This window comes from Rhinolophus sinicus, linkage group LG03, assembly GCF_036562045.2.
Source record: "Rhinolophus sinicus isolate RSC01 linkage group LG03, ASM3656204v1, whole genome shotgun sequence".
NCBI lineage: Eukaryota > Metazoa > Chordata > Mammalia > Chiroptera > Rhinolophidae > Rhinolophus > Rhinolophus sinicus.
The window spans coordinates 130745420-130856523 of NC_133753.1; the positions used below are offsets into that span (position 1 = coordinate 130745420).

Consider the following 111104-nt stretch of genomic DNA (forward strand, 5'->3'; position numbering starts at 1 on the left):
CATTGATGGCAACATTTGCTTCAGTCCATAATTATTTAGATCTGCAGGAAGCAGACCTGCAACCAGAGCCCTTGTGTCTCCCGGAGCAGACACATGCTCACCTGGATATAGCTTTCCAACCCAGGCTGGTTCTCCTTCCCCCACGGATCTGCCGCTTCCTCAACTGCCTCTCTCAGCAAGGCATATTTCCTTAAGAAATTCGATAATTCAAGTCAGAATCCTCCCAAAGCTGACCTTGCACTCAGCAGGCTGTGACATTATCCCATTTGGTGAACAACTGCAGCTACAGGTTCCCTGTGTTACTGTGATGCATCAAAATACTGTTCCCCCTGCTCCTTTTCCCCTCTTCCTCTGATCGTTCCGTTCCTGCCCCACTGACTTCCTTGAGGTGCTAGAACCTGCCAGGCAAGATCCCACATCCGGTCCCTTGCTTCCCCCCTATGTCTAGGTGGTTCACTTTCATCTCCAAATTTTGGCTCACATGGTATCTTCTCAGTGAGGTCTTGTAAGACCACTCAATTTAAAATTGCAACCGCAGCCCTCTCCTTTACAACCCAAGCATACTCTATGGTTTTTCCATGTTTGACTTCCACACGTAGCACTTTTCACTTTCTAATATGCATGTGTTACATATTTTACTGGTTGATTTGTTCTCTCTTCTCCCAATGTAGTCATGAGGACATGGAATCTATAAATTTTGCATGGCTTCAACTCTCCTAGAGCTACGACGACCTTTATACTTTATTCAATACTGTGGTCATCCTACTATTGATACCTCAGGCAAAGATTTTGTAATCTTTTCAGGGTATTGTTTGCTTTGAGAGCCTGGGACATCTTTGTACTGTTTCACCAGGAAATTATAAATTTGATATAGGTATAAACGTGTCTGTATTTTCAAAGGGGTCCTACAACGCCTCAGTCTACCCATGTACCTCGGATTAAGAATCCCTGACATATGAGTGCTGCCTATAACATTTACATAGTTTCCCCCACGCATGTGTGTGCACTTGGGAATTAACTCAATCACAGGTCAGAGTCTGGACTGCCTTCCAGGGCCAGGCACGTAATGTAAATGAGGAAAGCAGGCTGCCTGCCTGTGAGAATGGAGTGTTGGGAAGCTAGAGCAAGCACTGTCCTCACTGTCCTGATGGAGGAAGAATGCCGGTGCAGCCAGGCTTTCTGATTTTTCAAGGTAGCTGGAGATTGGAATTTTTAATATATGTGAATCTCTAGATTATATGACTTGGAAGATAATGGCGACCAAACAGTTTATGACCTCTGAAGGACACAAACAGGAGGGGGCGGGAATGGGCATGTGATGGGAGACAGAAAAGCCAGTGGTAAAAAGGAAAGCCTGAGCCTCTTCAAACTAAATTCTGGGTCTTCCTCTGCCAGGTCAGGTCTGCACATTCTTGGTTAAAGAGGTTTCACAGGGACTCAAGTCTTCAACTGTAAATGGACTGAAATATACCTTTAAAATCTCTGCCAAAAAAAAAAAAAAACCCCAGAAATTCTCTATCATAAAAAACTTTAGTGAGAAAACCACAACTAGTCTACCCTGAGAGAGTAACAGATGAGAAGGCTTACATGATATTTTATGTGGCATAGAAATATTTATAACTAAGCAGCTCTTTGTATGGAATATGGCCCAAAACATGTAATGTGTATGATATTTTATTTCCCTGTACCCCTAAGGAAGGGGTGGTTCCGAAAACCCACACCGAAGCACAAAGTGGTAGAGGACTGCAGCTCTGAGAAAGTTTGTGGTCCCAAGGTCTGCACCGGGCACTAGGGATAGAAAGATTAATTTAGAAATTATTCCTTTTCTGGTAGCAGAACACAACTGTTGGGAAAATTTCCAATGAGCTGACTTCTGGTGAAATTGGGAACTTTGCACGCTCGTGCTCATTTCAACATTTCTCGGTAGGTGAGCAATTCCAGGGTCCAGGGTCCAGGGTCCAGCTGCAATACCCTTGTTGTTTTCCAGCAGGGCTCTGCCCAGATCTGCACGTAATGCTCCTTGGCCTAAAACTCACTTTCCAGGACTCCCTCTGGCCTTTAAAGTGTTAGCTTTCTACTTTCACACTCCTGCTTGATAAAATATTAGTGTGTTTTTTAATGGATTAACGTATTGTTCCTGCAAAGTGAGAGTGTTTATTTTAACAGAGTCCTTCAAGACACTTGAGTGTCTTCATTCCAGCCCCCAGTAAATTGCTTGATTCATCGAATGGCTCATTAAACATCTATTGGGTATTTATTGAATGAGGGAGAGACTTACATGTGAATGAAAGTTACTGAGATAGATTCAATTTACCATGGAAAAACTTTTATGGGCTTGAAGTATTAAAGGATTTATGCTGCTTCAAGTGGTAAAGAGGTGTAAAGAGTCTGGGAAGTGTTCAAGCTTAGATTGAATAGCTACTTGGTAAGAAAATCTTATAGAAGATTTTAGGCATATAAAGTATGGTTGGACCAAATTACGCTCTATATTTTTTTGCAAACCTGAGATTCTATAAATAATAAGAAGGACAATGACAGTGATGCTTTTCACACAGTGGTCATGACAAGTGGTTCTCAAATCATATGTCAAAATATACTGTTGGGCACATACTTTCTCCTCATTTGAGTATACAAGAAGATCCTAGACGAAAACTATTCCTCCATATCACAGGGCCCTGTTTCCATCTCACACACTCCCCTAGGCCCATATGGCTTGTTTTTATCCTCAAGCAATTTCTGTAAAGAATTGCTTTTAAATGTAAATTGTTTCACATTAGAAAATTCCTCTTCTCATGGATGCCTTCAGTGTGAATCTGGACTCTCAATCTCCACAAATAGTGGAACTATAGGGAGCATTGGAGAAAATGGCCAGAGGCCAGCTCTGCCCTATTGTTTAAGGTTCCACCACTCAGCAAAGTTCCAGAGGACAAAAAACTCACCTTATTCATAACAGTAGTCCCAGTAAACAGCACAGTGGACATTAGTATGTATATAGAAAGCGAATAGTAGTAAATATTATAGGATCAATGTTGTTTTTCTGTCACCCTCTTACTTTCTAAGGAAGAAGTAGGAGTTAGCAGCAGAGTTATGAAAACTTAGAGGATTTGAATAATGACTTTTCCCCCTTCCCAAGGCTTTGACCCTGACAAGTGAAATTTAAATTGTTATGCAAATGGATCATTAATAATTATACATAAAAATAAAGAAGATAATTTATTAATGGATATATCCCGTTTATTATTTAAATAGTTCTGAGAACAAACCTGATACTGACAAATTAGATTTTAATTTTCAAAGACCAAGTTTTAAAAACTTATTTGCTCCTGGGATTAGAATAAAAATGAAGGATAAGATTTGGTCACTTTTTAAATTGATGTTGTTTGCCTTTTTGTATAGTATCAAAAAAGTAAAAGCAAGTAAAATCTTAATCAAGTCTAACCTATCAAGTAACCTCCTAGGTATTATGTCCTCTGCTATTTGGGATTTCTTTTATTTCACCTTTTTAGTTATTTTCTTAATGTTTGCTGGTATTGCAATTAGTTTATTTGTAATTTTCTCCTAACTAATACACAGCATCACAGCTTGTGAGGACAAATGGCAAAAATTTGGAAGTTTTTATTATTTATTAATGTTACTAAGTTGTTATTTATTCAAATAGAAGATTATCAAAACCTTCATGAATTACAGGTTTTCTTCCTCTTTGCCTCATTTTGAACCAACACATGCAGCAAGAAAAGTATCATGAAATTTTTTTTCTTGTGATTAATGGAAGTCAAACCATAAAGGACTTGAGTTCAATAGTAAACTTATTGTTATAGATTTAACTAATTTACGTAATAATATCTTGTCTTCCTATTGATAATTCAGGGGACATAATTATCAATTTATTTGCACTTTGCTCCTTCCAAGTAACAAATTAATACAGTATAAGGCCTACTGCTGGTACCCAAGGAATGTCTGTTGAATTGAATCCAACTGAGGCAGTGTGTAATGTCCCCCTTTGCAATGTAAATCTATTTTTTGATTACATGGCTCTTTAAAAAAAAAGGAGAGAAAGAGAGAGAGAGAGAAAGAGCGAGAGAGAGGGAGAGAGGGAAGGAGGAAGGGAAGGAGGGAGCGAGGGAGGGAAGGGGGAGGGAGGGAGGGAGGGAGGGAGGGAGGAAGGAAGGAAGGAAGGAAGGAAGGAAGGAAGGGGGAAATACAAGTTTAGAAATTGAATCATGAATGAATTAAATGAAATTATTCTAGTTGTAGTCTACAGTGATTCTATTTTAAAGACTGGAATATTTGAAATCCAATCTTGAAATGTTGTCTCACTTTCATACTTAATGTGGTTTAACCTAGATTGGAATTTGGAAATAAACAGCCTCTCCCAGGAATTGGCTCCAAGAGGTACAAGGGCCAGTGATGGTTCCCAGGATGAAGCAATAGACCAGTGGGACAGGAGGAGGCAGCAATTCAGAGATGGCCGAAGATGCAGCTCAGTAGGCGGAAGTTCATTTGCCAGCAACATCACCGAAGGATCCAGTGAGTAGACAATCACTTTCTTTTCCAAAACAGAGCAAAGGCAACAATTTACTGAAGTTTTACCAGGTCTCCTCCCTCTTATCCCCAGAATAGAAACCTTGTTGTTTGAACATGGCAATGTGGTGATTATATACTTTTATATGAAAGATGTTTTTGGAATCATCAACTCTTTATTATCCACTAGGAGTCCCCACGTGGTAAATTATCTCCTTCAAACATACAACTGCCTACTGAGGCTGCTTCTCTCTTCAGAAACTAAAATGACTAACTATAGGGTTCTTCACTGAATTAAATTTGTGTCTTACTTCAAAGAATTTAAGACGGCTTACAAAGTATGTATACTGTAAAAAGATAAATTAGCCTGCTTGACTGTAAGAAACAATTTTCTCCTTTTAACATTTCTGAAATGAGGAAGTGTCTTCAAATGAAGGTATACTTTAGTGAAATAGTATTTCTCTTCCTATTGAAAGGGCACTATTCAATCAGCACTATACCCCTGTCCCACAATCAATGGCAACTGAGAATGCAAGGTAGGTCATTATTGAGGAAATCCAATTTAAGATAAAATACGGTTTACAAAAGGGGCGGGGATGAGTGCATTAACACATTTAGTGCATACCACCACTAATCTGGCTCTAAAATTCTAACAGCTAAAGTTGTCAGAAGATACACAATTAATAGGCATTTGTCATTTGCATATTATTTACAAAAATGAACCAGTTGTTCAGGAAAAACACTGACACTGAAACTTGAGCAAGCTTCATTTAAAAAAGGAAATACAGTGCTATTGAAATATTGTGATTTATAAGAAATATATATATATATGTATGTGACCATTCAGGAAAAATATATGTATATGTATATATATATATATATATATATATATATATGTGTATATATATATAATATATATACACACACACATATATACACACACATATATATATATATACATATATATGTTTATATATATGTGTGTATATATATTTTTTTCTCATATATATTTGGTCTTTGTCCACTGGCACCAGGCTCACAGCTCCTAAAACCCTTGAATTTTCTGTGATGAGACATTAATGCTGTGACTTTTGGAAAGCCCCTGGGTAAACCAGGGTGGGGATGATTGCCAAGGGAACCAACGATGTGATTAGGAGGGTGAACTTTCAGCACCCTACCACCACCACTTCCAGGGAGGGGAGCGATGTTGGAGGTTTAATCAGTCGTGCCTCTGTAATGAAGCCTCCATAAAACCCCAAAAGGATGGATTCAGAGAGCTTCCAAGTTGGTGAATATGTGGAGATTTGGGGGAGAGTTGTGCACATGGAGAGGGCATGCCCTTTTCCCATACCTTGCCCTGTGCATCTCTTCCATCTGGTTGTTCCAGTTATATCATTTTATAATAAACCAGTGAGCTAATCAGTAAAATGTTTCTCTGAGTTCTGTGTGCCACTCTAGCAAATTAATTGAACTCGAGGAGGTGGATGTTGGAACCTAGCCAGTCAATCAGAACTACAGGTAACAACCTGGACTTGCAATTCGCATTCTGATTTGGAGGGGTCGTTGGAACCTCCAGTTTGTAGCCAGTTGGTCAGAAGTACCTGGACTGAAAATTGGCATCTGAAGTGGGGAGAAGGAGGGGTTTTCTTATAGGACTAAACCCTTAACCTGTGGAATCTTATGCTATCTCCAGATAGATAGTGTCAGAATTGAGTTAAATTATAATACACTCAACTGGTATCCGGAGTTGCTTGTTGGTGGTGGGGGGAAACCTTACACACACACATGTTGGAATTGGGCCCAGGAATCCAAAAGATGCAGAGAATGACGTCATTATGATAGAGACAATAGCAAGCCTCCTATGTTATGTCCTACAGCCAAGCTGATGGAATGACACAAGTACAATTCATGAAGACAGTAGTATAATTTACCCAGAATGAGTTAGAGCTGGCACAGATTAGGGATCAAATGTAGATATAAATATGTGGATGAAATTATAAGTAATTTAAATAATTAAACACTGTACTGTATTATTCCCACCACAGTGCTCTTGCACTCATGTGAACAATGAAGAATATAATTTAAATGTTCCATTTGTCTTGATAGTTTTCATTCGTGTCCCTTGATCAATGTCTAATTCCTCCAGTTGCTTCTTCCTATTTGGCAGTAAGGACTTAGTATCTGGAATCTTAAATTTTTATTCTTACATATACTACTCTATAGGGTTGCTTTATTACCCTCTGTTTTTCATGGACTATTGAACTACCTCTCTGTAGAATACCTTTCTTATATTAGACTGCCAATATCATATTCCTACTGCTTCACATTTTGTTGTAATATTCATGTTCTCCCATTTCTATGTCCCCCGCCCCTTATCAGTTTCTCTATTAATATATTCTAGAATTTTGTTCAGATTTTAAACTATACATATTTTAATAATGAATACTTAACATATTTCATTAATTTTTCCTCATCATTGCTTTGTTCACCAATTACTTCCAAAAGGATTTTTTTTTTCCTTCTTACTATAGTAATCCTTTAACAATTATTTTCAGAGAGATTCTTTGGGAAGTAAACTGAGTCCTTACATATCTGAAAATATATTCATTTCCCACTTAATTCTGGATTATAGTTTGTCATCATTTGGTATAGAATTCTAGCTTCAAATTATTGAGGAAACTGGTTCATTACCTTCCTGTAACTGGTGGTGCTGAGAAGTCTGAATCTAGTCTCATTCTCACAACTTCTGTTATTAACCCAGAGTTTGTTTCTGTTAGCTCTTAGGGTTTTCCCTTTATTCTTGGTACTTTATCAGTGTGTGTATCTTAAATATGTTTGGCATACCATAGGGTATTAATGGTGATGACTCATATCTTTCTTCAAGTCTCATAAATTCTCAGATACAGTTCCTTCAACTATTGCTTCCTTTTCTCTTCTCTATTGTTTCCTGATGGCACCCCTTTGGGGTAGACATTTCAACTATTAGATCTGTCTTAACTTTCTCTTTGCACTTTGCATCCCCTCACCAGTTTGTGCTGCCTTCTCTTGGAATTCTTTAGCTCTTCTTTCAGCTCAGCAATTCACCCTACATCTAAATCCTTCCTTCTCTTTAGCCTACTTTTTTTTTTAACTTTTTTATTTTAACAGCTCTAATTTCAAAGATCTCTAGGTGATTCTTTTTTATTGAACTGTTTTTATTTTTTATGCCTCTGATAACATTAAGTATAGTATATATAGTTTTAATCTAATTGCTCTATCAACTATTTCCTCAGATACACATTTCTCATTTGCTGAGTTTGTTATCTTTGTTTCACAGTGTTGGCTTTTCTCAAATGTGTTGTCCTTTTTGATTGGGTGCTTATTCTTTGGGTCAAATTCCCTATTCACCTGATGCCTCCCACTGAGCACCCTATGGGGCAGGTAGTGAAGCAACAACTATGGTTTTTGCTGTATTCAGTGTAAGAATGATTCATGTTGCAGTAAACAACTTAGTGCTGCACAGGCTATTCCACATCCCATCTGGGTTTCTTCTGTCCTCAGTTTTTGACTTTCTCACACACTCATTTGTTCTTGGCGGGATGCAAGTACTACCATTGCTGCTACGTGACCCAGTTCAAAGAGAGGATTATGCAGACACCAACCCACTTACTGTCTCTGCCATGGTGCTCCAATTGATCAACTGATTGTTTGCACCTGGGGACTCTCTAGCTCCTGGGTTCTCACTCTTGCTGATGCTTCCACCATTCTGTATCAAATCTTTCTCATAATTAAGTCAGAGAAAGACAAGTACTGTATTATATCAATTATATGTGGAATCTAAAATAGTCAAACTTGTAAAACCAGAGAGTTAACCGGTGGTTACCAGAAGATGGGGTGTGGGGGACAGGATAGATGTTGTTTAAGGGTACAAATGTGCAATAAGTAGTATGTTCTAGAGATAAAATGCATAGTACAGTGAATATAGATGACAGTGTTATATTATAATCTTCAAACTTGCTAAGAAACTAGAACTTAATTATTCCAACCACTAAAAAGAAAGGATAATTATGTAATGTGATAGAGGTGCTAATTATTGCTACAACTGCAATCATATTACAGTGTATAAATGTATCAAATTACCATGTTGTACACCTTAAATTTGCACAATGCCATATGTTAAATATATTTCAATAGGTAATGTTTGCATGTAAATCAGATACAATTGCTACTGGCCCTACTATTCCAGGTCCCCCCAAAGAATATACTCGTAGAAAAGCACCAGTGAGAAAGACAGAATCTCCTGAAGACATCAAAGAAGAGATGGAGGAGAGGGCCTATATCACAAACCCCCCATCATACAACTTGAAACCTCTAGGTACCACTCTATTTCGCAGGTCTCTGTGCTGCCCTGTAGTCACCTAAGGAGGCCCTTTCATAGCACTGCTTCCCTCCGATAATACCCATTCCTTGAGTTCTGCTTTCTCCTATCTGGGTTTTCTCTTGGATCCTTGAAATGTCTCTCTTTTATACTGGAGAAAATTCAACTGCAGTACATACCTCCAAACCCAAGTAACCAAAGTGATCAATGTGTTCAACAATGATAACACCACAGCAGTCAGAATTTACCCATCTTAAAGGCTTCTAATAAGGAGAAACCGGAGGGAAGAATAATTTGGTAATAAATAAGAAAAAGAGAAACAAAATTTTATATGTAGTAATACAAATGTATTACATATAGCAGTAGCTTCCACTCTTACCTGAAACAACTTATGATTGATCTAAACTAAAAAATTAAATTGAATGGAAACTTGTTTAGTTTGATTAACCATAGATGATGGTTCATGTGCCACAAAGAAAAGGGCCATTTTCTCTAGTTTTCAGTTCCTTCTAATCTGGAGGACCAGTATTTACACAGTGGAAACCGGCAAACACTACAAATCAGGACTCTTTTTTTTGTTTTGGAGAACCAGTTGTTAAACATTTACCAGTACCCACTGGAAATAGCTGTAGAACTTATACCAATTCAAATTTCAGGCCAAAAAAACATAATAATTTTAATTAAAACAATGATTGTGGTTTCTTTGGGATAAATTCTGTTTTTTTGTTTTGTTTGTTTTGTTTTACAGATTTTTTTTTTAATTTATTGGGGTGACAATTGTTAGTAAAATTACATAGATTTCAGATAAATTCTGTTTTTAATAAAAACTTACACTAATAATTTGTTTCGCATTAGACAGGAGGGAATTGAACTGTCCATCATTTTATTTTTCAGTTTATCCCAGCCACAGACACTCAAAAGGCATGTTATATTTCTTCAGCAACTTTTCAGTAGAGACTGCACTTCACTAAGAGCTGCTGGAGCTAGCATTGTTTAATGTGTGGTTTAAATTTTATCTCATTTATTGAGTCAGGATATGCTACCAATCCATGACTTAAAACCTGACAGCTTTATCGAGCATCATTATAGCTGGTGTTTTCAGTCTGTTAATTTCACTCATCTCTGACTTCCTATACAATAACTGGAAAAGACATTAGGAATGACATATTTATGTGTGTGGACACAGTTGATCAATCCATCTAGGCTGTGACGGATGCTGACTAAGGCGTACCAGGTAAATAACCTGAAGGCTGGAAACTGAAGTCAGAAGGGCCTGCAAAATGGAGTTCTGATTTTTATAATCTCAAATGGCTCCTGTATCACAAACAGATGTGGCAAGAATTCGAATCTAATTGTGTGAGGATATCTGATACCATTTTCCTTATTTCATTCAGCTATAAAAGTTATTATGGAAATGTATTTTCCAAATACTAGCTTACACAGAAATATGAAAGCAGGAGGGTGAGGTGGGAGAGAAACAGAGAGAGAGAGAGAGAGAGAGAGAGAGAAAGGAAAGCAGGCAAAATAACTTCAGTTTCTAATAATAAGAACTAAAAATTGCATTGCACTTACTATGCCAGGCTTTACAATATATTAGCTTATTAATTCTCCCAACAACACTATGAGTTAAGTACTGCATTTTCATCTTCACTTTACCAAATGAGGAATCTGAGTCTTGGAGAGCATAAGTGACTTGCCTAGTATCACTCAGCTATAATTCGTGGTGGGTCTCAAACCCAGACAGCCTGACAAGAGTCTGTGATCTTGAACACTGCAACACACTGCCTCTGGTTGGACCATTCAAATCTAATCTTGGTCTCTCTAATGAAAAGTCCAAACAGGGTCTCACTTCATTATACACCACTTTTTTATTATCCTCAGGTAATACAGTGGAATGAAAGAGATATGACAATGTCTAAAGACACCTGGAACTGAGCCAAGTATTTTATCTTTTTTATTCTAAAGTAAAAAAAAAAAAAGGGGGGGGAGGGGTTCAAGATCCAAGACAGCAGAGTAGATAAAAGCTGTGCTTGCCTCATCCCATGAACACAACAAAATTACAATTAAATTATAGAACTGTCAACCTGGAGAACCATCTGAAGTCTAGCTGAACAGAAGTTTTATAATTAAGGATATAAAGAAGAAGCCACATCAGACTGGTAGGAGGGGTTGAGACACGAAACCTGTTGGTTCCACACCGACATGTGGTGGTTGAAAATCAGGAGAGATATCTTAGCCACAGAGGTTCCCCATGAAGGAGAGAGGGAACCTAGTCCCCCACACCAGACTCCCCAGGCCCGAATACTGATGCCGGGAAGAAGAGCCCCCACAAATTCTGGCTGTGAGAAAATGTGGGGATTCCAATCATCCTGGTGGGACAGAAGGCTGAAGGAAACCCAGAAAGAAATCCTCTTGAAGGGCCTATGTAGGCACTCACCCTGACTCTGGTGGATGGGTGGACTGTGACTCTGGGGGCATTGGAAACATACAGGGAGAGACTGAGTTGTGTAACTTCTGGGCCAGGACTGGAGGTACAGCCCCCATGTTCCCTGTGTGGGGCCCTTCTCCCATGCAGCTGGCAAGTGGGCACCATCCTTTCTGTGTTGAGCCTGCCCCACAGGCCAAAATGAATCTAATTGGCCTGGTGAGCTCTGCTGCTCCACCCTGCTGACTCATTGAGACCCTGCTTCACCCAACTTGCATAACACAGGAGGCTTTATCAAAGGTTGAACCTTACAGGAGCTGGCAGGTGGCAACAGACCTCTGAGTGTCCTGGCTTTTTGCAGTTACCCCAGACCTGGTACTGGTGGCAGCTGTCCTGTTTGCTGTGTGACCTCTCCCACGTGCCTCCAGGTACAGCACAGGCAGTGACCAACCATGGATCACTTTGTATCTCCTACCAGGTAGTCCCCAGCTGGTCATAGGCAGTGGCTGACTTAGGCATGCACCAGAGCCCCTCCCAAGAGGGCCCAGAACCAACATACTTGAAATTTAGCTTCAGATCACAGCAGAGCACCACCCAATTAGCCCCAAAGTGGCACATACAAAGGGTGATCTCAACAGACACTGGAGCTGCTGATACAAAACCTGTTCCATGGGTAAGCCCCCTACACAGAAGGCCATAAGCTATGGACGTGGCCAAATTGCACAGCCAGTCAGCCTGAGGGTCAATCCCATCTACTAACATGCCAACTACAACAGAAGGTCACACACAACTCACATAAGGGACACTGCTATAACACCTGGAGCGAGTGACCAGGGAGACTGTGCCACTGGGCCTCACAGGACACCTACTACGTAAAACCACCCACCAAGACGGAGAGATATAGCAAACCTACCTAATACATAGAAACAAACACAGAAAGGCAGTCAAAATGAGAAAACAAAGAAATACATCCCAAATGAAAGAACAGGAGAAAAATCCAGAAAAAGAACTAAACAAAATGGAGGCAAGTGATCTACCAGATAAAGAGTAAAAGACAATGGTTATAAGAATGCTCAAAGAACTTAGTTGAAAACTTCAACAAAGAGATAGCAAGCATTAAAAAGGACATAGAAACCATAAAAATGAAGCAGCCAGAAGTGAAGAATGCAATAACTGAAGTGAAGAATGCACTAGAGGGAATCAGCAGCAGACTAGATGAAGCAGAGTATCGAGTCAGGGATTTGGAAGCAAGGTAGCAAAAACACCCATTTGGAACAGCAAAAAGGAAAAAGAATCCAAAAAAAGGAGGAGAGTTTAAGGGGCCTCTGGGACAACATCAAGCATAATAACATTCACAGCATAAGGGTACCGGATGGTGAGGAGGGAAAGCAAGGGATTGAGAATCTTTTGAAGAAATAATGACTGAAAACTTTCCTAACCTGGCAAAGGAAATAGACATACAAGCCCAGGAAGTACAGAGAGTCCCTGAAAAAGATGAACCCAAACAGGCCCACACCAAGTCATATTATAATTAGAATGGCAAAGGTTTAAGACAAAGAGAGAATACCAAAAGCAGCAAGAGAAAAGCAGTTAGTTACTACAAGGGAGCTCCCATAAGACTATCAACTAATTTCTCAACATAAACCCTGAAGGCCAGAAGGGGTTGGCAGGAAGTACTCAAAGTGATGAAAAGGCAAGACCTATAGTTAGGACTATTCTACGCAGCAAGGCTATCATTTAAAATCAAAGGACAGATAAAGAGCTTCCCAGATAAGAAAAAGATAAAGGAGGTCATCACCACCAAACCAGTATTACAAGGAATGTTAGATGGACTTCTTTAAGATGGGGGGAAAAAAGGTTAAAAATATGAATAATGAACTGACAATAACTACCGTGTTTCCCCGAAAATAAGACCTTCTCCCAAAATAAGCTCCAGTTAAGATTGTCAGCCAGACGGACACATTTAGTATGTTATGACGATGTTCCAGAAGAAGATGACATGATTGTATTTGAATAAATGTAGATTTTTGTACATGAAAAAATAAGACATCCCCTGAAAATACACCCTAATGTGCCTTTTGGAGCAAACTTTTATATGAGACCCGATCTTATTTTCAGAGAAACACAGTACATATCTATCAACAATTGCTTTCAGTGTAAGTGGATTATATGCTCCAATCAAAAACATAGGGTGGCTAAATCGATAAGAAAATAAAACCCTTAGAAATACTGCCTACTCACTGCAAATTAAAATACACTGACTGAAAGTAAAGGGATGGAAAAAGTTACTTCATGAAAATGAAAGAACAAAAAAACAAAAGCAAAAATTAAAAAAAAAAACACCACTGTGGCAGCAATACTTATACCATACAAAATAGACTTTAAAACAAAAGCTGTAACAAGTGACAAAGAAGGACCCAGTAATCCCACTTCCTGCTATTTATCTGAAAAAAACCAAACGCTCCTTCTAGGGGACGTGTGCATCCATATGTTCATTGCAGCATTATTTACAGTGGCCAAGATGTGGCGGCAGCCTGGGTGCCTGTCGATAGAAGAATGGATAAAGAAGAGGTGGCACATACATACAATGAAATATTGCTCGGCTATGGAAGGGAATGGGATGTTGCCATCTGTGGTGGCATGGATGAACCAGAGGGTACTGTGTTGAGTGGAGTGTCAGACAGTGAAAGACTGATGCAATGTGATTCCGCTTATATATGGAATCTAAAGAACAAAATAAGCAAACAAAACAAAAACAGATTCATAGATACAGAGAACATTTTCATGATTGCCAGATGGGAGGAGGGTTGGGAATGGATGAAAAAGGGGAAGGAATTAAGAAGTACAAATTGGCTTCTACAAAGTAGTCATGGGGATGTAGGGTATAATATAAGGAGTATAGTCAACAATATTGTAATAACTATATATGGTGTCAGATGGGTAGTAGACTTATCGGGGTGATAGATGGGAGGATAGTTGGGGGGCCAGTTAAAAAATTGACGGGATTAAGAAGTACAAACTGGTAGCTACAAAATAATCATAAGGAAATAAAGTAAAACATAAGGAATATAGTCAATGATATGGTAATAACTATGTATAGTGCCAGGGTGGTACTAGACTAGGTCACTTCTTAAATTATATAAATGTCTAACTGTATGCTATACACCTGAAATTAATATAAATTAATTTTGAATGTCAACTGTAACTGAAAAATTAAAAGGGGGGGAAAGATGAACGACAATAAGTGGCTCAAATTTCCAGGTATAAAACAAATAAGTCATGGGAATGTAATATACAGCACAGGGAATATAGTCAGCAATAGTGTGATAGCATGGTACGGTGTCAGATGGTTGCTGGACTTATGGTGATCACTTCTTTAGGTATATAAATGTTGAATAACTATTGTGTATACCTGAAGCCAGTATTATATTGTATCTTACAATATTTTTAATAAAGCTCTCTTCAAAAAGTCAAAAAAAGGGAAATATTTAAATTTTTCAACAGCACAGAAGTGGAAATGCAATGTCAGTAATACCATGATGTTTAAGAGCTCATTCTGTTTTAAGGTTTTATCAAAGGCTCATTTAGCAACCCAAATTTTGGTGACAAAATGACATTTCAATTTGTTTTCTATTTGGTTCAGAGTTCCACAGGGACAGTTGTTGAGAAATCTAGCAGTTCAAAGCTGCAGCAGGTGTGTGGCTTGCTGCTTCATTGGATTTTAACACAAATTTTATGTCTCAGTTTATGTAAGAGTATGTCGATTAGCTCTGTCTTGGTAAGGGAAATGAATAGAAAAGTGCTCATCCACATAATCAAATCTGTTTGTAAATAAGTGAGCTGTTTTAACAGTCCTGTGCATGCTGTTAAAGACAAAGATCACTATAATTTAAAGGCCCACCCTCAGACCTTACGTGATAGCAGGATGACTGTACATCCAACAAGGATAGCTGCTGCTCAGGAAAAATAATAATAATAAAGCTAAATCTACGGGCCCAGAAATCTGTGTATGTTATATTCATAAATATTAAAATATAATTGAATATTTAAGGCCAAGGATATAGCAAATGAATCAAATAAGGGAAGATGCTTTAAATTCCTTTAAGGTTTCTGTAATTTTACCAAGTACTATGTATAAAGCCGCTTTGACCTCAAACCTAGGCTTAAACCTCAAAAAGATAGGTCAATAAATTATTATAATGTTTTTTTCAGTTTACTTTTCCTGCCATTTATAGTCAAATGTTACACTCAGACTTATTCAAGAAATGAGTGCAAAAATACTTCAGGGATTTTGAAATATGATGCATAGAAGAAGGCATCCCACGTCCTGAGTTAAAGTATTCTAAAATGGTCCTCAATTGTATTCCAATAAACAAGCTATCCCATAAAATTCACTTACCATTTACATTCCAACTTTATTGTTACATAATATATCTATATGTCATCCCCTTTATTTTCACACACCAAAATTGTATTTATTCAATCAACATAGTCTATCTTTCCAGGCCCTACTTTCCCACTGCAGGCCGCTTGTCCATACCATGTTTATTTACCAATCTTCAAACCCATCATCCTGTAGAAATTTTGCCCACTCCTCAAGTTCCAGTCTAATGATATTCTTCCTTTAATCTTACCCTTCCCTACAGCCAGAATCACTCTCTCCTTCCTCTGTGTTCTCTTTCATCATAAGTCCCCTATCTTACTCATCTTTCTATCTCCATTGTGCTTAAACTTGTACCTTTCTCATGATACAAAAATTATTTTAAATTAATTCAACTTAATAAATGAATAATATATGAGTGAATGCCCCTGAAACTGTTTAAACTATGGATTTGTATCTGGTGACTAATGAAATTTCATTTGGTATACAAAATAAAAACTACAAGAATAAGCATTAAACGTATTTGTTCTTGACTGCTTGCAAGAAACCATGCTGTTATGTGCTTTGTCAGCATACCATCCTTGACCCTTTCTCCACAAGTTAAACAAATACATGAGCTAAAAAATGATTGTTACATGGAGCTGTGTGTCAGGACAACAACTAAAATTTACACTCTTCAGCGGAGTACTAGGAGAGCAGGGATGGAAATGTAGGGACAAGGACAGAGCCATTAGGAATGCTTCTCCAGAGAAAATCAGTGAGAGCCGAAGAACCATTCCGCCCAAGGCTGTACAAACCGGACTTCCAGCAGAAGTCCAGCTGGCCACTGCTAGGCAGGGTTCCAGGAAGAAGGAAAAGGTTTTGCCTACAATTTTTAAGAGAAGGGTATGGAAGCAACTCTAGTATGTCAGAAGAAGTTGAAAGAGAGCAATTATGTTATTGTTTAAGAAGCATTCTGTGGTCTTCACCCCAACCTCTTCATGATACTAGAGAAATGCAAGTAAAGGACTTAAGGTTTTGAAATTATATTTTGGTTATGAAATGATGCTTTCTAATTCTGCACCCTTGAAAGACTAAACGAGTTGGGGCACGACTTTATTTGGGTTTGAATTACCTAAATAAGGTCACAAAAAATCACTCGGAAGCTAATATAGAAATGCAATCTCATTTCGGCAACCTGCACAGCCTTTCACACTATCCTAGAGACTCCCCAGTTCACAGAAAACCCTAAACTGCTGTGAATGAAACCGTCAGATGATACTTTACATACTTCCCTAGATGCTTTAATATGCTCTACATGTTAAGACCATAGTGAATTTTCTAGGAATGTATGTTCATTTTTGCTACACCTTCTTTGAAACACAGGGAAACAATAGTGTTTCTTTTCCCTTGTTCTTAGAATTTTGAAAGGGCTTCTAAAGCTAATTCTCAGTCTTATGTGGCTTCCTCTTCATGCCTAAATACTAATATATAAATTGAAAAACTGATTATTTTTTCTATACTTTTCCTCAACAAAAGGATATCTAGTGCTATCCATAGTGTACTAACTCCAACAGCATATTCCCTCAAGCAATGCCTGTTTCATTTATGATATTTTAGAACTTTTTAATTTCTTCCCAAGAGAACTGTCTAACGAACTTAGCTACATGTTTGCAAGGATGACACTCCATCTATGCTTAGTATAGACTTCGCCCCTGCACACATCTAACTGCTTGCTCGCTCGCCTTGGCTATCAGCGCACGCGCATCTTCTTTCTCGCCAGAATATAATTCGTGGTATCACCTTTTCTGCTCCTCAGCCACCTCAAAAAATGGCCGTTCTGTGGATCTGGGCTTTCGAGTTGGTATTGAGGAAAAAGGGTTCTACACAGAGAATTTCCACTCAGCCGCCTGGGTTTTCCGAGGGGATGATGGGAATCCTGAGAACAGTCCCAGATGTCTTAGTAACAAACCTCGACCAGTAGCTGGTAAGGACTCTACAATTATGATCAAATGAGATTCATTACTTAGAGATTCAGTAACCGGCTCCAGGCAAATCTCTGAAGTCGGCAAACACACATTGAGTGTACCATTTGGATAGAAGTATGTGTGCTCCCATATATATACACATATATTTCTCAATATTGTGAAAAAACCTGAAGCTTTTAAAATAAAAACTGTCTTAATAGCTCCTTCAAACATAGAATAGTAATTCCAAAGTTGGAGTAAAGATTAATGTAGGAAGAATCAAGAGTCTTTCATTCTACAAGTAAAACATACCATTTTTCAAAAATGTAATGGAGAATATAAAAAAGTAGCAAATTACCATTTATTGTCCCAATACTGAAGTATAACCGTTTTTTGTTTGTTTGTTTGATTTTTTTTAAATTAAATTTATTGGGGAGACAATTGTTAGTAAAATTACATAGATTTCAGATGTACAATTCTGTATTACATCATCTATAAATCCCATTGTGTGTTCATCACCCAGAGTCAGTTCTCCTTCCATCACCATATATTTGATCCCCCTTACCTTCATCTCTAACCCCCACCCCCCACCCCCCTTACCCTCTGGTAACCACTAAACTATTGTCTGTGTCTATGAGTTTCTGTTGAGAAACAAATGAGAAACAGAAGTATAACCGTTTTAATGTCTCTGCATTGTCATTTTACTATACATAGGTCTAGTCCTTTTTTTAAACATATATGAAATATGCATTTGATTTTATCATGTATATAGTTTGATATGTAAGATTTTATAGCCTGCTTTGTACATTTAATAACATAGTTGTTTAATAATTACTAAATACCTTTATTTAGTAATATAAATATTTTCATGTGTTTGTAAAGATTTCATTAATATTTTAATGGTTTCTGATATTTTTATGACATTAATTTTTAGTTTACTTAAACCATGTATGTTTCCATAATGCAATAATAGCTTAATGATTAAAAAAAAAAACAACTTATACCTGGATTACAAATTTCAGCATGTGGAATTATTATTTCAGTCCAATTTTTGCTGCAAAATTTAAGGTGTAGAGTGTTTGTAAAGTTCTGTATTAATAATAAATGACCTTAATGAATACTAAACAATTTAACTCAAGCAAGCAAAGATTAAGGTTGTAAATAATGTTTTAAATTAATTATGCAATCATGCATTCAACAAACGCTGTGCCTGTATGCCTGCTATGGTACAGGCACTAGGGCAGCTTGCTGAAGAATGACTAGGATGAATATGACAGATTCTACAAAGAGGTATTTAACATTCTCAGTGCAGGCATCAGAATGTGCTTGGGTTTATCTTAATCCCATTTATGCAAGCAAGATTAATTTGTGTTATATACATGATAATCATTTGTTTTATCTGTAGAGTAGAGCCTTTCTTAACTTTCCTTATAAATATGAAACTCAACACTGGAGGATTTAAATGAGAAGTTGTAATTTAAATGAGAAGAAGTAATGACTCTGGGTGGTAACCACACAATGCAATATATAGATGATATATTATAAAATCGTACACTTGAAACCTATATAATTTTACTAACCAATGTCACTCCAATAAATTTAATAAAAAATTTAAAAAATGAGTTACTGTACAAATACATAAGGGAATACAATGTCTGTATTATGCACATTTAAAATATTTATTTATATTCAAATCATAACTATGAATGAAGCTTAACCATTTATTAAAAAGCATGAGAATCTGAATATAAAAATGCAAAATTTTAGAGTAGAATTTTTGAAAATTAAAATAGATGAGGCCCTAGGATTAAGCTTGCAAAAAACTCAAAATTCTGTATATTTAACTTTAATTTAAGCAATAGGATGATGAAAGTAAGATTTTTAATGTTAGGATCTCTGTCTATGCATATTTGTTTATTCATGTATTCCAAGCACCTCAGACAGTGCCTGCTTCATCATAGGAAGCCAATACAGTACATATTTGATGAGTGAATGAATAAAAAGGCTGAGATTCCGTGACTATTCAGTAATTTACCAGCTATAAACCTTAGAAAAGTCACTTACTTGAAGTTATTATCTCTAGGCCTATCCTACAGTGTTAATACAAAATGAAATGAAATTATGTACATGAAAATTCTTTATAGGCTATTTATATCCATCGACTATTTCTCCCTTATTTTTCTTAATTTTCATGAAAATTTTGGTTGAATATTGAATATATATTTATATTAGTCTATGTATATTCATATATATTTTATATAAATTATAAACAGTTGCTATTATATAATATAATTACTAAATTGTTAAATATATATTGACTGTTTGTGGCAGGCAGCTGAGAATATAAGATGAATAAGATACAGTTCCTCCCTCACAATTATCACCATTTCTACAAATGTTTATTTTTGGCACAAAACAAGCCTTGGGTTAATTCACTATCATTTGCTTTGGTTAAAAAAAGAAAGAGAATTTGTTCAATTTTGCCAAAAAATTTCATATATATATATGAAAATTTCATATAGCCATACACATATATGCAAATACATATATACAGGCATATAGGCATATATAGACATATGTATATGTATGCATGGAAGTATATCTGTATACACACACACAAAGAAAATATGTTTAAATGTTGCAGTTGAGTTTCATGATACTATTTATTGGATTGAACTTCAGTTCAAAAATGCTGCTAGTTGTTCTTTCTTATTGTTACTAAGACTAGAAGTATTACATACACAAGATGCAGGTGTTCTTAACTATGTGATAGTGAGAGATCAATATAAGAAGATAGAGATTAGAAAGGTGAGTTGGAGACGAATAATTTTAAAACTGAAAAAATCTTTATTAGCCTAATGGCATTTCGAAGATATTGCAATACCAATTTATCTCTACCATCATGTATTTGGTGATTAAATTTTACACCTTAAAAATCCAATTCATAATCACTTAAAAGAGCTCTTCTATAAATTGGAGAAATACATAAACAAAGGTTTGCATCACTATAAAAGTGTATTGCTTGAGCCACAAGAAAATTTTATGGTATTTTTAATGTCTGAGTGGTGTTATGTTATGGAAATATTTACCTGTCATTTGAACTTTTATATCTAACAAGATGATTCCAAGGTAGTGTTATTTGTGGGGATAAATTACTTGAGGATATGCCCACCCAGTCTCTGAAAAGATGACGCTGTTAGTGGCTTTTCAGTAGCTGTGTGGAATTCATAGATTATCTGCCAGACAGTGACAAGGGAAGAAAGGACTATAAATCTTAAAATATGAGAAAATTGTCTTCAGAATGGGAGGGGAACATGTTGCAAACATTTTGATTGTCTCTTCTCCCACAGGACAGTGCTACAGTTGAGCTCACCATTTAAAAGTTTTATTGAATTGTTCATATGTTCACACACATTGTTGACATTCAATTTGCCTGACTGAAAAAATAAACAATGAAAAAAACCACCACTGACTTGTAAGCAATAGCTATCTTAACAATCTCATGTGATATGAAAACAAAACAACAGACATGATTTGATTTGAATCAACACAGTAAAAATACTTCATTAAACAAGTATGTGTTGGGTAATCCATATGTCAAAAACAAAAGACAGTATCAAGAGGTTAACCCAGAGGGAGCAAGAAGTTTTGACAAGTGGGGACGTTACAAATGATTTCTATAAAGGTCAGAAATAGGATTTCATATTTTCTTTTTTGCCCTGATTAGCTACCAGTCTGTTGCAGACTGTGAAAACAGACTGCATTTCTGTGGCTTGGAATTTCCCAGTTCTGTCCTTTAAATTATGCTGAGATCCAGTGAGTGGCAGTCTAAAGAGTCAGGTAAAATGACTGCCACAATGGAATTGTATTAACAAATGACAGAGATCTTCCTAGCAGCATACAATAGAGCACAACACAGAGCTGTATGGCTGGAACACAGCAGTACCTCCCTGGCAGCTTTGATATGTTGATACTGTTTTCAACAACAGACAAAGAGTGTATTTTCTTGGAAAGACCAATGTTAGTTTAGGAATCCACATGAAGAGACTTTATCCTTCCTGCCTTTGAATGTTTTCCAGTGTTGGCAGCCAACAACTAGCATGTAAACTCCATGAGAAAAAGTATTTTGTTTGTCTTCACCACTACAGTCTTAGTACATAGGAAAACACCTGGGGACATTGTAGATACTCTGTAAATGTTTGTGAATGAACAATTTCTGCTGTTAGGCTACAATGGATCATTAAAGATAGAGATGCTGGTTTTCTTGTGTTCATCAGATATTTTTGTTCCCTAGCTGACAAAGGAGAGAGTCACACCCAACCACATTTGTACACACTGCATAATCTTTTACTAACTTTGTCACTTCTTATAGGAAACTTGGTTAAAACATATACATATATATACATATTGATTTGCCCAAATCTTTTTACAAACTCTGCAAAATATAATAAATTTGGAATAATAATATCTCTCCAAAGACTAGGGACTCATCCACCCAGACCATCTTTCAGAGATGGCAATTAGGGGATTCCTCAGTTGGAAGATGGACTAAGGTTCTTTCCCACTCAAAATACAATCCTTCAGTCATCTTAAATTCTCAAGATTTCATTTGACCTCTAGATTTATTCTAGTTCTATCCATATTTTGCCTACATCAGGCATTCTGTAACAGCCTTTGAAGACATATCTAGAGAGGATACAACCCTGAAAAGAAGGAATGTTCTAATCTGGAGTAAGATCTAAATCTACCTGAGAAATGAGAAGTGAAATACAGAAATACAAAAGAAGGGTTGAAAAGAAGCAGCAAAATATATTATGCATAAACTCTAATGTACTCCTATTATTTTTTAATGAAAGGGTATTCTATTGAATTATAATTTTTAAGGTGTTCACTTACCCTGCCCTTATTAATAGATCAGCTTTCTTATTTTATAATTAATTACCTGACTTCTTCTGAGGCCTAATAATAGGGCTATTACTAATAATTCACTTCTAGAGCTCAGGAAGTTTATTGTTATACTTTATTATGATTTATTCTTTATCATTTTTAGATATTTATTAACATATAGAAGAGAAAATTTAACAATTAAGTATGTCAATCAAATTGTTGGGGACAGATGAGTTCTCCCAGTATTGCCTTAGTACTTCTCTTTGGTGAACTTGACCATAAATACAACCGAATACTCATTATTTTGAAGGCTTTTGTTATAATTCTTCATTGAATAACCTTGTCAGTATTTAAAAATGGGTCCTTCTGAGATTACTTAAGCCCTACAGATGTTTCATTTTAATTTTATCTTCTAGTATGATTCAGGCATATATTTTTTTCTAAATAAAAAACAAGATGTTAATGTACTGTGAAAGACAGAGTACCTACAATGTCCACATCTTCCTTTATGCAAATTGTCCTTCCACAAAAGCAACAAACAGTCTTGCAGAGACATGTTTTCTGCCTTGGAATCCTGCCCTTTTCTCACTTCTGAAGTATAATAGCGTAAAGAGTTATGAGCAGAGATGGTTTTGACCTGTGAGATTCTCTTTCAGGAATCAAACTGGGAAAATGCTCTTGGTAATGGGCACAGAAGTTAAAATGTCTTGAGGCAGAGAAATTGATGAGTGAACTGAAGTATGAATAAGCCAAACTCATTGGTAAGCAGAGGCTATGAGGAAGAAATACACACACAAACAAGTGCGTGCACACACACACATATATACCTAAACATATATACAGAGAAGATCATAGGAAGGAAGCAGGAGGAAAAGGATGCAGATACATGGAAAAGCAGACTGAGAAATAGCTAAGCCACATTAATTAAAGATCACTAGACTAATATAAAAATCCATGAATTCTTACTGTGAAGTCTCTGGATCTCTCCACCTTCAACCCAGCACAAACTTACAGTTACAATTTCTGTAAGGCCCAGCTATTCCTGTGTTTTTTTCTGAGATGCTCTGTTGTTCAGACTTTCCTGGATTCTTGTAAGACCTAAATGTATGACTAACAATTCTGTTTTCTTATTTCCATGTATAACTTTGTAATAAATGTCGCATTGGTTACAGACCTGAGTGAGTCAGACCTGTAAGGCTCAGCTGCCTTTTGGAGGTCATGCTGTCTCTGGGTAGGTAGCAGGGCCCCTTACTCACCATGTGACTGGGGTGAATTGTTTAACCTCTCTGTGCCTGGTTTCTTCCTCTCCAAAAAAAAACCAATAATGTAACAGGCTAATGAGAAGATTAAATTAGATAATGCTTGTAAAGTGCTTAGAACATTTTGATTAGGCCTGGAATGCAATAAACAATCAATAAATACTAGATACTTTTATAATCTTATTTATAGTACATAAAGATTAACTCAAAATAATGCCTTCTTTGCTTCCTCTGTAGTTCGAGAACGAACTGTGAGGCTCTTCAAAGGAACTGGCGATTACCCCTGGGGCTTCCGAATTCAATTCTCCAAACCAATCGTGGTAACGGAAGTAGATGCTAGTAAGTTGTCCCACTGTAGCAGCTTTAATTCAGACCAGACCACTAAATAGCCTTTGATATCATGGTCCTGCAAAGCACACCTATGCAACAGAAGCAACTTCTAAATCTCAGTCTGTCAAAACCTCATGATGATGATTGACAAGTGCCCACATCATGATCAGATATTTTTTTATAAGACCATGCTTTCCTGATGGAAAATGCTCCTCGGTACACATCAGGCATTGGTCTCCCTACCAAAGAATAACCCTACCTACATGCACCTCTGGGGCTGAGGCGCAAGCTCTGGAAATAAGAAGGATCTTATGAGTAGGCAGCTGCCAATTTATCAGTATTTAATAGTTTCTGGAAGGAGTTCCATTCCCCCTAAATTATTTCCCTACAGCTTCTCAGATCTCTTTATTTCCTAACAAACATATTAGGAATTAGTAGATTCCTAATGAAAGTTGGATCCTTTGCACCCTGATTCGTAACATGAGAATAATCTGAGAGCAATGTTAATTAGAGCTAGAACACTACAGTTAGTAGGAATGTAAGATAAAGATATCCACACCCAGAGGCCCGGGACCACTGGGGGTTTCTGAATTACGTTATAGTAACCATCTGGACTGGGAATTCCTCAAGGTCCGAAACTGTATCTTACCCACCATTTTATCCTCAATACTTTCTGCAGTATCCCAAAGGCAATGGAGTAGAAGCCTCCAAAATGCTGGTTGAGTAGCCTGGGAGGGCCCTTGGTACCTGAAGGCTGGGGCAGGATGGTGCAGACAGGAAGGGAAGAGTACTACCGCCCAGGAGGGTTATACCCTTCCGCTTTGCCCTTCTCGGGTGCCATGATCACCCAGGGTCACATCTCATTCTCCTTTGCTTGTCAGCATTCAGGTATTCCTCTGTTGTATTCTCTGTGATTCTGTGGGAATCCGCTCTCATCTCGTTAAAGATGTGGATGACTGCTCAGCTCTGGGAAAGGCCAATTTCAGCTGCAGCAGATGGAATTGTTGCCTCCGAGCCTAGCATTCCTCACTCATAGGTGACTCCAGTGGGTAGGAAACAGGGTGCCCAGACAACAGCCTAGTTTATATATGAATGGGACTTTCTAATCAATTCCCAGTGCATGGGACTAGAGGAAGAAAACACTGAGAACCTAGACAGAATGTGAGCTATTCCTGGTGCAGCACAGAAGCTAAGTTTTACAGTTTTAGGACCTGTCCTAAGGACACTTCTTACAGGTTATCAGTTATGCCAGGTGATCAGTCGCATAGATTTTGTGTAATACTGTAGAGGTTTAGTCTCCTTTACGCATGACGAGAATATCTAAGTTCTAAGTAATAGCTATTTCACACTCATTGATGTTTTTAGAGAAATGAATGTATTTACTTATTTATAATATCAAAGTCGTAATTACATTTGCTTTAAATATAAAAGCCATGTAGTGTCTCAGAGAGGAAAGAAACTCACATTATGGATACCTATTCTGAGCAGGGCATTTTATCTGTGTTCTCCCACGTAGCTATACAACAGAACTTGAAACTTGATATTAACACTTCTGTTTAACAGATGAATATGTTAAGGCTGAAATTGGTTAAATGGCTTGGCAAAGGTTACATGGCTACATTATGGCAACTCCAGGATACAGATCTCAGAATTTCTATCTCCGGAACGAGAGCTCTTTCCCAGTGACTTACATCATTTAGGACTCTGTTGCAACTACAAAGAAATCTGACTCAAAATGGTTTAAGCAAGAAAGGGGATTGATTGGCTTACAAAAGTTGAAGATTCTGAGATAGCACAGGTGTTTGATTTGTTTTCATGGCTCAGTTATTTCATCAAAGGCACGATTTCTTTCAGCCCCTTGACCCAGATTGTTTTGGTGTTACAAACTATCCATTTGGATCCAAAACAATCTCAGCATTTCTAGCTTTCCCATCACATTCAGAGTCATAATGACAGAGGGAACCCTCAAATGTCCTCATGTTTCTGTGTCCCCTGGGGACCGCTGTGAGCTGTGTCACTTAAGCCAAATGCAAGGGAATGGCACTGCCCTGACTGAGTTACTAGGAAACCAGGGCCCACCTTGGATCTGAGGGTGGAGTAACACTTCTTTACCTTCCCCAAGCTACATATTGAAGAAGAGATGGAAAAGATGTGAGAGGACCTCGAGGAACTCTACAGTCGCTCATCCTGAAGTCATATCGACACAGTGACACTCTGCACCCAATAAGTGATAATCAACAGTCACACAAACAAAACATCACCTAGTTAGTGTTTTGTCTCTTCTTATTTTGTAATATTACTTCCATCTAATCATGTTCTTTAAAAATCCCACTATTCTTATTAAACAATTGCTTTTTAAGTTTTCATTACTTGATTTGACCTAGTTTATTCTCAACTGTTAAGAAAAATATTCAATACATTAAAAATCACATCAACTCTTCTTAGCTACATAGTTGAACTGACATTGTTTGAAATATCTAACACTTTATGGCTGAGCAGGATTCAGTCAGTGTATTATATAAAATAACTTTTTCTCAATATTCTCCATGAAGCTTACTTTGCAGACCCATTCTTAACTGGTGAGTTTTAGGATGGATCCTAACTTTTTGTAGTCTCTCTTAGACAATAAAAGCACTGTTGTTTTGTCATTAAAAGCTCAGTGCAGTCTAATAATTATTGAACTACAGGTCAATCCAGTGTAATAATCAAAATTTCTGAATTGTTATCCCATCTAGAGATTCTCTCCTCCCCCAGCCTGAGCCTGCCTCAGGTTTGCAAGCATGGACTGTCTTCTTCGCTATCTCCCATCTGTGTTCTGTTCATCAGAAATCCCACCTCAATACGTTCAAATGTACTCAAATTTTTATCAGTTCCTCCTTTCCTCCTTTTCCAATTGAAGTGTAATCCTTCATCTTTCTCATTACTTCACAAAAGTATAAGTAAATTAGGAACAGATGCAAATTTCTTTAAGGTAATAAAAGGAAGTCCTCTTTCTCAATTCTTATCCTCTGAGAAATAGACATCAATACAAAAATAGATGTGCCAAAGATTGGAGGAAATCCCTATGACAGACAAAAGAGAACACAAGTAGGCAGAAGAGCCTTCAGATTATAACGCAGGGCTGGCACCTGTGAAAGGAGAAAGGGGAGGAGGCGGGATTGAGTAGGAAAACCTCAAACTGCAGTGTAGCTCTGAGAAATTCTGAGACAGGCTGATAGGAAGCTCCAGAGCAAAGATGGTCTATTAGAGGAGTCCCGTATGGGCCAGAAACAGCCTGGCTCTAAGTCCCTGCTCCAAATTCAGTCACTGGCCAGAAGCAGTGACTTCTTGGAGAGAACATAGCCTCAGAATGAGGTACAGTGATCAAAAATTGTGGCCGTTGAAGGCTTTCACTCAATTATAGCCCTCACATCAGGTTCTGCTGAAGGTACATCCTGGCAGTGTGGGTCTAAGACCTCCCCATAAGCTATGGAATAGAAAGCCCTGGGGAGCGGGGGAGGGGGCGTTGATAGGAATAATTCTAATAAAGTTGTGACAAATACTAGTTTGAAAATAACAAAATATAGAAAGAAATTAAAGAACACCTAAATGAATGGTAGGAAAAACATGTATCATTTGCAAATCTTAATATTTAAAGATGTCAGTTCTTCCTTACATTGGTCTATAGATGTAATCCCATTTAAAAGTCTAGTAAAGTAGCTGTTTTTTATTTTGCTTTTGCTTTTTAAACAATTTTTAATTAGATTCTGAAATAGTTAAAAGGAAAAGGCCAAATTATTAAGCTGAAAATTCTTTCAACCAGGGAAAAGGCCTTGTATTCTGTAGCTAGACATTAAAATGTAAATGCATGGATATAGTTTTACTTTGATGTGAATGAATTTCAAAGAAAGGTTAATCAGTTAATCAAATATATAAATGACTATTTAGCAAATAATCCTCTTATTAAGCAAAGGGGGAGGGAGGGAATTTACCCAAATGTTGGTGGGTAGAAGAGTGGTCCCTAAACACATAGGGAAAAAGCAGAAAAGGAACATGGTGATAGGACTCAGGTGGCAAAAGGTAAAGATTGCAAAATTTGTCCAGGGTCAACTTTACTTGGCCCCTTAGTGCCCTTCGAATTAACAGGAACAACAACAACTTATTTCTGTATAGACACAAAGACAGTCAACTTTTATCATAAAGTGGCTTCTGATATTTTTACTATGTTTTTAAAAGACATCTGACTCTAAGGAAATAAACGTTTATTCATGGGGCATGTATTTGTGGATGTTTCACACCTTCCCACTCCACTTTCCTGTTTCTTCTCTCCTCTTGCTTTTTTTTTCTCTTCCCATACCTCTTTCCCTTTTCTCTACTTGCAGAAGTCTACCTCTGACTTCTCAAGATTAGTATTAAACAAAGAAATAAAAGAGCTCATAAGGGAAATACAATGACTACTACCCTTTCTTCTAAAAATATCAAACAGGTCTGACAATAAGTTTAGCAGATTTTTGCAAAATATCCAAAACCTTGGCACATTTTTATGCAATTTAATAAAATGTTATGATTTCTTTAATTTTTGATACCTTTGCAACTATTCAACTGAGATAGTTAGCTGTATCTCATCCATTCAAATGTGAAACGAATTATAATGTTTGCATTGCAAATGACTTTGTATTTAGGAGCCCCTGAGGTTTAGTAATAGAAAACGCTGAAGCATGTCTACTGTAGTAGAAATGGTACAATACATAGTTAACCTAGGATTTTATTCGACAGCAGAATCCTTGGCAGGGATTCATGTAGCTGCTTAGTCTACTTCTCTTTTTTTAAAATGTGTTCCTCAATGCTGAAGAGCAACCTCTGAAATCCATTGTCTAGTCAAATCTACTAAATGAGTGGTTGAGGGACTTTAAAATTACACATATTTTAAGCATTTCTGAAAATCTCATTCACACCACAAAACATTGTTTCTGGATACACTGGAGAGGCTTAATTACACACTGAAGATAAAAAGATAAAGTGGGAGACCTGTAGGTGGGATGGAAGTGATTATCCATAAGTATACAGAGAGGGAGCCTGCTTGTAACTTACATAACTAATTGCCCACACCCAGCTGGCATTTGCATGAATATTTTCTATGAAAACCTAAGTGCTTGTGAGATCTGTTGGCATAAACAAAAGAAACAGATGTTCCAACTTGGATACCAAGCAAACTTGAAAAGAAAAACGATACATTTAGGGATGGGTAAACCATAGAGGAAATCATAGATATGCCCATCTTTCAGGAAGCTCTAGAATATAAAATGCGACTGTTATAGTACAATTTTTTAAAATGAAAAGGACAAGCCCCTTTTTAAATTATAAGGTTTTCAGATTGTGCATTATATGTAAATATTCATGAAAGGATGGAGTAGCTCAGCATTTAACTCTTTATAATAAACACAGAACTATGCAGTCAAGTATCCTTTTGGGGAAACAAACTTAGAAAATCATGCTCTTGTTTTTCCTACCGTCTCAGTCCTTCCTGTGCAATGTAAGATGCACACTTCCATCGGCTCCTAAGACCAGCCTCAAGTACAGCAGCCATTTGTGTGGTACATTACAGGGTAACTTTGAAATAAATACAAGTAGCTCCCTCCTCCAGGAAGACCTAATCTTCAAATCCCTGCTATAATTAGTAGACAAAAGGGAAAATTTGTAAGTTTCACTGCAAAATAGAACATAATCAATACCCTCTATAATTAAAGCTAAACGCACTCAAATGAATGAACTATCAAGAAGGGTTATACCTCAGAAAAAAATTCCTTTACAAAACAGAATCATTTCAATCTCATAACTCAATAATAGAAAGATAAATATTGTAACACAAATTTTAAAGGAGCAAAGGACTTGAGTAGATATTTCTCCAAAGAAATTGTACATAAAGCCAATAAGCACGTGAAAAATGGTCCACATCAGTAGTCATCAGTGAAATGAAAATGAAAACCACAATGAAATACCACTTCATACTCATTAGGATGGGTATAATCAAAAAGTCAAAATAACAAATATTGATAAGAATGTGGAAAAATTCTGCACATTCATGCTGTACTGATGGGAATGTAAAATGGGAAAACAGTCTGACAACTTATCAAAAAGTTAAACATAGAGTTATCATTTGTCCCACAGTTCCACTCCTAGGTATATACCTAAGACAAATGAAAACGTATGTCCACAAAGAAAACTTGCGTGCAAATTTTCACAGCAACATTATTTATTCAAAAAGTACAATCAACATAAATTCTCATCCACTGATGATAAACAAAATATTCTATATTCTTACAATAAAATATTTATTTGGCAATTAAAAGGAATATAATACATTCTATAGCATGGATGGATTTTGAAAATATTTTGCAAAGTAAATGAAGCCAAACACAAAAGACTACATATTGTGTGATTTTATTTGTTTGAAATGTCCACAATAGGCAAGTCCATAGAGAAAGAAAATAGATTAGTGGTTACCTAGAGCCCTTAGGTTGGGGGAAATAGAGAGTGACTGGCATCTTTCTGGGGTAACAAAAATGTTCTATAGCTACTATGTTTCCCTGAAAATAAGACCTAGCCAGACAATCAGCTCTAATGGGTCTTTTGGAGCAAAAATTTATATAAGACTGGGTCTTATATAAGACATGATATTACATTATATTATATTTATTATATTATATTATATTATACCTGGTATTATATTATATTATATTACATTATACCTGGTATTATATTATGTTATATTACATTATACTATACTATATTATACTATATTATATTATAAGACCTGGTCTTATATTATAGTAAAATAAGACAAGGTCTTACATTAATTTTTGCTCCAAAAGACGCATTAGAGCTGATTGTCTGGCTAGGTCTTATTTTCAGCGAAACATGGTAGATTGTGGTGATGGCTGCACAACTCCATAAATATATTACAGACCATTTAATTATACATTTTAAATGGGTGAAATATATGGTATGTGAATTAAATCTCAATAAAGGTATTAAAAATGAATTATTTCCATATTGACAGATCCTTTAAGTCAAAAATTATTATTTAAAGGCAAAGTTTACTTGGGAGAGAAGACCCTTATCAGATACGTATACCTTTGATTATAATTGTTTATGATTTTATCTAGTCAATTATTTAGCATGTATTGGTCACACATAGCTCAAACATTTGTCTTCCACTTCCATCATACTCTTTAAAATTCTTTATCATTTACTTTACCATCTGCAGATTTAATCACTTTTCCTTCCTTGTTGTTCTTGACTTCTTGAAAAGACTAAGATTTAAAATGCTATTATTATGGTTAATTTTGTGGTGTCGTTATAGAACTATTGACCATTCTCTCCACCTGCAAATTCTTCTCTTGCCTTCACTGATGTGATACTCTTGCTTCCATGCTCGCTAGGATCTATCTCCTCCTTCTTTATGTTCCTCTTTGGCCCCTCTGTTCCTCCTATCCCTAGAGGTAATTATTCATCAAGGTTTTGTCCTCACTGCTCTGCATTTCTCTCCTTAACACCTGTCCCTTTCTTTATAAATTCTGAATCTATTTCTCAGGCCTATCACATATCCTAGGTTTCAAAGATATTTTTGTATCAGCCCAATGAATATTTTCAATTTATCTTCTAACAGTTATTTAAGTATAATAAAAAAGAAACATATATATTTAGCCAACCATGTGCCAGAGATTATACTACGCATGAGAAATACCTAAATAAATAAGAAATTGTACTTGCCCATGAGGTACTTATAGTCTTTTAGAGGTGGAACAGCAAATGAGTACAATGAAGCAGGGTTATTTTTTGGTCCTGTGACTGCATTTTATACCTTCCGTTCACTTCCAGTTCCTATTTCCAGAGTCATATTACAACCTATATCAATTCTGATAATATCCTTGCTGATCTGCTAACTTAATATCTGTTGTTAAAGGATCAATTACAAATTCCTTATCTTCACACTGTAGACCTTTTTACACACTGGCTAACTTTGCAATCTTCTCCTCCATGCTCACCCTACCTACCCACAACGTCTGCTGAAGTTGGTCTGCGTTACTAACATTTGACATGTCTTAAAACATTCTACTTGTGTACCTTTGCTTGGAAAACTTTTCCTTTTTTTTGATTTTTGGAGGTTATGCTAACTTTGGTAACAAAAATATAATAATGGCTTAAGACAATAAAAGCTCATAGTCACTTGATAGGCCAATATGTATGTTCTTGATTGGGTGGTGGTTTGACCCACATAATGTTTTAAGATTCAGGTTGGTTGGTTTATTTATTGATTGATTTATTGATTTATTTAGACTATATCATCCTCTAGGGTCTTGTGTCATCTGCATCTGGCAAACAGATGGAAAAACAGTATGAAGGACGGTCCATGGGATACTTTTATGGACCAGGCTTAAAAGTGGCATACATCACTTTTATCCACATTCTAATGGCTAGGACTCAATCATATTGCCTATTCAACTGCAACACAGTCTGAGAAAGGCTGTCCAACTGTGAACTCAGATAGAAGAGGAATTAGGCTTTTTTTAAAGATTTTTTAAAATATAAATAAATACATTATTATATTAGTTTCAGGTGTACACCATAGTTATCCAACATTTATATACCTAAAAAAAAGTGATCACCACAAATCAGCAGCACTGTGCCACACTGTCACAATTCTATTGACTGTATTCCCTATGCTGTACATTGCATGTCCATGATTTATTTGTTTTATATCTGGAAATTTGAACCTCTTATTCCCCTTCACCTTTTTCTACCCTTTTAAAATTTTTTTAATTACAGTTGACATTCAATGTTATTTTATATTAATTTCAGGTGTATAGCATAGTGGGTAGACATTTATATAATTTAAAAAGTAGTCCTCCTACTAGTCCAGAACATACCAGGCACTATATATAGTTATTACCATATTATTGACTATATTCCTTATGCTTTACTTTACATTTCTGTGATTATTTTGTAACTACCAATTTGTACATCTTAATCCCTGCACCTTTTTCACCCTGCCATCCAACCCCCCTCCCATCTATCACCCCAACAAATCCACTACCCATCTGACCCCATATATAGTCATTACAATATTATTGGCTATATTCTTTATGCTATATTCTAAATCCCACTGACTACACTGTAACAACCAATTTGTACTTCTTAATCCCTTCCCCTTTTTCACCCATTCCCAACCCCCATTCCATATGGCAACCATCAAAATATTCTCTGTGTCTATGAGATTGTTTCTGTTTTATTTGTTTGTTTTGTTCTTTAGGTTCTATATATAAGTGAAATCACACCATATTTGTCTTTTGCTGTCTGACATACTTCATTCAGCACAATACCCTCCAGGTCAATCCACGTTGCCACAGATGGCAACAACCCATTCCCTTCCATGGCCAAACAATATTCCTTTGTGTATATGTACCTCCTCCTCTTTATCCATTCTTCTATCGACAGACACCCAGGCTGCCTCCATATCTTGGCCATTGTAAATAATGCTGCAATGAACATATGGATGCTCACATCCCCTCGAAGTAGCATTTTGGGTTTCTTTGGATAATTACCCAGAAGTGAGATTATTGGGCCCTTCTTTATCACTTCTTATAGTCTTTGTTTTAAAATCTATTTCGTCTGGTATGAGTATTGCTATCTCAGGTTTTTGTTTGTTTGTTTTGGGTTTTCCATTTTTCATTTTCATGAAATAGCTTTTCCCCATCCCTTTACTTTCAGTCTCTGTGTGTTTGACCTGAAGCGAGTCCCTGGTAGGCAGCATATATATAAGGGTCTTGTTTTCTTATCCATTCAGCCACCCTATCTTTTGACTGGAGCATTTAACCCACTTACATTTAAAGTAATTGTTGATAGATATGTAGCTATTGCCATTTTATTATATACATATCTTAAAGAAGTCCCTCTAGCATTCCTTTGGTAGTGAGGAATTAGCTTTTTCTTGTCTCAGAAGGTCTTTATCTGTCGTTTGATCATAAATGGTAGATTTGCTTGGTGGAGTAATGTTGGTTGTAGGTTCTTGCTTTCCATCACTTTTAACATTTCCTGCCAATCCCTTCTGGCCTGCAAAGTTTCTGTTGAGAAACAAGCTTATAGTCTTATGGGAGCTCCCTTGTGGGTAAATAACTGCTTTTCTCTTGCTGTTTTTAAGATTCTCTCTCTGTCTTTAACCTTTGTTATTTTAATTATGATGTGTCTTAGTGTGGGCCTCTTTGGGTTTGAGGACTCTCTGTGCTTTCTGGGCTCATATATCTATTTCCTTCTCCAGGCTGGGGTGTTTTCAGTCATTATTTCTTCAAACAGGTTTTCAATACCTTGCTCTCTCTCTTCTCCGTCTGGTACCCCTACGATGCAAATGTTGGTATGCTTGATGTTGTCCCAGAAGTCTCTTAAACTGTCCTCATTTTTTGGATTCTTTTTTTTTTCTTTTTCTGTTTTGCTGTTCTGATTGGGTGCTTTCTGTTACTTTATCTTCTAAATCACTAATTCGATCCTCTGCTTTACTTAATCTGCTGTTGATTCTCTCTGATGTAGTCTTCATTTCAGTTACTATAGTCTTTTTTTCTGACTGTTTCTGAGCATCCTTATAATCAGTGTTTGGAACTCTGCATCTGATAGATTGCTTGTCTCCATTTTGTTTAGTTCTTTTTCTGGAGCTTTGTCCTGTTCTTTTATTTGTGAAATGTTTATTTGTCTCCCCATGTTGCCTGCCTCTCTGTGTTTGTTTCTATGTAGTCTGCTATTCCTCCTGGTCTTAATAGAGTGGCCTTATGTAGTAGGTGTCCTGTGGGACCCAGTGGTGCAGTCTCTCTGGTCACCAGCACCAGGCGTTCCAGGTGTGTCCATTGTATGGGTTGTATGTGCCCTCCTGTTGTAGTTGAAACTTGATTGCTGTTTGCACATCAATGGGAGGGATTGACACTCAGGCTGATTAGTTGTGAGGATTGGTTGTGACAGTGGAGGAGCTATGGTGCAGGGGCTGACCCTAGAGAGCAGGGTCCACTTTAGTGGGGCTCTGGTGCCTTCCTATTCTGCTCTCTGGGTGTGCCATTCTTGGAGGTGGCTGGGTGATTCTCCAGCCTAGTGTGAAGCTGGCCACTGGGCCTGCCAGCCCCAGGGCCTCCTGGAAGGGGACCTGCTGCAGGCTAAGTTCAGCTGCAGCATGCCTAGGGCCATCTGGCATGAGCCACAAAGCAATCCAGAGATGGCCACCACCAGCACTGTTCATGGAGGTGCCTTGAGAGGCCAAGCCATGAGCCAAGGCCAGCTTTTGCTAGTGCTGGCCTTCGGGCTGTTCAGCCAGAGGTACAGGACACTCCAAAGCCAGATACTGGTTGTTTGAGTTTTGTAAACCTTTGAGAGACTTTAGGAAAGTCCATAGCATGACCTAAGGCAGGCCTTTAATACAGAAAAGTCACTGGAAGTGACTTGGGTATGCCCAAAAGTGGGGTGTAGTGTCAGAAAATCACTAGAGTGAGGCAGGTGAAGTGTGATAGCCAGTTTAATGGAGACTCAGATATGGTGTCTGCCTGTGTCTGCGCAGAAGAAGGGGAAGGCTCAACAAAAAAACAATGGCTTCTGCCAGCTCCTCCATCCAGGAGAAAGCTGCCCCTCCAGCCCTAACCCTGAAGCCAGGCAACTCAGTTCTTCCCTGTATGTCCCTGGCAACTTTCAATCTGTTGCCTCAGTGTTGGAGTTCACAGAGTGAGTGAGTCTGTCACTGAGTAAATCCGTGTGCTTTAAACTGAGTAATCCGGTTTCTTTAAGAGGAGCACCTGGGAGTGCAGCCATTCTCTGCTCACTCAGCCACAATCTCTGCTGGTTTTTACAGCCAGAATTTACCGAGACTTTTCTCCCCAGCACTGAAACCCTGGGCTGTGGAGGGGCTGGGATACCTGTGTCCTCAGGGAAACCTCTGCAGCCATATATCCCTCCCAATTTTTAACAGTCACACGAGGGTGTTGGATGAGCCCATTGCAAGTCTCTGCCCCTTTTACCCATCTCATTGTGGATTCTTTGTATGTTCGTAGTTATAGAGCTTCAGTTCAGCTAGATTTCAGGCCATTCTCAATAATGGGTGTTCTGTGGTTTAGTTGTAATTAATGTGGTCCTGAGAGGAGGTAAGCACAGCATCTGTCTACTCTTCCATCTTGACCAGAAATCCAGGAATCTGTTTTGTGACTACCCAGCAGCCTTTGCCACCGGCCCTTCTCATTACTCCCCACTGTGGAGAATCTATTTATTCATCAAGGTCAGACCAAATTCCACTTCTTCTGGAAAGCATTTCTTAACCACTTCAAATGGGAGTAAGAATTCCCTTTTCTGAGGTTTCACAATATTTATTTATTTTACACTTACTACTCACTACATTGCAAAGTTACTTTTCTTTTTGATTGTGCATGCCTTTCCATTCCCAGTGGACTTTTAAACCTCTTGAAAGTATAATTTTTGGTTCATTCATTCAGTCAATATATCTTTAATGGGAGACAACTATATATAAGACTTAATATTTGATAGCATAGGGAATACAAAATTTATAGAAATTCATCTCTGGACCACTATTGTCATTTTGGAGTTCAGTTCGGAAGACATTGACATAAGCAAGTCCTCTGCATCCTTTAAGACTATTGAAGAATTCATTCAAATGAGCAATCATACCATGAGACTTTAATTCATTACAAGGATGATATTATGTAAATGAATGAAAATATCAAATATTATTCTTTGCTTACTTTCCTACTTTGATTGGCCATTGCTTATCCAAGCAGAGAAGACTTTCTCTACCTTCATAAACAGACTTAAACAAAATTACTAAAAATATTCAAAGTCGTGTTACCTCACCAATTGAGTCTTGCTTTAAGATTAAACTTCTTTGAGTAGGTTTATGACACTCTTGATGATGACAGCCTGGTTTTGCTGCATAATAGTCTGCACATCCATGAACAGTACACATGCACCCAGCTCTGAGGTCTAAGAAAAAGGAAATGGATTCAAACTGAAGTGAAAAAGACAAAATAGATTGAAACTGCTGCAGAAAGAAGCTTGGTCAAATATAGGGGAGATCTTATTTAAAATAAATTAACCTTAAAATGGCTTATTGTGTCCTTCTTTACCCCTAGAGAATATAAGGTATGTTACAATAAGTGCTACCAGATATCAGAAAACCAGGGGATAAAATACATAGCTTCGAGAGGTTCTCCCTACCTTCGAAATCCTAAATCTTGGGCTATTTTTGGTTTCCTTTCTGAGATGCCTCAGAAAGGAACCTATACTATGAAAGTAAAAGCAGCTCCTTCTTTCTTTCTTTCTTTTTTTTTCTCTTTTTTGTTTTTCTCTGACTACTCAAAGATCTGTTTTTGCCACAACTTCATAAGTATTTCAATTACTTGTTCCCTCAATCATCCTGCAGAGAAGCTGTGCCCCCAGCCCCCTTTTTACAGAAGAAGATGTTGAGGTTAAGTGATTTTCACAGGGTTACAAAGAGACCTAGCAGCAATGAAGGAATGAGAACTAGCAGTTCAACCTGCTGGTGGATGAATAGATTGAGTTTCTGAGCAGCTGCTATTATATTGCAAAGAGGCCACACAGATGCCTGGCTGAATGTGGAAAGAATCCTGGTCCTGGAAATGAAAGGGAGGCTGCGAGGACAGCATTTTCCTTCTTATTAATGACATAGTCAATTGTCTAAAGTTGGAAAGAAAGGCCCTTTAGAGAAAGAGCCTTTTTAAAAAGAGGACAAACAGCAGGGCACTCAATTTAGGACCCCACCTCAATGAGACCCATGTTGTCTGTCTGCTTACAGACAGCGCCGCTGAGGAAGCCGGGCTCCAGATTGGAGATGTATTGCTGGCTGTCAATGGCACCGAGGTCACCAGGGCCGAGCATGCAGAAGCTGTGCACCTTGCAAGGAAAGGTAGGTGAGCAAGCTACAGAGTCTAGAGTTAATCTAAACACACAGACAGCTAAAGTTTACCAGGGAGTTCGAACAGGGGCAAGAGGCAACTGCAAAATGGGTATAACTGCACTTCTCTCCCAAAGTTCCCTTTGATGCCTTGTTAGCAACATGATCTTTCATAGGAATTAAATCACACTTCTGCCCCATGTTCCTTCTGGATCAGTGGCCAGACACAAAGGTGAAACTAGATAATGGCAGGAAGCAAAATGTGCTCTATTTGTTACCAAAATACTTCCTTAAACTGCTTGTCACAAAAACTAGCAGTGTGATGATATTCTCTTTACAAAAATTCATATTTCACTTACTTCCTCCCTTCTTCTCTCCGTTCCTCCCTTTCTTGCCTCTTTCTCCTTTTCTCTATTTCTTCCTTTTTTCTTTTCTTTGGCTTTCAGAGTTAAGAAACTCAGGGTTTTAATGTTTTAAAAAAGAGAGACATGAAGAAATCACAAATCTAAAGCTTCTATGTATTCTCCTAGGGCCACTGGAAGCCTGGCTTTAAAGCAATTCTGACTTGGATGGAACCACCAAGAGAACAGTAACACATGCCCCGTACTCTTGTATCCACTTGCATTAAATTTTTCAGAAAGGTTAATACCATCACCCTCTCTGCAAAACAAGTTACTGCCTTTGATACCGTGTTACACATCCTTCTCTCTCCACAGACCTAAAAATATACAGCTGGCAAATGCTGTGTTCCATCTTGGAATTATTTGGTGAGGTGTCCTATTCCTGGATTCCTGAAAGCTGTACGCACACCTCGGTACCCCTGAAGTATATTATAAGCAGTGAGATATTAAAATGTGTACATTTGAGATAGCCCACCCTTGCCATACGTATAACTTGCTGAGCAGTAAGTATCACTTGCCCTTTGTCAGGATGCCATTATGCTTGGGGGTTACCACCAGAAAGAGACTTCTGTAGTGCAGACCAGGACAAGAGAATCACCAACAAGTGTTGTGCTGTGAGAAGCTATGCTGGACCTTTTTGAGGCAGGATTTAGCTTAGTATTTGGCTGCTCTGTAGGACTTGTCATATACTAGGTACACCAGGAATCCAAGGACACTGTCAGTTAACATGTGCAGCAATACTTATAAGTCCTACACAAATAATTACCCTATGTGCAGTACAGATGAGAAATCGAGATCATATTATAATGATTACACTAACGAATTAGTAAAATCCCATGCAATAAGGGAATTTTATTTTACTTCTGGATTTAGCTGTTCCTAGATTCTTTCTCACAAGTGATTATTTTTGCTTTTTTTTTTTTTTTTTTTTTTTGAGTTAAATAAGACCTGATCTTAGTAATTTTTCCACTCTTAGGACTTTTTTTATTTTTCCCCAAGAATTTAATGTTCTTTATAATCCTGAACCATTCAGCCTCACTATATCAGTTAATGACAGGCAGAAAACATCTCTAAAACTTGAATGGAGGGATTTGGGATTTTTAAAAGATGATGAACTAACATTGGTACAGAGACAAGAGCTAAATTCAACACCCTCACCTGTGCTGTTCCTGGCAGCTATTTGTAGAATGGATTCATCTGCTATTACAATCGAGGTGCTAAATCCCCTTGTTTGCTGCCTTGGCCTCTCTTCCCCAAGAAGACCCTGCCCCTCAGGTAACCTCCCTGTGCCTTTGCCAATCCTTCTCAAACCCAACAGTGGAAAAGCCTCAGAAGCAGAGAGGTAGATCTGAGGCTGTCAAGTAAGGACAGTAAGAGACTTTTGAGGAAACAGAGCTGTCATGTACGCTCAGACGGGTGGGATCTACAACCAATAGCAGAAAAGGGCTGAGCACCTCATATGAGGGAATGTTTAAGGGACCACTTCTTAGTGTTTTTCTTCCCCATATGGCCCACTCCATTCCCCACTCCATCACCACTGAAAGCCAGACAAACAGTAGCACCTATTATGAACAGTCAGTGGGAAACATCAGGGTGGCCCTTCAGTCCAGCTGGATCAGTCCAGCTGGAACATTTCTAAGACTAACTGAGAAATAATAGAAATAAAAAAAATATGCAAATAAACGAAATAAAGAATAAATAATAAAATAATAAAAATGGAAAAAAATAGTTTTAAAAATAATAAAACACTACTTCAAACAACTAAAAAACAATAAACTTGAAAATTGGGTAAATAAGAACATTTTTGAAAAGCATTTAAGGTGCCGAAATTAGTGCAAGAATAAATACAAAATCTGTACATACTATAATAAAGATATGTATACTCATAGAGTAAACAAAAAGACCACTTCGCTGCTCTCCCATTTCTATCACCACTCTATCTCCTATTCAAAAGACCAGGACACTAGTCACTTTTATAGATGAAATTTATCCAACATGCAAAGAACAAATAATCCCTATTCTATAGTTTTTCTAGAAAATAAGAAAGAATGAATGCTTCTCAGTTCATTTTATGAGGCTACTGTAACCTTGATGCCAGAACCAGCTAGACATAGGATGAAAAATAAAATAATATGTCAGTTTTATTTATGAATATGTAGGTGTACAAATCCAAAGAACAAATAGCAGATACCTGAATCAAGTTCTTTACTAAATTACACAAAATACATCATAATCTAATATGATTTATCCCTAAATAAGCATGGCTTATCATAAGCAAATATTTTAACAGAATTAATCACATTAATAGACTAAAGAAAAAAATCACATGACTATGTCAATAGAACAAAAAATCATGTAAGCGAGCTATATATATATATATATATATATATATATATATATATATATATATATTTAATTCCCTAAATAGTAGGATAGAAGTTTCTTTTCATAACTTAATAAAAACTGTTACAAAAATATAACTATGAAAAGAGAAAACTATATTAAATTATATACACAGCAACAACAAAACATTTAATAGAGAAACTTTGGACACATTTCTTTTGACATTGAAAAGAATAATGTCAATTTTAGTGACCTCTGTTTATCATAATGGTAAAAGTCCTGACTTATTCAATAACACAAGAAAGAGAAATAAAGGTATAGAGCCTAGAAGGAAAGAAACAGAACCATTATTATTTGCAGATTATATAATTATAACAAAATCATTAGGCTAATGCTTAGAATTAATAAAATAAAGATTGACCAAACTAAGATTTCCTTATAAAAATCAGTAATGTTCCCCTACACCAGTAATAACCAAAAATAAAATAAATGGAAACTAATATACTCGTATGATTAACAACAGCAACAAAACTACAAGATGGAAAATAATCTAACAAAGATCACAAAAGAACTTTATTTAAAAATATTTATGATTGTCCAAAATACATAAAAGAAGACCTAAATAACTGGAGATATATGAGGTCTGACAATTAAGTTTGTGAACTTGTTGCAACAATGTTGCTAACCTTTTTCAATATCAGAGGGATTATTCATTATGAATTTGTACCAACAGGACAAACAGTTAACCAAGTTGACTATTTGGAAGTGCTAAAAAGGCTGTGTGGAAAGTTAGACAACCTGAATTTTCGCCAATAATTCATGGCTCTTGCATCACAACAATGCACCAGCTCACAGGGCACTGTCTGTGACGGAGTTTTTAGCCAGTAAACAAATAACTGTATTGGAACACCCTCCCTACTCACCTGATCTGGCCCCCAATGACTTCTGTCTTTACCCAAAGATAAAAGAAATAATGAAAGACATTTTGATGACATTCAGGACATCAAGGGTAATACGATGACAGCTCTGATGGCCATTCCAGAAGAAGAGTTCCAAAATTGCTTTGAAGGGTGGACTAGGCACTGTCATCAGTGCATAGCTTCCCAAGGGGAGTACTTCAAAGGTGACCATAGTGATATTCAGCAATGAGGAATGTAGCACTTTTTCTAGGATGAGTTCACAAACTTAATTGTCAGACCTTGTATAGTATCTTCTTTTTAAGAATATAAAGCATTAATCTGAGCAAAAGGTGCTACAGCCCAGGAGACAGAGATTCATGTAGCAATCTAAATTGTGTTGTGAGATACCTAGTATATGGATGGAAAATCTTTGTAAAGATCTTAATTCTCCCAAAATTTCTCTAACAATTCAATAAATTTTTAATAAAATTTTATTAAAATACTTGAATAGCTTGTCAAATTCATCCTCAAATATATGTAGAAGACTAAATGTCTACCAATAGCTATATCATTTATGCATAGGACAAGCAATGGCAAAGGAACTTTTCATAACAGATATTAAGGTATATTACACACCCATAATAATAATAATAAATAAAAAGTGGTACTGTCACAGGAAAAGACCAGTGGGATGGAATGGATTAGAAAGCTCAGAAACACACTAAATATTTATTAAAACTTGATGTACAATAAATGTAGTGACAGAAAACAATGGGGAAAGGACAAATTTTTTAGTGCATCATTTTGATAGAGAACTCTTAAGTTTGATGGATTTATACCTTCTTACACAATGCCTTATACTTTATACCATGTACAAAGGTGGACTTCAGGTATATTAAAGACCACAATTTTTAAGTTAAAAACATAATGTCAATAAAAGAAATTGTAGGAGAATAACTTTGTTAATGATCAGAAAAATGCAAATGAACAAGATGACACTTTACATCCACCAGGTTGAGGGGTGGCAATTAGAAATCAAATTGTAGCCAGTTTTGGTAAGGATATGAAAAGAGAATCCTCATGAACTCTTGTTGGGCTGTAGGCATTTCAGAGAGCAATCTGGCAACATCTAGTGAAAGACCTATAAATCCTTTGTCCTAGCAAATTGTACTTCTGGGTTTATAAGTCCAAAGAAACTGCTGAGAGGACAAATAAAAGGACATTCACCGCAGTGTTCTGTGTGGTCGAGAGTATTTGGCAAGTCTGGGTGACCAATAATGAACATGTACTTGAACTTCTGTGCCGCACTTTGAAACAATACAGGAGATGTGCATTTAGCCAGCACTGTGGATAGATCCTTTTAAACATGGTTTTGAGTTAAAAAACAAAATAAAATAAGACAGAACTAGAATGCGCTCTTAGCATAACATCATTTATGTAAAACAAAATGACATACACAAATGAGTGTGCCCACAGTCCTATACCAAACATGTTCAGTGAGTGCCTATTGTGGGGAGCAAAATATGTGAGGAAAATCAGGAATAGAGGGAATGAATAACGTAAAACAAAGCAAAACAAAAGGGAGCTGCATTGCAAAGGAAATTGTGTGGGTTACGATGGACTCCGCAGTCTGCACCAGAGTTCAAGAGCAACAGACAGATGCCTCCTGAATGGGAACCCACCCATATCCAATTTTAGCTCTGTCTATGTTCTGAAATCCATTGGCTGTAATGGTGAAGGAGGGCAAAAACAAACAAACAAAAAAACAGGATTACTGAGATGAAGTGGGTCTGTGAAAAGAATATGCACGACCATGAATTTTAAAAGGAGGAAAGAGAAAAGGGAAAAATAATAGGAATAAATTAACTTTATGTAGCGCTTAACACGGTCAATTTTGTTAGCAAGCCTGTTACCAAAGAACGGGTTCTTGGTAAACATCACAGGAAAGAATTCAAGGGTGGACTGAATAAGTTACATAAACAAAGCCAAACAAGCAATGGATTTATTTTAAAAAGAAATAGTACACTCTCAAAATGGCATGAGCATGAGCAGGCCCAGAAGAAAAGCAACTGCCCCAAAGAACAAAGAAGACTTAGGATTTTATCACCTTTAAAATGAGGATGCGAAACATTCAAGATTTAGGGGTGGCGTTGCAGGCATTCCCAGGTGGGTCCTTGCTGACCACTCTTCCCTGTTGTAAGGAGGGATTTTTTCCTCCTGTGGCCCTTGTCAGTACTGTCATGGTGACATAGGGAGTGGAGATTTTTCTTGGCTGCCATGCTAGTAATATTATAATCCATTATAATTAGCTTAAGGTCACCTGAGGGGCAAGATGATGTCCTAGATCTGCTCTTGCCCACTGAACCCAGTTCTGACCAGTCTGATAGCTGTAACTTTTCCCAAGGATGACCTTATCTCCTTCTATTTTCTCCCCTCACCTCCTCCTTCCTTTCCTCTGCCCCTCTTTCCCTGCAGCCCTGTTCTTTCTGCCTAAGGTAACAAGCCTATAAATTGGTCAGGGTATTTCTAGAATGTATAGAATTTGAAACAAATTTTGGGGGGTTCTCTTTGGGAGAGAAAGTCAGCAACTTATTTGAAGAAAGCAGTAATCATGAAACAACTGATAGAGTCTTTTGTTAAATCCATCTTTTGTGTAGAGGTCTTGAAATATATATTTATGAAGTATCTATTAAGAGCTTGTTTAAAAATCTAAATGTTTCCCCTAGCCTCTTGTATCTGTTTGCATAAATTTCTTAAAACTAATTAATATCTTTTTGACCACTATGTATTTCTGCTCAGTTTCATTCCCATGTATTTTAAACTTTGGCAAAATCCTATTATGTTACTGGTTGCTATTTTGCTGATTTAAATTTTTAAACATCAAATCATTTTTTTCAAAACATTAAATCTTAAACCTAACTGTATGTCAGACTCACCAGAGAAACTCTTTTAAATACAGAATTTTTGGTGGTGACCTGCCCACTTGTAATTTTAATCAAATCTCCCTGGGGATTGTTTCACAGCCAACATAGCATCAGTACACAGCCCAGCATTTTGGAGGCGTAGCCAAAAGTTTACAGCCACAAGATTAGAAGTCTAATTTGTTAGCTTCCAGTGCAGATGTTATATCTCCCTAAACTAGCATTAGAAAGAGGATCCACCATACATTACAAGGTCAAGTTTTCAATAATTTTATTGAAACAATAATTCTATTTGATAATAATAGAATAATGTAGTAACATACAATACAGACTATTATAATGCAAAATAAAAATAATCATATAATAATTCTATTCAAAAGTACTACTATTCGAATCCACACATGCGAATTACCTTAATTTTGCTGATAGAAAACCCAAAACAGATTTAAGAAAATGTTCAGTATCACACTGGGAATGACAATAGCTCCATGTGAATATTTACTTAAGCCCCTCATTCATTCTAGTTTGGGCTTTTATAGAGCTAGTTACTTGCAGACTCAAATAGAAGATTTAATCATCAAGGAAAAATGCTGAAAAGGAGAGGAAAGAAAAACAATGAAGCTTAATCAGCCTGGAAGTCCTTTGAGTCTGTGATGGTTCCTTTGTTTCCCTAAGAGCAGGCTTTACTAAAAACAAGACAGAAGTGCTTCTGGAGTCTGGGACCTCGGCAGCTGAACCCAGTGCCAGCCCAGCAAGCAGGCCTGAGGGACAGGGCACGTCTTGCACGTTTTTCTTCTGTGCCTGTGAGGGTGGTGGAGTTTGTCTGACAGCAGAGGTGCGACTCTGACACAGTTTAAGATTGGTGGCATAATAAGAAGACAGTGATCCAAGCAGAAAGTGTGAATTAGAAAAAGAAATCATTTTTCTCTCTCCTGTAGCTGTAAATAACCTCACCCACAACTCCTTACTTCCAAAACTCTAGGCAATAGTGCTGGGGAATAAGACATTGCTAGAGAGCTTTTCTTTTCCTTTTTTTTTTTTTTTTTTTTAATTAAAGTTTATTGGGGTGGCAATTGTTAGTAAAATTACATAGATTTCAGGTGTACAATTCTGTATTACATCATCTATATATATCCCATTGTGTGTTCACCACCCAGAGTCAGTTCTCCTTCCATCATCTTATATTTGATCCCCTTTACCCTCATCTACCACCCCCTTTCTGCCTTACCCTCTGGTAACCACTAAACTTTTGTCTGTGTCTATGAGTTTTTGTTTCTTCATTTGTTTGTCTTATTCTTTTGTTGTTTTCAGTTTTATATCCCACATATCAGTGAAATCATATGGGTCTCGACTTTTTCTATCTGACTTATTTTGCTTAGCATAATAATCTCAAGATCCATCCATGTTATTACAAATGGCATTTTTTCATCTTTCCTTATGGCAGAATAGTATTCCATTGTGTATATATACCACATCTTCTTTATCTAATCATCTATCAAAGACATGGTTGTTTCCATGTCTTGGCCACCATAAATAAAGCTGCAATGAACATCGGAGCACATAAGTCTTTATGAATAAATGTTTTCAGATTTTTTGGGTAGATATCCCGGAGAAGGATTGCTGGGTCATATGGTAATTCTATCCTTAATTTTTTGAGAAACCTCCACTCTGCCTTCCATAGTGGCTGCACCAATCTGCATGATGTCCTTGAAAAGAAAATCTCTCAAACCACATGAGAGCTTTTCTCTTCAAGGGCATCATCACCAAAGAACTGTATTTGTTAACATGATTTTCAAACTCTTTCATCTCATGAAACAAATAGTTATCTTGACTCTTTTACCTCAAACCATTCGTCTTCCCACATCTTTCCTCCCACCCAGCCCCCAAAGCAAGCAAGTTTTCTGGGATGTGCAGTAGAGGTAGGCAATGGTATGTGTGTCCTTTCTCCACTGTGGGAAGATGCTTAGAGAAAGAAGAGGTGGAGAGACAGGTCCAAGATGGCAAGTTAGGTAAATGCTATGTCTACTACATCCTAGGATCACACCAAAACTACAAATAAATTATAGACAGTCAACTTCAAGAATCCCCTGAAGACTAGCTGAACAGAACCCCTATAACTATGGATATAAAGAAGAGGCCACATCAATATTGGTAAGAGGGACAGAAACATAAAACAGGTTGACCCCAAAACCCACAGATAGTGGTTGAACACTGGGGGGACATGACACTCAGTGGCAGACGCCCTCCAGGAAAAGGAAGGGGTCCCAACCCCACACTAGGCTCCCCAGCCTATGGGTCTGGTGCCAGGAAGAGGAGTTCCCACAATATCGGGCAGTGAAACCAGCAAGAAGTCTGTCTGCCTGACCCAGCGAGATGAAAGGCAGCTGGAAATCCAGGTGTCCTCTTAAAGGGCCCACACACAGACTCATTTGCAAACACCTGGTCTTCCGTGAAAGGGTGGCAACTCAAGAGGTACCAGAGACATACAGGGAAAGACTGAGTTGTGTGACTTCAGGGTGAGGGATAAAAGGACAGCAGCCATTGCCTCAGTGTGGAGCTTACCTCATGTAGGCCCCTCATGTGTGGCCTATAGGAAGGTGCCATCTTTTCTATGTTGAACCCTCCCCCAAAGGGCCAAATCTGAGACTGCATTGGTCTGGTGAAATCCTCATGTGCACACCCCATTCATGACATCCTGGGTCCCCACCCCACATATCTAGTACTGCATCACCCAGGGTACTCTTGGCTTGGCTACTGAGTGGCCGGCCCCTCCCTATAAGCAACTGAAGCCTTTTAAGAAATGATGGCCCATGCCTGCCTGGGGAACTTTTGGTGGGGAGCAGTGAGCCACAACTTGCACCGCAACCTCTCTTGGGGAGCTCACAGGGATCTACGAGGTCGAGGCGAGGGGTGGCTGGCTGCCGTGTCCTCAGGGTGTTTTGCAAAGTGGTCACAGACCAAGCACTGGCTCAAGAACTGAATCTTCATTAACTTTATAAAAACAACTGGCCATGCCTCCTGACTCCCTAGGACCCCACCCCACTCATCTAATGCTGCCGAAGGCATTCTCAATACCACATCAAGCAGCCCAGCTGGCACACCTAAGGAGGCTTTTTCAATGGCTAAGACTTATAGGCAGCCAACAGGTGGCAACAGGCCTGGGGGGCACTGGGCTATTTGCTAAGCTGCCCCAGGCCCAATACTGGGGCAGCCAGCCTCAGTTCATCACAAGGCCACCCACACGCCTCCACTTCCAGCACAGGCATCAGCCAACTACATATAGCTTAGTAGCTCCTACCAGGTAGCCACAGGTAGGTCACAGGCAAGGCTGAAAGAAACAGGAAAAATTTCAAATATACATGCTGTCTTTACACCTAAGGGAACTGGAAAAAGAACAGCCAACAAAGCCCAAAGTGAGTACAAGGAAGAAAATAATGAAGATCAGAGTAGAAATAAACAAAATAGAGACTTAAAATTTACAAAAGATCAATGAAACCAAGAGCTATTGTTTTTGAAAAAAAAATAAAAAAATTTATAAACCTCTAACCAGACTCATCAATAAAAAAGACTCATCAGAAATAAAAGACAAGTGACAACAGACACAACAGAAATACAAAAAATTTTAAGAAAATATTAAAAGCTGTTATATACCAACAAACTGAATAATCTGGAAGAAACGGATTAATTCCTAGAAGCCGATAGTCTTTCAAGGCTGAATCATGAAGAAATAGAAAATCTGAACAGATTGATTACTACCAACTAAATCCAATCAGTAATCAACAAACTCCAAACAAACAAAAGTCCTAGACTAGATGACTTCACGTGTAAATTTTACCAAACATTCAAAAAAGAGTTAACACCTATTCTCCTCAATCTATTCCACAAAAATCCAAAGTTGGGAAGGCTTCCAAGCTCATTTTACGAGGCCACCATTATCCTGATTCCAAAACGAAAGACATTACATAAAAAGAAAACTACAGGCCGATATCCCTAATGAACATAGATGCAAAAATCCTCAACAAAATATTAGCAAACTGAATTCAGCAGTGCATTAAAAAGAATGTACACCACAATCAAGTGGGATTCATTCCTGTTATACAAGGTTGGTTCAATATCTGAAAATCAATTAATGTGATACACCACATAAACACAATGAAAAATAAAAATCATATGGTCATATCAATAGATGCAGGAAATGCATTTGACAAAATCCAGCACCTATTTATAATAAAAAACTCTCAGCAAAGTGAGAATAGAGGGAACATACTTCAACATAATAAAAGCCATATATGACAAACCCACAGTTAATATCATGCTGAATGGGGAAAAGCTAAAAGCATTTCTCTTAAGATCAGGAACAAGACGAGGATGCCCACTTTCACCACTTTTATTCAACATAATACTAGAAGTTCTAGTCACAGCAATCAGACAAGAAAAAGAAATAAAAGGCCTCCAAATGGGAAAGACAGAAGTAAAATTGTCATTATTTGCAGATGACATGATAGTATACATAGACAACCCCAAAAGTCCCACCAAAAACTATTAGAACTGATAAGTGAATTTAGTAAAATAGCAGGATACAAAATTAATATTCAGAAATCAGTTGCATTTTTATATACCAATAACAAACTATCAGAAAGAGAAATTAAGAAAATAACCCCATTTACAATTGCATCAAAAAAATATATATATTTAGGAATAAATTTAACCAAGGAAGTAAAAGACCTGTACTCAGAAAATTATGACATTGAAGAGAGATATTAAAGAAGATACAAATAAATGGGAACATATACCATGCTCATGGATAGGAAACATTAATATAGTTAAAATGTCCATACTATCCAAAGCAATATACATATTCAATGTTCCTTATCAAAATACCAACGGCATTTTTCACAGAACTAGAACAAATAACCCTAAAATTATATGGAACAATAAAGCACCCCAAATAGCCATGGCAATCCTGAGAAAGAAGAACAAAGCTGGAGGTATCATGCTACTGATATTAGATTATACTACAAGGCCATAGTAATCAAAATAGCATGATATAGGCATAAAAACAGACACATAGATTGGAAAGGAATAGAGAGCCAGATATAAATCCATGCCTATATGGTCATTTAATCTACGACAAAGGAAGCAATAATTTACATTGAGGTAAACACAGTCTATTCAATAAATGGTGCTGGAAAAACTGAACAGATACATGCAAAGAAATGAAACTGGACCACCTTTTTATTCCATACAGAATAAACTCAAAATGGATTAAATATTTAAATGTAAGACCTGAAACCATAAAACTCCTAGAAGAAAATATAGGAAGAAAACCCTAAGACATTACCCTTAGTAACATTTTTACTGATACATCTCCTGGGGCAAGGAAAACAAAAGAAAAAAGTAAACAAATTGGACTACATCAAAATAAAAAGTTTTTACACAGCAAAGGAAACTATCAACAACAAAAAAGACATCCTATTGCATGGGAGAAGATATTTTCCAATGCTACATCTGATAAGAGTTTACTATCCAAAATTTATTAAAAACTCATACAACTAAACACCAGAAAAACAAACAATCCAATTAACAAAATGGGCAGAGGACCTGAATAGACATTTCTCCAAAGAGGACATACAGATGACCAATACACATATGAAAATATGGTCAATGTCACTAATCATCAGAGAAATGCAAATAAAAACCACAATGAGATACCACCTCACTCCTGTCAGAATGACTACCATCAATAGATCAACAAACAAATGTTGGCGGGATGTGGAGAAAAGGGACCTCTTGTGCACTGTTGATGGGATTGCAAGTTGGTACAGCCACTATGGAAAACAGTATGGAGGTTCCTCAAAAAATTAAAAAGAGAGCTATCTTATGACCCAGCAATTCCACTCCTGAGTATTTATCCAAAGAAATCCAAACCACTAATTCCAAAAACTATATGCACCCCTATGTTTATTGCAGTGCTATTCACAATAGCCAAGAAATGGGAAGAACTGAAATGCCCATCAATAGAAGACTAGATAAAGAAATTGTGGTACATTTATACAATGGAATATTACTCAGCCATAAAAAGAATGAAATATTACCATTTGTAACAATATGGATGGACCTAGAGGATACTATGCTAAGTGAAATAAGTCAGACTAAGAAAGACAAATACCATATGATCTCACTTATATGTGGAATATAAAGAACAGAATAAATGAACAAACAAAACAGAAATAGACTCATAGATGCAGAGAACAAACTGATGGTTGCTAGATGGGAGGGTGGTTCGGGGGAATGCATGAGAAAGGTAAAGGGATTAGGAAGTACAAATTGGCAGCTACAAAATAGTCACGGGTGTGAAATACAGTATGGGGAATATAGTCAATATTGTTGTAAAAACTATGTATGGTGTCAGATGGGTACTAGACTTACTGGGGGTTCACTTCATAAATTATATAAATGCCTAACCACTTTGCTGTACACCTGAAACTAATATAAAATAATATTGAATGTCAACTATAATTTAAATAGGTATAATATGTGTGTGTGTGTATTTCTTTTTTTTCCATGAAATATAAATACAGCATAGGGAATATAGTCAATGATATTGTAATAGTTATGTATGGTGTCAGGTCAGACGGGTAGTAGACTTGTTGGGACTATCACTTTGTGAGGGCTATAAATGTCTAATCATTTATGCTTGTTGTACACCTGAAACTAATAACAACAACAAAAAAAAAAAAAGGTAAGGGATGGAAAAGCTAATAATTTTGTGGTTGCAAAATACTGAGGCTGGAAATGAAACGAAATATCATAGTCAAGGAAAGGAAGGAGCCTGGTGGTTGGTAACAAAGGCTGTGCTCATGAACTGAGCCTCTCAGCAACTGAGAGATACCTGGGGACTCGCCACTCAAAGTGTGGTCTGACATCACCTGAGAGCTTATAACCAAGACAGAATCGCAGGCCTCATGTCACTATTTCAGAATGAGGACATGCATTGTAACAAACCCACCAGAGGATTTGCACCTACATTTAGTCTGAGAAGCACTGAATTAGGACATTTCCATATTTTTAGGATCCCAGGAAATGTATAGATAAATAATAAAACCAGGAGATTTTCATTGTTTCTACATTTACTTCTTTACACACACACATGCACACACACACACACACTACAATGACTGTAAATAATTTAATTTGGAGATAACATCAAAACTCTAAAGTCTCTGTGAATGCCCAGGTCCTCTTGGCCCCTGATAGAACCTGCAAAGAGGATAAAACCACCATCACCCCACAGCTGTTGGGAACTCAGCGACTCCCCATGTATCAGGATCATGTCCTAACTCTGAATGTGAAACACTTGCCTTTAATATGACGACACTCTGCTGCAGTAGAACCATCTGTACCCTGCCCCAGACAGAATGTGTTGGTGAACCCAGTCATGTTTATGGCCTGCTGAAACTCAAGCTTAGCCTGATCGGCATCAGAGAAACTCATGTGCAGGCTGTGTAAGCAAAAGGAAAATGACCTCAAGGAGCAGCCCACTGCAGCAGTACATAAATAAATTGGCAGATGTGTCAACTATGCATATTAGTCCAGGAGCGCAGTTCTTTGGGGACTGAAGTCCAAAGACAAAGACATTTGTGGGTTGCTGGTCAATCTGGAGCATTTCTTCTAATTTTTATGGATGTGTTTTTGACAGGAGCTTAAGGGCAGTTCAATAAATTAAAATGTATTTACATGGCAATGAAGAATTATCTTGACACACAGAGTTATTTAATTACCAAGGTGCTTTGCATGCTGCTAAAGTTAAGACTGTGTCAGCCTTTCTGGGACAAATCTTTATTTTCAGGGCCATGTGGCTCAGCCAGGAATGATCCCCTGGGTTGGAGCTTGTCATTTATATAAGAGGAGTCTCCTCACTGACCCCCATTTCCATAGACAGCTCTAAACAGATCGGTAATCTCAATGTCAGACATCATGATGAAGTCAGCGCTACCAAGGCCAAATGTCCCCCTTCAGGGATGTGGCCTGCCTCTCAGAGGAATTGTAAATGAAGTCATACCCCATTTGCAGTGTTCGAAGCATGTCAGGGTTGCTGTCTGTCTGAATGACATTCAGAGAATTTTCTGGAGGCATCAAGAGGTAGGTGTATGATGAAAGTCTGTGTCCATGCTGGCAGGATCAAAGCACAGTTGGTACACAGTGACCTCATATGATAAGGACAGGGACAATTTCCCCCAAGTTATGCACCATACCGAGCCTATAGGAAAGGGGGTACCACTGAGGTCCAGGCCCCAAGAGAGGCACTCTAAGAAAGAGAGGACAGGCACCTGGAAACTCAGGGGCCACCTCTCAGCTCTAAGTTGGATAGGCAAGAAAAAGGGAGAAAAAACACTTGTGCCTTAACTCCCTTAGATTTTCTGTCTACTTCCAAGTTCAAAGGTTTGCAATTGATTTTGACGAGAGTTAACATCGACAATAGATTTATTAGCAGTGGTTTAGATCCTCTCTTTAGCTAACCCAGGAAGAAAGCTAAGTATCTTGAACAAAAGTGAGATAGAAAAGCCAAGTATCACCTATCTTTCTTCTTAGAAAGACCAAAAAAATGTTATAGATTTTGTCTGATGTTTTTATAGACAGTGAGAAGCAACAGACTTGAGTCATTCATGATCAGACCCAATAAGGCTGTGTGGTGGAACAGAGAGAGTTCTGCAATAGAACTAGGAAGCCTGGGTCCCACATCTCATTCAACCCCTTAAGAGCTAGGGTTCCCCAAAAAGTCACTTTACATCCCCAGCTTTTATTTTCCTCATCGACATGAGGGATTCAAGTACTAAAGAACCCTGATTCGTTCCAGTTGTAGGATTCTGTTTCATTTATTCCATTTGTGAAAACTATAACCTCTTCTTCATCAATTTGTTCTGAAAAAGCAACCATCATTCCTGCTGACTGTAAGATTCAGCCACTGAGCTATCCAAAATTCATCCCTCTAGGCCCAGACATCTTGACGCTGGTGGTGGGATCTGACATCAGCCGTTGTCCCAACACCCCGTGGCCTACCTGCCGTGGCTACCTGCATAAGAGGACTCACTCCGGGTTCGTGAAGGGTTGGAGGAAGAGGTGGTTTGTGCTAAAGCATGACGGCTGGCTCCACTATTACAGACATAAGAAGGTAAATTGATGGGAGGGGTAAGGATTGCAGTGGTAAAGAGCAAGACACCCTGGGAAGTGCAGTCAGTCCATTAACAAAGTATTGCCTCGGAAAGTAGCAGGATTCTGGAAACAACGTTCTCTTCTGTGACTTTTAAAGAAGTTTTCCTTCTTCAGAGGTTCAGAGAATTGTAATTTATTTCCTCTGCCACTGCATAAATCAAGGCTGGCATAAGTTTCTATCTCATTTATTCCTATTTTCAGATCCTCTGTGAAAACTTCCTTATCAAAGCCCAGAAAATGAGAACCAAACTTCTTACTTACATGCCCTAGAGAAATCAGGGTGGGCTAAGGCAAAGCGTAGCTAGCGTCTTACTGGATGGCCATGCCTGGGCACTGTTCCCTAGGTTACAGCAACTCACATCAGCAAAGCTTCGGAAGCCCATCACCCGAGAAGCTGCCTGGAACACCTCGTTTCATTTCCCAGATTTCATTAGTGCAGTGATTTCTAAATGTAGGTGAAGGTTGGAATATTCTGGGGAATGTTCTCAATATACACAGAGCCAGTCCTTCTCCCAGACGCTTCTCATTCAGCACATCTGGGAAGGGGCCTGAGCCTGTGATCTGGGGCAAGCACTTCAGGCGATTCTGATGTGCAGTTCAGACGACACTGTCTTGTCAGAGGAAATGTTTCCTATACAATACACTGCTTAATTATTCTAATCGGATGTGAATGTAGCAGGATTCGTAGCAGGAACGTAGCAAAATTCAGAGATTTCACATAGACATCTCATTTTTCAACTTCTCTTGAGAAATTCCTTAACAGTTAGTGGGAGCCAAATAGGGACTCCCCTTCTTGGGAACGTGTGAACTGTCCAGGTCAACAGAGGGCCCACTGCTTCCTGCTGTCTCCCACCCTGCTGGCCTCCCTCCAAACCACAGGTGTGACCCACGGATAGTAAGTATTAAACAGGAGTGTGGGGTGTTTTCCTAATTCATGACATAGTCTTATCATTTCTGCCTTGGTTTTACCTTGCCCTCGTTTCTTAATTTTAAGCTTCTTTCCTGTGTGTTTTATGCAGTTTTTAAAATGACCTTAGTTCCTTTCTGGAACAAGGAAAAGAATATATCATTAAAGACATCAATACATTTTTTTAAATGAGGAATAATTTTGCATATCGAATCATTGTGAAGACTCTCTATTCCAAGATTGTGATCACTTATTTGTGACACAGACCAGGCGGTGTCTGCCTCTCGTGGCAGTGTGAGCCGTACAGCTACTTTGATAAACCTTTGTCTCCCTCCAGTGCAGGAAAATAGGATTCTCTGTAATCAGGATGAGAGAAATAATGGTCCCGCTTTGTTCTCTGTATTCTGAGTGTTCAAGTGGAACAGACCAGAAGTTCCCAACCTGGGTATACTTCAGAAGCCCCTGGGGAGTTTTCCAAAGAATACACGCAAGCCATCTCTTCCCCCTTACCTCCTGAGTGGAGTCCTAAAACTGTGTCCTAGAAAGCACTTTGTAAGCTTTCAAGGTACTTAGGATAGAACTGATTGGTAACCTGGGCAAGTTCCACCACAAAGTTTATTCCCATCTATAAATCAGAAGACAAAATTAAAAGCAATAACGCAGGGTTGCCAATTTTTCTTTCATGGGATCGATGGTTCTTGACCCTCAGATTGGGTCCTTTCTACCTTTTGTTGACAAGTTTTGTTTCCTCTTATGAAAAGGTGACCACAGCAGATGCGAGCTTCTCTTTAATGGCCTTCTTCAGCAAAATCAATGCATCAAGCCACGCTACGTTGAGCACTGCATATTTTAAGATTCCTAGTTCTTGAAATTCAGAATTGATTCTGGAGCCGGTGTTTTAGGTGTGGGTTTGCCAGGTGGCAGTCATGAAAGTGGTGCTGCCTGCATGTGTTATGTTTGGCTTCTGCAATGCTTTTATAATTTTTTTAATTAAAGGCATTCGGGTGACGCATGTGCTATTCAACTTGCCATAATCACGACTGCTCCTCATTTCCTTACACTGAGCCCAGTCATTTAAATCACCCACTAGGCCCTGCAGGGATTTGAGCATATGAATCTTGGGGTAGAATCGTGAAAAATTAATTTTGTGGTGGTATAGTGGTTGGAATTAAAATCTTTTTTTTTTTTTAAAGTAATTGCGGTTTTTGCCTTTTTAAAATAATTTTATTGGGGAATATTGGGGAACAGTGTGTTTTTCCAGGTCCCATCAGCTCCAAGTTAAGCTGTTGTTTTTACTCTAGTTGTAGAGGGCGCAGCTCACTGGCCCATGTGGGAATCATACCAGCGACCTTGGTGTTTCGAGCACTGTGCTCTAACCAGCTGAGCCAACCAGCCGCCCTAAAATCTATTTTTTTAAACTACTTCTAGTCCTCTTTGGAAAAGAAATGTGAGTCTTACCGTAAGATTGGACACAACTACGAAACAAACCATCCTGAGTAACTAGTTGTGCCCATCACTGCTACAATATGTTTTAATGTGGAGATGGTAAAATATAAAAATACAACTTTATTTTGTTCATAAAGAGCCAAAATCAGATCCCTTGTGGTGCTACAAATGCCAGAATACGTTATGATCTTTAGAACAGATAGCAATGACTTAGAAGAATTAATGGGGCCTAAGAAGACCATAACAGAATGAATTAGCAGAAAGTGAACTCAGTCATACAGTAGTCATTCAAGCAACAAATATGTATCGAGTGCTTTTTATGAGCCAGGCATTATGCTCAGTACTGGAAACACAAAAAAACAGACATATTACCTGCTCTGTTTGTGGGTATAGTTCCATAGAAGAGACTGATACTAAGAAATATATTCATAAATAAATATGCAATTGTGATTGGTACTATAAGGAAAATTATGGGGTGGGAGAATAAAATTGTAGCAGTTGGATCCAAGAGATAGAATCAGTAATTTAAACAAGTGAAATTTAACATAAAGAATTATTAAACGATGACAAAAGAATAACTACAGGCTGTGAGAAAACTATATGGTACCAAGGGAGAGCACCCAAGGAAGGACAAACTTAAAGGAGACGGGTCTCTCAGGTTGGGGATTCAGATCTCTTTGGGAAATGGAGTTGAAGCCACTGGATGGCAGAGCAGCTCACTGGTTTGCTGGGCCAGAGCTAGTCTGTCATCGCAGAGCAAACAGGAAGCAACCCCCCAAAAGGCACAGCTGGGGCAGGGGAATCAAAGCTGCCAGCTGGTGCCTGGTGCCTGGGTGTGGAAAAGGAATGGGGATGCAGGTGTGGCAGGAACCCTGGAACATGAGCTGTCCCTTTCAGAAAGGCCCTGTCTAGAGAGTAGTGGTGTGAGGTAGGAGTGCAGGAGACAACCCTAGGGGAGAAGGGAAGAGAGTAGAGGGATCAGGGCACCACAGCTGGCAGAAGACCTGGAGTATAGCCGTCCATATGGACAAGGTCACAGGAAGGTGATCCCCATGCCACACGGGAACTGCAGGGTCTCCAGGGACAGGGTGTTCTGGGTACAAAACTGGGACAGAGGACCCCCAGATGTCCACATACCCACACTGCAAACCCTTCATGAGCAGCTGGAAAGAGCAGGAGCCCCCTTCCTCCTGAAATGTTCCTCTACCACTCTCTACTAAGAAAGCTTCACACCATGCTGACTGTAAAGGAATTCCATCCATTACTGCAGAGCATATATTGAGCGGTGAATTTGGAGCTGAAAAGCAGTAAGTTAACAATTGGCACGAGAGTAAAATGGAGGATCTAGTATAAATTAGGAGAAGGAGGAGTGTGTTATGAATTCCTTCCTGAGGATGTATTTCAGCTGAAGCCTGGGGGTTGAATAAAAGTTAGCCATACAGAAAGTTGGGATGAGCATTCTCCAGGCAGAAGAAACCACATGTGTGAAGTCCCTGAGCTGGAAAAAAGCTTGCGCAGTGTAAGGAACTCAGAGAAAACCCAGTGTAGCTAAGGTAAAGTGCAAGGGGGAGAGGAGGGAAGGCAGGAGCTCAGGCTAAAGAGGTAGGTAGAAGGCCGGCAACTCAGACCCGGAGTCAAGGACACAGATTTTTGGATGTCCTTCTAACTATAATAGAAAGGCACCAAAATGTCTTAGGCAAAGGAATTTTCAAAAGATCATTCTGGGAGGGTGGTGGGGATGAGGAAGATGGTGAGGGGATTAGAAAGCACAAATTGGAAGCCACAATATTGCTCTGGGGATATGAAAGACAGTTTGGGGAATATAATCAATAGTGTTGTAAAGATTTTGTAGAGTATCAGACGGACACTTGTCTTATTAAGGAGACCATTTCATGAACGGTGTAGATGCCTGACCACTGCACTGTACTCCTGAAGCTGAAGCTGAATAATATTAAGTATCAACTATAATTTAATATATGTAGTCACGGGATGTGGAGTACAGCATAGGGAATAGAGTCAATGGGATTGTAGCATATATACGATGTCAGAGGGGTAGTAGATTGGGGGAGGGGGATTATCACTTTGTGAGGGGTATACATGTCTAACTATTACATTGTTTTGTACACCTGAAAGTAATTTTAAAAAAATAAGTATTAAGTGTTAAATAAAAAAAAAAAAAAAGATCACTCTGACTGTAATGTGAAGAATAAATTGGAAGGGACAAGAGTGCAAATCTAGGGAATAGGAGATAGTGGTGTGGTTTTGACTCGTGTGGGAATAATGAAGCAAAGTGGGTAGGTCTCCAGACGTATTTAGAAGCTAAAATCAACAGGATTTGGCAATGGACTAAATGTGTTAGAGATCGGGACAATTAAGGAGGACTTTGAAGTTTCTGGCAAAATTAACTGGTTGAGTAAGGTATCATTTACTGAAGAAGGAGCAGGTTACAAAGGTATTGAGTAAGGTGATATCACTAATTCACATTGAACTGCTGTGAGATATATGTATATATACATATAGTATATATGTGGGTACATATAGCAATTATAGTATTGTGCATACTATCTATGTTGTAGCATATATTATTTAAAGCCACAGAAATTGATGAGATTGCTAAAGGAGAATATATAAAGTGAGATGAAAGAGAGCCCTCAACTTAAACCCCCAGGGTGGACAGAGAAGGAGGAGATAGGAAGAGTGATTGAGAGGGGTGTCCAGAGAGGTAAAAATAAAACCCAGAAAAATGTGTGTCATGGAACCAAGACCAAAAAAATAAAAAATAAAGTTTAAAGAAGGAAAGTGATCAGTGTTTCCCAGTGTTGCTGAAAGGCCATACTATATAATGAGTGTTGAGAAGCATCCATTGGGTTTGGCATTATGCAAATCACTAAAAACATTGGCAGGAGAGGTCTGAGTGACATAGAGAGAGCTGAGAAAGAAACAATTCATTCATGTGAATTAGAAAAATGTAAACAGCATTTGTAGACCAGTCTTTTGAACAGCTTGCCTATGAAAGAGACTAGAGAAATAGAGTGATAACTGAAGAGCATTTAGTGCAGTTACAATTAATTTAGTTAATTACTGATATATTTAGATTTACATCTACTATTTCTATTTTTGCTTTCAATTTGTTTCTCTACTCTCTTTTCCTCACCTTTCTTGCCTACTTTCAATTGATCAGTTTCATGACTCCATTTATATTGGTAGTTGTTAATTCTTTTACTATTCTTTTAGTGAATATCAAAAATATTACAACATACATTTAGATTTATTAGAGTTGAATATAAATTAGTACTTTTACTATTTTATGGACGTTACAACATCTAATTTAGCTATGTCTTAAGTAATACGTTTCTGTTTTCATATATTTTAATTCTATACAGATTGCAAATCCTGTGAGATATTATAGCATTCTTTTATATAATCAATAGTGTTTTATGTTTACCCACATATCTACCTTTCCTATTGGTATTCATCTCTTCCTACATCTTCCAGTGTTTAACCTGACAACATTTTCCTTCTTCCAGAAGAAGGCTATTTAGTTGGAGGTCTGCTCATGATGAATTTTTCAATTATAATTGACAAATATCATTATCTCTCCTTAATACTTTAAGAATCCATTTACAGGATATAGAATTCAATCTTAGATTGGTTAGTTTTCTTTCAAAACTTTGAATGTGTCTTTCCATTTTATTTTGGCTTTCATTGTAATAATAAGACTATTAACTTCTCAATAGAAACAGTGAAAGTCAAAAGAACACTCTTCTTGTCCCTTTGTGCTTTATTCTATATACATTCTTCTGACATACTTCCAACTGCCTAGTTTGATAGCAAAATAACTCCAAAAAGTCCTTGATTTTAATACTTATATTTTCAGTTCTAGTTTCCATTTCATTTTTTCTTAATATAATTTCCTATTCATGCTGAAAAGTTTAGACTTTTTTATTTTTGAACATGCTAATATCCCCTTTAGGTCAAGCAGGATCCCCTATAGGTCTGTTTCTATCATCTGTTGTTTCTGAAATTTTGTTTTTGTTAAAAGGATAAGGGCAGTAATCCCGGGTTATCTTAATCTAATCAGTGCTGAAGGCAACCTTCAGTCCTTGTGAGGGTTGCTCTTCTTGCCATTTACCTAATTCCCAGGGTTATGCTTCAGAGTTGTAACTCAGAACCTGACTGATGGGATCTGAATTGCATGAGTCTATTGAAAGCTCTGCTTGACTTCTCAGCCTCATTAACTGGAAGTGACCCCAACATTGGCTCATCTATTGATTTTAGCCCCATTGTTCTTCACTGTCTTACTAGCTCTCTGATTTATTCAAAGATATATATATATATATAATATATTATACATATTATATATTATATATATTATATAATATATGTGTATATAATATATATTATATATAACATATATAGTGTATATATATATTATATATAACATATATAGTGTATATATATATTATATATATGTATGTGTATATATGTGTGTGTATATATTTCAGCTTTTTACCAATGATAGAATTGGTACTAATTAACTAATCTGCCATTACCAAGGGACAAGTTCAATGACAGCAGAAAAGGATGGAGGGATGAGGAAAGTGTTTTTGTTATAGCTTTTAAAGTGTGAGATACCAGTTTAAGTGTGAATGCTGCTGAGGGTAGAGTCAAGCAGAGAGAAGAAAGTTGAAGATACAGAAAGAGGAATAACTGATGGACACATTTACCTTATAAGCCGTCTGCTCCTAAATGTTGGTATATCTAGCCCATAGTTACCAACAGAGAAATTGAACTTTATGAAGGATAAGACTGAATATTCAACCAGGTTACAAACAAAAGGAAGCATTCTCTGTGCATTATAGCAGAACAAGCCAGTTTTTGTTTTGTTCTGTGAATCTATGTATGCAAGAACTCAAGTGTGGGTGTGTGTGGGGGAGAAGGGGATGCTGGGAGATACTTCACACACTGGGCTTTACAGATGCTCAAAGAAAAAAGCAGTGTTGTGCTTTAAATACTTGTCTCTATTCAGGAGTTCTGATCATCACAGCGTATTTACTTGCTATGTTGGAGGAAGAGTTCAAGGGAGTGAATGGCACACAATATTGTGAGACTTCGTTTTGAATAAAGAGTAAAATTTGGAGCATGATATAAAAGTATTTTAGTCAGGTATCTTAAATCTCTTTTGTTTTTTTTTGTTTTTTGTTTTTTTTAATTAAATTTATTGGGGTGACAATTGTTAGTAAAATTACATAGATTTCAGGTGTACAATTCTGTATTACATCATCTATAAATCCCATTGTGTGTTCATCACCCAGAGTCAGTTCTCCTTCCATCACCATATATTCGATCCCCCTTACCCTCATCTCCCACCCCCCACCCCCCGCCCCCCTTACCCTCTGGCAACCACTAAACTATTGTCTGTGTCTATGAGTTTCTGTTTCTCATTTGTTTGTCTTGTTCTTTTTGTTTTATATACCACATATCAGTGAAATCACATGGTTCTCTGCTTTTTCTGTCTGACTTGTTAAATCTCTTTTGTAAATGAGGCTTGTTAATCTTTGATTTCCTTTTATGAAAGGAAAGTGAATGATATTCCTTTCCAAAATTGCCAAGATGCTAACAATTCACTTTTAAAAGTTGTAAAGCTCTAAAACTAAATGGAGGCTGGGTTAAGTAGCATAGAGTGTGGGTTTTGAAGTTCAGTCTAGCTCTACAGCCTCCAATCTTAGAATAAAATCATCCCCTCATACCTTTGGAGATTCCTTCCAAGACCCCCAATGGATGCACGAAACCAAGGATAGTACCAAACCCTAATCAGCTTCTTCAATTGTGTTGTGACTGCGGCAGCACCTTCTTCATCAGCAGACACAGCCTCTCCAGCAATTTTTATATTTTTCAGTCTAAATCCATCCTGAATCTGTGTAACCACCCCTTACAGTAAATGGCTTGATGTCACTGTTTCAGGGGATTCCTCGGCTCAGTGCTTTCTGGAGCAACACATTGCCGTCAATTGGAATACATTTTCTGTGCGTAGCTTCCACCCACAAATTGAATGCCTATTCCTTCTTAACTATGCACTTATCATACACTGTGGCTCTAACTTTTGCAGTTTGAGGTGCAACAGAAAAACTACCATGAATTTCTTTTTTCTTCTTCACAATTTTATGGATAGAAGATTCATTCTTACCGTAGCTCTCAGTAACCTCAGCATACGCTATTTTTCTTTCATTAAGTCGAGAAACTTCTTCACCTTTTCACTTAAAGAGAACACATTATGGCTTCTCTTTGGCATATAAAGTGGCCATCCATCACCAGTATTGTGCTTTGGGGCCATTATTAAGTAAAATAAGAATTACTTGAACAGAAGCACTATGATACCAGCAATGGATCTGATAACCTAGATGGCTACTAAGTGACCAACGGGTACAGACACTGGACACAAGGATGATTCATGTCTCAGGTGAGACAGAGTGGGAAGGCACAAGATGTTATCATGCTACTCAGAATGGCCTGCAATTTAAAATTTATGAATTGTTTATTTCTGAAATTTTTCATTTAATATTTTTGGATCGTGGTTGACCATGGGTAACTGAAACCGTGGGAAGAGAAACTGCAAATAAGGGGTGTGAGAGGACTCCTGTAATTTTATACTATGTCTTTTAGCAAACTAAGAGTTGCCAGAAAATGGGTAACTCGGGACGTGTCCTAGAGTTGATCTAAGAAACAAAGAAACACCAGGCCCACAGAATGGGTTTGAATGGGCGGCGTAAGGAACAATATAGTTGATTTCTGAGGACTCCTTATAGCCCTGCTTGTGACCAAAATGGTTCCATGACTATAGAACACCCACTTGACCATGTGGAGGAGCTAGAATGCTGAAACTCTGGAAAGTGATCTTGCAAGAGATTCAGCTGCGTTGACCATTTGCATATAGAGTTGGCACTATTTTCCTGAGGTCACCATGTAGATTACAAAACAAGAGAGTTTAGGTCAGAATCATTGGGATGAGGACAGAGCCAATCAGAAATCTGGTACAAGGAGGAAGATCCAGCATTAAGAGGCTGAACAGAAACAGCCGGCAAGGCAAAGGGAAAATAAAGGGAATCTTATGTTCCCAGAGCCCAGACTGTGTTTCAAAAAGGTGGGAGTGGTCAATGGAGTCACATGCTGCTCTGAAGTAATTGCGTACTGGATATAAGCCTCTTACTGGGAAAATGGGCCTACCTTGCTATGACTGGCCTTGTCTGGACTTATCTTTGATCTCACCTTTCCCCCATCTAAAAGCATATTTGTCTCTACCATCCTGAGGGAGGAGAGGAAACTCCCTTGAATGCACATTTTTGGGGGACTAACTTTCTCTTTCTTTTCCCTTTCTAAAGCAAACTCTTAGAAAGAGTTCCCTAACACTGTCTTCCTCCACTTTCTTTCCTAACCCACTACCAGGAATCAGGAGTCTGCTTTTGTTATACATGTGTTTGTTGAAATTACAATCATGCCTAGATTATTCAAGAAGAGACTATAGGATGAGAAAGACAGTGAGCCACCAACATTTAATGAGACATGATAATGCCTACCTGGTAAGGTTCTTATGTATATTAAACTAAGTAACATATGTAAACCAGTAATTACAGGGTCTGGCATAAAGTCTCAAATACTAGGTTCCATCCCTTGGACCCATTTTACCCCATTCTAAGTAACTTGTCTATGGTCAGGTAGCTGATAATTGAGTACAGATTCAAACTCAGATCTGCTTGGCAAAAAAATACCACATTCTTTCTCTTCACTACAGCAAGTTTTCATCCCAGTGCTTTTGTTCCCAGTCTTGTGCCTACCTGCAAATTACCAGCCCCTGGAAAGTGCAGTCCCTGACCCATTTCCCAGGCTCACATCTCAGAGCTTGACCTCACCCTGCAGGTTCCAGCCAGACATGAGCTTTCTCTTGCTGCCCCTCTCACTTGTCCCAGATCCTAACTGTGTCAGCCCGTAGTGAAAAAAATGAGACAAAAGAGGCAAATAGTAAAACTATTAAGAAAGATTTGTGAGCATCATTTGCTGAGTTTACAGGAATGGAGCAAATAAATACCCATCAATGGAAGAATCCTTGTGGCATTCAGAAAGCATGGAGCAAGTCAATATGTGCATGTGGTCAATATAATAGGGAATCTACCAGTTTCCAATAAGATCGCCAATAAATTCATCTCCATGTTTCAATACTGCATGGGAACCTTGCTTTGTAATTTAAGAGATGCCCAGTAGGTGGAGCAGCTTCCTCACAGATCATTTTTCAGAGCCTAACTTGGACAGTATGCAGTTTGAATCACAAAATTCTTGTTAATTCCAGAATAGATTGAGAAAAAAAGTAAACCAACGTCCTCTTTTTCCAAAACACAGAAATGTGGATTAATAATTATATAATTTACAACGTAAGATCTATCACTTAAACCAGGTAGCTGATGTTTACCTGAAATCCTCCTATTTATAATTGCTTTGAACTTACAACTTGGGGTAACGTCCCCTACAAAGGCCCTGCTATGGCACTAAGCAGCTAGTCCTGGGTTAGGAGAGTGTAAAGGTACAAAGGGACGTTGTTTGTCCATGAGATGACATTATTTCTTAGGGTGATAACCTGTTGGAACTATTTGTCCAGTATTAAAAAGTCTCAATTAAAAAGGACATTTTAGGATGGGAAGAAATGCACCTCTCTGCCTTTTTGGCTTTCTCCTACCACCTTCTGCTTCTTCCCCTACAACACGATGTAAACGTCCCCTGCCAAGTTCAAGATGTAAAGTAGAAGGAAGCCAGTTTCCCAAAATGGCTTTCTTCTTGAACAACCCCAGTCAGTATCTGGACTGCCCAGGGGTGAAGGCAAGGCCATGGTGCCATGTCCACTGTTAAAAGATGTTTCTGGGAGGAATTCATGTCCATTCAATTATTGGCAAAATACTTAATGAAAATTTACTATATGCCAGGAATAGGTCTGTAAAAATAGTAGACAAAGCCATGGAGTTACACTTTACTGTGGGAAGAGACAGGAAAGAAACAAGAGAGTTTCATATACTGATAAATGTTTGGGTTTGAGAATAGCCGAGGGAGAGGTGGGTGGTGGGTGTTGGGAGGCTATTTTCAAGGAATGGTCAAGGAAGCTTGCCTGAGAAGATAATATTTAAGGTAAAACAAAAATCTGGGAGGATGATTTTAGCACAGGAAACATCTAACGCAAACTGAGAAGGAGTGTTAAGCTATTTTCAATTATTATAGTCTTAATAAAGCATTATGCAGTTCATCAGGTTGCTTCGTAACTGCTACTTACTACCTGGTATAAAGAAAGATATTTAAGTGTGGGAGATCCAAGATGGCAGAGTAGATAAACTGTGTGCCTTCATCCCTCCATGAACAAATTGAAATTACAACTAAATTATAGAACAATCAACCTGGAAAAATCATCTGAAATCTGGCTGAACATAAGTTTTAAAACTAGGGATATGAAGAGGAAGCCACATTGAGATTGGTAGGAGAGGTGGAGATGCAGAACTGCTTAACCCCAAACCTCCATGTGGCAGTTGAAAACTGGGAGGGATATCTCAGCTACAGAAGTTCCCCTCAGAGGAAAAAAGGACCCCAGCCCCACACTGGCCTCCCCAGCCAAGAGTACTGGTGCTGGGAAGAGGAGCACCCACAACACATCTGGATGTGAAACAGCAGAAGTTCCAGCCATTTGGGTGGGACAGAAGGCTGCAGGAAACCCAGACATCCTCTTAAACAGCCCGCTCACAGACACACTCGCTTGTAGGCACTCACCTTGGGTTCCAGCAGAGATAAGGTGACTTGGGGAGGGGGGGTCTCAGAGATATACAGATGCAGACTGAGGAGTGTAGCTTCAGGGGGAAGACTGGAGAACAGTCAGCATTTTCCTGGTGAGGGGTCCATTTCCTCTGCAGCCAGCAGGCAGGTGCCATCTTTTCTATGTTGAGCCCGCCCCCACAGGCCAAATCTGAATCGGATTGGCCTGGCGAACTCTCCTGCTCTGCCCCACTGACTCAGCTGGGACCCCATCCCACCTAATTCACGCACAACTGGAGGCACTTTCTCTACTAGTGCAGCCAGCCCCTCTCACATTGCACTCTTTCTTGGAAAACTATCTGAGTCCACAGCCGCAGGCAGGCAGCAACTGGCCTTGATGTGTGCTGAGGCTTTTGCTGCACCAAACTAGAGTCTATGTTAACCTGGTGACCACAACTCTTCCCACTCTAGTGACTCCCTAAGAGCCTGCCTCACCAAACTAGCCTACTGCACTAAGCTTTATCAGTGGCTGAACCTTAAGGGAGACAGCAGGTGGCAGCAGGCCTCGAGGTGTCCTGGCTTTTTGTGGAGCTACCCTAGGCCTGGTATTGGTGGCAGCCGTCCTCGGTTTACAGCGTGGCCTCTCCCACATGCCTCAAGGTTCAGCACAGGCAGCAAACAACTGTAGATTACTTTGTAGTTCCTACGAGGTAGCCCCCGGCCAGTCACAGGCAGTGGTTGACCTAGGCCGGCACCTGAGTTCCTCCCGAGAGGACCCTGAACCAATATATTTGGAGGTTGTCATCAGACCGCAGCAGAGCACCGCCCAATTAGCTCCACAAGTGGCATATACATAGGGTGGTCTCAAGAAGCACCAGAGCCCACTGGGGCAAATCCTATTCAGTGGGGTAAGCCTCCTGCACAGCACCCATAAGCTGTGGATGTGGCCAAACCCCACAACCAGTCAGCCTAATGGTCAATTCCACCCACTGACATGCCAATAGCAATCAAGGCTCAACTATAATAGGAGGGTACATACACCCTACACAAGGGACACTCCTGGAGTACCTAGATCATGTGACCAGGGAGACTGTGCCCCTGGGCCCCATGTGACTCCTACTATATAAGGCCACCCGGCAAAGACTGGGACACATAGCAGCCCTACCTGATACATAGAAAAAACACAGGGAAGCAGCCAAAAAGGAAACAAAGAAATCCAATCCAAATAAAGAACAGGAGAAAAATCCAGTAAAAGAACTAAACAAAATGGAGGCAAGCAACCTATCAGAGACAGAGTTCAAAACAATGGTTATAAGGATGCTCAAGGAACTTAGTGAGAACTTCAACAAGGAGATAGCAAGCATAAAAAAGAACATAGAAACCATAAAAAAGAAACAGTCAGAAGTGGAGAATACAATATCTGAAATGAAGAATGCACTAGAAGGAATCACCAGCAGACTAAATGAAGCAGAGGATCAAATCAGCAATTTGGAAGACAAGGTAGCAGAAAACACCAAATCAGAACAACAAAAAGAAAAAAAATCCAAAAAAAAAAAAAAAAAAAAAATGAATAAAAAAAACAAAAACAGAAAAAAAGCTGGGACACCATCAAGAGTAACAACATTCATACCCAGAAAGACAAAAGAGAAAATGAGAGATTGAGAACCTATTTGAAGAAATAATGATTGAAAACTTTCCTATGCTAGTGAAGGAAATATACATACAAGTCCAGGAAGTGCAGAGAGTCCCAAAAAGATGAACCCAAACCCACAGCAAGACACATTATAATTAGAATGGCAAAGGTTAAAGACAGAATCCTAAAAGCAGTGAGAGAAAGGCAACTAGTAACTTATATGGGAGCTCCCATAAGACTGTCAGCTCATTTCTCAACAGAAAATCTGCAGACCAGAAGGGATAGATATAAAATATTCAACGTGGTGAAAAGCAAGTACCTACCACCAAGATTATTCTACCCAGCAAAGCTATTATTTAGAATTGAAGGACAGATAAAGAGTTTACCAAACAAGAAAAAGCTAACGTAGTTCATCATCACCAAACCAGTATTACAAGGAATGTTATAGGGACTTCATTAAGATGGGAAATGAAAAAAATTAAAATCATGACAAATAAAATGGCAATAGCTACACATCTATCAACAATTACTTTCAATGTAAATGGATTAAATGCTCTGCTCAAGACATAGGAGGGTTGAATAGATAAGAAAACAAGACCCTTATATATGCTGCTAGAAGAGACTCACTTCAGGTTGAAAAACAGACTCTGAAAGTAAAGGGATGGAAAAAGATATTTCATGAAAATGAAAAGGAAAACAACAACAACAACAACAAAAAACTGAGTTAGCAATACTTATACCAGACAAAATAGACTTTAAAACAAAGTCTATGACAAGATACAAAGAAGAACCCAGTATTACCACTTCAAGGTATTTATCTGAAGAAACCCAAATGCTGCTTCGAGGGGGCATGTACATCCATATGTTCATTGAAGCATTGTTTACAATGGCCAAGATATGGAGGCAGCCTGGGTGTCTACTGATGGAAGAATGGATAAAGAGGATGTGGTACATATATATAAGGGAACATTGCTTGTCCATAGAAGGCAATGGGTTTTTGTCATCTGCAGTGGCATGGATGGACAGGGAGGGAATTGTGCTGGTGGACTGTCAGACAGAGAAAGACAGATGCAATGACATGTTGCTTGTATATGGAATCTAAAGAACAAAATAAACAAACAAAACAGAAACAAACTCATAGATACAGGAACATTTTGATGGTTGCCAGATGCGAAAATTATTGGGGATGAGTGAAAAAGAGGAAGGGATTAAGAAGTACAAATTGGTTGTTACAAAGTAGTCATGGGGATGTAGGGTATTTCATAAGGAATATAGTCAATAATATTGTAATAACTATGTATAGTGTCTGATGGGTACTAGATTTGTTGGGGTGATAGATGGGAGAGTTTGGTAGGCAGGATGGAAAAGTTGAAGGAAGTAAAAAGTACAAATTGATAGTTACAAAATAGTCATGGGGGTGTAAAGCACAAGGAATATAATGAATAATATGGTAATAACTATGCATAATGCTAGGTGAGTACTAGACTGGTCGGGGGATCACTTCTTAAATTATACAAATGTCTAACCACTATGCTGTACACCTGAAATTAATATAAAATAATATTGAATGTCAATTGTAATTGAAAAATGTAAAAAGGGGGGAAAAGGTGAAGGGGAATAAGAGGTTTGTATTTTCCAAGTATAAAACAAATAAGTCATGGAATACAATGTACAGCATAGGGAATATAGTCAATAATATTGTGATAGTGTGGTACAGTGTCAGATGGTTGCTGGACTTACCATGGTGATCACTTCGTTAGGTATATACATGTTGAATAACTACGGTATACATCTGAAACTAATACAATGTTGTATGTTAGCTATATTTTAATAAAAATCTTTTAATAAAGAAAGATACAGAAGGAGCTAAAGTTGAAATGAGGGAAGGGAAAGGGATGATCCTAGAACATAGCAGATGTGTCTCCATTTCCTAGTGTGAAGGTGGTGAGCAATTGAGTCCAACAGTGTGGCACTAGCTCATGGGTGAGTGCCCGGAGTGGGTGGGCAGCACAAGAAAGCAGAAAAGACTCTGCATAAAGGGACAAACCAAAGGTTCCAAATATAAACTGTGCATATTTAAAAATAGCGCTTCAAATTGCCTGCTGATCTCCAGCTAGCTCAGTGTTTCTCAAAATGTGTTGTGAGATCCACATATTGGGATCACCCAGGCACTTATCAAATCTGAATTTATGGGGTGGGGCTCAGGAATATGGTTTTTAATAAGTACACACACACACACACACACACACACACACACACACACACACACCATGAATGGTATATGAAGTAAAGTTGATAACTGATGCTCTGTAGGATTTACATTTTACCAGTGTTTCAGCTCTCAAATAGTATGGCCTTCTAACTTCTCTTAGCTCAGCCAGTTCTTCAAAATTGGAATGGGCTAAAACACTTCTGAGAGAAAAAGGAAAGATTAATGCATGACAAAAACCTGTAAAACATTAGGGAGTTTTAAAGAGATCTTTAATAGTTTCCTATATAAAAAAAAATTTTTTTTAAAGACATAGGTAATTTCTGATTCTTTTATCTATAACACGTAAAAAAGCACTTTGCTTTCTGGGTTTGACTAAACAAAGGATGTCAGGCTTTTTTTTAAGGGTAAAGTATTATTTTTCCTATGGATGGTGTAACTTTGTGGGCAGTAATGTGCTCTTCCTAAATCATCCTGTTCTCAGGGATGAAATGAGGAAACAATTCTGTTAGTGGGATTGGGGGCTGGGAGGAGGTGATTTCAACTCCTGCAGCAGACAATGAGAATGCAGCAAATGCATGTGGAATGGTGAAGAAAATGTGTATGGCCCTCATGTCCACTGGTATCTTTGTATTTAATTTAGAAAACTATGGCCAAAGAAGCAAGAGAAAATTTGGACTTCTTACCCATCCACTTTCCATCCATAATTAGATATTGAGGTGTTTTTGTTGTTGTTGTTGTTGTTGTTGTTTTTGTTAACTAACCCAGTGACCCAACTCCAATAAACAAACCAAAAAACAGCAGGATTATTTGGTTGCCTGATATAGCCTGATACATTTAATGCTTGATTTCGCTCATCTTTTTTATCATCAAAAATTTGAAGAGAAAGCATATGACTTCTCTCTTCCACAGATTTTCCGAGTAGGCCATAATGCCTAATGATAGTAACAGCAGCAGCAGTTATACCAACAGGGCCTTTTTTCCGGAAGCCTAACAGCCTTTGCTCAGACTGTTCAACCATTGTTCACACTCTTCAAATGCTTTAACCAAAATGTCAGAGGCATCATTCGGGTGGAAATTATTTTATGTCTCCATAATACATTATTTTTCTCTGCAATAACCTTATCTCCTTATTTCAGTAAAACATCTGCTAAATCAGTGATAGGAGAATCAGTCAATTAAAGTTTGTGTATTTTGTTCTTCACAAGGAATTTTCCAAGTCCAAGTTTGAGAATAGACAAGTAAGACAAATTATTCATGAAGTACCTAGGCCATTTGCATTTTTCCCTTTGGGGTGTGTTTGTCATCATCATTTACATGGAGGGTATTTGCTTGCAGATCTGCCCTTTTTCCTCAGAACTAAGATAATGTTTCCATTTAAACTGAGACATCCTTGTCCTAAATATGGCACAGTGGCAAGGGCTGCCATTTCCTATTTCCTTGGGCCACACATGATGACAAGGCAAACTAGGCTATCGCCCCCAAATCCCTTTGTACTCACTGCCATTTTGTGTGGTGGTGGTCAGATGTGTTTATCACATTGTAAAGAATTTTAATGCTGAATGAGTTGCATAAAATTCTACCCAAGAAATTTTAAAATAAAATGCTTGCAAATGGAGTACCTGCTCTAGCTATGAAAAATGTGTTCTGAAAGCACAGAAAGAACATTTGCAACTTGAAACTTTTCATCAGAAATTGAGAGAACTCAAGGTCAGTTTAATATTAATTCTCCCCCAGCTCTTTCATCTAACAGATATCAAATTGCATTTGAATCTGGTTAAAAGATATGAATTTAGGTCAGGTTAGCCTTCAAAGGACAAATTTCTTGAGAAATATTTTGTATCCATCTGTTTAGTCTTGAGTATCATAGGTTACTTTAGGTGAAAATGACCAGAATTTGCCTTTTCCATAGAAAGAGAAATTCATTTCTGGTAAGTTGAAATTGCTTTTGAATAATTTATAGGGAACAGAGAATTCATCAGATCTGATATCATCAGCCATGAGATTGCCTTGTTCCGTAATGGGTGCTATGGGAACTGGAGAGCTGGAGTTGGTTAGCATGAGAATTTCCATCCAGAATCTCATACAGGTTAGCGGTAAGCAACATTTAAGAAATGGAAAGCCTGGGTCAAAACTATGTAAGAAGGAACCTTAAGAAAAAATTGCCTTACTGTAAAGGATATTCTCTAGACTTCCCACCCTGATGCTGATATTCATTTCCATAGTTCTCAACCAATATGCAGGGCCTTGTCTTTTAATATCACTACTCTCTCCTCCTTTTCATTACGTGGGGTGAGGAAAAACCTCCAATTCATTACTGATTGACTTTCTATTTCTTCTACTCAAATATTAGAATTCTTTCTCCCACTCTTTTAGACTTGCTGCTGAATCTAACTACCTTGAATCCCATCCTAAATTTGAAATTTTATAATCTTGGCACTTCCTCAATAGCCCATGTTTAGTTTTCCTGTTCATTAATATAAAATGGTCTTATTGACTATTTTTTGTGTGCAAGGGACACAGCTAACTATTAGTCTAAAAACCAAGTTGAATAAAACAAAGTTCCTACTCTCTTAATGAGTGATGGTTGAACGTAAACTTTTAGCATAGGCAGAATTCCTGCACATATAATGTGGGAAGTAAAATTCTAGATGGAAGCAACAGTCTGAGGAAACGTTGGACAGGAATGTGTTGGGATCCAACCAAGGAACCATAAGCAGACCAATATGATTGCATCATGGGGTATATGGAGAAGACTAATGGAGATTCTACCCTATTTGGGTGGCAATGAAGAACCACTGAGTGTTTTTCGACCCCAGAAGTATAATTGAAATATAAATTAAGCTATTCTTAGACTGTGGGGCTGTGGGGTGGTACTAGGAGGTTGGATTGTAGGGTGAGTCAGGAAATCTAGTGTTAGTTCAGGCAAGAGATAAGAGGCTGAATTCGGGTGATGCACTGAGAATCGAGAGAAAAATCTATCTCAGCAGTATCTTAGTTATCCATTTGCAATTCTAAACTTTTTCTTGTTCCCCTACACTGCTTTTTACCAATCTTATATCATCTATCCCACTGTAGATGCCCTTCTTCACAGTTCCTTGACCAATCTCTTCAGCCCCTAGAAATGGAAGTTCTTAACCTGGAGTCCAAAGACCTTGAGTGTATAATATTAAAAAGTCCTTGAACTTGGAGGGGAAAAAAGTTACATCTTTATTTTCATTAACCTCTAACTGAAACTTAAAACTTTCTTGAATTGTAAAATAGGGAGCAGACCACCATAAAAGTAGCTGTACTATCAACTTTTTAATAACAGTAATTATAGATATTTTGTGTTATATTACTCATATATTAAAATATGGTTTATATTCATCACTATTTCAAAATTAAGGTAGCAATGAATGCCATTACCAGATCCTACTGTTTAATGTGTTCTTAAAGAAGCAGATGCTACCATATCACAAAGTTTTCTTTAACATTTTGATAATGGTGTTTTAGTATAGTTGGTTTCCTTTATAATCCTATATATTTTGATTTGTGCATTTAAAGATGTTATTCCAAAAAAAAAAAAAAAATTATACACAACTTTCTCCAAACTGCTAAACATCAAGAAGCCTTGTAGAGACCTGGGTCATCATTTGAGATCATGGCCTGACACAATTTCCTGATCTTCTCCAAGATCTAGCTCTATATTCTCGAGAGAACATATTCCATCTCTCACTCCTTCTGCAGGCACCCTTGCCTCTCTGTCCATTACCTGTAGACCTGGAAAAGAAACATGTCCCCTCAGTTGCCACGCTATTACTGATTTCACCTCTTCCCCACCCCTTTTTAATTTTTTTTCTAGTTTATGAACCTCCTTTGATACACCTTCAGAATGCCAATTCTTCTGTAGCCAAGAAGAATCTCAATCTCCATTTGTCATTTTTTTTGGTTTCTTGGAGAATTCTTTCTATGCTAAATAGAATGCTGTACTCTTCCTGGATCTGGTCAGTTTGTTGTTGCTGCATACTGGAAGCCAATGACTTTTAAAGGTGACCGCCACCCCTCTACTGAGTCACTTCCTTATAAGTGGGAGCAGGAGGTGAGGGAGGAATTTCCTGCGGGGAAATTAATGTTGCATGAGGACCGTGACAAGCCTGTTGACCATCCAGTGATGTGGGGAGAGAGGGCAGGAAGGAAATTGTTGACTAAGGAATGGAAAGAGGGTATTTTTAGGGGACAGGGAGTGCACCAAACATGAATTTCATCCACGGTTGACCCTGACTGCTCCCACTGAAGGATCTTGTGTGTTGAGAATCTTGGCACATGTGCATAAATTGATAACCTCTGTTACATAACTTCTCAAAGGGCACAGGCTTAAGCCACACATGGAAAACGAAAGCACAGTAAATATTGTCTTTGTTGACATTGTGATGAAACTACAATCGTTTTAACAGATTTTATTTTCATGAAAGTTCCTTCCAACTTACCTCATTTCCTATGACTAAGAGATAGCATTGGAGATCGAGAGAAAATACTACGCATACTGTAAAACTTTGTGGAGATTTCAGTGTGGTTTTGTTTCATTAGGTCTTTTTTTCTTTTAACACACACATTGAATGAGAAATGAAAAACATAATTAGCTGGGAAATTGTACAGAGAATGTTCATCAATAGTCTCTTCTGTTGTTGGAAGTAAATAATGAGATTTCAGGTGTTGTTTCTAAAATCTGCAGCTTCACATTTTCAATAATAATGAAGAAAATAGGAATATGAAATTTGATCATTAAGATTAGAGCCACAGATTCAAGGACGTCTAGTATCACAAAAGGTAGGCTTGGAATTCAAATGACTTTTATAATTTGAAGAAGTAGTTGGTGGGTGGGACAATATATACTGAGGGAAGAGGAGCCAAATGTGTATTTGTGTGAGGCCAGAAATGTCAAGGGCCAAAACTGAAATGGAAAATGCAAAAATGCTCCCTCTCTGGCCACTGTGAAGTCATTGTTTCCATAAGGATAGCACCAGGGATACTTTATCTGAGTGCTGTGCCCAGGGAGACATGAAGAAGGATAGCTGTCATGAGAAAGGTGAAAAATTCATACAATACTAACAAACAAATAAAAAAAAAAAAGAAAAAGTACAAGGATGTGACACCTTCCATTTGGAAAAAAGATTGTGAGAATTAGAGTATACAGACCAGTACTGCTTCATGGTGGTATTCAAAGACTCCATAGCAAAATATTTTTTAAAGGGCAATGTAATAAGCTGTTCAGAAGTAAATTATTTTCAGTTTAACGATTTATCCTTTCTTCTGCAATAACATCCTTCCTAGTTTTCTGGTATTAAAGTGACTTTTCTTTTTAAAATACAAAGAACAGGTGGCAGTTTTTTCTTAAACACTCTTCCTTGGGGAAAAAAAATGTTTTAAAGAATTGAAAAGCATATTCAATCTCTTCAATTTATTTTAATTTTCTCCTCTTAGAATGAGTAATCCAGAACAGTGATCCCTGGACCTGTTATATAAATCTTTCAGAAAAATTTTAGCACACATCCCTGGCATAAAGGACTTAATTTAATTATTTATTTATTTATTTATTTATTTATTTATTTTTATAAATTTTTTTTTTTTTTTTTTATTGGGGAAGGGGAACAGGACTTTATTGGGGAACAGTGTGTATGTCCAGGACATTTTTCCAAGTCAAGTTGTTGTCCTTTCAATCTTAGTTGTGAAGGGTGCCATTCAGCTTCAAGTTGTTCTTTCAGTCTTAGTTGTGGAGGGCGCAGCTCAGCTCCAGGTCCAGTTGCCGTTGCTAGTTGCAGGGGGCACAGCCCACCATCCCTTGCTGGAGTCGAACCGGCAACCTTGTGGTTGAGAGGACACGCTCCAACCAACTGAGCCATCTGGGAGGCAGCTCAGCTCAATGTGCCGTGTTCAATCTTAGTTGCAGGGGGCAGAGCCCACCATCCCTTGCGGGGCTCGAGGAATTGAACTGGCAACCTTGTGGTTGAGAGCCCACTGGCCCATGTGGGAATCGAACCGGCAGCCTTCGGAGTTAGGAGCATGGACCTCTAACTGCCTGAGCCACCGGGCTGGCCCTAAAGGACTTAATTTATAAATTACATTATATGCTGCTTTGATAAGATATATTGACATTATTAAATTTACACAAGAACTGTACATTTGAAAGGATGACATGAAAAATAAATAAACATTAAAACTTATTACAGATTCAAAAGACACTTTATATTCCCTCTCATCTTAACAATATTGTTGAGATCAACTTATTTGGTGCATCTTATTTATTTTAATCTTTGTTTAACACTCTGTGAGACAGAAATCCAAAGGCCAAGTTCAGAATTAAGTTTATTTTTATACATAGTTTAGTGGCTGTCATAACTTAAATGCACACTTTACAGAGATAGCAGAAATTCAAACAGAAGAAGTCCCTTATTGGCTGTACTTCCTGAATCATGGTAATCATTTTTTCAATCCCATTCACCAATTATGCAACAGCTTTTCCTTTAAATTTGGCTAGTAAATTTCCATCTTCCCTGGTGTCAGTCATTCAGCCATGCAAACTAACTGGGCAGTGTTGCATTTTACTATTTTTAACAAATGAATTCAAAACATCTTATTTAGAAGTTGTTTTTTTTTTAATTCCAAGTTCATTAAATGTGGAGATAATAGTTTTATAGGTGAAACCCACTATTTGTGGCAACTAAATCATTAATAAGTGAAGCATTCCCTAACTGCTTTCTTCATAACGTGAGTTTCTTTCAAAAGTGGTTCCTTTCTCATCCATTATTAAAACGTGACCTTTACCTTGAAGGGGCAAATCAAATCTGCTTATTTTTTTCAAGTATGCGAGGTAACATACTTCTAACAGCTACTTGCCATTGCAATAAAAGGTCAGAAAACCTGGCTCATGAGGGCTTACAAAACAAAACAAAATTAAAACAAAACAAAAAAACTGTTCGATTAATCTTAAATCTACCAGAACGTAATGGGGGAGAGGGGTGGTAGATGAGACTAAAGGGGATCAAATATATGGTGATGGAAGGAGAACTGACTCTGGGTAGTGAATACACAATGGGATTTATAGATGATGTATTACAGAATTATACACCTAAAATCTATGTCACTTTACTAACAATTGTCACCCCAATAAACTTTAATTAAAAAAAAAATCTTAAATCTGACATATTCCTATAACATAACCAGCAAACCTCTGTGTTGTGCAAAAGAATTTCATGATCATTGCCCCATATCACTAGAAAGTATTCTAAAGATTTTTTAAAATATAAGGTAACATACTTTCTTAATCTGCTTACCCACAAATATTGCAATATGCTGAAAGTGAACACAAGGTTATGGGTTTTTCGAGTGTGGAACTCACACTCTGCCCTTGGGAGATGGAGTCTTGAGTCCAGGTTCCTAATTTGTGACTGCTTGAAATACAGGCTACATAATGGTGCCTGGGAGAAGTTATATATTTAATATTCATAAAGCTTCATTTATTATTATATTTGTAGATAAAGTTCTAAAAATAGAAGTTTTTATCTTCTTGCATCTCAGTCTCTCAGGTGTACACATACCATAGATACCAAGGTCTTAGTTGATTTGGATAATATGCTGTTTTATTTTTCTAATTGACAAAGTTCAGTGGTTTAAATGGCCAAGTTTATTAATTAACATTCAGTTGTCTTTATGAACACAATGGGCTATTATATAAAGTATGGTGTCCATAAGTTCTTTAAGTTTTCCAAGAACAAATTAAAAGTATAAGGACAGGAAGCTTAGAAAATAACTCTGGATAACTTAAAATAAAGAATTTCTTTTTAAGGAACATTGTTAAAACAAACCAAAAAAATTCTAAAAAACGTTATTTCAGAACTTTTCGAAAATATTAAACTGCCTGAGATGAAAGGAAATCTATATTACAACATGGTGTTTGAGCCACACTTTCCTGCTGATCTATGAACACATAACCCTTGCGCTTCTGTGTCTGAGTTTTCTCCAGAAGAACCTAGGCACCGCCATTCCTGGTTCCCTAAGAATGACATTCACCCTACAGCTAAAAGATGCATTTGATTTCTATTGATACCACCATTATCAGGATCTTGTGATTATTACTTTAAAAACCCAACCAACTGAAGTTAAATACAAACAAAAATTTAACTGAGAATTACTAAGACTTATATATAGCCTAAAACAAGCATCTGAGGAATAAAATAATGAAAACGTTAGCTTTTGACATTTCATTTTAATTGATCTTTCATGCAATTGAAGTATAAAATTAGCATACTATAACAAAGGGGGGGGTCATAAAAGCATAAGCAAACAAAATTAGCATGATGGAGCCATATAAAATTTCCAAGAAATAACAAATTGCAAGAAATATTAAGCAATATTTTCATATTTGCAAGGGTACATATTCTTATAGTGTGTGTTTATTGATTAAATTAACAAATCACCTATTCATTGTTGTAAGGACACATTTCAAAAGTACAGTTGATTCTCATTATTCTCAGTAGTTACATTCTGTAAAGTCACTGCAAACACTGAATTAGTGAATACTGAACCATTTCTCCTAAGAGAAACACTGGGCCTACAACTTCGGATCACAACATTTTCATCAACCAATCAATACATAACCTTGTTTTATATGTGTTACTGTTTAAATACACCTTATTTAATATATATTGTTAATTCACGAACATTGAACTCACAGCCTACAGCACTGTAACTCATGCCTGAACAAAGCTTATCTAACACAGATATTTTCCCCATAAGGCATATCACATTCTCCCTACATTTAGAACAGTAGCCAGCAAGTCAAAACTATATTTGGAGGCCATCTTAAAAAGTGAAATCACCAACCAAAAAAAAAAAAAAAACCATAAAAATACAAAGAACATGGCACTAAATTGACCACGAAAGGGCACTTGTTTACAGAATAAGAGCTAAAATAAGAAGACAGAGCACTGCTTTGTTTGGCCTCAGCTGGGAACATGAGTGTTAGGCAACTCAAATTTTTTGCAACTTTACACATGCTCATGAATGACCATGAAAGTCCTAAGAGTATTGATTTGGGGGTTACAAATAAATTTTAGTAAGTAGGTGCATCCACAAATACTGAATCCATGAATAATTAGAACCATCTGTTCCTTATAAAACTTAAATTAATGAAACAGAAGCAAAGTATGAAAGATGATTCTTTTTTCATTGTCAAGTTTTATCTAAATATGGGAGAAAAGTATTGTAGTAAAAATGACAAATATTTATTAAGAGTTTTATTATGAACAAAATAAGACTCTGTTAAGCACTTACACTTTTAATTTCAACAAACCACTGAGGTGGTTAACACTACTATGCCCATTTACAGATGAGAAAACTGAGGCTTAGAAAGCAAAGCATATTCCCCAAGCTCTCTCAGCTACTATTTGGCTGAGCTAGAACTCAATGTAGACTCAGAGTCAGAGTGCCTCTACAACCCTATGAAATATGATTTTCCTAAACTCTAATTTCAAAATCAGTTGATGAATTTACCATAATGCCATTTTTTGGGTAGAATGTAATTGCATTTTTTAAACAGTTTTTCCTTTGTTCAGGTTCTTGTAAACTTTCCATCTGAATTATTAATCTTCACCATGCACAATCATTCTGTTGACATTCTTGTAAACTCTGTGGAACATAAAAGAGCAAAATGTAACCTTTCAGATAACACAACCCTCTTTTTCTCATATTTGTTTAGGAACACACTCTTTTTGTGCACAAGCTTACAGTACTTTCTCAAAAAGAAATGAGGAAATGTGTTCTTTCAGGAACACAGATGGTAAATATTTGTTGTACCTTAAAAATGCTGCTAACTCTTCTTTATATTTTGTTATAAGTAATGGGGAATTGTGTCAGTTTGTTTAAAAGTTTCAGTACTTCTTTACTGTCCACAGAACAAAATCAGACTCCTCAGCCTGACATTTAGAGTCTCCACAACGTGAACCCAACTTAGATTTACCGATAAAACATTTCTCAATACCACCTCATGACACCCATTCCCTCCAACTCCTGGGCCATGCCTCACACGTTTTTTTCCTTCTTTGCTCTCTTGCCCTCCATTATCTCCAGATGCCAAAATATGGCCTCCCTATAAGACCTCAGTATCTCCAGGTCATAAGTAATTTATTCCACTTTCAAAACTCCCATATGTCCTTGTCTTCAAGACAGTGACTACATGTCATAAATGCTTGACAAATGTTAGTCAAATTGAAATGAAAGAATCAGGAATACCTGGGATGTACGCATATCTGTGAGGACATTTTTTACACAGGAAAACTGAGACATTATTGCTGATTCTTACTGAAAAAAATGACTGAACTAGCTCTGAGTATTTGGTAATCAGTCACTGAGTCAACACTTTAATACAGCTCTTTGTTTTTGTTAGCATTCTCTGTATCTTCCAAACTGCCTGTAAAGATATTTACTACACATAGATTTTGGTCAATCCAAATCTTGGGCTAGTGAGATCTAAACCACATCAAGAACTCTCTTGTGATCTGTCAGTGAAGCAGAGATAAATTTCATTCATAATGTTCTTGTGAATATAAACATGGCTACGTCCTTGCAGTTAACTCCCAGTATGAGAATAAAGAGTGACTAACAGCACCTTCTCCATGAAGTGGAAGGTATATTAAGGCAGTAAGAATGGAATGGGGAGTGGCAGCAAGAAATGGAGCTTTAAAAGGCAGATGGAAATGACATGACAGAGAGACTTATTAAACAGTGAAATGTGTTTGGGCTTTATTCTAAAAGTTATAGGGACTCATTGGAGACTTTGAGCGAGGGTATGGCATACTCATATTAAAATTTTTTACAGATTTATCTTTTAAACATGGCAGCATGAAGTGTTAGCTGGAAAGAAATTGTTAGTAGGGGAGTTTAAGCTACATGCGTAAGTAACCCTCCCAGTGGGATAGGAAAAGCTTTCTGGAAGTATTCCACTAGGGAGACAATCTTAAGGGGAAGTAAAGCCACTGGGTCTCAGGACCTTTTCTCTCACCCACTTTGAAGATTTCTCACTTTTTAGCTTCCAATGTCCCAAATGAGCTGCTGCCCCAAAGAACAGCATTTCAGCAATGATAAATTTTGACTCTTTCCTGCAGATTTTGAGTGAGTTACAACATAGTCATTACTGATGGGAAAACCCGTTTCAGTGTATTTGAGCTTGAAAATACTAGTGACAGGAAGAAGTAATGATGAAAATATGGCATATTATTGACCAGAGGCACTTCTTTCAAGTTTTCTCACTCAAGCTTCTTTTAAATCAGAGGCAAGTAAAAGTGCCTCTCTTCCTGAGTAGCAGGCTTCTATTAACATTTTAGACGTATCATGTGTTAAGCATTCATTTTACTACCAGGCATTGTGCTAGATATGTGGCATATCTTATTTCTTTTACTCTTCATAACACTGATAAGAGATATGGAAGCTCAATTTCACCAAGATTAAGGCACTTATTTAAGGTCACATAATTACTAAGTGGCATGGTCACAATTTAAGTCTAGGTCCACAGCCCAAGTTCCTTCCTATTGGCTACACTATCTGCCATATGCAGGTATGTACAACAATAATGGTACTGGATTTGGAGTCTGAAAGCTGTATTCAGATTCCACTCTGCTACACACTAGCTTTGTAAGTTAAGGCAAGTTACTTAACATGAGCCTCAGTTCCTTCTTCTACTAAGAGGGACCCAGAATGTTTGAGACACAGGGTGCATTTGAGGATTAAGTAATAAAAGGTCCTAGCTTGATTTCCAACAGCCACACAATGAATGTTAGATCCCTTCCTTACAATGAATAGTGGGTTCCATAACTGGAAACACTTCTGCTATACAGCTGCCAGTCCTAGACAGTTGTGATGTTTGTAAACCAAATTGGAATGGAAAAGGCAAGAACATAGAAAGGGGAGAGCGATACTTTATGCTAACCTTCTCCCTAAGATCCTCATGCTGTCTTTTTCAATGAATGGATGCCAAATATTTGCCAGGTGTCGTGGTCGGCATTGAGGATACTGTTGATAAACAAAACAAAATGGTTCCTGCTCCCACGGAGCTTACATTGTAGTGAGAGAGAACAAAAATACATACACAACATTGTAACAGAATATGATGTGTGCTATGAAGTGCTTGGATATAAGGGACGAGGGTGAGGTCTCCTTCAAGCAGGATTCCTCAGGAAAGAGCTCAAGAGGATGTGACATTTGGCCAAAGACCCAAAGTAAGAGAGCAAACAGTCACGTGAAGAGCTGGGACAAGAACAATCCAGCCAGAAAGAGCAACAGCCATTAAGATCCTCAAAAGGAAAGGGACTGAGGTTTTAAGAGGAATAAGCTGGTGTGACCAAAGCAGAGAGCCAGGGAAAGATTGGTTTGAGAAATGGCTGGAGAAGTGGGCAGGGTCTTGCAAGCCATGTGATAAGAGTATGGATTTTATTTTACATGCAATGGGAAATCACAGATGGATCTTAACCAGGTGAGTGGCATGATGCCCAGGTGGGCAGAATAATGTCACCCACCCTCTGAAAAAGTGTCCACATCTGAATCGCTGAAACCTGTGTATATATTACCTTACATAGCAAAAGGGACACGTGGATATGATTAAGAATCTTGAGAGGTGGAGATTATGTTGGATTATCCAATGTCATCACAAGGACCCCTATAAAAGGGAAGCCGGAAAGTCAGACTCAGAAAAGGAGATGTGACAAAGGAAGAGAGGTTGAAGTGATACAGGGCTGCGAGCCTAGGAATGCACGCAGTCTCTAAAGCTGGGAAAAGCAAGGAAACAGATCCTCCCTCAGAGCCTCTAGAACGAATGCAGCCCTGCCAACACCCTGATTTTGGGCCCAGAGAACATGATTTCAGAAGTCTGACTTCCAGAACTATAAGAGAATAAATTTATTTGGTGTTAAGCCACTAAGCTTGTGACAATTTGCTACCGCAGCAAGAGGAAACTAATACAGTGCCTATGGCTTCTGAGTGGTGAATGGCTTGGAGGGTCATCAAAGTGGAACTGGGAGGCCAGTTGAGATGCTATTACTGCAATCCAGATGAAATCGGTCTGTCCGAGTGGAATACTGGCTGCACAAGCCTGCGATAAGCAACAAACTGGAGATATATTTTGGAGGTAGGACTGCTACAACTTGCCAAATTCCCTTCGCTCCTGAACCATCGTTTGTTTTGGCAGAAGCTGGAACTCCTGGGTACTACTTGGCACACTAGGGTCATCAGTCTTAGAAAGTGAGTGCTGCTTTACTAGGTGACTGATTTGACAAATAAATAATTTACTCATCAATTGGAAACATCCAGCCAATGGGGGGTTAGGGGGTGAGAAACAATCTCAGAGCCCAAATTAAGCGAGTCTAAAGGCAAACTCTTTGGTTCTGTGCTATCACAAAGAATGGAAAAGCAAGGTCAGAGATAGCAGGCACAAAAGTGGGTGCCTCCGATGGGGAAAAATGTGCTTGTGGTCTAATTTCAGGCTCCACAGAATTTCCTCTTTACAAGAAGTAAGAAAAACGATTTTCTCCATAGTGGAAAAGAGAAGGAGAGTAATAGTTTTTTCACCCCAGTATCACTTGTCAGACCTCTCTGAGCACCTTTATCCAGTCCTCCATGATGCTGGCAGGCCAGAGCCCCACCTGGCTGATAACAATAAGGCATTAGAACAAGCCAGCTTGAACACTGAAGATCTAAGGATGGGGGGCAATCCCATAGGAGAGCAGCAAAGCTGCCGTGTCACACAGTAGGCTTCCTTCCCAGGGAGAAGACTAAAATAAACCTTTACTCCAGGAAGCCCTCCGGGACCTGCCTGCAAGACCTCCCTAAATCACCTCCCCATCCAGCTGCACCACCCGACGTGCTCACACATTTCTCTATCAGCAACCACAGTTAATCTCGGCTTCCTGAGGAGGTATCTGACCCCAGAAGACAGGTTTCAGGAGCAGCAGCATGATTAATGCACAGTTGTTCTGTTGGTCTGTATGTGCCACACACTGCCCTCCCCTCCAAAACCCGTTCTGAACTCCTCTCTCTCCCCAGGAATGAAACCACTTGTCATCACAACACAGAGGTTCCCCATCCCAGGGTTTTGCACAGTAGAGAGGGGAGAGGAGCCCTTCTTTTCAGCATTAGCAGTGGGTGTGCCATGCTGCTCCGTGAGGCTCAGAATCTCCCAGTGAGGAGCTCTTCTGTGGGATAAGGGAACAGGGAGCTGTGTGAATACATTTCAGAACATTGCATATCCTGTCTCCCTGCCTGGCCTCCAAATGCCCTGGCCTTGTGCATAATGGCTCTGTCCTCCAGTGCCTGGTGGTCTTTGCAGCTCCAGACTCTTTTCCTGGGGCTAAAGAAGCCTCATCTCAACCCAGCTGAGCTGGTCAGCCGGCCTCGTGTTCTTGCCCTGGATAACCAGAACAGGGCAGTCTTCTATTTTTTTTTATTTTTTTTTATGTACACCATTTTGATTTAATGGTCCCATTTCTGACCCAAACCTGTCACTCTCTAGATTAATACCTTCACTTTACCTTCTTCACATCCCCTAGGTTCCCAAAATGATTTGTGGGTGTATATCTTCATTATTAATCGATAATGAAAATCAAAGTGCTTTGCTAAAAGAATAACACAGATGCCGATGCTCACAGAGAAGGTGCCCTCTAGCTCTGACCCCTCCCCTCAGAACTAGACCTCATCCCTGGTCTCTATTTTGGGAAGCTTTTCATCTCACAGGCCACAAAGGCAACCAACTGCCTGAAGAGAATGACATTGTGATGAACGCAGAGGTCACTCTGGATACTGTGTGCCATTAGTTGATGACACCCTTTGCTAAGTCCGTCCTTGGTACAGATGCGATAAATGCCGAAATGGCATGTGCTTCTTGTTCCGGCAATTAGTTTTGATCTCTCTGGCTTAGTGCTGTGTCCAGTTGTTCTAAAAGAGAAAAGTAATGCTTTGCCTCTGCACCATTTATTTTTATATCTGCATTCAATGAAGACTTATGGAAGCCTAGGTGTCTCCTTGGCATTGTGAGAGGTAAGAATGAATCATTCCCCACCCTTCAGAAGCTAATAGCTTAGAAGAAGAGAGAAAACATGTAAGCAAAATATAACATTTAATATGTTCCAGTGCTTGGAGGAGAGAAAAGGCCCTTTCTTTATTCAACACATATATGATAGACATGGTTTAAGGCATGAGGATACAGAAGTGAAGAAGGCAAATGAGGTCCCCACTCGCATGGGGAGAGGGGATCACCACACAGCTAAATATTTAAACATGCAAAGTTAATTTAAAAAGTGCTCAATACAGTTAATAGAAGAGGAATGGAATGGGATGGAGGTTTGCTTAGAGCAGGTATTCAGGTAGACCTCTCTAGGAGACCTTCTCTCTGAATGATGAGATGGGTCTAGCTATCCAAAACCTAGAGAAAGAATGATACAGGTGGAGGAAACAAGTACAAAGGTTAGGAGGTGAGCACAGGCTGGGAGCTCTAGGAGAGAAGTGATAGTTCAGCCTCAAAGAATGGGTACAACAGCATTCTACAAATACAATGGCGTAAGTAAAGGCACGGGACTGGGAAAGCATGAACTGCATGTAGCAAGCATGGATCTGAAACAACGTCTGGCAAAACCTGAAATTCAGGGACAGGATGAGGATAGGTGATTTTTGGAGAGCCCAGGGCCCACTGTGGCTTTGGATGTATTCTATGAGCAGGGTGTACTGCAGGCTTTAGTGCAGTCTGTGATTGGATAAGAATGTGCTTTAGAAAGATTTCTCTGGCCTTAGTGGGAACTAGTTTTGCCTTTGACAAACAGATAGTCCTTTGTGCTTCTGTCAAAGTTTCCTGTTTCCTGATAAATATTCATCTTCATGCCTAGATTTCTTTGTAAGAGGCTGGGCTATAAAATAGTTTTAAGTAGCGCTGGCAGTGTAATTTGTAGGGCTCAGTGCAAAATGAAAATGTCAGCCCCTTTGTTCAAAACGCAGTGTAAAAGCTTTTTCCTTTCTTCAGCCATCTTTGTCTGGACTTATCATGGTGTTTTGTGTCTGTTATTTAATACCAAGTAACTCCCTCCCAGGCACGAGGATTGCTTGTGAAGCAAGTGTAGACCCTCACAGGCACCAGGTACCTTCCCACCCACCGAACCCTCTGGCACTCACACCCAGCACCCTGCAGCAGAAGAAAGAAGCAGTGGCTGCTGGGCGGTGGCAGGGGAGCAGGGGGCCAACACCCTGTCCCCCAGAGATAGAGGACTGGAAGCCACACATAAGCCAAGGCTCCAAGCCCCCGGCACATGCACCATTGTTCCACCTATTTCACGGACAAACTGTACCTCAAAGATAAAGTCATTAAGAATTTCAAGATGGTAATTGCATCCTTCTGCTTGTGGGAGTTTTGTACGATGGCACTGGTGGCACACCCATAAAGCCTGCCCAGTTTGAGGCCTGATGAGAAGGTAACTGCATCTCAACATGGATTTTTTTCCTTGGAACTTAAGCTCAAGAGGTACTGCCCTTCAAAACCACATGCACCCCTCTAGTTTTATAAGATGTTACGACAGGGGGAACTGAGTGAGGAACACATAGGACCCGTCTGTATTAATTTTTTTCAACTTCCTATGATTCTACAATTATTTGAAAATAAAAGGTTATGTATGACAAGCCATCACACATGTGCTATTTTGCTGAAGGAAAGAAGGAGGGAAAGAGGGAAGAAAGGAAGGAAGGAATCCAAGGGCAAGATTAAGAGGATGAAATTAAAGCTACTTAGTGATACTCAGCTGGGCATCACAAGTGACCTTGCAGCCTCAGCTGGAAATACAAACCTTGCCCCTGAGCAAGGAAGGGATGAAAGGAGAGTGGTGAGGCTCCCATTGCAAAGGTGAGGACTAACATGCTTACTTATGACCACAGCCTGCTCAGGTCCACTAAACGATCATTTACTGTACGGACAAGGAATGCACTGCATTGCCTTGTGCCCTCTGGGATGACAATACAAGACAACTGCAGTTTGCGCAAGGAATGCTTTACCAACAACTGATGGAATTCAAGACTCATTTTGACAGAGAATGGCAGGTACTTCTAGTTACCACCTAAAGGAGTACTACCTTGTAGCAACAGAGTGAACAGAGCTCTCTTGGCCTGTGTGTTTTGAAGTTCTTGTTATTTAATTTAATTCAGGAGTATTTCTGATTTTGTGCCTGATGTTTACATAAGACAATTCCAAATTTGCTTAATTCAAATTCTCATAAAAGGGTCTGTACAGATCCTAAAGGGATGTTGTTGGAATTAAATAAACTAACATATATGAAGCAGCTAACACAATTCTTGGAACAAAACAGGCAGAAAATTAAAGGTAACCATTCTTATTGCTGTTATGTTCAATAATACTTCCAGCAAATCACGCTCTCCAATCCCAAAGAATAATATGTCTAGGATACAAAGCTGGGGTGTTTTTTTCAAAAAATCTGTATTAGTAGAATAAAAGTAGAGCTCACAGTGTTAAAATATGGGAAAATACAATTTAGCATTGAGTTTCTAAGTGTTTTTCCACTGAAAGGAAAATGCATAGCCAGTCCGCTCTTCAGCTTCTGTGTAAATGTGGAACAGAGTAACAAATTAAGCCTACACATCACCCAATGCTTTGGTCAAGCCAGTGATTAGAATAGCTCTTCCATTATGTTATTTTTCGTTGCCCTCACCATGGGGGAAGGACTAGTAATGCATGAGATCTCTGAAATAAAGGCACACAGTGGTAGAAGCACTCTGCATGGTCATTTTCTAAATCGAGATAAGTAGCCCATAGTGTTCTTCATTCCCAGGTCACAGCTAGTGAGCAAGAGACCCCTAGGCAGCAGAGGAAGGCCAGCGCACCAGAGTTTAGAGCACCGAGCACCGACCATCTTCCTGCAGTCTGAGTCAGGCCATTGTCACCTTCATCAGCATGTCCTCCAGAGCCAGTCTTAGGTTTTGGCAGGGCCTCACGGAACAAAAGAAGGCTAACACCACCAGAGAAGTGGCCGTCTCATGCAATTCCAAGGAGAGGGAAGTTTTTCTGAAAACAGAACAAGGGAGACTTATCTCTGAAGAGGTTATGTTATAGCGGTGCAGAAACACAGCAAAACACCAGAATCTTATTCCAGGAGAAACTGGTGCTGAATACAAGGACTGCAGGCTCTTTAACAGTTGTCTCCCTTGATCATTGTTCATTAATTGAGCACTTCCTCTGGATCCAGGATTGTCTTAGCTACTATCTGGGGAAAAACACAATGTCTGCTCAGACGGAGCGTGTGTCTAACTTGGTCCATAACACCCACACGAAATAGTACATCTAACAAGAGATTGCAGGCACCATCTTTAGATCTCACAGACTGGGATCCAGGCCTCAACGCTGCTAACTTGCTACTTGGGTAGAGCTGAGCAATTCAGTGAGGTTTTCTAAGCCTTAATCCTAAACTGTAAACTGGGGATAATGCCAGCCCTGACCTCCCAAGGTGAATAGAAGCATGAAATGTAGTATTTCTGGCCTTTATGAAATGACTCTCATTTCATGGAGACAGTCTCATGTGGTGGCTAAGTAAGCCTTGGTTCACATCCTGGCCTTACCACCTATTAGCTGCATTTCCTCGGTTAAATTACTTAACCTAACTTGCCCCCATTTCCTCATTTGTAAAATGCAGATAATGTAATCCTCACAGTGAGATCATTTTATAACCTTGCCCAAATCAACAAGGAGTCTTAAGACAAACCTTTTGGGACATGAAGAGTCAGGACGTGTCTGCTGCGGTTTTAATCTTCACTCAAAACAAGGCTAAACGGCATTCAGAAATCACCTACACAATATTTAGCAGTATGCTGATGAGATTCCTTTTCCTTTTTTCAAAAGTCTGAGCCATTCAAATTTCTTGAGTTTAGACAGAAGGGTGTTTGCTAGAAACTCTCAGTAAACTCTGTATACATGACCAAGCGACTACTGAAGGAGAAAAAGGTTTTCCTGACCATCTCTATTACCTCCCTGAGGTTTCACTATGGATCACAGGATGGGTTATCTTACTGGAGGCAGGTTCAATGGGAACGTTTCTCTTTCTTATTTACTAGAAATACTAAACCATCGGGCATCTATAATTTTCAGATGCAGAAAGAGAATTCTTACAGGAATTTGACACGTAGTATATGTCCTCTCCCTCATTTATATACCTGTCATTTATCTTCTGAAAAAATTGGTTCCCTGACCTTATGATATCTTTTTTTTTTTTATTAAATTTATTGAGGTGACAATTGTTAGTAAAATTACATAGATTTCAGGTGTACAATTCTGTATTACATCATCTATAAATCCCATTGTGTGTTCATCACCCAGAGTCAGTTCTCCTTCCATCACCATATATTCGAGCCCCCTTACCCTCACCCCCCACCCCCCACCCCCCTTACCCTCTGGCAACCACCAAACGATTGTCTGTGTCTATGAGTTTCTGTTTCTCATTTGTTTGTCTTGTTCTTTTGTTGCTTTTGGTTTATATACCACATATTAGTGAAATCACATGGTTCTCTGCTTTTTCTGTCTGACTTATTTCGCTCAGCATTACACTCTCAAGATCCATCCATGTTGTCACAAATGTTCCTATATCATCTTTTCTTACTGCCGAATAGTATTCCATTGTGTATATATACCACAACTTCTTCATCCATTCATCTATCGAAGGACATTTTGGTTGTTTCCATGTCTTGGCCACTGTAAACAAAGCTGCAATGAACATTGGAGCACACGTGTCTTTATCTCTAAATGTTTTCAGATTTTTGGGGTAGATACCCAGGAGAGGGATTGCTGGGTCATATGGCAATTCTATTCGTAATTTTTTGAGGAACCTCCATACTGCCTTCCATAGCGCTGCACCAGTCTGCATTCCCACCAACAGTGTATGAGGGTTCCTTTTTCTGCACAGCCTCTCCAACACTTGTTACTATTTGTCTTGTTGATGATAGCCATTCTGACTGGGGTGAGGTGATATCTCATTGTGGTTTTGATTTGCATTTCTCTGATGATTAGTGATGTTGAGCATTTTTTCATATGTCTATTTGCCATTTGTATGTCCTCTTTGGAGAAATGTCTCTTCAAGTCCTCTGCCCATTTTTCAATTGGGTTCTTTGTTTTTTTGTTGTTGAGTTGCATGAGTTCCTTGTATATTCTGGATACTAGCCCCTTATCGGAGGCACTGTTTGCAAAAATCTTCTCCCATTCAGTTGGTGGCCTCTTAATTTTGTCAATGGTTTCTTTTGCTGTGCAGAAGCTTTTAAGTTTCATATAATCCCATTTGTTTATTTTAGCTTTTACTTCCATTGCCTTTGGAGTCAAATTCATAAAATGCTCTTTGAACCCAAGATCCATAAGTTTAGTACCTATGTTTTCTTCTATGCAGTTTATTGTGTCAGGTCTTATGCTTAAGTCTTTGATCCATTTTGAATTAACTTTGGTACATGGTGACAAATAGCAGTCCAGTTTCATTATTTTGCACGTGGCTATCCAATTCTCCCAGTACCATTTATTGAAGAGGCTGTCTTTGCTCCTTGTATGTTTTTAGCTTCTTTGTCAAAAATTATCTGTCCATATTTATGTGGTTTTATTTCTGGGTTCTCAATTCTATTCCATTGGTCTATGTGTCTGTTTTTCTGCCAATACCATGCTGTTTTGATTATTGTGGCCCTGTAGTACAAGCCAAAGTCAGGAAGTGTGATACCTCCATTATAGTTCTTTTTTCTTAAGATTGCTTTGGCTATTTGGGGTCTTTTGTGGTTCCATATCTTACTTAACAATAGACCATAGTCCCAGTTTGCTAGTCTCATTTGGTTCCTCAGAAAAATAAGAAAACAATTAATTATATGGTGACTCTTAGGGGAGCACACAGGCCCATAGAGTATTTGATGGAATATTTCTCACATTGGATGATAAAAACTGCACAGCACACTGGCTGGTGCATAATAAGAACTCAATCTCAATAAATGTTAACACACACACACACACACACACACACACACACACAGAACCACAGGAAGCACTATATAATTCAGCACTCAGTTAATATAGCACAGACATGCTTTGTAGGAAGAGAAAGAATGGTGATGGCTACAAGAGGAAAAAACACTTCATGAAGGAAGAGGAATTTGAGTTGGACCTTGAAGGATGGCTAGAATATGAATGGAAGAAGAGAGAGAGCCAGAGAGAGAGAGAGATTGTAAGGAATTGGCTCACACAATTTTGAGGGCTGGCGAGTCTGAATTCTATAAGACAGTCCATCAGGCTGGAGACCCAGGAAAGGGTTGATGTTGAAGCTGGAGCCTGAAGGCAGTTTGGAGGCAGAATTCTTCTTCTTTTGGAAGATTTCAGTCTTTTTCTCTTATGGCCTTCAACTTATTGAGCAAGGCCCAACCACATTATGGAGGGTGATCTGATTTACTCAAAGTCAACTGATTTAAATGTTAATCACAGCTGTAAAGTACAGCATAGGGAATATAGTCAATAACATTACAATAACCATGAGTAGTGCCGGAATGGTATTAGATTAATCAGGGGGATACAAATGTCTAACACTATGCTGAACACCTCAAGCAAATTTAAAATAATATTTAATGTCAACCATAATTTAAAAAGCAAAAGTTAATTAAAATTATGATTAATAGGAAAATATGGTTTTTATAAACTTCTGTTTTTATTTTCAATAAATAATGCATGGAAAGGTTAAAAAAAAATAAATGTAATATCCAGAAAAAAACTGAATGAGATGGAGTCAAGCAACCTACCAGAGACAGAATTCAAAAGAATGGGCATAAGGATGCTTAAGGAACTCAGTGAGAACTTCAACAGGGAGCTAGCAAGCATAAAAACAGACATAGAAGCCATAAGAAAGAACCAATCAGAAAAGAATACAATGACTGAAATGAACAATGCACCAGAAGGAATCAGCAGCAGACGAGATGAAGCAGAGGATCGAATTAGTGATTTGGAAGGCATGGTAGGAGAAAATACCCAATCAGAACACCAAACAGAAAAAAGAATAAAAAATTAAAAAATTAAGATAGTTTAAGAGACCTCTGGGACAGCATCAAGTGGAACAACATTCACATCATAGCAGTAACAGAAGGAGAGAGAAAACAAAAGATTGAGAACTTATTTGGAGGAAGAATGAAAATTTTCCAAACCTGGTGAAGGAAATAATGTATATAATAATCATGAGTAAAGGGCTCGCAGTTCCCAGAGTCAAGACTTCTATTTAATCACAGGGCAAAGATAGCAAAGTCACTACAGTAAGAAAACATTCTTGTATCTTTCCCTCCTTCTGGCCTTTGCAGGCTTCACTGCTTTCCTGATCCTATCAGCTAGGGCATGGAAAGAGGCCGTCTCACAGCTATCAAGGAGTGATGGTTGTCCATCACCAGTGAGGGAGGGGTGCCTCCAAACTGCTGCCTGGAGATAAAGGGCTCTCAGCATCATTAATAAGGCTCCAAGAGACACTCATCCTTCAATTTGGCTTCAACCTGCTAGCTTTAAATATAGCATTCTAGATGTATATTTCATGCTCCCTTTCATGTGGTGTGTTGCTTTAGGACAGGCTTTCTTTCCCTCTAAATTTATCTTGGCTCTGGTTTCCCCACTGAGAATTAGCTATTTTTCATGGCTAAAGATGCCTTTTTAGTTTGTGGATTTTCATGACTATGCCTTCAGATAAAATGAAACATGTTGGTATAGTGTCCCAAACTTGTCTCTTTTCTTAGACAAAGAGGCCTCGTAACAACAATAAAAAAATTTCTAGCATGTTCAAACCAAAAATTTGACCAAAGCAAGTAACTCAAAAACATCTGTAGGTAATTTGTTTTTACCAGAGAGCCCAAGTTGCAAACTGACACAAATGTCCTTGTCTATATTTTTCTTTATAGAAATAATTTAATTTAGAAGTAGATACATTCTGGGTTGGGTTTTTGTCATTATTATTGTTTACTATTTCCTTTTGCTGAGCAATATGACCTTTGAGATTGCTCTTGTAAAAATCTTATTTCCAGGATAGGCAATGTCAATATTATGCGAGGCCATCTGGCATACACAGCCCAAGTGCCTTTATTTTCAGTCAATAGCTTCTGGACAACAGTGAGCAATTCCTTGGTAAATCCCTTCAGCATCCCTGCTATTTTAATCAATCCTGCACACAGGAAGCAGCTGGATGTCTGATTTGGCTCAGGTATACAGAAATAGAGCTAGATCCTTTTCATGCCTTGGAAAGGAGACTATAAAGTAGTGGAGAAACCAGAGTCTTAAATCGTCATTGTTTCCAGTACCACATAAGTGAGACTTTTGGCAGAGACAGAGGGAAGGGATCAAACAGAACTCACTTAAGAATTATTGCCAAACTGAAGGATTGAGTTTTGCTGAAGGGAAGAGTTGAAAACCCCAAGGGCATGGCCCTAAGATAGAAAAAGGATTCCAGTTGTTCCTTATCTCTTGAAAACATCTGATTGGGGAATTTGGAACCACAGTCCAAGCAGCCTTAGGAATGGAGAAGCTTTTCCATCCCCTGTATCTCCAGAAAAGTGGAGCTGAAAGGTGCTTGGGCTAGAGAAAGGAGAGAAAAGAGTAAGGTGAGTAAGTACAGCTGCAGGAGCACCCACACATCCTGCACAGGCTCTGTGCTCATGGTTTTTATTGCAGCTGCTTTCAGGGTCACAGCAGATTCAGAATCATGGGCGAAGGCCGCAACTGAGATTAGTGAGAATGGAATCTGGCCATGAGAGACCATATAAGAGACAGAGGCCATGAAAATGTTTCATAAAATAAAAAGCCATACAACTATGAGATAGTACTACCTTTAGATGAATATCTTTGTATCCATTAACCCACGAGTTGCAAGAAATTTTTTGCATATGTGTTTATATGCACATATACACATTTATGTATTTTGGGGCTGAGGGTCCATAGTTTTCATCAGCATCTCAAAGGAAGTCATTTTCTAAAATTGGTTAAGAACCTCTGCACTAGATGGGGTTCCATATCATCAGTCATTGGAAATATGCAAATTAAAACCACTAGGAGATACCACTACACACCCAGTGGGTTGGCTATTATCAAAAAGACAAGCAATACAGAGTATTGTTGAAGGTGTGGAAAATCTGGGACACTCATATACTTGCTGGTGGGGATGTAAAATGGTATAGTCACTACGGAAAACAGTTTGGCAGTTTCTTATAAAATTAAAGATAAATGTATCATATGGTCCAGCAATTTCACTCTTAGTAATCTACCAAAGAGAATGAAAACATATGTCTGCACAAAGACCTGTGCACAAATGTTCATAGCAGCATTATTCAAAACAGATCAAAAGTGGAAAGAAAAATTTCCATCACCTTGTGAATGGATAAACTAAATGAGGCCTATCCACATAATAGACTATAACTCAGCAATAAAAAGGAACGAAATACTAATAAGTGCTACAATGTGAATGAAACTTGAAGACATTATGCTAAGTACAAGAAGCTAGTCACAAAAGATCACATAGCATATATGATTCTATTAATATGAAACGTCCAGAAAATGTCAAATTTATAGGGATAGAAAACAGACATGTGATTGCCTATGATTGGAGGGGCAAGGATAGCAACTGAATGCAAATTGGCTCAAAGAAAATTTGGAGGTTGATGGAAAAGTTCTAAAACTACATTGTAGCGATGGTTTCACAACTCTGTAAACTTATTAAAGATCACTAAATTGTACATGTACACGAGTGACTTTATGGTATGTAAATTATGCCTCAGTATAGCTGTTTCTAGAAAAGACATGAATAAAGGGCAGGATATTTTGAGATATAACTGTAAAATATACACAAATTAAATATCTGTGAAATGATTTAGTCTTGCATATATATCACGGTATTTTAAACTATGAAAAGTGTTCTTTATTCTCTCTATGCTGCAGTTTCCTCATCTGTAAAATGGTGATTAAAATTAACTACCTCATGAGCATTTGTGAAGATAAATCAGTTAATACATATAAAGTATTTAGAAGAGGTTTTGACACACAATTAGCATGAAATACCTGTTAATTCTCGACACTAACTAGAGCACATGTCACTACCAACCACATATATTTTGTAATATCAATTTCTTTTGATATTCTTTTTTCGGATAGGAAAACGGGCATTACAAATTCATGATAATTCCCTAAGTTGGCGTAAAATAAGTGCATATTAATAAAAGCTATTCAAAAGGGATGTGGGAAAATATCATAGCTGAAAATTTGGAGTTTCATGGAGTATATCATGGATAACATAATCTACAAAAACTCATTTTGGTTTTATTTTTATTTCAGAACAATCAATTCAAAAAAATAGCTTTAGTCCCCATTTCCTCTCTCATTTTCTCCCTTATCTGCTTAGTTGCAGTGCCCATGCTGAACCTCTTCCTTATCAATTACAGGATGAAGGAAAATGCCCGCCTCTAGAGGTAATAAAATTAGATGGTGCAGAAGTTGGCATTGATAGCAGTTTGGGAAAACCATTTGTGTTTAACTGTGTGCCTCCATCTGGAAATAGAACTTTTTGCCTCTGTGCAGCCTCAAACCAAGAAATGAAAAGGTAATTCATTAATCTTTGATCTTACCAGTTTCACTTTGGGTGGGGGAATGCTTTTTCACCAGGAGTCTTATAAATTATTGGGATTGGAAGTAGGGTAGGGAACAGCAAATTCAAAGCAGCAGTCAATAAATTCTTTCTTAGGTATGAAACGTTTGGTTCTTCATTATTCCCCCAGTTTTTTCTAACAGAATTTCTAAAGAACAGAAGCATCTTCTCCTAACTCATTTTAGAACTCCACATTTTCTGGAAAAGCTTAATACGGTCATGGTTCACATCTAGCTTCCCCCAAAGTTACCAAATTTATTCTGATATTTTTCAAGCAGAATAGAAGTTAAGAAGTGCTATAGGATTAAACCAAGTGGCATAGGAATTGAGGGTAGGGAGAGCAGGTCTCTAGATGTGGGGATGAGAGAGGAGTTTATGAAGGGTGTGGTACAGGATTGGATAAGTGTACAAAACAAGAAATGGAACCAAGGAGGGCAGAGGGGATAAATCAAGCTTTGGAAGAAGAGCAAGCAGTATGGTTGATTGGAAGTTACAGGGTTTAAAAGAAAATGTAAAAGGATTGGCAAGATGGGGTGGGGTGGATAGGCTGGTGCATGGCTAAGGAGATAGGATTCAGAAAATTCACTTATCAAGTCCAGGCCCTAATGGTGCACTAGTAATTGCCCTATGTCCAAACTACACTTGGGGAGGGGCTCAGGACGGTGGCTATTTACCAGTCTTTCCATATTTTAATAGCCAGTGCCTTACAGTCAAGATGCTAGTCATTATCAAACCTGCTGGTTAATAAGTTCACACCGGTGGTAAAATAGAAGGTGTGAGTTTTCTCTTAGGTACTAATTAACCTATAGTAAAAGAGAAGAATAATTTATTTTACATATGCCTTGTGGGAGTGGGATTTTGCCACCTCTTAACACCAATCTTGTAAGAATGTGTGAAATATAGCTGAGCCTCAGGACTGTTCTGTCTGAAAGATGGGTTTAGGCACTTATCCAGCCCCCACAGGGAGAGAGCCTCTCATTTTACTGTCTTTCAGGTGGCTTGAGACAATGGACAAAGCAGCCCATCCTGTCCGCCAGGTAATGTGTTTTTGATATTTATCTCCACCTTCATTCTGCTTTTCTCCTCAAATGGGAAAGGAGCAAATTAGATGTCATGCAGTCCACCCCGGGACTTCTCAGATCTGCTCTAAAGGCTAGGAAAGAGGATTTTAAGTCAACGGGTTTCCTACTCCGATTCTATGGGGGAGCTTTCATTCCTGTGGTTCTATTTTTTTTTTTTCAGGGGTTTGTCTGACATTTCTCTCAGTGAGCTCCGTGGGGAGTCACAAACTGGGGTGAAATTTCTGTTTCACACGGAGCAGTCCAGTAGTTTCCCATGACGTTAAACCACGGCTGCTGTTTTCTTTTCATTCCCTGAGTACAAATGTCAGGACAGTCTTAGGATAGGCTGCTGGCCGAGCAGTGTATTGGAAAACGCATGCCTTATGCTCAGAAATGCAGTGCTTTATGTCCATATCCTTGTTCCGAAGACCTATTAGGCCACCTTTCACTGTTCCTGCCTTTTCACAATTCCTAGCCTTGAGCAATATAATTTTTAACTGAGATTTGACCTATGACCCGATAGATAACTTCACATCAACAGCTAACTCATCACATTAGCCCCTAAGGCATTTGATACCCCTCTTTCTGAGCAACTGCTATGACGTGGGGGCAGGGAATTGCTTTAATACCCAACTGTTTCATTTTTATGCTATGAATATGATTTCTCATGAGGTTATAGATTTCCTTTAAATATGTCCATTCCCTCACTAACTGGCATACAAGATAAAGGCATTTACTATCAATTCTCTTCCGTACATATTTTGGCTCTTGTATACTTGGGAAAATTTGGATTGTTTGAGCGTGAATAGACTGCCCCATGCCCTGTAACTGTCCTTTCAGAACAATCACTGGCATCATCATATGACAAACAGCAGGACTTATGTTTCATTTTACCTGGAACACAATGCTCAATACACTCATCCATCTCTTCAATGCATCATCCTAATGAGCCTCACTATTTTTAAAAGGGATCTATTCTGCTAATGCACTCAGAGTATCCGTAGCAGAGTGAAAAGGGAACACCCGAACTCCCAGCAGGCCCCCCACTTCACAGCAAAGAATACAGCCAGCCCTGCATTTTGAACACCTTTTCACTGCCTTGTTAGAACTAAAGAGCAAAAATGAAACCAAATAAAGAGATACTGGCCAGCACCCAGCTGGGCATTCTGATAGAGATGAAGCACTGTGCCCCCTGCCTCAGGTCAAGTTCCCAGGAAGAACCTGCCCCTGGGGGCCTGTGGACCCAGGGCTGTCCTTCAGGGTAGAGGATCCTGATTTATCATGGGCCTTCCAGAACAGTGAGCATGAGCCTGGGCCCAATCTGGCCTGGGCGTTTAACTTGTTCCATTGCACACATGGGAGCTCTAGATAAAGTATGAACCATGGGCTGTTATTAGTCACAGCAGACCTACCAGGAACAAGGCTGGGAGGACAACCCCAATAGTGAGTGAAATAGCAAGTCAGGATCAGCCTTTACAGACTGCGCCATTAAAAACCATCTTTGCTGAGGGACCCATTTCCATTTCCTTTCTCTATACCACTGATGTTCTTTTGATTTCTTTACAATAGAATAAAATCCAAAGAGATAGGATGTCTATGGGCATGAGAAGGAAGGCGTTCTCTATGGCCAATGGGTACATTCAGGTTTTCCGGCTAGTTAGCTGTTCAAATATTCAGATCGCCTTAGCAATAGAACCAGTCAGGGCAGTGGCTTAGCAATAGAACCAGTTAGGGCAGTGGATTCTCTGAAGTCACACAGCCTTGGTGCTGATGTCACCGGCTCCGGGAATCTATGACCATTGGCGCAGGATGACCAGTCAGATACGCCCTTTGTACCTGCAGAACCACGTCTGGGAATATGTCACGCTGCACAACAGTAGCCTCCCTCCCCTGGCTATCAAGAACCCAGAGTGCCTGGGCCTTCTGCACCAACTGGACAGAAGCGCCGACATGTGGGTCCAGCTCTATTGCATCCTGAAGGATGGCTGCCTGTACTTCTACACCAGCATTCGCTCCACCCAGGCCTCAGGTATGGACTCAATTGTCCCAGGAAATAATAGTAATTACAGTAACAACGGTCATGGCATCTTACCTTGATGGAGCCTTTACCAAGTCTTGTGCTTTGAGCTTTACCTAAATTAGTTCAATTATCCTCCAGAGAAAAGGTACTATTATTATTATTCCCATGTAACAGATAAGAAACCTGTCTGCAAAGTCTATGGAACTTGACAAGGTCACATGTAGTGAGGAATGAAGCTGAGGTCTGAACACAGTCAAGTAAACTCCAGAGCTGATACCCTGAATCCCGTGCTTCTACTGCCCGGACAGGTGAAAAATAAACTTTATTCTCCTTTATAAGTGAGTAACAAAAGAACATTAACTGTCAGTTTTCCCTGGGCAAGTTACTTAAATTCCTAAAACTTACTTTCCTCGTTTATAAAATGGACACAGCTATCTATTTCACAGGACTATTATGAACACCAAATGAGATAATCGCCCATAGAATGACTTAAGTTCTACATATAAAGCTCTCTATGTAAAAAGCTCTCTCTCTCTCTCTCTCTCTATATATATATATATATATTTATTTATTTATTTATTTGTATATAGTAAAAGCTATATATACAAAATGAGAACATAGACAATTTAATTTAATAATGAAACAATTGTGCCTGATTTCTGCAAGAAAGATTATTTAGCCTTCTTGTAATTTTTGACAAAAGAGATTACTGGTGTTTTAGTTACATTTGAACTTTTTCCCAAATAAATACATCCTTGTATAATTAGAAATAGTGAACATTCTGCAATCTCAGCCATTTAATTTCTTTTTATTAGCATTAATGCTTGCGTTTAATTAAGCTAGACAGACATGCCAAATGGGAAGTGCGTATCTTGTGACAATTTTGACTTTCTTGGAAGGGTACAACAGCAGTACAAGGCAAGCGTCACACTACGGTCTGTTTCTCATCACTGGGATCAACAGTACAAAGATTATCTACCACTTAATCACCCTTCCTTTTTGAGAGTGTTACAACATGACTCAAAATGTCATTCAACTACTAAGTGATACACAGATCGCTCTCTAAGCACTTACAAGACGGGCTGTTCCTATTCAACCCCAAGCCCACAGCTTTAAGCACCTGACACCAGGATGGGAATGAAGGTATAAATAATACAAACCTCCAAAGCAGTCATTGACTGGGATTTTTATTTTAAAAAGTATTACAAAAGTCTGAACCATTTTAATTACCAAATCAATGAAGCTCATTTTCTGGAGGCAGTTTCCATAGCTAGAAAAGAAATGGTTAGGATTAAATGCTCAGATCACTCCCAACCAAAACATTAACAAAGGGCTTCCAAAACTCTGGGGCCAGAGACTGCTGCTGACACCAAAAGCTTAAAATAGTTGAAAACAGTCACTTGGTGGCTTCCCTGAAACTGACAGTTCAGAGGAGGCCCTACTTAGCAAAGTCCTAGTTGGAGAGCTGCAAAAACAGCACTAATAAGTGGCCTAAAAATAATATCAGCAAAAGCAGAGTTATCATTTAGTGAGTAAAGCTTTTGTACTGGTCACTCTAACTGTTTTTACTTACCATTTCACTTAATTACTATAACAATTCTATAAAATAGGTTAATATCCCACCTACAAATTTGGAAACTGATGCTTAGCAAGGTTAAATCATTTGCCCAAGTTTTCTGGGCATGTAAATGGTGCAGACAGAATTTGAACCCAGATAGCTGAGTTATACCAACAAAAAGAAAAAACAGACAAGTAGGAGAAACTGGAAGGTTTGTTTAGTATTCAGCTCTTATCATTTCACATCTTTCCAAAATCTCTGATGGTTTTTTGTTGCCTTTAGAGCACTCTAGGGTCTTATACTTTGTTCTGAAACCCTTCTCCTGGCTTTGTCTTCTACTCTTTGTGCTCAAGCACCCTGCACTCTACCCAAACATGGTCACATTCTATTTCCTTAGCAACCTCACTTCTTGAGCGTGATTTATTTCCTGTAACGGTCACCTGAGATGCTGAGACAATACTGAGGACCACAAAGGGAAGGCAGGGAAAAAGTAACAGTGAAATGAGAGGAAAGAACAAGACATAAAAAGCAACATGGCCACGATTTCCTATAAAAACCACATTAGATACTAATCCCACATTTTATTTCCAACCGTGATAAATAAGCCTCTCTGTGCATTGTGGGAGTTGGAGAAATAGCCCCAGTCAATTCCCTGAAGCCTTTCCTTACTTATTATCAAGGAAAGTGCTAGTACTTTAACAATATATATTACTGGCTTGCCTATGCCTGCTCATATTAAAAAACGTACTGTATGAATATTCCAGAAGCCCTTTAGTCAAATGCCTCTTCATAGGCCTAAACCCGCTTGTCATTCACCATACACTTGATTTTCTTTTTCCTTTTATCTCGCTCCAGCAAAAGCTGGAAGTAACAAATTGTGACTTTTAACGATCGTTCTTAAATAAATCACATCAAGGTCTGTGAGCACTTCTCAAAAAGATGTATTTTACATTATTGCAACAAATGGAACACTAATGCTTGCATACCTCTTGGGAGAAATCTCTGTCCAACATTGTGCCAGCTTGCTATTTACTGCTGCTACCTAGTAACCGATAGAGACCAACCCAATAGGTCTCCTCAAATGAGGTAATGGGATTATAATTGGATGTCTTTACTGCCAATCATTTCTCTCCTATAACTGATTAGAAAAGAGGTCAGAAAACCTTCCTGTTTGTAGCAGACACATTTTGAACAATACCTGCTATCCATTCTCATAAAGAGTAGAGGCAGGGGAGGGTATTCATATCTGCTTGTATAGAGGAGAAAAGGAAATCTCACAAGCAGGAAGATGTCAGAAACCAGTGCAGCAACACATAAATGCTGTGTACTATAGTTCGGAGCAGAAAATTAAGACAGCAAAGTCACCCTCTGATAAGTCTTTTGGTATCTTACAGTCATGAAACACCTAGCACATTACTTATTCTACTTCTAGTATATACCCCCAAAACATATATCTATGCAAAGACTTGTACACAAGTCTTCATAACAGCACTATTCATACTAGACAGAAAAATTGAAGAAAACCCAATTGTCCATCAACTAACAAATGGATAAATAAAATGTGGTATATCCATACAATGGAATATCATTTGACAATAAAAAGGAATAAAGTACGGACACACAATACAACATGGATGAACCTTAAAAACATCATGCTAAGTGAAAGAAGCCAGTCACAAAAGGCCACATGTTGTATAACAAATGATACAACTCCATTAATGAACTAAAAATCATTGACTGTTCACTTTAAATGGGTGGGTTTTATAATGTGTAAACTATAACTCAATAAAGTTTGTGTGTGTATGTATATATATATATTTATCAGTGTGACTTCATATATATATATATATATGAAGTCACACTCTGATTTGGTAAACACCATTTTACTGGGGTCTACCTAAGGGGGAAAAAAAAATCTAACCAATTCTAAAATTAATGCTTTCCTAGAAGTTAGTTCTAAAATTGACTGTTTTTAAATGAAAAATGTAAAAGAATTTAATATTGCATCTAAATAAACTAGTTTTTTCTCGAAATTTTAAAATCCAAGAGCCACTCATTCTGTTTAAAAAGAAAACTACATGACTTTCTGAGAGTGAACATTGGTATTGAGTTACCAAAAGGAAAACAAAAGTCAGCCATATTCAAAAGGACCAAATTTTCCCTTCACAGCTCCTTATTAACACATGGGCATGAAACAGGTATCGTGTAGAGAAGCAAAAATCCAAGTTGTATTTTGTGTTGTTAGTACAATACACGAAAGTGGCTCTGATGTGGAGGTGGGGCCTGAGAACAAGAGTTAGCAAGAGAGAGGGGTTTAAACATCTAATTATCGCTGCTAATGATGTTACCTGAAGTCTCTGCATGAGATTCAGGTTCCTTCAGAACATCAAGACACTATAAAAAAACACACAAGTGTTTTGATTTTTCAGCACCTTATCCTAGATTGTCATCCTCCCCTCAACCCTCAAATAATAGAAACAAATTTCAGGCCAAGCAATACATAACCACTAACATAGATTCAAAGGACCATGGGAATAAAAAACCAATCATTCTTTCTCATTTTAATTCAAGTTGGCTCCCTCACATCACCCTGAGGGTTCATATGTTAAATGTGCTTCGCATATGCACAAAGAAGGTGAGAATCTATGTTGCTCATAGAAATGGCTGGCATTCTTCACTATTCTTCAGGAAGGATGCCTTAATGCTTCTCCCAGCCAATATTATTAAATTTCCCTCTAATGTGATATTGCAGGTGTCACTCTTTGATACCGAAAAATTTACTTCAAAATGTGTTCCCCAGGTAAAGAAGCTAGTTTAGGCCCACAGTAACCCAAAGCTAAATAATGAACATGTAGTAAGAAGATGGCAAAAATAAAAACTAGGAAATCCCAACTTTATTACCAGTCTTGCCATTAATCATTAATGGATGACCTTAAAATCCTTACTCTTTTGGACTGTCAGTTTCTTCATCTGTAAAATGGGACAGCGGGACTAGAGATTCCTTCAGAAGCAAGTTTTTTCTTGACACCTTTTCAGATTCCTTTTCTCCATCTTAACTCTTTCTCTATTCTCCTCACCAGTTTTTCTTTTCTTTCACCTTCTGTAGGTGGCCTATATCTGCAAGGATATAGGGTGAATGAGCAGACCCTTAGCTTCAAGCAGTCAGTAATTGAACTCAAACCTCCATCTGAAGAGTTCAAGACTTTCTATTTCTGTGCAGAAAATAAAACAGAAAACCAACGGTAAGTCAAGGTCTGCATATTTCTTCATCAGTCCTAATAAGAGACTTCTTGGCAAACTATTATTTCTTTTTCCCAACATTAACTCCACAGCTTCCATTAAACTTCTCCCTTTCTTTGCATAGTCTTCATGTAGTTAATATTCCCCAAGATCTTTGTCTTTCAGTGCATACAAGATGACTCTTCTAGAGTACTTTTTCAAATGGAAAAGGAGTTCACAATTTTTCCCAAGGCTGACTCAGGCTTCAACATTAAAAAAAAGAAAAAAATCTACTAATACTGTGATCTATAATGTTATAATTTATTAATTCACAGATTTACTGTTTCATCTCCTTTCACATAAATGTGGTCAGTCATTGGGTTTGTCATAAATAAACCATTGAAAGACTTAGGACTTATCCATCTAATTCAATAGGTACAGGATCCAACTTGGCATGTACAAAAGGGCACTTGCTTCATAATGATTCTGGGGGAAAAATATCAGTAAAGTTTACAAAGACGAAACCATGAGGCAGAGGAGGCGTTGTGTGGTACCTAGAGTTCCTCCTACATCTCTCAAGTGCCCCTGTTCTAATTCCAGTCCTCAAGGCAGCCAGTGCCCTCCCACTGCTTGGCGACCATCCCTCACCTCATACGGACACCTTCTCCCAACTGTCTAGATAAAATGGTGCTAATAAAGAAATTCACAGTGATTTATTAAAACAGAGGGTATGGCAAAATTTCCAGGGACATTTGCAAGAACTGTATACACTGTTCTAACCCAAAGAAATAAAACTCCAAAAGTAGAATTTCAGAATCTTCAGCAAGTAACCATTTGAGGAAGGATAAAGGGATCCATCTAGGCCTTCTCCCACTATGCAAACCTTGCCTGTTCCACTCATGACTAAGAATGAGCAAGAGTGAGAGGATAATGAATATAGAATTGTTAGATATTGTGCCAAGATCTTCTTCCTTGGGCTTGTGCTATACAATCTGGGCAGCAGATTAAGATGCTTCCCTTGAAGGTGAAGCTCCTACTGGCATATTAAAAAGGGGTGGGGGTGGGGGTCAATGAAATAGAGTTAACTCCTATCTGATAAAATCCACTGGCTTCTCTAAGAGAGGAGGTTGGATAGTTGGATTAGTTGGCTCTCACTGCCAAATCCATGAGTGGGTATTAATAACAGGAAACAATATTGAGTCATTACAGAAATATTTCAAAGCAAAAGAGCAAGAGTTTCACACAGGTGGTTCATGGAACTCTGGTTTCACAAGATACTCCTCTCACAAAAAATAGTTAAGTTTAGGAAATGATAAAAATCATATTACCCTCTCAGAGTATCACAAAACACATTAACTTATTAATGTTTCTGAGGCACCCTGATGGAAAAAATCCTGGGGTTGAGGGGAATACTGGTTAGTTCTCCGTAACGCAGATAAAAATAACACTTATTAACCACCATTATAATAAATCTTATATGGAAACATATTATAAAACATCATCCAAGAAAATGAAAGGAAAGGAAAGGAGATGAAAAAAGAGTTAACTGGAGAGTTTGCTATGGTTTCCGGGATTTAACAAAGAAATATTTTGCACTATGGCAATATTTGATTACTATATGTTTGATCAACAAAACTTTAAATTTAAATAGAGAGAGTAATATATCATTAATATTTTTAAAAGATCTATACCTTTGTTATTTACTATTTACAAACACCCCCTTCTGATCCTATTATTTACATTAACATAGTTTTACTTCATAGCTATAACTGCATACCTCTCATTTGGTGTTTTACCTTTTTGTTCAATCCAAAACCTAAGGAGCATTGTTTACTTATTAATCTCAAACTAAATAACCAAGAGAAATAATTAGAAAATAAAAGACTTTGTAACATTTCTCCTCCCTAGAGTCCAACAATTTTTTAATGACATGTCCTGCATTGTTATTTCTGCAGCTGGATTACAGCTCTGAAAATGTCTATCAAAAAATGGCTTCCTTTGCATCAGGCTATTCAAGACTTCATGAATCGACCTCTAGAGGAGACCAGAATGTAAAAGATACCCTAATCTTAAGAGAAAGGATCCACAAAATCATCACCAGCTACTTGTAGGAAGAGACAAAAGTGTGTATCATTATGTACTCATAGCTTTTCAAATGAATGTTTCTCTAATATATTGAAACTTCGTGATAAGATTATAATTTTGTTTTTGAACCAAAACACCAAAATCAAATGTGACATTCAGGTAACATAACTTATATCAACATCATTAATACTCCCCCCAAGTTTTCCCCCCTTCGGCTGCACATGTTAGCATCAAAACATAGTATGCCTCATACCCCTATCTTTTGAAAGCATAAATGTAATAAAAGTTGATTTATTTTGTTTTCTTTTTTATGTTCTTTGCTAAATGTTCCACTCTGTGCTTCAGTTATAAGCTTCTTAAAATGCTTACAGGCCATGATGTGGGAAGGTGATATTTGGGAAAATTAAGATCATGGAAATGAAATGGCTTTAATGATGATTAAATAATTCAGCTAAACAAGGTCCTGTCTATTAGGTCATATTACAATCAACTGTCCCAAGTGCCTCCCAGACCTTCCCAGATGAAAGAAAATAATAACAAATATTGTTATAAAAATAAAACAGGAAAGAATTAGACTAAATTTAGGGGAGAAAATTCAAAGGCATTGGTTTTATTATTACCTGAATTATTACCTGAATATCTATAATACTGCAAGGAGAAAACACAAAATAAATCAAGAATTTACTGCTCTTGATCCTGAAAGTAAAATTGAAAGAAATTGGAAAGTGAATTCTAAGCATAGGGTTCATTTCTCAATGGAACAACCCCTATGTTGTGTTGCAAGATGTTGTGTTGCATTGCATTTGGAAGACCCATGCCCTCACTAATGGAACAGGGAAAGCTGATTTCAGATAATTCAACTATCAAATCCAAGTGCTCTGGAGCAACTCACAATGGAAAGAAAAAAAAAAATCTTCTCTTTTCCTAAAATAATAGTATTTCACAATTCACAAGGACCTTACAGCTCAACACCTTTTCTTCGCAGCTGAGGCTCAGGGAGGTAGTTGCCTGGTGAAGATCACATGGGTTGTTAATGGCAGAACTAAAATTGAACCCATGTCTTCTTCTCTCCACCCACTGTTGTTTCCTTTCACCCTAGCTCCTTACTGTGCTCAAGAATGTGGTGTTTTTTCACAGAGATAATGCAACCACCCATTCCCCAAAGTTGTCAAATATTTCTAGTCTTTGGCTGAGAACTGAAACACATCAATTCCAACAAGGAACCATGTTTATAATTCCACAATGGAAGGGCTTCATGTTAATTCAAATCATATCCTTTTCCAGAGAATCTTAAACGTGAAAAAGCTATCAAAATTTGTGTCATCTTTCCTATACTCTTCACCTCCACCCTCCCAAAAGATGGTGAACTCTTCAAATAGATGGCTACAGTTTGCCCATGTCCTTCACAACAACTCAGAAAAAGGAGGCTTGTGAGCATGTGCTACTTAGTTCCCAGATTAAGAGAAGCTGCTCAAATGAACTCACGCCCAAACGACAGGCTGTACTACTTTGACCAACTTAATACCATAATCAAAAACATCCAATTAACAATAACAGATAGCCCTCTGTGCTGAGAAGGGTCCCTTTGTTCTCCCAGTATTTACCATGATAATAATGAGTCCTTTCAGCAGGGGCAGCATCAGTACTGTCCCTGTCAGGAAGCTGGAGCTCCTACCTCCACTCCCCGCTCCCCGGCAGAGCACTCCGCCTTTCTGACGCCCCGCCATGGAATGCACAGGCTGTGCAGCCAGCAAGGGACCCCTGCCAACGGTACCACTGGCACAGAGCTTTCCCTGGGAGGAGGAAAACAAAAGCAACCCCTCTGCAAAAGGTGAATACAATTTTCCCGGAATTAAGCATTCCTATAACTCACTTGCCAGTGAAAGGTATTAACATTCAAAGTTCAGAGTCTCTCCTCAAAAACAAGTGTTGTTAGTTCTGAAACATTCTAGAGCTCCAAACAATCCTGGATATTATGCAAAAACTTTTGTGTGAGCATTTTCATGTGGAAAGGATTCTAAGCTTTTATATGGGATTATAAGCTTTTCAAGGGATACGTGGCCCCAAAAAAACTTTTTAGTTCTAAGAGGAAGAACCCTTCCCTGGATCTACAAGGTTCCATCTCCAGTAGGTGTAACAGGGAGACAAAGTGCAAGGCTAGTCTTCTCCATTTACACTATCTGTCTGCACATTTTAGTGTTAGCCCACCTTTAGGCAAATCAACGAGAGCTACCTATAAGCTCAATGGTCAGTTAGTCAGTAAATGTTCATTGAGCACCAACTATGGGCCAAGAACTGGCTGCCACAGCCTATCACCATTAAGGAGAGGCGGGAAAAAATTGTTCAAAGCATGCACTCTGCAGCCAGAGGGCCCGAGTTCAAATTCTAGCTCTATCACATCCTGTCTATGACCCGGGGCAGGTTATTTTAACTCTCCCTGCTTTAATTTCCTCATCCATAAATGGGATTATTATGGTATCTGTCACATGTGTTTATGAAAATTAATTGAACGGTGTATGAAAAGCCCTGGAACAGTGATCAGCCCCAGGGAACTCTCTATACGATATCAATATCATTAACAAGGACTATCAGCTGGTTATATGTGGACCACATATCTCTGTGAACAGCTTCAGAAGGAATACATCTCATGCCCTTCACCTCACGACCTGCAGGTGGAGAGGATGGAGGAGAGTTCCATAAGGGTTTCCATCTCAAGTGGCCTTAGTGGAGAAGGCCAAGTAGAATTTCAGGCTTCCTGGGTCATCTGCCGCATAATATTGCCTATTTAGAACCCCAAAGACTGGCCTACAGTTGTGAAAACTCTGTTAGCCCAACTTCTTGATAAACTTGGAATATTTTCCATCATCATTCCTAGAGCCCTAAACTAAGCCCCAATTGTTCTCCGAGGGTCCCTGCAGGGATTGAGTAGTGCTGGTTTAACTCCAATCCTTGTTCTGCGCATTTGTTGATTTAATGTGCACACTACAGGGAAAACTCCTGGACTGTTCAGTACTTGGGAATTACATTTAGCGAAGCTAAATTAGTAAAGATCAAAGAACACAGTTATTTGTTACCATAAAAGAGGAACACTAGAAGCAATCTGTCTACTTCCTTATTTGCCTCACACACTCAGCCGGAGAAAATGATCTCAATAATCCCTTGCTTCCAAATTACCTCTCAAGCTTCTTCTTGGGTTTCGAGCAATCTCCCTCACCCTCAAATTGAGAAAAAATACTTTCTCCATAGAGGTTTGGCTAACACAGTAGAATTCTGTTTTCTACTGTAGTCCACCCAACAAATGTGTAAAGCCCATTTCAAGGACATGTCCATAGCAGGATGTAAAAGCTAATGAAATATAAAGCATTTTTTAAAAGTAAACACTCTTTCTAACAATATGTTTCATTACACACACACACACACACACACACACACGGTACCAAAAAATGTATACACATTTTAAGTAAGGAAAAAACTATATAAAAATTACACTGATGGTAACTACTTTGAGCAGCTCTTGTAATTCCAGAAGTCAAACATGACTTGTATTCGTCTTTTGTCATCAGTATATATTGAGTATTACAATTTTAAAACAGATTTTTCCTTTCTTAAAATGTGTATACATTTTTTGGTACCGTGTGTGTGTGTGTGTGTGTGTGTGTGTGTGTGTGTTTATACATGTATATTTTTGGTTAAAAATATCCCTTCATATTTTTTCAAATCCTTCTTTTTAGAATGTAACCCATTCTTAAGCAGAGAATTTTCATTTCAGTGACTCTTCACAGGCTGTGAATACCCAGGATGCATAAACAAGGTTGTGAATATCCTAGTGGATTATTTGATCAATCTTTTGAAGCAGAATAGGAAGGCTCTCACATCTGTTATTATTGATTGATGATTTCAAGGAGGTAGGAATATGTCTGTCTGACTTACTGTATTCCCTGAAGCTAGCACAATGATAGCATACGTTAAGCATTTGATATTCCTATAGCAAAAGCATCAATAAATGAATTCCAGTTATTTCTCTGATCGCAGATGAAAATTAAATCTGCCAATTTTGAGTTCAGATTCTGAGTTGCACTACGACTCTAAGAACTGAAAACTACAGAAAGATTTTGAAGAGAACGTAAGTAAAATGGTATTATAATTTTGAAAAAATTGTGGCATCTTATGGAAACTAAAGGCAAGAATGCACCTCAGAAGCAGCCTCAGTGGGGACTGGAGTATGAGAAGAAACCCAGGGTATCTTCTCTCTCTCTGCTCTACTGCTTGTTGTCCATCTGTTTCATTCTTCTTTCTCTCTGCAAGTTGACTTTATTTGATATAGAGAATCAATGTCAGCCTAACCTGCCTACTCATAACATCTATGGCCGGATGGAGTAGAATAGCCTTTGTAGCAATCATGTCTAGAGTCAACACATTAGGGTGAACTACTCTCCACATTATCAATAACAGCAAGGGCCTGTATAGCGACACTTATGGGAGAATCTAACTCAAAAAGGGAACTCCCCCTTTACCAAAGATGAGATAGAGGAGCCTTCCTAATTCAAACGCACTTGCTCCCACAGGAGGTAAATGCTGTCTCTTGAAGTTGTGTCTCTTACCTTGGATGATGGGACCCAGAATGAAATCCAGGCAGTTGCTAGTCATGTCGATCTTCTGTCACTTGCCATCAAAGAGTACTGAGTAGTTAGGGTGACCACATTATTTAACTTCCAAATCAGGACATTTTGAGAGAAGACACTATTAATAATTATACTGAGATATAAGCAGGCAATGTCTCAGGCAAAGTGAGGCATGTCATCTTATGAATAATGTACAAATTGGTATTCTCACCTTCGTTATCCACATAGAGGAACGTGATTTTAGTTGACAGCTTCAAGTACATATGTTCTCAGGTCCAGTCCCCTGTGAGGGAATAATTTCTCTCTTTCAATATCTATTCCAACAAATCAAAAGAAACAAATTACTCGTGACCAAAAAGGTGGGTTTACGTTATAAGAAAATAGACACTGGGAGCACTGCAGCCCTAACTCTGTTGTTTTTTGTTTTGTTTTGTTTTGTTTTGTTTTTGTAGTGGAGTAGAAGGAGGAAGGGTTGGATATTCAAAAAAATGGAGTCTTTGGGAAGCCAGTGGTTGGCATTTTATCCTACTTAAATAAGTTTAGTGGTGTGGAGGAGACATAGAAGTCAAAGAATTCCCAACAAAATGACTATACAACTTAATGAGTTAGCCTGTCACAGTTCCATGGATACCTGCAGAAGGCATGAGATTCCTAGGCTGAGACAGACCAGTTCAATACTCACAGCCAAAGCAGCCACTGCCCATCACTGTTCTGTAGCCTATGACACCAAATAGCTTGTATTGCCTCCATAGAGGTTTGGCTAACACAGTAGAATTCTGTTTTCTACTGTAGTCCACCCAACAAATGTGTAAAGCCCATTTCAAGGACATGTCCATAGCAGGATGTAAAAGCTAATGAAATATAAAGCATTTTTTAAAAGTAAACACTCTTTCTAACAATATGTTTCATTACACACACACACACACACACACACACACACACAAAAATGTATACACATTTTAAGTAAGGAAAAACTATATAAAATTACACTGATGGTAACTACTTTGAGCAGCTCTTGTAATTCCAGAAGTCAAACATGACTTGTATTCGTCTTTTGTCATCAGTATAT

General features: G+C 38.3%; 1 protein-coding gene across 1 annotated transcript; it reads left to right on the forward strand.

Moving 5' to 3' along the window:
- Window positions 1–8697: 8697 nt before the first annotated feature.
- Window positions 8698–105872, forward strand: LOC141570779 (uncharacterized). The gene is made up of 10 exons (XM_074329202.1): window positions 8698–8875; window positions 17483–17650; window positions 24014–24115; window positions 37938–38048; window positions 53594–53772; window positions 95268–95425; window positions 96465–96507; window positions 98374–98560; window positions 103216–103351; window positions 105284–105872. Exons 1-10 carry the CDS (start codon window positions 8698–8700, stop codon window positions 105381–105383), a joined length of 1362 nt encoding a protein of 453 aa, XP_074185303.1. The 3' UTR covers window positions 105384–105872.
- The last annotated feature ends 5232 nt before the right edge of the window (window positions 105873–111104 follow it).

Bases quoted from the DNA above. Each gene is read 5' to 3' on its own strand.
- LOC141570779 (XM_074329202.1), top strand. From the start codon at position 8,698: ATGTTTGCATGTAAATCAGATACAATTGCTACTGGCCCTACTATTCCA. The intron at 24,116-37,937 runs GTAAGTTGTCCC...GTCTGCTTACAG, and splicing joins GGTAACGGAAGTAGATGCTA to ACAGCGCCGCTGAGGAAGCC. The intron at 53,773-95,267 runs GTAAATTGATGG...TATCAATTACAG, and splicing joins ACTATTACAGACATAAGAAG to GATGAAGGAAAATGCCCGCC.